This window comes from Malania oleifera, chromosome 8 (assembly GCF_029873635.1).
Source record: "Malania oleifera isolate guangnan ecotype guangnan chromosome 8, ASM2987363v1, whole genome shotgun sequence".
NCBI lineage: Eukaryota > Viridiplantae > Streptophyta > Magnoliopsida > Santalales > Ximeniaceae > Malania > Malania oleifera.
In genome coordinates this window covers 106,616,122-106,738,747 of record NC_080424.1, presented here as the reverse complement: position 1 = coordinate 106,738,747, position 122,626 = coordinate 106,616,122, and the positions used below count along the sequence as shown (strand labels likewise).

General features: G+C 36.8%; 6 protein-coding genes across 7 annotated transcripts; 3 read left to right on the top strand and 3 right to left on the bottom strand.

Moving 5' to 3' along the window:
- Positions 1-21,778: 21,778 nt before the first annotated feature.
- On the top strand, positions 21,779-45,010 carry LOC131162187 (O-fucosyltransferase 16). 2 transcript variants are annotated; one of them, XM_058118389.1, is made up of 10 exons: positions 21,779-22,273; positions 22,368-22,421; positions 22,510-22,600; positions 22,965-23,041; positions 26,504-26,592; positions 26,760-26,943; positions 30,481-30,662; positions 31,139-31,241; positions 43,525-43,856; positions 43,936-45,010. In XM_058118389.1, exons 1-10 carry the CDS (start codon positions 22,106-22,108, stop codon positions 44,405-44,407), a joined length of 1,752 nt encoding a protein of 583 aa, XP_057974372.1. In that variant the 5' UTR covers positions 21,779-22,105; the 3' UTR covers positions 44,408-45,010. The 2 variants fall into 2 exon arrangements, with proteins under 2 accessions (XP_057974372.1, XP_057974373.1); XM_058118390.1 differs by having other exon boundaries at positions 21,781-22,273; positions 43,963-45,010.
- Positions 45,011-46,341: 1,331 nt separating this feature from the next.
- LOC131162186 (protein EARLY STARVATION 1, chloroplastic) lies at positions 46,342-57,832 on the bottom strand. Its single transcript, XM_058118388.1, has 11 exons — positions 57,299-57,832; positions 55,987-56,081; positions 55,578-55,771; positions 53,331-53,370; positions 49,260-49,341; positions 49,043-49,120; positions 48,847-48,972; positions 48,404-48,525; positions 47,028-47,067; positions 46,823-46,897; positions 46,342-46,722 (listed from the first exon to the last, which is right to left on the bottom strand). The coding sequence occupies exons 1-11, from the start codon at positions 57,586-57,588 to the stop codon at positions 46,560-46,562; spliced, it is 1,305 nt and encodes a 434-aa protein (XP_057974371.1). The 5' UTR covers positions 57,589-57,832; the 3' UTR covers positions 46,342-46,559.
- Positions 57,833-77,089: 19,257 nt separating this feature from the next.
- On the bottom strand, positions 77,090-91,167 carry LOC131162185 (WD repeat-containing protein DWA2-like). The gene is made up of 14 exons (XM_058118387.1): positions 90,924-91,167; positions 90,747-90,830; positions 90,527-90,659; positions 89,985-90,096; positions 89,253-89,352; positions 88,328-88,455; positions 84,301-84,370; positions 79,124-79,212; positions 78,863-78,908; positions 78,460-78,533; positions 78,278-78,351; positions 78,142-78,200; positions 77,510-77,570; positions 77,090-77,346 (listed from the first exon to the last, which is right to left on the bottom strand). Exons 1-13 carry the CDS (start codon positions 90,966-90,968, stop codon positions 77,529-77,531), a joined length of 1,056 nt encoding a protein of 351 aa, XP_057974370.1. The 5' UTR covers positions 90,969-91,167; the 3' UTR covers positions 77,090-77,346; positions 77,510-77,528.
- Positions 91,168-105,450: 14,283 nt separating this feature from the next.
- LOC131162184 (uncharacterized) lies at positions 105,451-108,114 on the top strand. The gene is made up of 2 exons (XM_058118386.1): positions 105,451-106,234; positions 107,149-108,114. The coding sequence occupies exons 1-2, from the start codon at positions 105,701-105,703 to the stop codon at positions 107,920-107,922; spliced, it is 1,308 nt and encodes a 435-aa protein (XP_057974369.1). The 5' UTR covers positions 105,451-105,700; the 3' UTR covers positions 107,923-108,114.
- Positions 108,115-109,622: 1,508 nt separating this feature from the next.
- On the bottom strand, positions 109,623-110,084 carry LOC131162183 (uncharacterized). The gene has a single exon (XM_058118385.1). The coding sequence runs from the start codon at positions 110,049-110,051 to the stop codon at positions 109,761-109,763; it is 291 nt and encodes a 96-aa protein (XP_057974368.1). The 5' UTR covers positions 110,052-110,084; the 3' UTR covers positions 109,623-109,760.
- An 8,615-nt stretch (positions 110,085-118,699) lies between these two features.
- LOC131162182 (uncharacterized) lies at positions 118,700-119,998 on the top strand. The gene has a single exon (XM_058118383.1). It carries the CDS (start codon positions 118,789-118,791, stop codon positions 119,728-119,730), a length of 942 nt encoding a protein of 313 aa, XP_057974366.1. The 5' UTR covers positions 118,700-118,788; the 3' UTR covers positions 119,731-119,998.
- Positions 119,999-122,626: the final 2,628 nt, after the last annotated feature.

The following is a 122,626-nucleotide window of genomic DNA, read 5'->3' as shown; positions in this document are numbered from 1 at the left end:
ATATTTTTTTTATATAATAATATCAACATCAAACATCACAACTCAGCAGGTTACAATCCACCTGGATCAGTGGGTACCAGGGATACATCCAAATGTACAGCAGAAGCCTACGCAGCAGAAAGTATAAAATCATATACATCTCGTCATAAGGTGCAATACATCATACCAGAGTACTACAAACACTATCTCTCAGTATATACATCCCAAAAATAAATCTAGGGACAATTCCCACAAAAATCTGACTGTCCCTATCAAAACTTACCCTTCGTGGAGGGCAGATTAACAACACTAATTCTACGGGGCTTTTCCCGCTCTCCTATCCGGGGCTCCTGAAAAGTTAATGAAATTTAGGGGTGAGACACCTCTCAGTAAGGGAAATAAACTAATACTAGTGTATGGCAAAATGAGTGATTCGTGTTCAACATATATCATATATAGCACATTTAGTACTGTTTCATCAAATCTGGGAAAACATATATATATATATATATATATATATATATATATATATAAATCAACATGGCAGAACATACGGCATTTTCATAACATATCTCAACTCATGTCATAATAATATTAATAACATAAAACAATCCTGGTAGGTTAGTTGGCTGTTGTCATGTATTACCCCCACATGACTGGGTTGTGTGGCCCGAAGGCCGGACCTGACAATGGTTGGCCGACCACTGCCAAGTCGATAGTCTAGTCTGTAGGTCCGATGGGTCTACCCAAATTGGTCCGTACACCAGGGGCGATAACAGCACATTTCTCGAATATAACCACATCGACCATCCAATCTCACACCACTCCGTACAGCGACATTGACACAAATATCATGATCACGAGGACCATGGACACATAGCAATAGTACCGTGCGAGTGCTAGCCTAAACCAAGCCAACCAGGTTCTGATATCATATATATATACTAAAATCGTGATACATAGATATCTCATATCATTCATTTTCACATCGATCACATCATTTACATATATATATGTGTACCATGAAAATCATCGGCCCGTACGCCGGTATTACACATTTTAACATAGCATGGCCCGTACGCCGGCAAATCACATAGCACAGCTCGTACGCTGGCAAATCACATAGCACAGCCCGTACGTCGGCAAATCACATAGCACGGCCCGTACGTCGGCAAATCACATCCACATATATATATATATATATATATATATAAACATCTCAGCATGTACGCCGGTATTCCATCATAAAAATCCATATCATCCACATTCCCAGAAAATAGCATTTCACAACATTTTTACTCATGCCACACAGTAGATTTTCCACATATTCAACATACGATCATTTTCACAGTATTTTACAAATATAAGACATATATATATAATCATATATATTTTCCATAAATCAAATGATAACTATATATATATATATATATATATATATAAGCATTTTCCAAAACAGTACTAGCTTAGTTTATCCCCTTACCTGATTCCTGGAAAGCCCCTAATAAAACTTCCCCGCACCCGCAGGATTCCTAACTCAACACCCTGAAAATGAAAAATCCCAGAGTTAAAGTTTACTATTTTTAAGCATACAATATTTTCCTCAATTGCCAAAAACTCAAATATTGGGTAAAAAGTTTTCACCCAAAAGCATTCAAGTTTAACACCAGAGGGGTTCCCTGACCAATACTTTGAAACTGAAAACCCCCAGTATTAAACTTCAGTATTTTCATGCGCACAACATTTCTTATAACTAGCGCAAGACCAAATATGGCTTAAAAAGCCTTACCTCAACTCTGGGATGATTTCCAACTTCGTTTCCCTGACGATCCCCCCTGGCAAACTTGTAGAGAACTCTGCCAGGATCGTCGTGGTAGCTTCGGATCGTCAATCTGACGACTGGTGGGGCTGGAAACGTAGAGAGAAGGGAGAGACAACCATAGAGAGAGAGAGAGAGAGGCTTCGTAAAAAAATGATATTTCTCCCGGATTTTTCATTCTTATAAAATAGGATTTCGTTGACGAGACCCTGTATTCGTCGACGAAATTCAGGCTACCTCAGAACATCTCTCGGTATTTTCTCATCGACGAAGCCCTATGTTCGTCGACAAATTTTCTTAAGCCTTCGTCGACAAATACAAGGGATTCGTCGATGAAGCCCTAAAACTCCCCCTTTTTGTTTTTCCCTTCCGAAATGCAATGTCGTCGACGAACGTGGAGCGTTTGTCAACGAAGTCTACGACCTCCTTCTATTTCCGATTTCCATTTCCCTTTCCTTATTATTTAAATTCGGGTCGTTACATGGAAGCACTACCAACGTCTATTCAATGTTTTGGACCCAATTTTCAGCTATAATTGGGTCAACTCCTCTAGCAAAAGATGGGGGCTTTATCCACGTAAACTGCTCAATCGTGCAACTACGCTCCCCTGAGCTCTTGGCCATCTCAGCCATCACCTGTTAGGTGACGCTGCGCAATACTGCATCAATATCTCTACCTCCCATACTGGAAGGTCTTGGTCCAACTCCCCCAACGTTCGTACCATTGCTTCCTGGGTCCCTCTTGAAAAATAAAGAACACACTTTAAAGACCCTATCTCCTATGCAAACCTATTATATTTCATTCAATTGAAATCCCATATTCACACTTAACTATCCCCCTGTTCTAAACCAAAAATAAAATCCTATAACCCAAACACACGACCCGAAAATAGTTTACTATGACTTTCCTGAAATCGTCACCCCAGGAAAGACAAAGAAACCACCACGAAAATCCTGTATCCAGACTATAGAATAAAACCTCAAATTCTTTCATATACTTTGATATTGCTTCTGCGGCACTCTAGAGTCTACAGAATCTAGCAACCTAAGCTTTGATACCAAACCATGACAACCTGAATTTTTAAATGCCATATTATTATTTTTTTTCTCTTCAAATAAATACTGTGAAATTTCACTGCTCTGATACCATTTAATATAAATCAAACCCTCATCATGATCCAGATAGGACTCATGGAATTTGAGACACAACAAACAACCTAAGCAGCGAGAAGCTGTATTCATAAAACCATAACCATATATATATATATATATATATATATATATATATATATATATATATGTATACAATACCAAAGTGTCAGAATATTTCCCAAAATATACATACACAACTATTCCCAAAAATACCCTCAACTCAAGACTAAGGCTATATAAAAATAACCTCCCAAAATACTCACCCTACAGATAGGGCAGTACTGTAGCCCCCTCTATCTACGAGTCTGATCTGCTCGCCTAACTAGATCACCTGAAAAATATTAAATCACTGGGATGAGACAATGCTCAGTATGGCGAAATATGCTATTGCTAGAGTGTAGCAAATGAGTTACATATTTGTAAAATCTGAGTTAGAAATACCATAAATAACTGAATATGAGAAAACATGTATAAATAACGTACAGTATAGCTCATCTTTATGTTACTTAACATAACTGTCTTTATGAATTTTCTATTCATAATACTTCTAATATTCATAGTTACATCTATTGTTTCTATAAATACGAATATACATATAATAATTGAGAAAATTTTCCTAGAGGGATAACTGTATGTCATGATTTAACCCCTCATGATAGGGTTGTGCGGCCAATAGGTGGGACCTATCACTGGATGGCCTACCCGGATAAGTCACTATACTCCAAAAGTCAAATCGGCCTCCTCAACCCTAACTGATAGGGAGCCTTTCCACAACATAGGCACGATCGACTGCTGTAAATCCACATACTATCTGAGTTATGCGGTTACACTCTAAACTGTAAATAACTACGGTACCGTGCTATGCAAACTGAACTATAATGGTCCATTAGGGTCTGATACTATATAATACATTTCTATATAAAATCTATCTGTTTTACCATGATTATGTATCAACTGTATTAACCATGACGCTGTAATAAACTGTATTTTTGTATCAACCGTATTTCTGTATGTCATAGTTCTATGATCTGTATATCATGATTCTGTAAAACTGTATAATCGTGGTACTATGAAAACTGTAAAAACATCTTCCTGTTTGTATATACTGTAAATCATGATCCTGAAAATACTATAAAAACATCTTTCTGTAAATATATTGTAAATCATGATACTATAAAAACTGTACTTCTAATTAAAGTTGTATATCTAAATAAAACTGAGAATCCGAATAAGACTGTATATCTGAATAGCCGTAATGCTGTAATTTAAAATTGTTTATTCTATGAAAAATAATTCTATAAATCTATATACTCGTAATTTTGTAAAAACTGCGTAGAACACTGTACTATACCAGTATTTCTCATGCCACACAAATAAATATTACTCTTTAACCATAATCAACAAAACTGTAAAATTCTTGCTCTAGAAGACCCATAAACAAATACTATATTTTTCAGATGAAAATAACTGATTTACTAGCATAACATATTTTCCTTACCTAATTTCTAAAAAGCCCCCTACAATGTCTAGTCTTACACTCGCAGGGTTCCTTATTCAACACCTTGAAAACAACATCTCTTAGAACAAAACTTCAGTATTTCTTTGACTACTACATTTTCTACAACTGTAAGTAAACCAAATACTGAATTAAAGGTCTTACTCTGAATTTGGGATAGAATTCAAGTTAATCCTGCCAATGATCCACTCCAGCAAACTTAAAGGGAACTTCCCTAGGAGTGTCGTGATAACTTCGGATCATCGACCGACAAGAATTCGGCCTAGAAACTTAGAGAGAAGGGAGAAGGGATGAAGAGGAGAAAGAGAGAGTTTCTACGTAAAATTTCTTATGCAAAAATGCTATTTATACACTAGCTTTCGTTGACGAGACATGTCACCTCATTGACAAGGTCATGAAGGAAGTTCGTCGACGATGCTTATTCTTTGTCGATGAAATTCAGAGTTGAGAAATAGCCTCTCGGTATCTTCTCGTCGACGAAACATTCCCCCGTGGAGAAACCCAATAAGCCACTTCGTCGACGAACGCAACCCCTGTTGAATTTCGCTTACAATTTATTTTCTCTCCTCCCTTTATTATTTAAATACCATAATTCTTTGGGTCATTACAATTCATTTATAGTCTGGTGGTTCAACCGACTTTATGGAAGAGAATCAAAACAACTCAGTTGAAAGATGCAGAATTGATGGAGATTGTAGAGAAGATACAGGATGAGCAGCACGCAGACTTTAATGTTGCTGAGGATGGAGTTCTTCGATTGTGTGTGCCAGATGACGCAGAGATAAAGAGGAAAATTCTGGGGGAAGCTCACCATTCTCTCTATACTGTTCACCCGGGTAACACAAAGATGTATAGAGACTTGCGAGAATCGTTCTAGTGGAGTAACATGAAGAGGGAAATTACTAAATTTGTGGGTCAGTGCTTGATATGTCAGTAGGTGAAGGCAGAACACTAGAGGCCAGCGGGACCACTTCAACCACTGGACATCCCTACGTGGAAGTGGGAGCATATCTCAATGGACTTTGTATCGGAATTGCCTTCAACATTACATGGGCAGAATGCCATATGAGTAGTGGTTGACAGATTGACGAAGACTGCCCATTTTATTTTGGTTAGAACTAGTTATTCCATGGATAAGCTGGAAGAACTCTGTGTCTAGGAAATAGTCAGAATACATGGCGTGCCCGTGTCCATCATTTCAAATCGGGGATCTGCGATTCACTTCCCATTTCTGGAAGAGTTTGTTGGGAGTGTTGGGTTCTCAACTCACTTTTAGTACTGCATTTCACCCTCAGACGAATAGATAATACGAACGAACCATTCAGATTCTCAATGATATGCTAAGGGCATGTGTGTTAGATTTTGGGGATAGTTGGATCCGATATCTGCCGTTGGTTGAGTTTGCATACAATAACAGTCACCAAACCAGCATTGGAATGGCACCATATAAGGCTTTGTATACCAATCTCTGTTGTACTAGGATGAAGTAGGCGAGACAGATTTTGGGACCAGACCTTGTTCAGCAGGCTTCTGCAAAGGTCGAACTTATTAGGGAAAGGATCAAGGCAGCCCAGAGTCGGCAGAAGAGTTATGCGAATACTCACTGACAAGAGCTAGAATTCGAAGTAGGTGATATGATATTTTTAAGGATTGCTTAGATGAAGGGGGTGATGAGGTATAGAAAGAAGGGCAAGCTGAGCCCTAGATACATTGGGTCGTTCAAGATTTTGGAGAGGATTGGCTCGATGGAATACATGATAGCACTACCCCCAGCGCTGTCCAGAACCCTCATATGTGATCAGTTATGAGTCGTTGGAGATCAGGGATACTCTAGCATATGAAGAGGTACCAGCTCAGATTCTAGATCGGAAGGTACAGGAATTGCATACCAAGGATATACCATTAGTGAAGGTACTATAGCGTAATCATGTAGTTGAGAAAGTTTCCTAGGAGTTAGAAACGAAAATATGTCAGAAGTAACAGCAACTATTTAGTGAGGGCTAGTGCCAGACGGGTAAGGGTATGGTTGTATATAGAGGGATTAGAGTAGGTTGTGTAATTAGTTGTGTATAGTTTTAATTATGGATAGTCTTTGGAAAAATTTGTTATGGTTATTGTAATTTTCCAAAGGCAGTATTGTAACCACGGTATTCCTCCGCCATAAGTGAGGGTACTTAATAAACGTGGGATGGGGCCGCTATGTGGGTGGCTACCGACTCTTCTATAGACAAAAATCGTGAATTAAAGAGGTAATTGGTAATAGTTAACAAATTTTGAGGACAAAATTTTTGTAAGGAGGGGAGAATGTAGTGATCCAACAAAAAATGTATTATTATTAAAGAAAATTAAATTAAAATTATTTTTTAAAATAAATAAATAAATTAAATTATAATTAATTAAATAATATAATATTATAATAATATATATTATATATATTAGGTAATGGAATTCAATCTTGAGATAAATCTTAAGATTGAAATTGCAGAGAAGTCGTCGCCCCCCCCCTGTTGTGCATCTTCTGTTCTCGTCTCCTCTCTCCCACTCTCCTCAATCTCGTCTCTGATATTCTATCGATTGGAAATCTGAAAATACTGTTGGACTTTGTTCTCCACCACCGACACTTCTATTGGAGCGGATCTGTTGTAAGAGCGGCGTAGGCATATCTCATGGGATAAGGCCAAATCTCAAACTTACCTCAATTTCTATTAAACTATAAGCCCAATTAACGAACGGAAATTGCTAGGAGATTCGTGGGGAGATTCTCTACAATCTAGTCGGAGTGGGTTTTCGAATTGGAACTTCGGGGTACTAATCCTAAATCGGGGGTAAGTTTAATAATTTAGGTTTTATTAGGCTATTTAGGGTATTCAGAGCTTAGAGAAATTTTAGGAAAAATTATTCTAGGGATTGTGATGAGTAATGTAGTTAAATTTGAATTTTAAGGTTTTAGGAATTTGGAACGCATGGGGCGTAAGCCGGGGTGTTAGCGAACTTTTTCAGGAATCAGGTAAGGGGATTAAGTTAAGTAAGTTATTTATGAAATTTGAATCAATTTAATTGTTATGTTTATATAATATATTTATTTATTTATTCATATGGGAATTTAAAGGTTATTTCGAAAACCAACCGTTCGAAATGGATTTTACAAACTTAGGATGTAAGAACCCGAACCGTAGTATATGGATTAAATTGATTAAGGAAGGGTAAAAAGGTAATTGTACAAACTTCGTCGACGAGACCATCATTCGTTGACAAAGGCTAGTGGCTCCTCGTCGACGAAATTCAGAGGCTCGTCGACAGGGGAATGCCGAGAGGTTCGTAAAAATTGAAAATATCCGGCTCATCGACGAGGCCATTGTCTCATCGATGAAGGCAATGGCAGACTCGTCGACGAGGACGCCAATTCGTCGATGAATTCACCCGAGTCAAAGGGTTATATATATCCAAAAAGGGTTGCTTCCAAGTTAAGTTAGCTTGATTTTCTTTCCCTCTCTCTCTAGAACTCAAAGCTTTCTTTCCCTCTATCTCTTTTGATTTCTTCTTCGTTTGTCACCTGATTCGTAAATCGGACGTTACTGCGAGGATCAAGGAAGGATTCTTTACGTTTCTAGCGGATCGGAATTTCGTTTCGAGCGATTTCGGGTTTCGGGCTAAAATCAAGGTAAGACTCAGTTTTTGTTTCTAATTCAGAATATGTGTAGTAGCATGAATTGTAAGCATGTATTGTACTGTGGTTTGTAGGTTTTGGAGTCTCAGTTCGTAGTTTTGGGGACTGTAGAGTTCATAGTTGGAATTCGGGTTAAGGTAAGGAAATTCAGTTTATATCAGTTTATTTTCAAAATCAGGATCGGTAAGCTTGTAGGCTACGATCGTATGTATGTTTCGGCAACTTATTTGGGGAAATCTATTGAGTAAAAATACGGGATTTTCGGGTTATAGTTTTTAGGAAAATTTGGGGATTTTGGGTATCATCTCTACTTTGTTTGGAAAACCGTTCGTTTTGTTTAAACTGTATTATTGGGATGACTGTTATCCATATTTGGATAAACTGTATACTTGAATTGGAAAAAGATATGATTTGTCGTAAACCAAACAAGTGTGGTATATATAGTTGTATGTAATTGTTCTAGGTATTTTGTAAAACAGCTAGTGGCGGCTAATTACCATACGCTGATATGTATAGGAGTGTCCGGCTCTATATCTGAGGGTGTGAAATATCACTACGTATCCCGGCTGGTCACCGAGGGGTGTGAGCTACACTGTATTGGCAATGTAATCATTGTGAAGTTTTGGGTTTCATGGGTAGTTGCGTGTTGGCAATGTAATCGCTGTGAAACTTCGGATTTATGGAGTAGTTGCGTACTTGTGTAAGCTACATTGTATTGGCAATGTAATCGCTGTGAAGCTTCGGGTTTCATAGCGTAGTTGCATATTAGTGTGACGATACTGACCGTATGTTTTGGGTATCGTATATACTGGAATGAATTTATGAAAATACTAGAATTGTATGGAAATGTTTTCGAACTGTATCGTATTGTATAGTGTTATGTTTTGCATAAAATAACACTGGTATGTCATACACTGATATAACCTACTTTCTTCCTTACTGAAAGGTGTCTCACCCCGAATGTATGTACAATGTTTCAAGTTCATCAAGTAGCCGTATTTAGCATCCTAGCAATCGAAAGCGGAGGTGTCTTTAGTTGCTGTTAGTGCCTGATTAGGTACGAGATTTTGTAACTAGGTTGTTGTGATGGTTTTTGTAGAAACTCGGAGTATGTACGGTATTTATGGGATTGTATACCTTAGTATTGTATGGGTTTGTGTACCCTAGTTTTGTACAGACTCTGGTATGGTATGTTATATAGATAGGTGAAGCATTTTTCGCTGCGTAACTGATGAGTATGGATGTATATGTGTATATGTATAGGGCATCTGTGTACCTCACGGGGTCGGATCCTCTTATTGTATTGTATCATATATGTTTGAATTGATACAGAGACAGGTTAGGTTACTATATTCACACCTAGGACCCATCTTCGGGTTCGGGGAGTGACAGCTTGGTATCAGAGCTAACCAGGTTGTTAGGTCTTGTAGACTTGGTTAGGCTTAACTGTGAGTACATACCAGAGTATAAGATGTTGGATATGAGTAGTGTTGGTTGAGGGTTGTTCTGTTCCTAGACCGGGATTCATCAGCGGTATTCCATGTTTTTCCTGGGATGACGATTCCAGTAAAGGCAAGGCAAACCATTGATGGATTTGTGTCGGTGTGATGGGATGGGCTTAGACCTGTGAGAGTAATAGTTGACATGATTAGGTCTATGATTGTGTTAACTATGTACAATATAGGAATTCTAACCGATTCTTATTCTATTTTTAGAATGGAGCTCAAGGATAATAACTTGGAAAGTGACTTCGAGGAGATGGCAAGCGATGAATCTCCTTCTGTGTCTCATGGTTTGGCGAGACAGGTGATTCGAGAGATTGAGCGGAGTGTTATGAGACGCAAAAGCGCTCGTCCTGATGCTGGGTGTACCATTGAGAGGTTCACAAGCATGCAGCGTCCGTCATTTACGGGAGGGCCCGATCCGATCGTGGCGGAGGACTAGGTCGAGAAGACCGAGAGGATTTTGGAGGTCCTCCACTGCTATGAGAAGTAGAAGGTCTTGTACGCTACCTTCCAACTGACTGGGGAGGCAGGGCGTTGGTGGATGGCGATGAGTCTGCTTGAGAGGCAGAGAGTTGGTCCATCTGGTATGACGTGGGGCCGTTTTAAAGAGGTATTTTTCGAGAGATACTTTATGGTCTCTACTCGGGATGCGAAGGCCGATGAGTTCTCGGGCTGACGCAGGGAACTCTGACGGTGCAGAGGTATGCTGCTAGGTTTATTGAGTTGTCTCAATTTGCGCCATACTTGGTTCCGAATTAGCACGAGAAGGCTTGGAGGTTTGAGAGGGGTCTGAGGAAAGACACCCGCCGTTTTTTGGGGATGCTGCAGATCCGTGAGTTCTCTATTCTGGTGGATAAAGCCACTATAGTTGAGATTGACCTTCGGGAAGATGAGGTAGTGCAGGATCAGGGGAAGAGGCCAGTATCTTTTGGTCCTTAGAGTGGTCATCGGCAGGGACAGTGGAAGAAGAAGAAGAGCTACAGTTCCGATTATCGGAAGAACACCGAGCGACAGAGTTATCAAGGGGATCCATCCTCCACACCGTGCGCCAAGTGCCGTAAAAGGCAAGATGGCAAATATCAATCGTTATGGGGAAACTGCTACGACTGTGGCAGGCCGGGCCACATGTCACGAAGTTACCGGGCACCGAAAAGAGATACGCCTGCATAGATCCAGAACCGTGGGAGTAATTAGATGCCTCGGGGGAACTACTAGGCAACCACGGCTCTAGCGAGGGTATATTCACTGACTCCAACAGATGCGGAACACGCTGGGAACGTGGTGACAGGTACCATGTTATTGTTTTCGAATAGAACTGTTGTTTTATTTTATTCGGGGGCAACCCATTCATTCATATCTGCTAGTTTTGTGAAGTTGTGTGGGGCTGAAACCTATATGATGAATGAGATGTTGTTTGTGACTACGTCGACTGGGAGTGTAACGATCTATAGTAAGATGTTAGAGAACTGCCCAGAGGAAATCCAGGGGAGACTACTACCAGCGAACCTTGTAGTATACGACATGTATGGTTTTGATATCATACTGGGGATGGATTGACTATTCTCCAGTTTTGCAATGATTGATTGTAGTAGGAAGGTAGTAGTGTTCAAACTTTCTAGAGAGCAGGAGTACGAGTTCGTAGGATTGTGTGTGCGTTCGACACCACAGGTTATATCTGTGTTACAGGCGAGGAGGCTACTCTTAAACGGGTGTCAGGGGTGCCTAGCTTGTGTGAAGGAACCGCTGCGAGATGAGTTAAGACTCGAGGATATTCAGGTAGTCAACGAGTTTCTAGATGTGTTTCTTGATGATTTACCCGGTTTACCTCCGGATCGTGAGGTGGAGTTTGCGATAGAGTTGCTGCTTAGTAAGACACCGATCTCTAAAGCTCCGTACCGGATGGCTCCAGCAGAACTTCGAGAGTTAAAAGAGTAGTTGCAGGAATTACTGGACCAGGGTTGTAACGTCCCTCATTAAAATATAATAAAATAAATAAATAGTCAACCCGAACCCGTGGGTAACGGGAACTCCTGTCATACACAGCGGAAAACCTAGCAGCGGTAAACATAAAAATCCATATATCCATCCATAAAACATAATACCAAAGCTTACTATTAACATCAATATACTGTTCATATGTACAATCTCCAAGAAGTCAAAATAACACTAGGACTATACAACAAAAATCTCCTAGTCCTAGCTCAGGGCTTACCCTTTTAGTAGGGAAGCTCCACTCACTTAACGGCGGCCTTGACCCGCTGGTTTCTCTAGATTTCCTGAAAAATATATCAATGTTGGGGGTGAGACACATCTCAGTAAGGGAAAGTAAACTAAATACAGCTGTATGGTAACATGAATATTTAAAGTGCTTATACATATACAGTACATTTCATAACTCTGGAAATAATCATAATATCATGCTGGATAATCATATATTTTCATATTCGTTAATAAATCGTAACATACATAAACATCTTTTATAACTCGTAATACTAAAAAGATACCTAGGATGAATAGTTAGCTAATGTCATGTATTACCCCCCATGAAGGGTTGTGCAGTCCGAAGGCGGGACCCGACAATGGTTGGCCTACCACTGCCGAATCAAATATGTCTGTAAGTACGATGGGCCCGCCACACCCTGGTCCGGACTACCAGGTGGACGTCCACACTTACTGAAAGCAACATCGACTATCCATCTCCCATCCCCTCGTGGAATGGTTAGCACTAATTTGGCCTCGTGCCGAATCTGATCTACCCATAGCTACAGTACCGAGCTCTTGGTCTGAACTAAACTAACATCCTGGTTGCAATAACATATAATACATGAACATACGTAACATCAACACGACCTTGTGCCGAAAACATAGATACGACCTTGCGCTGAAATCATACGTATAGCCTCGTGCCAAAATCATAGTAAATATATATATGGCCTCGCGCCAATAATATAAATACGACCTCGTGCCTATAACATAATAAATACGGTCTCGCGCCAATAGCATAATAAATATGGCCTCGCGCCAATAACATCAATAAATACGGCCTCGTGCCGAATCGTTTCAGGTATTTACATTCTAAAAAAAATAACTCTTTTATCATATATTCGTCAAACTCAATATAGCATAACTCGTCTTTCCAAAATACCTGAAAATGTGTTTTACACGTAAAAGGATACATATCATATCTCATTTCACGTAAAATAATATTCATGCCACACATGCTCTGTTAAAAGTTATACTTCATATTCTAAAATCGTGCTTTTCTATCGTCTCATACATACATATACGTTTTATCATAATAGTAGTATTTCCCAAACATACATTTCATCTATAATATACAGGTATATCATATGCTTTTCTGAAAATAAATTTACTCATAATTAATAATAATTTGCATGGAAAATAACTGCTTTAGTTTACTCCTTTACCTGGCTACTGAGAAAGCCCCCTAAAATCTTAGCCTGACCCGTAGGATTTCCTACTCAATATCTTGAAACTCAAAATCCCAGTACTAAACATCAGTATTTTCATGCGTACATCAATTTATATAACTACCATGAAGTCTAATTTGGCTTAAAAAGTCTTACCTCAACTTTGGGATGATTTCCAACTTCGTTTTCTCGACTATCCGCTCCGGCAAACTTGCAGGGAACTTCACTAGGAGCGTCGTGGTAGCCTCAGATCTTCGATCCCGCGTAAAACCAGCCCAAAATTGAAGAGAGAGAGAGTGAGAGAGTCGAAGGGGAGAGAGAGGAGAGAGAGAGATTTCTAAAAAAAATGAGATTTTTTCCCAGATTTTCATATTTATAAAGCAGCGAGATTCATTGACGAGCCCAACCTTCGTCAACGAGTCCTTCACAAATTTCGTCGACGAGACCCTATATTCGTCGACGAAATTTAGGCTACCTCAGAACCCCTCTCGGTATTTTCTCGTCAACGAAACCCTGTGTTCATCGACGAAATCTTTAAAGCTTTTGTCGACGAAACCCTGTGTTCGTCGACGAAGCTTGGCAGCTTCCCTCTTTTCCTTTTTCAAATTTTCCTTTCTTTATTATTTAAATTTCATTTAAAAATTTGTGTCATTATAAGGGTTTTATTCTACCGAGTGTTTCGACCTGAGGAGCTCCAGTTTTGTTTGTGAAGAAGAAGGACGGGTGGATGCGTATGTGCATTGATTACCATGAGATCAACAAAGTGACGGTGAAGAACCGTTACCCTTTGCCTCATAAAGATAATATCTTTGACCAGTTGCAGGGAACGCAGGTCTTTTCGAAGATCAACCTATGGTCAGGGTATCATCAAGTGAGGGTTACATCTGAGGATGTAACGAAGACTACTTTTCAAACCAGATACGGCCACTATGAGTTCTGGGTTATGTCGTTTGGGTTAACCAATGCGCCGACAGTATTCATGGATCTGAAAAACAGGGTGTTTCATGAGTACCCCAGTTCGTAGTGGTGTTCATCGATGACATTCTGGTATACTCGAGGAGTCCAGAAGAGCATGAGAATCATCTGAGGTTGGTGTTACAGATTCTGCGAGAGAAGAAGTTATATGCTAAGCTGAAGAAGTGTGAGTTCTGGTTGAATCAGGTCGCGTTCTTAGGCCATGTGGTGTCTAAGGGAGGTATCTCAGTTGGTCCTAGCAAGGTTGAAGTTGTAGTTGACCAGGCGAGATCGAAGAGTGTGCAAGAGGTTCAGAGTTTTTTGGGACTGGCGAGTTACTATCGTCGATTCGTAGAGGGTTTCTCTAAATTTTTTGGACCTCTGACATGATTGACTAAGAAGGGAGAGAAGTTTGACTAGACTAGTGATTACGAGCAGTGCTTTCTCGAGTTGAAGCACCGGCAGGTTACTGCTTCAGTATTGACCATTCATTCGGAGGATGGGGGTTTTGTGATCTATAGTGATGCGTCCCTGAAGGGTTTGGGATGTGTGCTTATGCAACAGGGTAAGATGGTAGCTTATGCTTCTCGGCAACTTAAGGAATATGAGAAGAATTACCCTACACATGATCTGGAATTGGCTGCTATAGTTTATGCCCTAAAGATCTGGTGATACTACCTGTACGGTGTTCAGTGTGAGATTTTCATTGACCACAAAAGCCTCAGGTACTTTTTCACGCAGAAGGAGCTGAATAGGCGGTGGTTAGAGTTGATCAAGGACTATGATTGTACGATTAGTTATCACCCGGGGAAGGCTAATGTGGTAGCGGATGCGTTGAGTCGGAAGTCAGAACATGCAGCAGTATCTGCAGTTGTAGCTCAACATCATGTCAGACAGGATCTGGAAAGCCTTGCTATGGAGTTGGTGTTTGGTGATCATTAGGCTTTCATTGCTAGCTTGGTTATCCAGCTGACCTTGTTTGAGGGTATTAAAGCCGCACAGGCTAGTGATGCGGAGTTAGCTGAGATTGTGGAAAAAGTGCAGTAGGGTTTGGCTGCAGATTTTAACATCTCTGACCGAGGTGCATTAAGGTTTGGGACCAGGCTGTGTGTTCCAAATGACGATGAGATCAGAAGGACGATTCTAGAAGAAGCGCATCGTTCTTTGTATACGGTACATCCGGGTAGTACGAAGATGTATCAGGATTTACGCAAGTCCTTCTAGTGGAGTGGTATGAAGAGGGATATTGCCCAGTTCATGGAGCAGTGTCTGACGTGTTAGCAGGTGAAGCTAAACATTAGAGACCGGCAGGGCCGTTGCAGCCTTTGCCTATTCCGGTGTGGAAATGGGAGCACATTTTCATGGACTTTGTTACTGGATTGCCACCAGCGCTTCACGGGTAGAATGTTATTTGGTTAATCATGGATAGGTTGACGAAATCTGCTCATTTTGTACTGATGAAGGTTAGCTACCCTTTGAGTAGGCTAGCGGACTTGTATGTGCATGAGATAGTGAGAATGCATGGAGTACCGATGTCCATTGTTTCAGATCGGGATCCAAAGTTTACTTATCGATTTTGGAAGAGCTTGTAGGAAGCACTGGGGATGAAGCTTACTTTCAATACAGCGTTCCACCCCCATATTGATGGAAAGTCGGAGAGGACGATACAGATCTTGGAGGATATGTTACGGGCTTGTGTATTAGACTTCGGTGGTAGTTGAATCCAGTTTCTTCCACTAGTGGAGTTTGCCTATAACAATAGTTTCAAGGCTAGTATATGGATGGCACCATTCGAGACTTTGTATGGTTGGAGGTGTCGATCTCCTTTGTATTGGGATGAGGTCAGTGAACGTCAGGTTTTAGGACCTAAACTCGTGCAGCAGGCGTCTGAGAAGGTAGGTTTGATCCGGGAGAGGATTAGATCGGCTCGGAGTCGGTAGAAGAGTTACGCGGATGTTCGCCGCCTTAAGTTGGAGTTCAAGGTGGGGGGTAAGGTATTCCTTAGGATTGCTCCGATGAAGGGAGTGATGAGATTCGGAAAGAAGGGCAAGCTTAACCCGAGGTTTATCGGATCATTTGAGATTCTATAACGAGTGGGTCTAGTAGCCTATCGGATTGCACTTCCCCCTGCTCTTTCGAGGATCCATGATGTATTTCACGTATCCATGTTGAGGAGGTATGTGTCGGATCCGTTGCATGTTACCAATTATGAGTCTTTGGGACTTGGGGATACTTTGGCATATGAGGAAGTACCTGTTCAGATTCTGGACTGGAAGGTTCAGAAGTTGCGTACCAAGGAAATACCGTTAGTAAAGGTATTATGGCGGAATCACGCGGTTGAGGAAGCTTCTTGGGAATTGGAGGCAGAAATATGCCGGAAGTATCCACAGTTGTTCTGAGTAGTAGTTGGATAGCAGGGTTGGTATGGGTATGTATGTATGTATGTATGTATGTAATACTCTGTTATTGTATTTGTATTGGATGGTTAATCTCTGGGAGAGTCCCGTGGTATTGTAAGCTCCCAAGGCCACGTATGTATGTAACCATGGTATTCCTCCGCCATAAGTGAGGGAATGTATGTATGTATGTATCGCAATGGGACTGCGTATAAATGGTCATCGTTTTATCTAGAGTATGTATGTATGTATCATGACGGGGCTGCGTATAAATAACCGCCGTTTTCTCTAGAGTATGTATGTATGTATCATGACGGGGTTGCATATAAATGGCCGCCGTTTTCTCTAGAGTATGTATGTATGTATCATGATAAGGTTGTGTATAAATGGCCGCTAATTTCTTTAGAGTATGTATATATCGTAGAGGGGCTGCGTATAAATGGCAGCTAGTTCACCTCAGAGTGTGTATGTATGTAGTAGTATGAATGTGTTCGTAATGAGAGATTGCAAATTTCGAGGACGAAATTTTTGTAAGAAGGGAAGGTTGTAAGAACCCGAACCGTAGTATATGGATTAAATTGATTAAGAGAGGGTAAAAAGGTAATTGTACAGACTTCGTCGACGAGGCCATCATTCGTCGACCAAGGCTCGTGGCTCCTCATCGACGAAATTCAGAGGCTCATCGATGAGGGAATGCTGAGAGGTTCGGAAAAATTGGAAATATCCAGCTTGTCAACGAGGCCACCGTTTCATCGACGAAGGCAATGGCGGACTCGTTGACAAGGACGCCAATTCGTCGACGAATTCACTTGAGTCAAAGGGCTATAAATATTCAAAAGGGTTGCTTCCAAGCTAAATTAGCTTGATTTTTTCTCCCTCTCTCTCTAGAACTCGAAGCTCTCTCTCTCTCTCTCTCTCCCTCTCTTAATTTCTTCGTCGTTCGTCTCCTGATTCATAAATCGGACATCACTGCAAGGATCAAGGAAGGATTCTCTACGTTTCTAGCGGATCAGAATTTAGTTTCGAGTGATTTCGGGTTTCGGGCTAAAATCGAGGTAAGGCTTGGTTTTCGTTTCTAATTCAGAATATGTGTAGTAGTACGAATTGTAAGCATGTATTGTACTATGGTTTGTAGGTTTTGGAGTCTTGGTTCGTAGTTTTGGGGACCGTAGAGTTCGTAGTTGGAATTCGGGTTAAGGTAAGGGGATTCAGTTTATATCAGTTTATTTTCAAAATCAGGATCGGTAAGCTTGTAGGCTACGATCATATGTATGTTTTGGTAACTTATTTAGGGAAATCTATTGGGTAAAAATACGGGATTTTCTGGTTATAGTTTTCGAGAAAATTTGGAGATTTCGAGTATCATCTCTACGTTGTTTGAAAAACCGTTCATTTTATTTAAACTGTATTATTGGGATGATTGTTATCCATATTTGCATAAAATGTATACTTGAATTGGAAAACGATATGATTTGCCGTAAACCAAATAAGTGTGGTATGTATGGTTGTATGTAATTGTTCCAGGTATTTTGTAAAACATCTAGTGGCGGCTAATTATCGTACGCTGATATGTATAGGAGTGTGAGCTCCAAAATGATTCCAGGTTTTGTGAAATCGGTTAGTGGCGGCTAATTACCGTACGCCGAAACAGCTATGTGGCGGCTAATTACCATATGTTGCGCCATGTACCGGTGTGAAAATCGTGGGCGAGAGTGTCCGGCTCTATATCCGAGGGTGTGAAATATCACTACATATCCTGGCTGGTCACCGAGGGGTGTGAGCTACACTGTGTTGGTAATGTAATCATTGTGAAGTTTCGAGTTTCATGGAGTAGTTGCGCGTTAGCAATGTAATCACTGTGAAACTTCGTATTCATGGAGTAGTTGCGTACTTGTGTGAGTTACATCGTATTGGCAATGTAATCGTTCTGAAGCTTCAGGTTTCATAGCGTAGTTGTGTATTAGTGTGACGACACTGACCGTATGTTTTGGGTATCGTATGTACTGGAATGAATTTTTGAAAATATTGGAACTGTATGTAACTGTATAGAAATGTTTTCGAACTGTATCGTATTGTATAGTGTTACGTTTTGTGTAAAATAACATTGGTATGCCACACACTGATATAACCTGCTTTCTCCCTTACTGAGAGATGTCTCACCCCGAATGTACGTACAATGTTTCAAGTCCATCAGGTAGCCGTATTTAACATCTTAGCAATCGGAAGCGGGGGTGTCTTTAGCTGTTGTTAGTACCTGATTAGGTATGAGATTTTGTAACCGAGTTGTTGTGATGGTTTTTGTAGACACCCGGAGTATGTACGGTATTTATGGGATTGTATACCTTAGTATTGTATGGGTTTGTGTACCCTAGTTTTGTACAGACTCTGGTATGGTATGTTATATAGATAGGTGAAGCATTTTTCGATGCGTAACTGATGAGTATGGATGTATACGTGTATAAGTACAGGGCATCCGTGTACTTTACGGGGCCGGACCCTCTTATTATATTGTATCATGTATGTTTCAATTGATACAGAGACAAGTTAGGTTACTATATTCACACCTAGGACCCATCTGCGGGTTCGGGGCATGACATAGGATATATGGTATGGTATTTTGAATAGAAACGAACGGTGGGAAGTTTGGTTGTTTAAATGGTTATGTTTGAATATTAAAATCGTGTGGCCGATGATTATTTGGTAGGATTTATTGTTTAACTGGATTTGAGATTGTTTGCGAAATACTGAAATTGTTGTGAAAATACTGGAACTGCTTGTGAATAATGTAGGAATTTGGTATGATAGTCGAGAGCCGAGTTTTATTTGACGGCTATACATCGGGTTGTATTTTGTGGCTGAGGATCAGGTTTTTTGAATAACAAGTAATATATGTGAAATGATGTTTTAAATGGTATTTTTTGTTATCTAAATTGCATGATATGCTTTAAGAATCTTGGGGGCCAGTGTATTGTGAGCAAGGTACCTTTGCTAGAGATTGGTTATGTGGCCGTGTGCGCCCACACCTGTGTTGAGAGGTGCAGGGTGACCTTATCCGATTTGCCTATGTGAGGTGAATGCATCTCCTGGGTGAGGGCAATCAGACCAATAGTTGGAGTTGTATATACCTGTGGAGTATGTTAGCGGAGAGTACAGATGACTATTGTTTGGGTGGATCCCCCAGGACATTAGTCCAGCCTTCGGGCCACACAACCCGTGCCATGGATGAAGTAAATGGCGTGTTTGTCACAGGGAGTGTCTTTTATGCATATCTGTTAATTTGTATAAATATGAATAATTAATAAGATAATTTCGAAGGCTTGCTAAGGAAGGCGAGTGTCCTAATAGCAGTAATGGTATTAGAGTAGAGAGAAGCTACTTGTATGAGCGGGTAATCTTCCCTATCCTTGACTAATTGTGTGTGTGAGTGTAAAATAAGAATGTTTTCATAAATGTATTTATCTACTTAGTGATCTGGTTATTTTTTGTACACTAAATGCATGTTGGTCACACACTAACATTAACTTAGTCTTTCCCTTACTAAGTTGTGTCTCACCCCTACTTTACAAACTATCTTTTTAGGAAATCTTAGAGATCGGGTCTAGCGGGTTAGAGGAGTCGGACTAGAGGTGTAAATTTATGTTAGTAGTGTGTAGATAGAGATTTTATTTTTGTTTAGTTTTATGAGATGTAATTATGTGAAAATGGATATATTTGTATATAAAAATAATTAGAACTCTAGTAATATAATTTGAGGATTTTGTATTTTATTTCCGTTACATATATGTGTTTTATATATGATGAATAAGGTATTAGGTATACAGGCGTTACTAAAGTAGCACTCCGGGCCCACGAGGCGGGTTGAGGTCGTTACAACTGGCTCTATAAATGTATCTATCTGGAATTGAACCTCCGATACTCCTTACTTGCTAATGCCTTTCTACCGCGCTATGTCGTGGGGGGCCCTTAATTTTATATTAATTAATAACAACTCATTCACGAGTATTTTTTTTCTACTCAACTTGAAACTCTATTGATTGCGATGCTCTTGTATGAATTGGACAAACAACATGTAGTTCAAATATAATATATTGAAACAATATTTTACTAGTTGGCTGGCTACTTAAGACAAATCAGACAGCATGCCAAAAGCCTCTAATGTCTTCTACAAATTTGGTGAGATTAGTCTAAAATTTCAGAATCACCTTTTCCTTTAATTGCCCAACCACAAAGCAAAGAAAATGCAAATTTGAAATATCTAAATCAATGAGATGGGAGTAAAAATGTTAGCTCACTAGCTACACTTAGAAACTCTCCAATTGATGAAGTATGCAAAATGGCTTAGACTCTGCTATTTATCGGACATGGAGAATTAGAAATAGAAATAGATACTTAGGATCTATAGAAACTGTAACATACCCGTCGGTAATAATATATACTTCTAATATTGTGAAAAAAATTCCATAGACAATGAGTGAGCTTATTTTGGATTGTGTGATGTTATTTTGTGAATGAACTAACAAAGATTGTACATTTCTTTTCTATTCAAAATGTCAAAAAAAACCCTGCATTTAATTAAAATGAAAAACACAAATACATTGGAAAAGGTTATCCTAGGTTTAAGAGTTTGGAACTCGATCATTAAATTTGAATTTGGGGCGTTTAAAAAAAAAAAAAATGTAATAAAAAATTAATAAATCAAGGGCATGATTCATGAAAAAAGTTGCACTCGTAAGTATATATTTTAAGTCTTACATTTGAATTGTATGAGTTTATTGTAACCTTGTTAAAATTCGCATAAATACAAGTTTATAGTTCGAACTCTACCAACATGTCCAGGAGTTTGGATTTTGAATTTTTATGTTTTAATTTATTTACGTTGTATTTAGAAGGATAAATTGTGGACCTTAAATTTGAATTAGAATGGTTTTGAGCCAAAAAAGTTGAATTTGGGTATTTTTGAATAAAACATAATAAAAAATTTATACCAAGTGCCATCAAAATCGTGGACTCAACTCTTGAGAAAAATTACATTTGAAAGTATAAATTTTAAATGTGACATTAGAATTTGCATGAATTTATCGTAGTTTTTTTGAAATTCACATAAATGCAAACATAAAGTTTAATATAATATTAATTACATTTTGTTTAAATCTATATAAATACTAATATAAGAACTCTCTCAAATATAAAAATAGTACAAAAAGTAAATGAAATTTGTTCAAAATAGTAATTATTTTATGAAAAATGGAGATTCGGGGCACGTGCAGTGCACGTGAACAAAGGAGACGGGATGGCAAAGTGGCCGTCCGAGACACGAGGGAAATTCGGTTGGGTCGGTTTACTTTATTGCCGGAAAGAAAAGCAAGCAGCCCTATTTCCCGAAGTACCCAACGGGCAACGGCCCAAAAGCAAGATCGTTTCGTTTCCTTTCCGTTCTCGAGAGGTGCGTAGCGAATTGCGATACTCTCCTATCTCTTACTCTCCTGTACTCCCCGCCGGTGCTTTTTGGATGGAATCCTTGTCGTCATCGCAGACGACGCACAGGCTCCGGAGCCACCATCGTTACAGTCGTACTCCTAGAGGTTGACATTGCTCGTCTTTATCGCCTCAGGAGGAGAAGAGGAAGAAAGTGAAGTGCCGGTGGTGCTCTGCTGCTGCTGCTCCTCCTCCTCATTATCCTCCACCCCATGGCTTTCCGGCGGCGCCACCACACCAGCCACAGCCGCCTCCGCTCGCTGCTCCCCGCCATTTCCGCCATCTCGGGTGCTCTTCTCATCCTCTTTGCCTTCCTTTCCTTCCTCGTTCCTTCTCCCGTCGACTTGCACCACCGCGACCACCGCCGACTCGGTGTCCCGGTACTTTCTTTATCTCTCTCTCCATCACCGCCTCTGGATTCTGATCTTTTTTTTGTTTATTCATTAATTCAATGAGCTTGCTTTGTTCGTTCAGCTCAACAACGGTGTTGGCGATGCGGTGCCACTCGTCTCGGCGTTTCGTGTTCCGGTTAGGGTCTTATCTTTTCATTGATTTAATTTTTAGGTTTGATTGGATCTAAGTTCAGTTAATGTGATTTCTCGTTCTTGAGCATTAGAGTGGTGGGGGGAGATCGGATCGGGATATGTGGAGTTCCAGATCATCTGATTTCTACTACGGATGTAGTAATGCAAGCAACAAGTTTGCGAGTACGTATTATCGATTCTTTGTAGTGCTTCTGTTTTGGCTCGAGTGTGTTCTAGGTTTAATTCGGATCGCGGTTGGCATTTAGAGGGAAATAATTCATACTTCAATTTCTACTTCTTGAAAGCTTGATCTCAAAACCTTTCATGCAGTGATAATTAGGGTTTTGACATTTGAATATTAGAATTATCTTTATTATTCTGCAAATATAAAGATGGCTCGTTGTTGTATGATGATGCATTAATTTTGTTGGTAACGTGCCTAAAATCTTCTGAAATGTTGCTGTTATTTAAAATTTTTTTTCCCCCATCCATGAGCACATTAGTGTTTGATTTATTATTTGAACTGACTTCACTGTTCACACTGCAGAAGCAGAACATATTACACATCCTAATAGGTACCTGATGATCGCGACAAGTGGGGGCTTAAATCAACAGAGAACTGGGGTAATTATCAAACCTTGTACTCTGGTTAAAAAGCGTAAAAAAAAGCCTAGTTATGAAGCTGAAAGGAAACTTAGGTAGGATTAATTTTGTGGCTTGAAGCTGTATAGGTTACCAAGATGGAATTGGTTATTGTTTTAAAAAGTAATATGAAAATGCATGCTCAAGGACTAGAAAATGCTTGAACTTAGTAGTTTATTCTTTGCTTGTTTACTAAGTTTGATTTGCTGAATTTGAACTTTGAAACAAAGGAACTGTTAATTTTGAGAAACATATAGACTTGTATTGCAACTTCGGTGGGTTTTTCAGACCATGGTTTGCCCCTGCAACCCATGCTCAACCCTAGGAGGAAAACACTTTACTAGCATTAAACTGTTATGCATCTGATCTTATCTTAATTTCCTTTTCTTCGGTGGCTTATATTTGGTCTTGTCTTCCATCAGCACTGACAACCTGATATTTTTCATTTACCTTTTGAATTTCATAAGAATTTTCAATGTATATGGCAAGGATGAATTATGACTTTTTTATTAAAAAACTATGGCATGGAGGGGAGTGATTTTTGTAGCATTTACAACGTATGCTTAGGATTTATGAAGGCATGTTGGCAAGGAAATAGGAGCCAAAGTAAGTCCTGGAACCCTTGAGAGAGAGTGTTTAATGCTTGCCCATTTGCCTTTGGAGTGCAAGATTTTCAAGTTTGAACATCTTGGGTAGCCTTGTCATTCCTGAATGTTGAAATTTAAGAGGATTAGTGCAAGACATTGCAATAGTGGATGTAGAAAATGTTGTTTGGATTTTGTCACTGTTTGTGATTGTGATACCGTGTTCATTCCTATATTTATTAACTCACAATTAATTTATCTTCTCATTGTGTTCACATATATGGTATGCATCATAGAATTGGCTTATGTTGTAGCAGCATTGCAGACAGGGAAGTCATACCAGATACCTCATGGGGTGATGGGTGGTGGGGTTGGTGCCGGGAGCTGTGCTGTTGCTCTCTCTCTCTCTCTCTCTCTCTCTCTCTCTCACTCATGACATTGGCAATTGCACTATCTTTCTCTCTCTCTCTCTCTCTCAAAAGGGGGAAAAGAAAAAGGAGCAAAGATGAGCAGATATAACATTTTAGGAACCAAAACAGATTATTTTTTTGATAGCAGAAGAAGAGATTTCATTCATAGGTGAAGAATTTACAGAAAGGAGAATATGGCGTCCCCAAAAAAGTTCTGGAACAAACCAGAGGGACAAAACTTAAAAAACAACAAAGAAAGAAAAGTAAAAAAATCAAGTCAAAAGATTCCTTCAATCATGCTGAACTTCTGAAAACTAGTTCCCCTGGAAAACAATTCGAAAAGTAGAGCTTACTTTTGTTGTCCTCAAATCTTATCTTGATTTCTATCAACCTTTTCAAACATTATATTTTAAAGTATTTTGAGAACTTTACATAATTTATAATTCATTTAATATTATACAAAGACTGAAAAAAATGGTCTAGTTTGGTTTTGGCTGCATTATCTAGCACCTAAACTTCGAATCAACAACAAGTTGAGGTAAAGTTGTGATTCTTCAACAAAATATAACTCTTTAACTAACATATTCCTATAAAAAAAAAAGATCTTTAACTGATATAATGTTTGCTCAAGCTGGTTCCACAGTTAGAGGCTTTAATAGGGTAGAACTCAACTTTTCACCTCAAAAACTCTTTAACTGCCACATGTTGTCTCTCTCAACTCTCTGCAAACATTCTCATTTTAATTTTTTTTTGCTTACAGTCTCATTTTAATTGGGTATTCATTACTAGTGTCAGAAGAAGAAACTCTGAATTTTATGTTGAGGTTTTTTCTCACCTCTGAACAATAGATTATCATAACTAACACTCATACTTTGTTTTAGGATTTAATAGCTTTATGTATATATGCTTCATTTATACCTTTCCGCAAAATGATCTTGGAGGATCTTGGCGCCCCACCAACCTCCTCTCTTCCAGGCTCATGATAGCGTGATACTTGCAGGATTTTACTCAGATCACGCAGTAGTTCTCCCCCCTCCTATTCAAAAAGGCCTCGCAAAGCTAAAAGCAAAAAAAGGACCCTGTGCTGGCTGTTGAATTGCTTGTTACAACATATTCTTGATTCCTTTTACATACATATTGGGAATAATAAAAGGGTTTGGAGTAAGGGAGTTTAGATCCTTTTTGAGATTTCTCTTGTAAATCTTTTTTCTCCTATTTGACTCGCAACCCTAATGTGGATCCTTTTGGTTTGTACTCTTTGATCTAGAAAGCTAAAGCTCCCTTGAAAAAGAAGTTTTTATTGGGACTGCAATTCTTGATAGAATTAATACTAATGATGTGCTTTAGAAGAGAAGGCCCAATAAGCCCCTATCATTGGATGTTTGTGTCCTTTGTTTGAGAAGTGGGAAAACTTACTCACACTTGTTTCTTCTTTGTCCCTTCACTTTGGTTGTTTGGAATAAATTATTTGGTATATGTGATCAAGACTGGATTTGTCCCTCCACCTTGAAGGCTTTTTGCTCTGTCGCATTTAGAGGTTTTGGAGAAGGGAAGGATAGGAAGGCCTTGCGGGGATGCACTATTATGGCTGTTATTTGTGTGCTTGGTTGGAGAGGAATGCCAGAATTTTCAAAGGGGTGGCCACTGCTAATAATTTGGATTGGAGTAGTTCTTTTGTTGCTACGGATGTCAGCTAATGGCTGTTTTAATTTTTGTTTCTTTGGAAGACCTGCAGCAGGACTGGTGGGCTGTGCTTCATTGAGTTGTCTTTCAGATTGTGATGATCTTTTATTGTAATTATTTGTTATGATTTTAAAAGGAGGATTTCTTATTCTCCCAGTTTTTTCTTTTTATTTTCCTCTTCCTTATTCTTCTGTACATTCTTTCTCTTCTAATGAATTTCTTTGTTATCCAAAAAAAATCCTTACCACCAGACATGCCCATCTTGCAAGTTGCAAAGAGACTTGCACTTGCTTAAACAAAATTGAAAAAACTGCTAATTGAGGAAAATTATGTTAATCTTGTCAATATGTTACTAACAATTTATGTTAAGTTATTGATGTTGGGTGTGCGCCTCTTCAACAATCTCTTATTAATTATTATTATTATTATTATTATTATTATTATTCTGACTTTGGTGAGAAAGAGATTTATGACCATAATGATTTGTCGATGTTTTTTTTTCTTTCCACCCTGAATTCAGAGGTGGCAAAGGAGGCTGATTTGATTGCTCAGCATACATCAAGTTTGTATCTTCATTTTATTGTTCCTTGCAAGCTACCGTCAATGTTGAGAATTTGTGAATACTGTCCATCATAGTTAAATATAACCTATGACTGCAATGATGTTACCATTGTGTTGTTGCATAAGTTTTGATTGCATTGTTTTTTTTATTATGTTGGCAAGTCAGGACTTTTGATTTCAAACTTGCTATGCCTTTGTTTTGGCAGATTACAGATGCTGTTGTTGCTGCCCGAATTTTAAATGCTACTCTTGTTGTTCCAAAGCTGGACCAAAAATCATTTTGGAAAGATAGTAGGTTAGTCAGGAAAACAAGCATAAAGCTCTACCACTTTTTTTCTTATAATTTTTTTTTTTGCAATTTAAATCTTGTTCTTAGGTCTCACTTTTTTAATCTATCAAATTCAAGGTTTGCGCATTTATCTCTCTGTGTATGATGCCACTTTTTTCCTCTTTCCTGTGCAGTAATTTTACAGAGATCTTTGATGTTGAATGGTTTATATCCTATCTATCAGAAGATGTTAAAATAATAAAACAGCTCCCGAAAAGGGGAGGGAAAACTCTTACGCCATATACCATGCGTGTTCCAAGGAAGTGCAGTGAACGATGCTATCAAAATCGTGTACTACATGTTCTTTTGAAAAGGCATGTAAGTTTTCAGTTCCCTAAAACAATAGCTGCTTGTTTGTTATAACATTCTTGAAAATTGCTGTTGCAGTTCTAATTTTGGTTTCTCAGGTCAAATCTCACTTAAGCTGATTTTATTCCTTTTCTACTATTGCATATGCTTACATTTTTTGTTACGGTATTACATCAACCAAAATCAAGCAAATTGACTCGGACTAAACTTAATCTAGCACGTCTCCATTAAATAAGTTTTTGCTTTGGGATGATTTGCATTGGAGCAAATGATGGAATAATTTTGGAATTACTTTCCAATGTAAGGGAATGGAAAATAGAATAGAAATTAGGAGCTCGTGGAGTTTTCTTGGAGCATCTATGAGAATTGAAGTGCAATATTTGAAGAATATCTCTACAAAGTTAGAGCAAGGACCTTTTGGTACATTGTATGAACTTACGCTACTAGGTTCCATAGAAATTGATTTAAAATGTTGCTGATCGATTTGATACTTGTCTGAATTTACATCGATCCATACTCTCTGGTTGAAGAAAAAAAAAAAATGAGTCAGTTCCGTATATGTGGTTCCTACCTACTTGGCAATTCTCAAGAATTACTGGTGTAGTCTTAGACAACTTTCTTCTAGTGTCACAGATTATTATCTTAAATTTAGTGACCTCATTTGTTGGTCTGCTCTCAATAAGGAACCAAGAATTTTAATTTTGTTCAAGAAAGGATTGAGGGACGAAATCAGAAGGTATATAAATGTTTGACAATGCCCCCCTACTCTATCTTAGGCTTACCATATGGCTTTGGAAGCTGAGAGATTTCTCCAACTACTAACCCATTACCCAACTTCCTATTTTGAAGAATTTCATCAGTCTAAATCAGTTTCTCCATGGTCATGAGGTACTCCTAGATCCTCTCAAGATGTTCAAGAGAAAAATCAAATTGTTGAGGATAAACAATCAAATATTAGAAGTGCTGATGCAAATTGTTGTGTAATGGAGTATCATGACTATGTAAATGATTTGCATATTGCTGGTGCACACTGTTTTGATTCTTCTGTGAGCATGTGTCGTGAATCTTCTCAATGGTCCCAAGGTAGTCCTAGGTCCACCCAAGATGTTCAAGAGAAACTCAACTTGTTGAGGATATAAAAAATGCCAATGAAAATTGTTGCATAATAGAGTATCATGAAAACAGAAATGATTTGCATATTACTAGTACACAATTTTTTGATTTTTTTGTGGATGCGAGTCATGAATCTTCTCAAAATGAGGTCACAGACTTGTCTTTAGTGACCCTAAGCAATGTTGGAGCCTCTAGGTCAGAGATGGACCTTGATTTGTCACCAAACTTGATTGTTGAGACTTGCAATAGAACAACAAGATGAGTTGCCAATTACTAGGACAGATATGTTTGTCAATGACCTTGCTCTTCGACCTCAATGTTCCATCTCTCACCCAAAGAATGAGGAGCAATTGGCTGCTCTAGAGTTTGTTGAAAATTCTTTAATCATGGATCCTATTGTTGAAAATCCCTTTGAGATTATTTCTCCTCAATTTAGTAGACTTGTGCTTGCATCACTCTCATCTTCTCCCTCCACATTTTCCATAACCAAATATAGTGAAACATTGCCCATCATCTTAGAATGGAAACCAAATGCATATTTTCTTGAGCTGCCAATAGATTTGGATATTAAAATTGATTTCTTGTTTGGAGGAGTTGTTACTTTATCAGAGGACATTGCAGCTTTCTATGCTACTTGCAGTTGGAGGATCTTCTAGATACTCTCTAGTGGTGATTGATGATGCAATGCAGATCGTGCCTCCTCTAGATTTGCCTACATGTTTGACTTTATTTCCCACACATGGAGTTACAGCTACTATGCCATTACAAAACTCAAGGTTGAGTTTTTTCTAGCAAGGGGAATTTGAATGGAGAACTTTAGATGTTTATTTGGTAGCTAGGCCTTTTATTTTAGGTTGGGATATTTCTGGTTATTTTAGAAGTTTGTCTAATTTACATTTATTTGTGTTCTTATGTACTTTTGAGTTATTTTGTAATTCCTTTTATTGTTGGGGTTTTTATGTAAATATGTGTTAGTAGTAGTAGCGGTATAAGTGCTGGATGCATAAGTTACTGTACCGTTATTGTTTGGAATCAGTACTGCAGCCCCCCTCCCCCCAAGGGTGTATTCGAGTTGAGTCAAGTGACATAGTAAAATACTTGAACTCGACTTGAAAATGTTAAAATTAAAACTCAACTTGAACTCGATAAATTTCATAATTATTAAACTCGAACTGACTTGGGTACAAGTTCATAAAACTCGAGTTTGATTTGATTATAAATTAATATTAAATACATATATTGCACATATAATATTAAATATTTTTGTAAAATATATTTTATGTCATACATAATATAAAAATAATAAAATTAAAAAGCTCATTTAGGCTCCAAACCTGAGTTTGAACTCGACTTGTTAAAATACTCAAGTAGCTCGAATTTGACTTGTTAAAATACTCAAGTTGCTTGAACTCAACTGGGACTCAAGTAGAATCGAGTCAAGGCAAGTAAGGGGACCAGTCGAGTTCGAATAGTTTGTGAGTAAGCTTGTCTCGCTCCCTGCCTCCCCCCCAAAAGGCTTCTTTTTCTTCCTTTCTCATCTCTATTCTGGTTCTGTCCTGCTGCTTCTTGTCCTCCTCCTTCTCCTAGCCCTCTCAATTCTCTCTCCATATCTAAATTATTTCATTTGCCCTACATCAAGGTGGTTATGAAATTTCAATGTTAATGAATATGTCACTATCCCAAGATTCAAATATAAAACGATAACAATCAGCAACAAGCATAGCCCCCTCTAGGTGGAGTCTGCTAGATAAATCCTCTTCTGCCATTCTGCTCAAGGGTGATATATTGAGAATGATAAGTGCTGTCAAATCTTTGCTCACTAACTTGGTTCAAGTTAATCTAGATCTTGCCCTTCCCACTGCTGCTAACAACCTCTGATTCACCACTTCTCCATTAGTGTATTATTTGGTCAACATTGCAAGTATACAAACCATATTATTTAGTGCATAATTAGATGAATATTATTAACAATTTTCTAGCATGTTGTTGACACTGAATAACTTGATATTTGAATAATATATGAACTTGAAAATCCATTTTTGGAATATTTTTCTTAGTGCTACTGAATGAACATGTTTTCTGGGAATCAAAGTGATAAATGACTCTACTCAACACATACTTTTGTTCCAAGTATTAGGAGTTTGTTGCATGTCCAATTTATTTGTTGATTCATTCTCGTAAGGCTTTGGAGAAAAAAAGAGGGTTATGTTGCATAAAGCAAATGGAGTTCCTGTTCTTTCCTCCTTGGTAACAAAATTTAGAGAAAGGATGAGAGCCACACTTTGTTGGCAGTCAGTGAAAACCTTCTTGTGAAATTATAATGACCGAGTCCACAAATTTTAACCAGAGCACTGTAACTCATCTTGTATAGTTGAGATCAATCTATGCATGGTATTTGGAAAATAGACTGAATGGTTTTCCTTCTTTTGACAGGCTGTTCAGCTCACAAAGTTTGATTACAGACTCTCAAATAAGTTGGCGACAGATTTGCAGAAGCTGAGATGTAGAGTTAATTACCATGCTTTGAAGTTTACTGATCCCATACTTGAAATGAGTAAAAAATTGGTCAATCGTATGAGGATGAGAAGCAAGCATTACATTGCCCTGCATCTTAGGTAGTCTAGTTATTCTCTTTTCCCTGCTGGTTTTATGGTAGTATATGGTTTATATAGTCTTAGTTTCTTTTCTACATGCATTATAAGTGAACCCAGTGAAAAATGGTACGGTCTTATTTCATGGTCATGTTCTTCCCTGCAATCAATTTAATCTAATGGAGTTACTTTCCTGCATGCGCTGTCTGTGATTCCAACTACCAGACTGATAGTTAATTGCGCAGATTGGACTGATTTAATCATCATTTTGCATATATCATTTATTTACTCAATACTCTTTCAAAGGTGGAGAACAGTACGGCCATACTGGCTATGAAATTGTGCTCTTTAGTGTTTATGATCTGTTGACCATCATGGAAGGGGAACTTATGTTTACAGCATAGTGAAGTTGAAGTTAATGGCTATATACTGTTTCAACAAATTGCTGACCTTTAGCATTAAACATGTTTTTTGATGGATCTGGATGCTTTCTGTTGCAGGTTTGAACCTGATATGCTTGCTTTTTCGGGATGCTATTATGGTGGGGGTGAAAAGGAAAGGAAGGAACTGGGTGCTTTGAGGAGAAGATGGAAAACTTTGCATGTAAGACTCCTATTTTCATGTTTTACAAAATTTATCTATTCTGTGCCCTCAATTCTGGTCATAAATTTCTTAGATAATTATTCTGAAACTTCAGTCTTTATGGAGTTGATCAATAGCTGTCAACAGCAACAGCAACAGCAATACAGCAACAACAACCAAACATCAAGTCCCACTAGGCAGTATCGGCTGCATGAATCTTCTTCCACCATTCTGCACGATTAAGGGCGATATTCTCTACAAATGGAGGGCTGTCGAATCCTTACTATCACAGTCCAAGTTATTTTAGGTCTAGCCCTCCCCCTCTTGCTGCCTATAACATTAAATAGCTCACTCCTCCTCAATGTGCGTTATTTGACGTAAGTTGCGAGTTCCAAAGCATCGTATCCACCCTTCACTTATCTGCTACAAGTGCTTTTATTAAGTTACCATAAATATGTTCATTCCTTAATTTATCTTTGAGTGATAACTTTTTTTTTGGATATGTTAATTCTTTGTTGGTAGACATCCTGATCCATTTAGCATAGCTGGTGCTATAATTGCCCCTATAGCACTTTACTTTTAATTTTAAAGGTATTCTACAATCACATGACACACTTAAAGAGCGTCTTCATTTTATCCAAAATACTCAACTCAATGTATTCAATGTTCTTCAATTACTCCTTTAGCTTGCTTAATGGATCCAATGTACTAAAATCTACATGAGAATAATTTCTTGACTAGGTTTAATCTTTTCTTCAATATTACTCCTAAATGACAATTTACATTTCATATATTCCGTCTTATTTTTACTTGTCTTAGACCCTCTTGATTTTAAGCTTCTATTCATTCTAACTTTGATTCTACTTTACCTCTAGTTTCATCAATCGAGGCAATATCATCGACAAACAACATGCACCATGGAACCTTATTTTGGATATCCTTTCATCCATTGCTAATGCAAAAAGATAAGGACTCAAAGCAAGCCCTTGATGTACACGTTAGTAGTTTGAACTTCCCTAAACTCTTCTCTATAGTCCTAACACTATTTTTTCCCTCTAGAACCTACCAAAAAACTACCCTTGATATGGCCATATAGGCTTCCTTTAGGTCTACAAAAACCATATGCAAGTCTCTCTTCTCTTCTCTAAACTTTTTTCATCAGTTTTCTTAATAGATGTATGGTTTTAAAAGTGACCTCAATAGATGTATGGTTTTAAAAGTGACCTCATTGTGAAAACCAAATTGATTTCTTGAAACCCTCATTTTTAACTTTAAGTCTTTGTTTGTTTGCCCTTTCTTAAAGTTACAATATATGACTCATAATTTTAACTCCAAGATAATTATTACAATGTTGAGCATATCCTTTATTTTATAAATAGTTATTAAAGTGCGTTTCCAAACTCAGCCTCTGATGCACTTGATGTCCTAATTTTTTCACACTCGGCCAGTCCCAAGCCTGGGTAAAGGAAGAGGTTGCGTTAGGTAGCTGATAGCTAGCGCAAAATTTGTTAGATCACTATGATATGAATCTTTACCGAATACTTACTGGGCCGTCCCCTACGAGCGACGTGTTGCACTTGTACCACTTGGGTGTTGCAAAAAGTGGGCGAGGGTGGGCTAGGTCGTTGCCCAGGTACGGTGTCAAATATGCAAGGGTTCCTGCATCATTCTAGATGTGGGCAGGTAAACAAGTTTGTTCAGGAAATTGGGATTAGATTAGCAACTAAGAATATAGGGACACTTGAGCATAAAAACATGGAGATTGTGGACACAATGATTAGAAGAAGAATTAATATAATTTGCCTTCAAGAAACTTGGTGGGTGGGGGAGAAAGCTAGAGAAATTCATAAATCAGGATTTAAACTTTGGTATAATGGAAAAGAAAACCATAAGAATGTAGTAGGAATTATTGTAGACAAAAACTTAAAAGATAACGTTTTTGATGTAAATAGAGTAGGGGATAGAATAATAAAAATCAAGATGGTATTAGGCCAAGAGATAATAAATATCGTTAGTGTTTATGCTCCTCAAGTAGGCTTAGCAGAAAATCTTAAGAGACAATTTTGGGAAGATATAGATAGTATTATACAAGGCATACTAGGGACTAAGAAAATATTTTTAGGAGGAGATTTGAATAGACATGTTGGAAGGGATAATAAAAGTTATGGGAGGATACATAGAGGTTATGGATATGGAGGCAAAAATGAGCCTGAGGAGATGATCTTAGACTTCGCTATGCCATATGATTTTAGTATAATGAATACTTGCTTTAAGAAAGAACACTTAATAACCTATAAAAGTGGACAAAATAGAAGTTAAATAGATTTTTTTTTTTTTTAACTAGGAGGGTGGATCGTTTATCATGCAAGGATTGTAAAGTTATTCTAGGTGAAAGCCTAACCACACAACATAAAGTCTTAGTGTTAGATATATTTATTAAATATGGAATAAAAAGGATAAAATAAACCAGTGTAAGAGAACTAGGTGGTGGAACCTCAAGGGAAAAGTATAATAAAATTTAAAGATAAAATGATCAAAGATGGGGATTGGACTATAGTGGATGGGATAGATACAAATACTCTTTGAAGTAAATTAGTTAACTCTATTAAAAAGATAGTAAAAGAGATTTTAGGTGAATCAAGGGGAAGATTCTCGAATAGCAAAGAAAGTTAGTGGTGGGATAAAGATGTCTAAAAAGCCATAAATGCAAAAATAATTTCGTATAAAACGTGGAAAAAATGTAGGAACATGGATAACTTTGAAAAGTATAAGGAGACGTGAAAAGTTGCAAAAAAGGTTGTTAGTGAAGCTAAATACTGATCATTTAATAGTTTGTATGATAGATTAGATACAAAAGAAGGTGAAAGAGATATATTTAAACTTGCTAAAGCTAGAGAAAGGAAGAGTAAAAACTTAGGAAATGTAAAATGTATAAAAAGTGGGAATGATATTATCTTGGTTAAGGACGAAGACATTAAAGAAAGATGACGAAGTTACTTTAGTAAGTTGTTTAATGAAAACCAAATAGAAGGCTTAAACTTAGATTTGAAAAATGGGGAAAAGTCTAAAAATATGAGATTTGTTCAGAAAATTAGAATTAACAAAGTTAAGTTTGCACCAAAAAAGATGAAAAATGGGAAAGCTGTAGGACCAGATGACATCCCAATTGAAGTTTGGAAATGCTTAGGTGGTAACAGAATTATATGGTTGACTAATTTATTTAATATAATTATAAAAATTAAGAAAATGTCAGATGAATGGAGGAAAAGCACTTTAATAACTATATACAAAAATAAAGGAGGTATTCAAAATTGTAATAACTATCATGGAATTAAACTTATGAGACATACGATGAAACTATGAGAAATGGTAGTTAAATAAAGATTAAGGTTAGAAACGAAAGTCTTAGAAAATCAATTTGGTTTTATGCCTTAGAGATCTACCACAAAAATTATATTTCTTTTGAGAAGATTAATGGAAAAGTTTAGGGAATAGAAAAGGAACTTGCATATGGTATTTATTGACCTAGCGAAAGCATATGATAGGATACCTAGGGAAGTTTTATGGTGGGTTTTAGAAAAAAAAGGTGTATGTAGTAGCTATACTAATGTCATTAAGGATGTGTACGATGGAGCAATGGCTAGTGTAAGAACTATAGATAGAGAAATTAGAGAATTTTCAATCACCATAGGTGTATATCAAGGATCTACTTTGAGCCCTTATCTTTTTGCTTTAGTGATGGACAAACTGAATAAGAGTTTTCAAAATGAGGTTCCATGGTGTATGTTTGCAGATGATATTGTATTATTTGATAAACTAGGGGCGGAGTGGAGGATGAGTTAGAATTATGGAGAGAAGTTTTGGAATCTAGAGGCTTTAAGATAAGTAGAAATAAAACAGAATATATGAAATGTAATTTCAGTAATAGTAGGAGGAATATTGGAGACAAAGTTAAACCTGATGATGAAGAAATAAATAGCACTTGTAGATTTGGATACCTTGGATCTATTATGAAAGTTGAAAGAGAAATTGAAGATGATATAATGCATAGAGTTAAAGTAGGTTAGGTAAAATGGAGTAGTGTTGAAGTGTGCGTTGTGATCGTAGAATTTTCTTAAATTTAAAAGGGAAGTTTAAGAAGACGGCTATAATACCAGCTATGTTATATAGATTGGAATGTTGGGTGACGAAGAAACAGAATATCCAAAATGTAAAAGTTGCCGAGATGAGAATGCTTAGATGGATGGGTGGTATTGCACTGAAAGATAAATTAAGGAATGAATATATTCGCTGTAAGTTAGGCGTAACTCCTATAGAAGATAAGATAAAGGAGGGATGACTCAGATGGTATAGACACTTGCAACATAGGTCACATAGTGTGCCAGTGAGGAAGAGTGAGTTAGTTACTACGGGGGGCAGTAGAAGGGGTAGGGGTAGGGGTAGACTAAAATAACTTGGAAGGAGATAGTAATGATTTAATATCCTTGAATCTGTCAAAGGAAATGGTCCATGATTGCATAAATTGGCGGAAAAGGATTCATATAGCAGACCCCACCTAGTGGGATCTAAGGCTTGGTTTTGTTGCTGTTGTTGTTGTTATTAAAGTGCGTTTCCACCATTCTTTTTGCATTTTCTTAATTCTTACATTTTTAAAAAAATAAATTAGCTAATCATGTCTTTTATCACCTAGGCATTCTGAACTTCAATTGGGATGTCATTCTATCCAATAGCTTTTCCATTTGTCATCTTCTTTAATACAAACTGAGCTTCAATGACTCAAATTTTGTTGAAAAAATCTCAAATTTTTAGACTTCTCCTCATTTTTCAATTGCAAGTTTTAGCCTTCTTAATTGTCATTGTTAATGGTTATTTAGTCATTTAGCATTATTATTATGTGTTAAGAGTTTGGTTAGTAATAAGTGTGAGTTAGTAAGGATATTATGGTCATTCCAATTGTACTTGACGTATATTATAAATAGAGGGAGAGACTTATCATTGAGTTTCGGTCTTCCATTTTACCCAATTATTCAACAGTCATTAAATAGTTTATTATAATAAGTTTCCCATCTTTCTTTTATAACTTTTTATTTAACTAAAACACCATCACCCAATTCATCCTCATTTGTTATACATTTCTTTCTCTAGCTCTAGCAAGTTTAAATATGTCTTTGTCCCTTCTCTTGTATCTAATCTAGTCTAAAGATGAGAACAAGACACTCTCAAGCAGAGAAGGAAGGCAAAAGAATAATAAGCCAATAAATCCTTCAATTGCACTTAGCATCCTCAAATCAAAAGCCCTTGTAACAACCCACACTAAAAGGCCAGAGAGCTGCCAAACACCATAACTTGTCCCTAAGTAAAGGTAAGTTCTGCTTCAACCAAATTTTCCACAAATAGCAAATAAAGGACATCTGCAGAACCTTATTGGAATCCTTACTTTTCCCAAATCCTATAAAATAGATGCTCGAAATCTCCTCAACCAACTTCAAACACACTCAAACCTCCACAAATAAACCAAAAACTGTATTCCATACCCTAAGCAAATGAATTGTGCGAAAAAAAGGGAAATAATCTTTGAACTATTACCATGCAAAAAGTACATACCAGGAGACACAGCCTTAGGAGGCCTCCAAATGAATGCGTAAATCTTGGAAGGCTAAAATTCTTCCAACTTTAAAATTATTTCTGGGAGGCTAAAACCCCTTCCAAGATTTAAGCGCCCCAGACCCAATTTTAAAACCAGACTGGTGAACAACTTGATTCACTTATTTGTAATATATTTTATTATCTCTCCCTGTATGGACCTCCTTGCTGCACCACTAAGCCTCCTCACGCTCCTTATGCCATTGCTGCTGAGACCTTACATCAGTTGGTGTGGGTAGATTCCTCTCTCTTTTTCTCTCTTCCTCTCGTGCAAACGAGAGGTAGAGTGCTACTTGAGTCTTGTTATTGTTGTTGTTGTGTTTTTTTTTTTTTTTTTTGTACCGGTGACTGGTGAACAACTTGTTGAAGTTACTAAACTTGTCGGAGTTGTTGGATTGGTGGCTCAAATCAGTGTTCGAACTGGTGATCTCAGCTTGACATCATGTATATGTGTGTGTGTGTAATGTTTCTCTAATCTAAAATAATATTACAAAGATATGTTGGTCATAATCATATATTAGTCAACTACAGTAAATTATTTCTACCTATAATCTAAATACAATTTGTACTTCTATTTATTTATTAAAAATATTCTTGAAAGTTATTACTATTATCTTATTAGTCAAACAAACATTGGAAATAAGATTTTTTATTCAACTAGAAAATTACTTAAGTTGGTGTGCATTTATATAAATTTCTTGTTCTGTATATGCGCTAAGTAAATAAGCAGTCTACTGTGGCTGGTGTGGTGGTAACTTGCTCTCTTCTCCTCCTTGAGGTTCAAGGCTCAAGTCTTGGTGGCAACAAACTCATTACTATGCTTTAGTAGAGAGACAGGTTGACCCGCTAGCGACCCTTGCTCAAGCCCGGTTTTGGCTAGATCAGCCGAATCAATCTAGGTACGCAGCTGAATCAGTTCTTGAGTGGTAACCTGACCAATGCTCTCAAATACAATGATGAAGGGGAAAAGACTAATTAGACCTCGCTAGGTGACTAAAAAAGGACTTACTAGGATATCCACTTGAAGACTCCCAATCCCACTAGGTGACTAAAAGAGGGCTTACAAGGATATCCACTTGAAGACTCCTAATCTGACCCCGACATCCTGATGTAGTGCAGAAATATAAAATCAGATATAGATAGAGAGAATTGAGGTAGAATTAAATGAGAGAAACAGAGATGAAGAGGAAAAGACAAATAGACCTCACTAGGTGACTTAAAAAGGCCTTACAAGGATATCCACTTGAAGTCTCCCAATCACACACCCTGACATCCTGATGCAGTGCAGAAATAGAAAATCAGATATAGATAGAGAGAATTGAGGTAGAATAAGGAAGAGAACAGAGAGATGAGAGAAGAAGAAGAAATAACAAGGGAGAAGGAAAGAAGAGGCTGTGGAACAGCACTGAGAATATAGAAGACAGATAGAACAGATATTAGAGACAGAAAAATAGTTTAAGACAGAACAAAAGGGAGAGTTAGAGACAGGGAACAGAGAATAGAAGGGAGGAAGGAGGAGAGGAGAGGGAGAAACGAAGTATTTACAAAGTATCTTACTGATACATTACAAAAAAAAATACTTATACCCCAGCATTACGACTAAAACAAATATTTATAAAATAACGCCAACTAAAACATATAATTACAAAATAGTCCTACAGTACTTAAAATACAAAAAATAGACCTAAATTAACTAAACTTCTAAAATGTTGAGAAATTTTCCCAGACTAAAATAAAAATCCTTCTGCATTGGTGGTTCTTCATCAACCTCCCCTTATTAAAAAAACTCAACCTTGACTTCTGAAATGTCGTAGTAGTGTTAACTCCATGAGTGGTAACAAATTTGAATGTGTAGGCAAATCAAGAGGTACGGAAATTGCACGTAGCATAGAAGGCTGCAATGTCCTCTGATAAAATAATTAGTCCTCCAAACAAGATATCGTTTAAATGTCCAAATCAATTAGAAGCTTAAGAATATATGCATCTGGTACATATTCTAGAATGGACTATGTTTTACTAGTTTTGGTTAGAGAAGTTGTGGAGGGAAAAGATAGATCTGAGGGATGGAGGCACATTTTTTTTTTTTTGGGGGTGGGGGGGGGGGGTGTGGGGGTAGCAAAAGAAGAGATTTCATTAATTGCAGAAGAATTTATGAGGTGGAGAATAAGACATCTCCTGTCAAAATTCTGGAAAAATCTATAAAATGGAACTAAAAAACAAATATAAATAAATAAATAAATACTATGAAATGTCAAAACAAAAAATTCCTCCAATCTTGCTGGATTTCTAAAAAGCTAGCTCCCTTAAAACATCCAAAGCCAACACACCATAAAGAGGCCATGTATTGAATCTTTTCCCAAATCAGCTGCCTATTCAATTTTTCCTTGAAAAAATCTGTGCATTATGGTCCAACGATTATCCCCACTGCACTGCGAACAAACCACATTTCCAAAGAACAAACCTATCCTTCTTTCTTCCAAAACCCTCAAAAGAAATTGCTAACATTCCTTCCAGCGACAGTGGACAAACGCAAGCTTCTCCCAACACGCCAAAAAATTTAGTCCAGATGCTGCAGAATTCAAATAACAGATCACACAAACATTTGAAGATAAGGCCTTCAAAGGTATCCTGATTTGCAACAGATTATTATTAATGAAAGCCTTAATCTATGAGGGGAGCTTTGGCCTTCCAGATACATGAATATAGAGGAAAACAAGAATTAGAACCAGTCAAAAACTCAAGAAAAAGATTTACAAGAATAAACCCCTGAATGATCCAAGAAACCTGAGGGCCGGCTGAATCAACCACGAAGAAGGAAATAATACTACCCTGCTTTGAGCTCAATTGAAAGAGACAAGGATAAGATGTGGATTGAACATCATTCCCCAACTACAGGTCTTTCCAAAAACGAATTCGAGAACCCACCCCCACCACAAAATTAATATGCGAGGAGTGAATAAGGGATAATTCTGAGAAATAGATCTCCAAAAACTCTGAAGAACATCGCAAGCTAATTACTAGATGGAGAAATAATGTCGAAGGGTTTTTTCAACTATAGGATCCATGATTAAAGAGTTTGCAACAAACTAGGGAATAAACCAAATTTTCCTTATTCTTTGGGTTAGAAATAGAAAATTTAGGTTGAAGAGCAAGGTCATTGACGAACATAATTTCCTGGAAGTTGGCAACTCATATTGAAGTTCATTGCGATTCTTAACATCCAAGTTCAGTGGAAAGTCAAGGTCCATCTATGGCCAAGAGGCACCAACAGTGTTTCGGGTCACAGAAGACAAGTCTAAGGCCTTATTTTGATAAGAAGATTCATGACTCATGTCCACTGAGGAGCCAAAAAATTGTGCATTATTGATATGCAACTTATTTATGTAGTCATTGACATCTGATTGTTTATCCTCACCAATTTAAGTTTTCCCTTCAACATCTTGGGTGGGTCTAGGATTCCTTTTTGACCATTGAGAAATTGATCTAGACTAATGAAACTCTTTAAGATTTAGTAGTGTTATGGGTTGTTAAGTGTAGAAATCTCTCAGCTTCCAAAGCCATGTGGCCACCCTTAAATAGAGCAGTGGGATGTTTTCGAATTTGCAAAATAATATGCTTTCAAATTTCATCCGAATCATCCCTCAAACCCTTTATTGGGCATAATCATCACTCTAGGTTCCTCATAAGAGCACGCTGACAAATGGGGTCTCTGAATTTAAGGTAATAATCAGTGAAACTAGAGAAGCTATCTAAGACTACATAATTGGTTGGCTAATTGCTTTCTGTATGTGGGGTATATTTATCTCTCATTTTAGATCAAGTAGTAGTAGGAGGTTCTCCACGATAGTATTTGTCCCTTCCAAATTTTTGCCAATATTGCTTGTCTAAACCTAGAAATTTTGATTTAGCGAAGTAGATACTCCAGTTGTCATGCAATTTATACCAATTAAAAAATATTTATTTTTATAGCAAAATAAAATTATATTAATAAGAGGAGAATTTACAAGAGGGAGAATGAGGCATCTCCCAAAGAAATTCTAGAAGAAACCAGGAAAAAAAAAAGACTAAAACCTACAGAAAAAGGAGAAAATCAACAAGCCAGCACATTCCTCCAATCTCTTTGAATCTCCTGGAAACTATTTCTGAAAAACCAAAAACCCCAACCAATTAAAATAATTCTCCATATCATCCAATCAATCTATAAGAAAAACTGAGGACTTGAATAACGATCAAAATCAGAAGGACACAGGTTTTATCAATTGTTGAGAATTGCAAACTGGGTGAAAATTAGATATGTGGAATCGACTCTCATCTTCATTCTTTAAACCAGAGAACAAACATGGACTGGTGCAAATTCAGTCAAGCTCCAATCTGGTGAGTGACATTAAATCAATTTCTATGGAGTCCAAGTAGCACTAGTTTATGTAATCTTACGAAAGATCCTTAGATGCTTATAGATGCTCCACTGATAAACTTGAAAAATGGTGCTGACCCACTGAATTTGTCCTCCAAAAAAATGTATCAAATAATCAAAGTTGGATTTCTTCAGACCATCATCAAAACCTCATGAAGGAAATCAAATTTATCACAGTAAATTTCAAAATACTACAGTTGAGCCTCAATCCGAATGCTGGCAGACCTTCAAAACATAGGGATTTGCATTGACAGTCAAAGATCTTGTAGTATAGGTAAACAATCTCAAATGCCAAGTCAAAACATCTCAAAAAATTCAAAATATTGTGGCTAAATTTGATTTCTCGAGATTCTGAAAAATGCGGAAGAGCTGGCAGTTTCTCCATGTGTTTTTCTGGTGCGTGAGCTATTGGGGCACTGGTGAGGAGCATCAGGCATGGTACTCTGGCTGGTAGCAGATCAGAGAGGGGTGAGTCTGTTGGTGATGGCTGCTTGTCAAGAAAACAATGGGTGTGGGATATTGGAAGGACTGGTTGGAAGATGTTTCTCCAGACTCTGGGGCTTTACCAGTGATTGGACGGGTGATGAAATTTATAGGGATGCTGGGGAGCTGTTTTTAATGATGAGGAAGGTGTGATGGAATAATGCCTAGAAGTTAGGGTTTGTCTTTGAGGGGCATGCCTGTAATTTTCAATTTTCTGGCAATGAACAGTGCTGTCTGTGAGGGCTTCAAATGCCATTGTAAGCATAAAATTTCCCTAATCTGATTAGAAAAAATGTTGGTAGCAACGGAGATGCTGTAAATTTTGTTTTGGTTTGTGGAAGAATGTATAGCAGTGGAATATTGTGGAGTCGAATCAAAGTGGCTTTCGTACCAAATTTGATGTAGGACAGATAAGAAACAGAATTAAAGAGATTGACTTGAGGAAGAGGTATAGAATGAAAGAGAAAAGAAGAAGATAGAAGAAGGGAGAAGAGATAGGCTGATACATATAGACACAACAGAGGAGAAAGTCAGAAACAGAGCAGCGGAAAGAGATAGAAAGAAGAGTGGAAAAAAGAGAAGAAGAAGAAGAAGAAGTTAGAAGAAGGGAGAAGAAAAGAAAACAGCTAGGCAGATTCATATGGACACAACAGAGTAGAAAGTCAGAAACAAAGTGGGGGAAAATAGACATAAAGAGGAGTAGAAAACTGAACAGAGAATAGAAGGGAAGAAGGAAAAGGAAGGAGGAGGGAGAGGGAGAACCGTAAAAGAAAGAGAGGGAGACGAGTCTGGAGTCTGGAATTCAAAATTGACCTAATTTTTCCAAGCTAAAATAAAAATCTTAGCTACAATATATTCACATAGAGTTCTCCATTTTGGTATTTGGCGGTTCTCCATCGCATCCCTTCTGTCAAAGAAGAAACAACAATCCAACACGACAAGCAAAGAAGAATGCTTCTCCAGGCTACGTCCTTATCATTGACTAATAACATTTTTTGCATCTTTTCTTGTCTTTTTATATGTTTCAAAGTTTTCCATGTTTTTATATTTTTGCCATGCCTTAAACAGCACCAATTCTCTTTTTGGATGTCTTGAAACAATTAGGATTTTTATCCTAATCACTTTTTGGATGTCTTGATCCCATCACCAATTCTCTTTATTAGGCGAACAGCTTCTCCTAGATTCACCTAAGATCCACTTTGCCATCTCTTTAATAGAACTAGCTATTATACTCCAAAGAGTGTTTTGTCTATGACTCTACGTTATCTCCTATTGTCAAGTAGCCATCCTTTTATCCTTTTATCTTTAAATTTTACTACATTTGCCCCTTTATGTTCGGCTACCAAGTTCTCTTACAATGATCTATCTTACCATTTCCCATTTTTAAATGCATGTCTTAACACTAGTACTCTATGTTGTGTCGTTAAACTTTCACGTGAAATAATTAAGCAATAGCTCTCATGTTTCATTTTTATTGCATAAATTTAATTTTTACCATGCAGCTAATGCATATTTTGTGTGTTGGGAATTTTAATCTTACAATACATGAAAGAAAATGCATAGTTGTTAATATATTATACACGATACAATATTTGATAGTTCTATTTGCAGTTTTTTAACAACCTTGAGACATTCGGGCACATGCGTGAAATGCACGTGTTCGTCTGATATTCAGTCTTGATTTGGATTCCACAACAAGTTGATAATTTCTGAGCTAGTGTATATGGCATACACAACAGATTGAGACTCATCATTTATTTGCAGAAAAACAACCCAGATAAGGAAAGGAGGCAAGGAAAATGCCCACTCACTCCAGAGGAAGTTGGTCTGATGCTGAGAGCACTAGGATATGGCAGTGATGTTCATATTTATGTCGCATCTGGTGAAGTATATGGAGGGGAAGCGACATTGGCTCCATTAAAATCTCTCTTCCCAAACTTTTATTCAAAAGATTCTATAGCCAGCAAGGAAGAGCTGAAACCTTTTTCTGCCTTCTCTTCTCGCATGGCTGCACTTGACTTCATTGTCTGTGATGAGAGTGATGTATTCGTTACCAATAATAATGGCAATATGGCGAAAATTCTAGCAGGACGGAGGTATTCTACTTGATACTATTATTTTAATTTGTATTTTTAATTCTTGCATCTCATGGATGAATTGGTAATTCAACTGCAGGCTTGTGATTTTCATTTTCTGTTGCAGGAGATATTTTGGACATAAACCTACTATTCGTCCCAATGCAAAGAAACTATATCGATTGTTCTTGAGCCGAGGTAATATGTCTTGGGAAGCATTTGCTTCTAGAGTTCGTACACATCAGAGAGGCTTCATGGGAGAGCCAAAGGAAGTAAGGCCAGGTAGGGGTGAGTTCCATGAGAACCCATCCTCCTGTATATGTGAAGTTTCCGAGGGCAAGGCAAAGAAAGACTCGGATCCTAGAAAATATGGGAAACGGAATAATGCGACGAAAAATGATGATGGTGAAGCTGTTGAAGATCAAAATGTTGATGATGAGCCAGAATTGCCAGACCAGGACTATGATGATCGTAATGACCCTCAACAGAAAGGTCTCTTTAATGGAACGGGTCTAGATTACGATGGGCTTACCTCAGAGGAGCCTGAGTGGGAAGAGATGCTCTCGGACTGAGTAAACCATTGTTTATTTTTCTGAAGATGTGTTTTGTTGTACCTAATCCCATTCTTTTCATAAAATTCTTTGGTCCCTTCACTCCCTCTTGCCAAAGCTCTTTTTTTTTTGGCTGAAAGACTATGATATGATCTTTCCTGTATATAATTCCAGTAGCCGTAGAGTAATACATCAACCAATTTTGCAACACAACCACAATGTTCGGTTGATGACATGACAGTGAACTTTGAAACGAGTTGCTGCTGTAGAAGCAACTCTGAATTGGGAAATCTGAAAATGCTCTTGCTCGGAAAAAGGTGCAGATAAAAGTGCAGCCCCCATGCTTTGTAGAGTTCTAATTTCAAGAGTGCTCCCTGAATCTCCATGATGCAAGCCTTCAGCTAGCTGAGTGCAGAATTATTAAACAGGCCTGTTGGTATTTTATTTTAGCTGTAAAGTTCAAGCAAGGTGTTCTGATAAGCCCAATGTGGAGCGGCGTTCTGGCAGGGGAACAAAGGTTCCTTTTAAAGGTTACTGCAGATTGAATCGCTAATTGTTACAGACGATCTTCATTTCTCATTGATTATATTTTAATGAAGATGAGTGGTTTGCATTTGTTAGAAATGTTACATAGGGGATGGTATAAGGCCCCGTTTGTTTGTGCTTAACAGCCTCTGACCGGACATGTGGCTTTTTAAGAAGTTTGAATTTATTGATTTATTTATTTATTAGCTAAACATTAATAAATTAAACTAGATTCTCAAAATTACCCCCCCCCCTTCCAATTTTGTGTTATGCTAAATTAAATAATATAGGGTATTTTGAGACTTCACTTAAACATTCACCTAGAATTTCCTTAAATTTAAACAAAAATTATCTCTAATTGAAAAGAAACACGGCAATTTTTCATTAATAAATTAAATTCTTAAATAATCTGTAAATGTTGTCTTAGTTTATTACGAACAGAAAATTAAATTCCTCAAATAATGTCAACTCCGCACCTATTTTTAATAGTTACTCTAATTTAATAATAAAATATTTAAAAACAAAAAAAAAAATAGTGCAAAGCGTGAAGTAAATGCTCCATAATAGATTTTGAGCCTTAAAGTGCCTAATTAAAAGGGGAGATTATTACTAACTTATTAAGATTATTAACATTTTAAAATAATCAAAATACTATTTTACTATTTCTATTATTATTATTATTATTATTATTATTATTACTGTCATTGTTTGCAGGCAAGGTGGATGAATGTGCTAAAATTCAGTACTTTGGTTCAATAATCTCTTAATTGGTATTAAATCAGATCCGACCGCACAAAGATTTTTCATTACTTTTACACATTGGTCACTGAAAAATAAAAAAAGCAATCAACAATGCTACGAAGTTTCACTCATGCCTCTCATCACCTTGGAATTTATAATTGAGTAAAAAGTCAGAATTTGGCTCACAAATTTCAGCTAGTCGTTGCATTTGATTTTCTCTAATGCGCACACATACTCGGTTGGAAGACTATTCTCAAAATGCCCACCACCAACCAATCATGTTTCCACATGGGATACGCTACTTTTCTAATAACGCAAAATATTTCAAGACACATTTTCAAGTTCTAATATTGACAGGAAAGGATATGTTGCCAATGGAACCCAAAAAACATAGTGCCAGAATCGGACTCACCAAGTTCTGCGTGTTCAGTGACTGCTTAGAGGCAGGAAACCCCAGCAACCATTGAAAGTATAAGCATGCTCCAAATTGATCTAGTGCAGAAACACAGTTCAAGCTTCAAAGAGGGAACTCGAAAATCTTATATGGGATGTCATTTTGTTCAGTTCTTTTGATTTTTAACTTTTTCAAATAAATGTTGAAAATTAGAAGAAAGAAAGTGGCAATTTTATAATTTTAAAGACAAAAATTGAAATGAGAAATGTTTTTTACAATTAAACGGACCCTTACCTTCAACAATCACAAAGTATATTGCTCATCATTCTACATATATTCAAAAACTTGTCGAACAATGTCCATAATTTCACAGGGAAGGAGCATTCATAATTGAAAGAATGAATAAATTGACGAGCCTGCAACATTCTGTTGCAAAAGAGTTTTAAACATTATAATTGCATTTCAATAACAATTCAAACCATCTATAACAAAACACGAGTAAAAGCCGGCTCTTCACTGGGAAGGAGGCAAATCTGGTGGCTCATCAGCTGGCCGTGGTGGAGAAGACCCAAAATCAATATTTGGGTAGACGCCGGGTGGTCTCTCTCGGGGTTCGATAGAAAGCAACTGGCTTGAATCTCCCACAACATCAGCCCATCCATAGTGAGGTTCAGCCCTTCCATCAGACATTACATTTATCAAAATCTAACATGCTTTTGTTGTTTCTTTATGAAAGTACAGAGAATTTCTGGGAAAGAGAGAAGATATATTCTTACTCATAATAGGTTTCCTCATCCACAACAATGTCCCAGCTTTCTCCTGTTGTGCTTTTCCCATATTTGTGCACCTTACTGATACGGAGGAGATGTTAGATCCAGAAAAAAAGCATGCGAAACAATTGAATGAAGTTCAATTACAAAAATATCTGAAAGAAGCCTCAGTATCACACATTAACAGATTATACAGTTTAGAAGAGCATACCCATTTCCAAAGTGCTCTTCTCCCCATGTCCTTGACCAACCTAGACATGAAATGAAATAGTTTCTTAGTTGCAGCAAACCCCACAATTACAGACACAAGGATCACAATCACGAGTTAAGATGTGCGTAACTTTAAAATAAACTCTTACTATCTCTCCAAGCAGAAAGTGAGAGAGTAGAAAATAGCTAGAAGTTAACACAAACACATGCACATGGACTCAAAACATATAAGCATGGAGTTTCCTCGGCCGGGCACCTAAGATCACTAACTTGAGAATGCACAATCAAGGCTTATCTTCAGAGGCACCTCAAGATGTAGCGTGCCTAAAACGCCTTGAAATAGCAAGCTCCCAAAAGGTGAACACATAATACAGCAATGCTTCTGCATTTGTGCAAAATGGGCACCTTATGCACTTTCTTTGGTGGAAGCTTATCCATTCGGGGTTTGTCATTTTTTATCTCAGATTTGTTTTTGTAAAACTAGGAGCTGCAAAACTTAAATCGGATGTATATTTGAAAGGTTTACAGAATGCTCTACAATTTAAGTGAGTCTCTGAACTTTTTTGTGTGGTGATCTTTTAGCATGGTTCACTTTTGAACCTAGGAAGCCTGGAATTGGGACCTTGGATTTGGATGTGTGGATTGGATAAAACATAGTGCAAAATTGTATTGAACTTTTTCCAAATCCATGGAAATCCAAATAAAAGTCCCGAAATCCATGCACCCAAACACTACCAGAATGAACTTTACATGCCTACAGAAAGTAGTCCACAAATTGTATTTAGTTTTTCGTTTTTTTTCTTCACATTGTATTTTTAATTTCCCAAATTTCAATATATACATAATTTATTTAAATGTTCTAATATAAAGGGTTGCACTTTAGAGCGTTGAGATTTAGGCCTCACCTCATTAGGGTTAAAATGCCTCCCTTTAAACTTTCATCTTTCAAACTATTGCATCTAACAGTGAGTTCCAAGCCAAAAGCACACAATACACATTATTAAACATCATCAATTGGGAATTTTGCCTTTAAATAAGCACTGAAAATGGACATGTATATCCATGTTTCTGAGTCTGAAAGAAAAACAAGCATGTGCATAAGCATAAGAGTGGCTTAAGTAACTCACTACAAAGGATTCTTAACAAATTGCACCCTGCTGGGAGATCTAAAGGAGCATATCTAAAGCTACAAGTTGAAATGCATGTCATAGAAAATTGCTGCCTGCTGTGTGTGCGCATGCGTACATAGGCGCAAAAGAAAGGAGGTGTGTGCATGCATGTGTGTATTTAACATCCATTGGCAATTTATGGCTCATAACATTTTTTAAAAAATAAAAATAAAAAACATAACACAGGATAAAAAGAGTTAAGACATACGTTCACCACTGGGAGATACATGCCACGTCTCCCCTTGACGCGAACCAATACCAGCAAAGAACTTCTCTTCCCACTTGTCTCCCCATTTGGTTCCTAGTTCAGTCTCAGCCCATTTATCTGTCCTGAGGAATCACCAAAAAAAGGGGAAAAAAATTAAGTTTTTCTTCTCTTCATTCCCCTTCTCAAACTGGAAAGTTCTTATCAGAGAAAAAGGATCAGGGGATATAGGAAAAACTTGGGGCCTGTTTGGTTGGGGAAAACAGTTTTCATTTTCCATTTTCAGATTTTTAAATAATCACAGAAATACCACCTTATTTTCCAGTTTTCTGAACTGTTTTGCACAACATGCTAGTTATTTCTCAATGTATGTCAAGATTAAGAAACCAAATGGATAGAACCATTGGAAATCAATGAAGTAATAAGAGAGGATGATGAGAGAAAACCATTTTAGGACGGATCCTCTTCCATCATAATGCTCTCCCCACTTCTCCCACCATGATTGTTCATTTAGTCTACCATACTTGTGTGCCCCCTTTTCAGTCCAGCCCTTAGCATCATATTTCTCCCACCTGAATTTAGGAGGAAAACCATCAAAACAAAATAATATGTTTTCTTGGGTGTATTGAAATATTTACTCACCATTTCTCATACCACCCAGCATTTTCAGTCCCCGACTTTGCCTGCTTTTGTGCACTCCTCTCTATCCTTGCTATATTACTGCATCATTAAAAGGTCACTTACATCCACTGTAGTAAATTGTTGAGGTTGAAAATTTTCATTTGATTGATTACAATTAAATTTTAGACTATTTAATCATATTAACAGGTAGTCAGTGAGTCAGTGATAAAGACAAGACCTCCACTCATCTTGATGCAAAACTTCTTGCCATGTTTCCCACCATGAATCCCCTTCAGCATTCCTTCCGGATTTCTCCACTCCTATAAAATAAAAACGCTAATTTAGTGTAGGTTGATAAGGCTCATCATAAGAGGACATTTAGCAGAAAAGGTACATGTCCAGAAACATTTGTACACATGCATAAATAGTTGGAAAATAGATAAAAATAAAATTAAAAAATTTTAAAAATTGTTTCCCTAAATGAAGTGCATGTGAAACACATATGAGCATGCACACATAATACAGAAAAGGATTACATACTTCGGAAGCAACCTTTTAGACGGTTATGTGCTCAGGAGATTTGGTGAACGTAACTTGTACAGATTCACATCAAGAATATTCATGCATCAAGAATACACTGAGTGGATTCTATAGGGGATGAATAAATGTTTTGGCGGTAATACATTTTTAACTATGCTTCAGAGGGGCCCAAAGCAGATATGTTTAGAGTCCATGAGCAAGCTGAGCATGGTATCAGCATTAATACCACAAGAAAACCTCAAGGATATAAAATTCAGGCCAAAAGACACTAACCACTCCTCAGGTTTGGCAAAAAGACACTGACCTCTGTTCATATTTCAAAAATCTCACAAATGTCTCCCGACATTTCTAATGTTTCACAAACCCCTCTTGACATATGATTTTTCTAACACTTGCACTCTCCCTCTGGGTTTTTCATGTTACACAATCTCAATTGAGGTCTGCATCTTTTGGTCTAATCTCAGGGAGTACTATGGATTCAAACCTCAAAGGAGGTTCATGTCTTTTTGTTAAACCTTAAGTGAGGTCCATGGAGTTTTTGAAACCTGAGGAAAGGTCTGCATCTTTTCACCAAACCTTAGGAGAGGTCAATGTTTTTGCGAAAATTTAACGTGGTGAAAAATGTTACTTCGTCAAGAAAGGGGTTAATGGACCACATCAAACAGTCAATGAGAGAAATACGAGTGCCAAATAAATGCACAAATAATAAAACATCAAGGAATAGTTCCAAGATATTCAAATTGAAGATGCACAGATGTTAGTGTCACTATCAAAATTGGAGTCTGATTAAAGATGCAAAGTGTTAAAAAAAAAAAAGGCATGGTACAGACCATTGTCAAGGGTTACATTATTTAACTGGTTGTGTCGAGTTAAAATAAATCACCCCTCCTCTCTCTTTTTTTTCCTTCCCAAAATCAAATGAAATTTCTAGCAATGCAGAAAACCAAAGCGTAGGATTTCAGGGTAACATGACATGACTTGGGCTGGTTGCATAATACAGAGCATCATGAATTTATTATCATGCAATAGTATTGTACAACGAAAAGCAAGTAACTGGATCCCTTTGACACAATTTGGAGATCGATTTCAAAGAATAAGGTCAAGGATTTGTTGGGTCGTTATGATGTGTGTTTAGTTTATTTTATAGTAGTCATTAGTATTTGGGTTTTTTTTTTTTTGTAATAGATGTGTCTTTTAAGGATTTATTTGTAATGAACCCCCCCCCCCCCCCAAAAAGCCAAAAACCTGTATCTTCATCTTCATCTTCATCTTCATTCCTCTTTTTCTCCTCTCCTCTTTCTATTTCTTTCCCTATTTTTCCACTGCAAAAACCCTTCCTACTGTTACTGCATCATTTGGTATCAGGGCAAGGTCAATCCACTTCCACACTCCACTGCTGTAACTTCCCAAATTCCATATCAGCCGTTCAATCCAGCTCCATTTCTATCCTGTCTTGCAGAATATTCTCTGTTTCACCACAATCTCCGTTTGTCTATAAACGTTGTTGCATACCAGTATCTTTTAAACAATAAAAGCAGCAGCCAATTCAGAAATTACAGCATCACTGCAGCACAGTTCATGCCAGAACAGCCTAAAGTTAACAGCCATTTCTCCTCTTTCAAAAACCATTTTCCAGGATTATTTCACAAAACCTCCACTACCATTGAAAACAGACATCACTGATCAGCCCCCTTGGCAAAATTCACTTGTCTTTCATACAAGGCATATGATCCCATGTGCTGGAGAGATTCTCCAGCTTCCAGCCCTTCAAAATCCCCAATTTCCTGGCCTTTTCTCCTCAACTAATCACCGCCACTGAAATCTCCACCCTCTGACCTACCTTCGCCCCAAGTTTAATAACTGGAAAGTTGCCACCAAAGATATTAAACAACTCAAAACAATCCTTCATTAAATACAACAAAGGCATCCTGGAGTAATCATCAACAAATGTAACAATGCACCGAACCCACAATTTTCTCATGAAACGACCAGAACCCCAAACATTAGAACAGACGAGTATGAAAGGATTATCTACCCCTTTGTTGATCCAAGAAGCAAAGGGGACATGTGATGTTCTCCCAACTAACAAGACTCACACTCAAGACTAGACACAGAACTGAAGGAAGGAACTAGCTATTTCAATTTGTCCAAGGACAAATGACCAAACCAATAATGGATTTGAAATGGTGTAGCAAAGTATGTGCAGGCAATGGGAGAAGAGAGTAACTCAAAGTAGTAAAGTCCACAAGCCTCACATCCTGCGCCAATTGTCTTTCTCTTCTTCAAATCCTGAACAGCCACAAAATCAAGAAAGAAGGTTACAGACCAATTTAGTGCTTCTGTAAGCTTACTAGTTGACATGAGATTGAAAGAGTAGGATTTACTGTTCCAGTCCCCTTAACTGTAGTTGTGTATCCATCAGCAAGGGTAACTTGAGGTAGATTTTTAAGATACTGAAGGGCAAAAAAAACAAAGTTGGTTCCACAAATCATATGGCCAATAGTAGTAGAGCCAATAATCCAAGGACTAGTGGGAGAGATACCAGATGGCATACAAACTGTAGGATTACCCTTCTGAGTAAAAGATGCAATGTGATGAGATTCTTGTTGGGATGCTTGATACTGTAGGAACGTTCAATGCTCTTCCTTTGAGACAATTATAGTATGTTGTTCACTTGAATAAGTGCCTGACGAGGGACACACACTTTTGGGATTTGAGGAAACCATCCCAACACAAACACAACCTCGATACAGCAGCTGATCAGTAATATACAGTGAACAAAATGCTCTTGGAATTCCAAAAGTAAACTTCTGGACCAACTGAAACAACCACAAGTGAACTTCTGGACCAACTAAAACAACCACAAATGAGTCAACTCACTGATTCAATCACAAACGAGCCATCAACAACCAGACATAGCACTGCCACAGCCCTAACAAATTAGCCTATACACACTGCCACTGCCACAAGGCACCAACCTACCACTTCAATAATTCTGAAGAACTAACAAATTGCCACAAGCTCGAAAAAGGTTGAATCTTACACCAAAAAGCATGACCAACAACTTGATACTATGTTCTGCCAAAAGTCTTATGCCTAAATGTCTTGAGGTTTACGCCTAGCCTCACCGGGGGTAAAACACCTCACCTTTTCTTTTAAAACACTGATTAATAAATATTGTGTGTGTTTAATTCAATTTGCAGTAAGTAGGCTTATGCACAATGGGGGTTGTTTTGCAATATATGTGTTTTTCAGGAGTTCATTTGTAATTTTCTTGTAATTTAGGCTTTCTAATAAATAGGGTGTGAATTCGATGTAAGAGCAGTTTTTTCTGAATCTGAAAGTGGAAGTTAAATGTGATCCCCCACACTTGTATCTTTTTCATCTTCTTTCTTCTTTCTTCTTCCTTCTTCTTCCCCCCTCCTCTTTCTATTTATCTTCCTATCTCCCCTCTGGCAGTACCCCTTACTGCAGTACTGCATCACATAGCTAACCACAAATGTAAATTGGCAAGGAAAAAAAATTATAACACAATCAACCATTCAAAAATGACAAAGCAGTTTTTCAAAAAATTAAATACGCATTATATCATACTCTCTCTCTGCATGATTGCTGCTGAGCAACATCTCATTTTAAGCCAGATGCGGTATGTTATAGAATTTATCAGAACGAATAGCTTGTGTATCAATAAATATCAAACATTTTTTTTAATAAAACTAATCCAGCCTAGTCACCCAAAAGCATAGAAAAAGGCAAGGGAAGCTATTACCTAGCTCTTTGTACCCGGTCCAGTCACTTTTCTCCCACCACTGCCAAGGAGATCAATAAATCCAATTAAATGCATCCACCTGGGATGGTACTTAATGTGGTTATAAAAACAATGTCAATGTATCAGAATTATGATTTATCACAACAGCTAACTAGCTGACATGTAATTCTAGAAGTTACAGTCTGTTGCCTCTTTTGCTGACTCTACCAGCTTTCAAACTTGAAGCTAACAACTCTCCTTCTGAGCCAAGTTTTAAAAAACTATGTCAATATTCTCATTAAAAATACAAGCATCAAACAAGAGAAATAATCTACATGGTTGGATAATGTCGGGTAGGGGTCCCATCCCTACACAGATATAAGGGTGCTTTCCAACACAAGGTAGTCCAAAGGGGAAAAAAATACTGAGTAAATTAGTTATGTGTCAAAGATTCAGTTTCCATACAAATATATGGCTAAACAGTTTAATTATTTATATTCCTAAACTCTCCAAACCCTAAAGCCTCTCCACATGAGGAAAAATGTGTTGCTTGATGATTCCAAAATTTTGTGTACATTTCTTAACTTGAAAAAAAAAAAAAAAAAAGAGGATAAAAAACAATACTGAGAAGCTCTGTAGAAATCTAAACACAAAGATGAAAGCCTAGCAATAAATTTAAATAAAACTCAAAAATAAGTTCCGTAGCAACTGATTGGATTGTAATATTAATGGGGAGAAATAGAGAGATGTCTTGAGCTACAAGATATGTCCTGCTAGTAAGCCCTAATAGTATCGTTATCCTTAATTTCATTGTTCCTTTTGCGCACCATTCATACATTGCTAATATATTAGATGGTTTGAGACCAAGTGCCCTGCAGGTGATAAAACCTGAATAATGATGAAGATGGAAAGAGCATTCGGTATTTTAGTTCAAAAAAGTAGCTACAACATCAGTCAAATTAACCATTGCGACATTGCCAATATGTAACTAAAATATGATGAGAACGTTTTGAATTTATCTGCTGAATATAATCTTAAACATGCATGTATGTGATAATTAAAAAAAAAACCACTTTTTGCTTGGATGTTAGTCACATAACAAATACAAATTGTACCTCTACAATAGCTAGGTATATCTAATCATCAAGTATGTTATCCTTAATTCTCTAAATATTTTCAATACTGAATATCAAGGCAAGGAACTGAGAATGGTTGCAGTGAGATACTTGCAGACATTAATCTTAACCTATCATCTCATTAAGAAATTCTTCTTGAAGATGAAAGAGTGTCAATTAAAGACACTGTTCTTGCTTTATCAATCTTAAAATTATCTAGAGCGCACTCTAAAGTGATTTATAGATCAAATTTGATCGGGTTCTGTAGAAATCAAATTTTCGAATCCTAACAAGTTTATCAGCACTATGTTTGTTATCTTGATTTTTTTTTTTTTTTTTTAAAAAAGGCATCTATAACATAAATTACCTGCTCAATTATTTCAAGGTTGTATTTCATTGTATCTTCATTACATGCATCATGTTGCCTATCTTTTAATCCGATGCATCCAGCAGCACGTTGCAAAAACAATTATTAATCACAAATCCAAAAATGGACAGAACCAAGATCTTTAGAAAAAATTTCAAATTTGCAGGTAATGCCCTAAACTGAAAGGTTTAATATAACTTAACATGAGACAAAGAACATGGAACATCCATCTCAAAGGGTGAAATCAGAAATGGAAAAATTATCACAGTTGGAAGCCAAAGTCAAAAACACTAATGAGGAAAGGGCAAAAAAAGAGAGAAGAAAAAGAAGGGATGATAAACTGGAAAGTCAAGTAGATTAGGTATTAATGAGTTACATTCCAACTCAAAATTTTTATCCAAGTTTGTTTTCCATAAGCATTTCTAAAAATTTACTTCTCTTTCAATGTATTTCATGTATGCCGCTGTCAAAACATATATTAGCAATTCTTATCAAAAACAAATCTAGAAGTAGGGTCATGGAGGTATACTTAGTGAATCCTTGATCATTACTGGTTGACCTTGGAGATCTGTAATCACAGATTTAAGTGAAGCTGCTTAATAAAATAAATCACATAGTCATCAATAACTGAAAATATCTCGAGCAACTGTAATGAAAAGCAATGGGGGTTGCACCAAGAGTTGACCGTTACATGGATTATTCTACAAAAATCTGTTTGATTTAGCATCTCTCCCAAATCAACAATACTAATGCATCCACAAAGCATAGCATAAAATGATTTCATACCGTTTCTTTCCATTCTGAAGTACCATCATCGCACTGACCACCCATTCGTGCCCATCTACATCTGTATCCATTTTCACCTAGGTCCTCCCCACTTTCTCGATACCAAGTACTGCCATCTTCATTAGTGCCAGATTCATTGACATTTTCATTCAACAAGTCGATACCCCAATCCTTCTCATTTGCAATTCCAGTATCTACAATTTATTTAAAAATGAAAACAATGAACATAATGCATTATTAGAAACAACATCAGATGCCACACATGCTCTCTCAATTCTAGCATAGCTGGAATTCATTAAAAAAAAATTATTATTATTATTATTATTATTATTTATTTTCAGAATTAGTTAGAAAAACTAGACAACTAAGGTGCAAATAAAAACATAAAGTGAGACCAACTGTAGATTACCTCTTTTTGGTGGAGTGTCACGGGACTGTGGACCAGAATTCCTCGGTGTACAGCGAGGATAAAATTTCTTTTCTTGTTTAGAAACAAAATGAGACCTGTAGTGTTCAAAAAACAAAGCAACAACATTTCAAACATGAGAACAGTGCCTTCAATATCAGAATGTAGCAGGGGAAACAACCATCATTTATAAGAATTAAAGGGATTTTGTCTATTCCATCTAGATTAGTGAAACTATCCTAGAAGCAAAACCGTTAAAAAGGGACCTACGAACAGCAACAAACCTACAATTGGCAGCTGGCTTTTCTATTTATCTAGTAGACCAATGTTAGAGTCAGAAATTCTTTCTCATTTCTACTTTCCTCGGAAATTTCAATTATGAACTCTCAATCGCATACAAAGATACGTATGATTGTTCTATTTAATGAAATGGAATGGAGTTGATCTTTATAATTTTATACTTTTTCCATATAATATATCATTCCACTCCACTCATAATCTGTTCCATTCCAGTGCAAACAAAACATTGGGTTAGTACTTGCAGGTTTAACTAATGGTTCATTCTCTCTTTACATTTCACAAATTTTTTTTCACAAAGAAATTTTTTCAATTCAGAAACATTTACAGCCATAGAGAAGTAAAGATCCAATTTTACAATAAGCGTACTTCAACAGCAATCAACTAAGACTTATGAAGATGTGCTGAAGGCAAATTATGCTACGCCTGAAGTTACTGAACAACAGGACAAGCTCAAGAGTTAGGATCAAACTCTTGGTACATGTCTAGAAGCATACCAACCAATCACGACCACTTATATGATTTACAAAATATCTATTCCCTCCATGAATTAACTAAAACATACTGAAATGTCAATAATCAGGCAGTTCTTCGCATAAAAGACTTGTAAAAAGCTAATAAAATAAGCAAAAACCGGAATTACACAATTGACAAACTGGAAAACTCTTAAAAAGTTAAGAAATTGCTTTGGAGGTGAACTTACCTACTCGCAAGTTCACGGTTCAACTCCATAATGCTTTTCTTTAGCATATATTTCCTAAATAGACTTGTGCAGCCAATAAAACAAGCTAAGATCCAAATTACACACTAGGCACGCCTTCAAACCTCTGAAAGCAACGAAATTGTTCCAGAGGTGAACTAACTAACCTAGTCGCAAGTTCACAGTCTAATTCCACAATGCTTTTCTTCGATCAATTGACAATTTTTAACGCCATCAATTGAAGATGAACTAGCGAAACTCAAAGATCCGTCACGCAAACGCATAAAAAAAAGGTGGAGATGAGAAAAGAGGATGTACTGAGGTGAAGCGAAGGGCATTGCGGGGACGGCCTGGATTCGGACCCGGTGAGGGCTCTTCTTGGAGTCGAAGCGCCAATCTTCGGGCTTCTCGGGGCTCTTGCCGGCGCCGGCAGCCAGGCGAATGGGAACGACGGGGTCGGAGCAGCAGCATCCGATGCGGCGGAGCCTGAGCTTCCTGGAAGCCTTCCTCAGGTCGAGTCCGCGGCGACGGCGCAGGAGAAGAGGAGAGTGGTCATCGAGCCTTCCGAAGGGAGTGGCGGAGGCGATGCCTCGGGGACTGGCGGCCATTATCTTAGGAGAACGCCATCAGGAAGAAACCCTAGGGCAAGGAAGGAAGGAAGCCTGGTGAGGCTTGGAGGCAGAGACTGCGAGCACTGTGGAATGATCGAAGTGGAAGAGTGAGGGAGAGAGAGCGGAGAGAGAGAGAGTGATGGGTTGTGAATTGTGATGATATAAGAGGGAGGAGGGTGAAATGGGCTTGGAGGTGGAGATGGGCCAATAGGATTTAGGGAGGGAAATCGTGCGAATCTACGCTTGACGGCGAGGAGTGAGAGAGAGAGAGACCATACACGTGAGCAGGATGGGCCCACTTGTGTTTTCAGCTGCATCCGTTGCGTCTCTCCGGCCCTGCCACGTTTTCGAAACATGAGCCCCACTTTTTAATTTTTTTAATTACATTTTAATTTTTTAATTATATAAATAAATAAATAAATCCAATTTGTTAAGAAATTCTAAGAGGAAATACTTCCAACTTCCCCTAAGATTTATCAAAAAAGACGTAATCTTTTCAAAAACTTTAAAAATATGAGGAACTTTTTTTGAGATTCATGACGAATTTGATATTGTTTTCAAATTTGATATTAAGTCGGTACGAAGTTTGGTGAAATCGTATATTTTTTTTTTAATTTTAAAAATTCTACGAACCATTTTGATATTTGGTAGAAAGATGTAGATTTCTCCAAAATTTCTCAAACTTCTCTCGACATTTGAATTTATATGTGTCTACCGCTTTTAGTATTAATTCCTTGTCAAATATAAGGGAAGTTTGTGTCTTTTTTTTCAAATTTTTAAAAGAAATTTATGAGATTTTAAAAATATATAAATAAATAAAAAGGTCTTCGTCTTTTGTCAAATATTAAGGAAGATTTTGTGAAAAATTTAAAGCTCATGTTTTTGTCAAGCCTTAGAAATAAAAAGTGTATTTTGCCCTAAATTTTATTATTTGATTTGAGGACCCTCTCCATTTAAATCTTCATTGCATTCATTTTTTTTTTTATCTCATTTCATTCCACAAACCAAACACGCTATAAGGATGTCATTTAGCTCATCTAATCATATGCTTTGACCACACCAAACCCGAGTTATAAGTTAGAAATACTTAGACAGTATTTTTTAAACATATTTTACAATCCAAGGATCATGGAGTATAATTTTAATGTCTGAATTTATTAAAGCGGTGCAAGGCTAACACCATTTTGTGAACCTTGTTATAAAGTATACATTTCACTTTTCTAACTTTAAATTAGAATGTAACATTTTTATAATTGATGAGATGCAAATCTTAAGTTTTGTGAAGTCTTTCTTGTAAATGACTACCTTAGTCAAGTCTCGCCCCTTTAAGTTAGATAGAGAACTTATCCTCAAAACTTAAGTATTAAAAATATAGAGTAAAAATAAATTTATACTGGTTTGGGACTACTCACAAAGGCAATGTGGGACTGGACACACACCAACACTCCCCCTCGAACCCATGGCAAGGAAAATAAGGAGAGGAGGAGTCAAACCCACAAAGGAGCCAAGCAGCCCAAGACCTAACTCTGATACCAAGTTATAAGAGAACTTATTCTCAAAACCTAAGTGTTAATGAGAGAGAGTTAAGAAAATCTTATACTGGTTTGGGATTACCCACAAAGGCAATGTGAGACTAGACACACACCAACACTCCCCCTCAAACCCATGGCAAGGAAAATAAGGTAAGGAGGAGTTCAACCCACAACGGAACCAAGTAGCCCAAGACCTAACTTTGATACCAAGTTATAAGAAAACTTATCCTTAAAACCTAAGTGTTAAGGAGAGAGAGTTAAGAAGATCTTATACTGGTTTGGGACTGCCCACAGAGACGATGTGGGACTAGACACACACCAACAAAGCCAACAAAACAATTGCACACTAATGAAAGTTTGGTTCATAGAACAAAACAAAGAAATTAACGGCTAGTTAATTTCATAAGATGGAATCAAGGGATGAAAAGAATTGAATTGGGAATGGACCAATATTGTAGAAATGGTATTGAGTCATTCCAATGTCTTGTTGAAGCATGAAAATTAGAATGTAATGGACCTTAGCTCCTAACACATAGAAGCTTCTCATTGCAAACATTGACGTGACCTTGATGTAGATCATCGTCATACACCAAACACTATCATTCTCCTTGATTGGATCAATATCAATCATTTCAAAACTATTGTTCCATCCATCATATTGACCCAAGCAACCCCATTTTAGCAAGCGACTGCTAGGCCCGCTCTCCCCTCTTTGACCCTTGAAACAATCAGCTTTGGCCACTAACCATCCTCACGCACATATAATGCTCTTCCGACTAATTCCACCTCAACAACACTAGGGCACAACCTCACCAATCCAAAAGTTTATGTCTGTGAGGCAAACAAGAACTACAATTGGAAAGAGTTGACAAACTATTCACAACAAACCAAATCTTATCAAACGATTCCATCATTATTAGTAGCAATCGAGGATCCAAAGAAGAGAGAGAGAGAGTTGAGACTATAAGAGATATTTGGAGTGAAATAAAATATTTTGTAGATGTCGCATTTTTTGTCTTTTAAGAGAAAATAGTAAAAGAGTAGAATGTTGATTACTTCTCATAAATTGAGGGAATACCAATTATTATCACAAAGAGAATACTCTTGTTTAGAATTTTGATTTTCTAATGTGCAACTAAATGACATAAAAAAATCTAGATTAAAATTGTGATTTTCCTCCCAACCAAACAAGTATATTAAAAAAATTAGTTGCATAGGAGAAGGAAAGAAAATTGAGAGAGTTTTACCTAGTGCAGCTGGTTTTACTCGAGGTGGCCCATAAGCCGACCTATCACCCAAGGCCGGAAGCTGTAAGATGGACAAATTTCTAAATGATTTGACTGCCAAATTATTGGAAGCAAGCTCAAATAGATGATTAACTCACCCACGTCTCCCTTTTGGAAGATAGTCAATAATATTCAAAACTGTCGTCGTATTAAATCTTTCATGTCGGTGTAGCTGTAGGCCTATAGCTTACCCCAAATCAATGCATGGCCTTAAAAGGATTGATAACATTTTATAATGTATGTGATAATAATAATAATAATAATAATAATAATAGTTTTGATGTTGCTTGGCTTGAATATAAAATTAGGGTAAGCTTGAGATATTGATCATGTGTCAAAAACAAAACAAAACAAATGAAATCAAGAAAATGATTGATGTCTTGATTTATAATTGAAACCGTATTTCGGTTGGACATTGAACTGTGAAAGTCTTGTAAATGTTTAAAGAACAGTGGTTAAAATGATGTTTTCATTTTATATTTAAATTTTGGGGTGGGTATGATCCGATTAACTGAATTATGCATTTTGAGTCGTTAATTGAATCAAAATTTTAGTTCGCTAGAAAACACAAGTTGTAATCGAACCTTTTGAAATGGTTACCTAATTTTTAGACTAATATATAATGATTAATTAAATCGATCCGTTTAAAAATAGTTTAAACTTTTAAAAAGTCACTATAAATAAGATTTGTTTCCTTTCATGATAATTAACATTTAAATTTAAAATATTCAAATTAAAATTTAAGTATAGATCATGGTGCAAGACAATATTTTTAAATTTAAATTATTAAAATATTATATAATATTACATATAATATGTTTTTTATATATATTTAGTATATCAATTCAATTCGACTAATTATAGTTCTTTAATAGATCAAATTGACCAAAAAATTTAATAATTTTAAATCAAAACTAAATCAAAAAATAATTAATTGATTTTTCAATTTGATTTAATTTAATTTATTTTATTTTTCTTACCCATCTTAATTTTGAATATTATTTCAATTGGAGATCCCATAGTGAGATCAAATAGTGTCAATGCACAATGTTGGGGTGGATTTAGGAGCAATAATCACACACAAGCAAAATAAATAACAAAATTGAAACACTAGATTTACGTGGTTTGATTCAATCTAACTTACGGCCACGTAGCACATAAAATTTCACTATAAACTGGGAGAATAATACAAGGAGGAAGAGCGACTCTGCTCAACTCTACTCCCTCTCTCTCTCAACACAAATTTTGTTCATCACACACTTATGCACGTAGCTCTACACACTGTGCACACACACACACACACAACACATTACATATATATATATATATATATATATATATATATATATATTCATGGATGGGGGGTAAAATTCAAAGGTTGGTGGCTTAATGTTAGCATTATGGGCAGGGTTGGTGGCCACCGGTCACCATTGTCAACAGAAGTGGCTGGGGCAGTGGCTGCCGACGACTCCATCTTCAGCAATCTCAACAATCTCCCACTTGGAGATGGAGGCACCATCTCAACCAGTGTATAGGTATATGATATGCTCACATCTGTCTTCAAGCATGAAGACCAACGCTTCTCTGTAGTCACCACATTCGTCAACATGTTTGTTGCATTCCTACTACCTTGAATCTTTTTAAGTGCTAGCACTCTGTCCTCTAATAGAGATTTGACAAAGTGATAACGCAGTCCAATGTGTTTGGTTTTGGAATGAAATGCAGAGTTATTTGTCAGATGTATCGCACTCTGACTGTCGTTGTAAAAAACATTCATCTTCTACTCTAATCCAAGCTCTGTTAACAAACCTTGAAGTCAAATCATCTTTTTGCTTGCTTCTGTCACTGTTACGTATTCAGCTTCTGTAGTGGATAGGGCAATAATTTTTTGTATCTGTGACATCCAACTAATAGTTACTGTGCCAATAGTGAACATGTAACGACCCAGAAAAATAATAATATTTAAATATTAAGAGAGAGAGAGAGAGAGAGAGAGAGAGAGAGAGAGAGAGAGAGATGAAAGCAAAAATAGAAGGAAGCTGCCAAGCTTCGTTGACGAACACAGGGTTTTGTCGACGAAGGCTTTAAGAATTTCGTCGACGAACACAAGGCTTCGTCGACGAGAAAATAACGAGAGGGATTCTGAGGCAGCCTGAATTTCGTCGACGAATACAGGGTCTCGTCGACGAAATTTGTGAAGGACTCGTCGACGAATACAGGGTCTCGTCGACGAAATCCCCTGTTATATATATATATACAGAATCCGGGATTCATTTCATTTTTAAGAAACCTCTCTCTCTCTCTCTCTCTCTCTCTCTCTCTCTCTCTCTCTCTCTCTGTAATAACCCAAGAAAAAAAAATGAATAATAATAATAATAGTTAGTATTAAAAAAAAAAAAAAAGTGTTTCTCTGTTAGGATCCTTGATTCCATGTTTGATGCCTAAGAAAGACCTTGTCTAAGCGAGTGCTCAGAGACCATTGCGGCTCAGTCGCTCCCTGGAGGTCGGCCTGGTCAAATGGAATTTCATAGGATAAACAGGGTAGACACTGTTTATATACGTAAATAAGTACATAAAATAATGTTTTAACTGATATAATTTGTAGAAATATATGATAAAATAATAATAATATAGGTATCCTATGCGGGGCCCACAAGACTGTGTGGGGCCCACATGAGTCCCGAAGCCGTATGGAGGTTTTCACAAGTCTCAAAGTTATGTAGGATGCATAAAATCGTATAAGAGTTATTCGAGTTACGTAGGATCCATTCGGGTCTCGAAGTTGTGTGGGGCCCACAAGACCATGTGGGGCCCACATGAGTTTTCAAAATTCAAATTTTATTCTTATTCAAAAAATAAATAATAAAATAAATAAATACTAAAAGTAGTTTAAAATTAATAACAATGATAATAATAATGATAATAATGATTAGAAAAAAAAATAATAATTAATTAACTAATTGATTAATTAATTAGGTAAGTGATTAATTAAAAATTTATTTAATGGGAATGGTGGCAAGCACTCCCACATGGCCTCCATCCCCATCCCATACTCAACCCATACCTTGCCCATCCCTTGCCCATTCTTTAATTTTAAAAAAATTATAATTTCACCCATCTCCCCACACTTTTATAAATTCCATTTCTTCCCCAAAATTTTCCTATAAATAGGGAGCTCTCAACCTTCATTTTTCACAACAATTTTCTAAGGAAGAGAAGGATTAGTGAGTGAAAGAATTTGTGGTGGAGTGAGAATTTTGAGTAAGTTCTCAATCACCCACTTTTTCCGATCTCATTTCTTAAAGATAATTATTGTGTTCATAGCACACGGTAAAAGAAGAAGGTAAGTAAATTTTGATTATGTTAGTTTCTTTTTATTTTAAATTCATACCCGAGCTTATTTTGTACGTAAATTTTAATTATGTCAATTAGTTCCACAAAATTTTCATGAGTTTATTTTCACGCATATTTAATTATACCAGTTCTATCTTTAATATACTTGCATCTATTTTTGGGTTAAGAAATGTTCCAATCCCCTCGGGTAAATTTTCAGCATTTCTTTCTATTCAAAAATAAAATTATATATATATTTTTAACACAAAAATTGTGTGGCATGAGTTTATTTCTACGTTACATTTTTATGTAAATATGAGTAAAGATAAGATTTTCATGATATTATTTTAAATTGCATAAATGATAATAAGATGATTTTCAAACCCCTTATGGCAACGAAAGTTCAAAGTTACAGATGCTCGGTACCGCAGCTTAAAGTTTATACGGATCAGAGTGCACCCACACTGTTTACAGAGTGGTTATTTATGTTAGTGGATTTCTCCTGAGTGCACACCTGGTTTAAGTCCAGGACTTAATAAGGAAAATCTCACTTAAAGTTTACGTACGTTGATTTAGTTTGGTCGGCCAGCCAGCTAAGTCCAGTCTTCGGACCGCACAACCCAGTCATGGGGGTAAACATGACTTACGGCAAACAGGCCTAAGGGTGGGTTTTTATAATATATGTTTATACATATTTAATTACGTGTACAAAGTTACTGATAATTTGAAGGAAAAGTGTAAGTTTACGTGAAAAGGATCATTTTGGTGCTTATATGACGATCTAAGGAACACGTATAAGGAAAAGTATATGTATGTTTATCATTAAATATTTTTACAGTTTTAAAGTTAAAAGTTTAATTTAGCAGTTATAGTATATGATTTAAAAATTTACTGTTGAAATTGATGACAAAAGTTTTATGCAGAAATTGTTAAATTTATGTTTATTCTAAAAGCAGTCTTGAAGTTATAATATTCATTATTGTTTTACGAAATTCTTTAAAAACTCATTTTGGCCACACACTAATAATAATCTTATTTACTTACTGAGCGTCGTCTCATCCCAATCATATTTTATTTCAGATAACTCTGAAGGACATGTCGGGAATCAGGCTTAGCAAGCATGCGGGTGGGGATTAGAAAAATAAAGATTGATTAGAAATATTAGTATGGTTTCAAATATTTATGTTTGTGTAATTTTCCTTCTTTTGAAATAAATGATTGTAATATGGAATATTAGTACTCTGGTTTAATAAAAATTGAGTTTATTTGCTTCCGCTGTAAATCAGTAGTAAAAAGTTAATATCCCAGGCCCCTCGGGGTCGGGGTGTTACAGCCCAAGTCCTTCATGTCTAACTCTTTTGAAAATTGATGCTTCAATTTTCTGATCTCTTCTATATCTGGTCCTGCGATTAGCATGTCATCCAAATATAATAACAAAATGATATAGTTAGACTCATACCTCTTGAAGTAGCAACAGTGGTCGGCGTTGTACTTTTGAAAATCATTCATGTGCATAAAGCCGTCAAATTTTCGGTACCATTGCCTGAGAGCTTGTTTTAGACCGTACTAACTCTTCTTCATTCTACACACAAGATTCTCTTTACATTTCTTTGAGAATCCTTCTGGCTGGTGTATATAAATTTCCTCATCTAGATTACCGTGAAGAAATGTTGTCTTCACATCCAACTGCTCAAGATGTAGACCTTCCAAGGCAACAATACTCAAGGCTGATTTGATGGTTGTAAGCTTCACAACGGTGCAAAGATATCGGTGTAGTCGATTCCTTCCTTTTGCTCGAAGAATTTGACTACCAACTGGGTCTTGTACCTCCTGGAGTCATCATGGTCCTCTTTGATATCGTACACCCACTTGTTGTGAAGAGCCTTCTTACCTTTGGGCAACTTAACTAGTTCCCATGTTTTGTTGGAGGTTAGGGACTTCATCTCGTCCTTCATCGCAAGCTCCCACTTGCTTGTATCTACCACTTAACATACTTCATCTTAGCATTTAGGCTCTCCTCCATTTGTAAGAAGTAAATAATCCATATACCTTTTATTTGGTACATGGGGGCGAGAAGATCTCCTAAGATCCATATGTCACGACCTGCTCATTTTCCAAATTTTTTTTTTTATAATAAAATCAACATCATACATTCCAGCTCAATAGGTCACCATCCACCTGGACCCGTGGGTACCAGGGATATATCAGAATATATATAGCAGAAGCCTAAGTAGCATAAAGCATAAAATCATATACATCTCATCACAACATGCATTACAACATACCAGAGTCACTATACTACTGTATTTCTTTATATATATACATCCCAAAAATCATATTTAGGGACATTTCCCACAAAATCTAACTGTCCCTACAAAAACTTACCCTTCGCAGAGGGCAAATAAACAACACTAGCTCAACAGGGCTTTTTCCGCTCTCCTATTTGAGACTCTTGAAAAGTTTATAAGATTTAGGGGTGAGACACCTCTCAGTAAGGAAAATAAACTAATACTAGTGTGTGGTAACATGAGTATTCTGTGTTTTACATATATCATATATAACATATTCAGTACTGTTTATCAAATCTGGGAAAACATATGTATATCGAAACATGACAGAACATACTGCATTTCATAAGCACATCTCATCTCATATCATAATAATAACATAAAAACAATCCTGGTAGGTTAGCTGGTTGTTGTAATGTATTACCCCCACATGACTGGGTTGTGTGGTCCGAAGGAGGGGCCTGACAATGGTTGGATGACCACTGCCAAGTCAAACAGTAATATGTAGGTCCGATGGGTCTGCCAGACCTGGTCCGTACACCATGGGAGATTAGCACACTTTTTATAAATCACATCGACCATCCAATCTCACACCACTCCGTACAATGGCATTAACACAAATATCATGATCACAAGGACCATGGACACATAGCAACGGTACCGTGCAAGTGCTAGCCTAGACCAAGCCAACCAAGTTCAGATATCATATAGATATACTAAAATCGTGATACATGGATATCTCATATCATTAATTTTCACATTAATCATATCATTTTGCACATATACGTGTATCATGAAAATCATCGGCTCGCATGCCGGTACTACACATTTTATCATAGCTCGGCCCGTATGCCGGTAAATCATAGCACAGTCCGTATGCTAGCAAATCACATCCACATAGCACGGCCTGTACACCGAAAAATCATAGCACAACCCGTACGCTGGCAAATCATAGTCACATAACCCGGCCCGTACGCCAGCAAATCACACACATAGCTCGGCCCATACGTCGGCAAATCATATAAAATCTCAGCTCGTATGCCGGTTTTGCACATAAAAAATTCATATCATCCACATTCCCAGAAAACAGTATTTCACAACATTCTTACTCATGCCACACAAACGGATTTTCACATATTCAACATACGATCATTTTCACAGTATTTTGAAAATATAAATTATATATATAAATATATTTATTTTTCCTGAAACCAGATGCTATATATATATATATATATATATACATGCACTTTCTCAAAAACGAAACTAGCTTAGTTCATCCCCTTACCTGATTCCTGGAAAGCCCCTAATAAAATTGTCCTGCACCCGTAGGGTTCCTATCTCAACACCCTGAAAATGAAAACTTCCAGTATTAAAGTTTAGTATTTCGTACGTACAATATTTTCTATAACTACCACAAAGTCAAATTTGGCTTAAAAGTCTTACCTCAACTTAGGGATGATTTCCTACGTTCCCAATTCAACACCCCTGGAAACAAGATTGCCCAGAATTAAAGTTCAGTATTTCTAAGCGTATAACACTTTTTACAACTGTCACAAATCCAAATATTGAGTAAAAAGCCTTACCCTGGATTTGGGATGGTTTCCACCTTACTTTCACCGACGATTCGCTCCGGTAGATTTGGAGAGGACTTCCCCAAGAGCATCGTTGTGGCTTCGGATTGTAGATCCGGCGAAGATCTGGCCTGAAATCAATGAAAGAAAGAGGGCGAACCGAAGGGGAGAGAGAGAGGAGAGAGTTAGCTTCTTAAAGAAGGTTAAAATCCAGATTTTTCTATTTATAGACAGGGGATTTCATCGACGAGACACGTCACCTCGTCGACGAGTCCTTCATTAAATTCGTCGACGAGACCCTGTATTCGTCAATGAAATTCAGGCTGCCCCAAAACCTCTCTCGGTATTTTCTCATCGACGAAACCCTGTGTTCGTCAACGAATTTTCTTATGCACTCATCGACGAGGCCCTATATTTGTCGACGAAATCTACGGCCTCCTTCTGTTTCTGTTTCTATTTCTCTCCCTCTTATTATTAAAATCATATTATTCTTTGGATCACTACACCATAGCTGGAGTAGGAGGCGGTGGTGCGACGATCTGGTTCCTCCGCATGAGGATTCTCGGCATCTTGTTGTTGTGTCCTGACACCTTCTGGGATATCATTCATGTCTACATAGGTTGATTTGTTCTGAACTGGTTTGGTAGGTTCTGTTATGTGTCTGTCCTTGTACATCACCTTTTCGTTGAAGATCACGTCTCTGCTTCTGATCAACTTCTTGTTTTCGTTGTCCCAAATACGATACCCATACTCATCTTCACTATAACCGATGAAGGTGCATTTTCTGGACTTTGGATCAAGCTTGTTTCTAATATGATCATTGATATGTCCATATGCAACACAATAAAAAACATTCAAATATGAAATTCTCACATCTTTTCCGCTTCATACCTCTTCTGGTAGACGGTGATCCAATGGTACTGATGGACCCCTGTTAATCAAGTATGCTGTTGTGTTGACTGCTTCCTCCCAGAACTGCATTAGTAAGCCTAACTAGATATGCATGCTTCTGGCTCTTTCAACCAACGTTCGATTCATTTGCTCTGCTATGCCATTGTGCTGGGGCGTACCTAGCACAATTCTTTCCATCCTGATACCGTGTTCATAGCAGAATTTCTTGAACCTGGTGTGTAATGACCTCAAAATTCTTATCATCATTTTTAATTTTATATATATATAATAAACATTCCTACCCAGCAGAAACACAAATTATAAAACCATTTATACATAAATTGTACAATACCAGAATCCAAAATATTCAGACCATACAAAATGTCCCTCTAGTGTCATCTATCCAAAAACATACACTACTCTGACAAAAAAAAAAAAACTCACCCTATAACCAGGATAATCTGAGCTACACTCTATTCGCGAGACTGATCTGCTCGCCTCACTGGCTCACCTAAAAAATGTAAAGTAATGGGGTGAGTCGACGCTTAGTAAGTGGAAATATGCTATCACTAGTGTGTGGCAACTAAGTTAAGGATACTTTTAAAAATAATAACTAAACTGCAATGTAATAAATCATCTGTAAAACATATCTTTCTTTCACAATTTAAAACACATTGTATCGTATGTTTTTCTACTTTTCATACTGGTAATATCATACTATACTCATCATAAACTGTAAAACTGTATACATATATTATATAACTGTGCTTTTATCCTTAGGACTCTGTATGTCATGATTTGACCCCTCATGACAGGGTTCTGCGGCCTATAGGCGGGACTTTATCTGGTCGGCCCTCCAGATAAGTCATCATACTCTACACTACCTCAGACCGGCCGAACTGCATCCTCTCCTAAGCTTGGGACTGGCTACTACCTCGTCAAACCGGCCCCCTCAAACCAATGTATTGGGGAGCTGCATACTCTCCAAGTACGGCTGATGATACCCACATACTATCTGAGATATGTGGTTGCACTCTATCTATATCTAACAATGGTACCGTGTTCTGTAATCTGTATCTGTCTGTGTATCTTTCCTCAGGGATCTGATACTATATACATATATACATATATACTCTTTTATTATTTTCATTATGTTTTCAAAATTACCGTAACGCTATCTTTATGTACTATATATATATATATATACTGTAAAACTGTATACTGCATCTGTAGCATCTTGATGCTACCTTTGTATCTCTATCTGTATATTACGGTAATAGGAAACATGACATACTAAATTCTGTATAAAGTTGTGGTATAAATACCGATCTGAATAATACTGTGTACATGTATATATATAAGTGTATATCTCTGTTTCAAGAAACTATTCTTATAAAACTGTAAATGCATGTACATTCCATATATAATCTCTGTGAATATAACATTCTGTATAAAACTGTGATACACATACTAATCTGAATAAATATGCATACATATATTATTAAAGCTATATAAATTGCTTCATCTCATGATAAATCACTTAGGCCACACAATTATTTAAACTCATATTCTAAAACAAATACTGTTTCAAATTCATATTCTGAGAATTCTGCATAGTAAAATGGTGGAGTTATGCATCTATAAAATCTCTAATATCATTACAAAAACTCCTAACATAGCATATTTCCCTTACCTCAACTTTGAAAGGCTCCTATAAAAATCTGGCTCTATACCCGCAGGATTCCTAATTCAATATCCTGAAAACACAAATGTCCCAAAACAAAACATCAGTATTTCTTAGTCTACATCATTTCCTATAACTACCAGGAAGTCAAAAACTCAATAAAAGACCTTACCATAAATTTGGGATGAAATTCAACTTCGTTTTCTAGACGATCCGCTTCGGCAAACTTGTAGAAAATTCCACCACGAGCGTCGTGGTAGCTTTCGGGTCATCGATCCGGCGACTGGTGGGGCCGAAAACGAAGAGAGAAGGGAAAGAGAGTCGTAGAGAGAGAGAGAGACTTCTTAAAAATGAAATAATTCTCGGATTCCGTATATATATAAACCAGGGGATTTCATCGACCAACCCGTTCTTCGTTGACGAGTCCTTCACAAATTTCATCGACGAGACCCTGTATTCGTCGACGAAATTCAGGTTGCCTCAGAATCCCTCTCGATATTTTCTTATTAATGAAGCCCTATGTTCGTCGACGAAATTCTGAAGACCTTCGTCGACAAGACCCTATGTTCGTCGATGAAGCTTGGCAAATTTCTGAAATTATGATTATTTAATATTATCTCCAAAATGCAATGTCGTCGACGAAGTCTACGGCCTCCTTCTGTTTCTGTATCTATTTTCCTCTCTCTTTAATATTTGAATATCAATATTTTCTGGGTCATTACATGGTGTCTTCATACTCACCACCGTGTCAGTTCTCAGCTTCTTGATTCTTAAACCAATTTCATTTTCAACCATTGCTTTCCATACCCTGAAAGCATCGAAGACACACGACTTATACTTCAGAAAGTAAACCCATACCTTCTGAGAATGATCGTCAATGAACGTGATGAAGTAATTCCTTTCACCTATGGATAAGACAAGCTTCGGTCCCCATACATCTGAGTGGACTAGTTCTAGTCTCTCCTTCTTTGGGGGATGAATGTTTGTCTAGAAACTAACCCTCTTTTGTTTCCCGAGTATGCAATCCTCATATAGTCGATCTTTACTGACCGTAGTCCACTCAGTTTTCCCTTTGAATGCATCACCCTGAGTCCCTTCTTGCTTATGTGACCGAGTCATTGGTGTCAGATGTTGCTGTTGTCATTTCCTACAACAACTGGAATAGACATAGATGCATTGAAGGTTAGATAAAGTATTCTGGTTTTCTTACCTTTTGCAATCTTCATTACACCCTTTGAAACCGTCCATTCATCGCTAATGAATGTTGTGGTGTATTCCTCATCTTCTAGTTGACCAATTGAGATAAAGTTTTTTCTCAGGAATGGAATATATCTGACATCCTTCAGCTTCCATACTGATCCGTTTATCTTGATCTTCACAATTCCCTTGTCGGTTACGTCGCAAGGTTGATCATTACCAAGGCACACCTTACCAAAATTACTTGGTATATACTCCTCTAGGCAATCTCTACTGCAAGTGGCATGAAATGAGGCTCCAAAGTCTAAGAACCAAGACTCATGCTTGCTTCCCAAGGAGCATATCAGTGCATCTTTCTCTCCTGAAGAAAAGGCGAGATTTGCATCTGTTTTTGCCTCATATTCTTTTCTTGGACCTTTGCATTGGTTTTTGAAATGGCCGATCTTTCCATAATTCCAACACTTAATGTTCTTTGTGCCCTGGGAACCTCTAGGATTTGTGGATCTAGATCGCCTGATCCTTGATTTGCCGCGATTGTTTGATCGCCCATGCTCGATTCCTTTCTCTCAACTTTCCACATTTAAGGTTGAACTTGAAGTGGAAGCACTGTTTAACTGCATCCTGATCTCTTCCGTAAAAATCATGTTGATGACCTCGTCGTACTTCAGCTTCGATTTTTCTGCGGAGCTACTGATCGCAGTAACAATACCTTTCCAACTCTCAGGCAGCTAACTAAGAATTAGTAGGGCACGGATCTCACTGTCAAATGTAATTCCAACTGAGGTGAGTTGATCCTATAACTCATTGAAATTATTCAGATGTCTGCTAAAACTTTCACCTGCAGAAATGTTCATGTTAAATAACCTTTTCATTAGGTGTACCTTATTCGCGACTGATGGTTGCTCATACATGTTGGAGAGCGCATCCATAAGAGACTTAGTGGTTGTCAAGTGCTTGATATTGAAGGCAACAGACTTTGCCAACGTTATCATGATAACTCTAAGAAATTTTCGATCAAGTAACTCCCACTTGCCCTCCTTTATGGATTTTGGCTTTTCTATCAATGGTAAGTGCAACTCCTTACCAAACAAGTAGTCTTCAATTTGCATTTTCTAGAAACCGAAGTTGGTGCCATCAAACATCTCGATCTTTAAGCTACTTTCATTTCATACCTCAATTTGCCTATCTAGAGATGGAATTAGATCAAACGGAAAGCACGGTTGGATCAGGAATGACCGAAAACCTTAGAAATGGTTCAAGTCATTTGAAAAATAGACTCGAAATGGTTCCGAAAAGCCCGATGAAAGTTTTTGGTCAGATCGATCAATTTTCGTTAAACTTAACAAAATATTCCTCTACTTAATGGAATATACCTGATGTCGTTACTAACACTGTTTGCTGACATGGTAGAGTGGGTCCCACAACTAACATGGCGCCTACATATGCGTGGGCCTCGACTGACTTGACGACACGTGGCGTGCAAGGTGGTCGCTGGCGTGGCGCTGATGTGCGCTGACTCAGATGCTAACTCGGCTACTAACGTCAGCCGTCTTCTTCCTTTTGCTCGCTCGCTGTGAGTTCGCCGGCGCGTGTGGGCGTGTGGATCATCTACCTATCATCAATGGGCGTGTGTAAGCGCGTGCAGTCGCGTGGCAACGTCTTCCAACTTTTGGTGGTGCGTGCGGCATTGTCTGACCTTCGTTTAAGCTCCAGTTACCATTGTTGACTTTGTCTCGACGAGGGTAACACATTGGTGGTCTCAAAACGCAGTTTTGAGATACTCGACAGAGGCTCTGTGTAGAAACCCGAAGAATTATAATATTTAAATAATAAAATAGGAAGGAAAAGAAAATTTTAAAGGGGTCACAGACGGATCTCGTTGACGAATGCAAAGAGTTCGTCGACGTAGTGGCCTATTGAGATCGTCGACGGGGACACGTGTCTCGTCGACAAGGAATTACTGAGAGGGGTTATTTTAGGGTTTGAAATTCGTTGATGATGAATAGTATTCATCAACGAACTCTCTACTTGGCCTCGTCGATGAAGTGACGTGTCTCATCGACGAAAGTAGGTGTATAAGTAGCTCTAATTCGGATTTTCAGCGAGAAAACGGCATGCAAATCCTCTCTCTCTCTCTCTCTTTGTCCTCCACCTCTTCTCTCTAGGATTTTGGGCTAGATCTTCGCCGGTTTGACGATCCGAAGCTGCCACGTCACTCTTGGGAAGATTCTCTTCACATCTGCTGGAATGATTTGTAGGTTAGGCCAACTTGGGAACCATCTCAAAATTTGGGTAAGTTAGTTATTTTAAGATTTATTAAGATATTTGGTATTTTGGGTCAAGGAAAGGTGTTAGATGAGTTTATACTGTAGTTTGTTGGGGGAAAATATTAATTTCAGGGTGTTGTGCTAGGAACACTGTAAGTGTAGGATTGTGTGTTTTGTGGGCTCTTAATAAGTCAGGTAAGGGGATAAATTAAGTCAGTTTATTTTTATGAAAATTTATTGTTTTAAAACAACATGTATTTACAGTAATTATGCATGTTATATCAGAATATTTGGGAATACTGCTGTTGAACGGTAAAAATGGTTTTAAAATATTTAATCAGAAATATATTTAGTTTAAGTATTCAGTTTAATTAAAATTGTGTGGTATGAATATCATTTTACGAATATTATGTTATGGTAGATTTTCAGTAAAAGCATGTTTATAACAGTTTTTCAGGAAAACCATAAATAATACAGGAAATTATGGTTTCGGGAATTTATGATAAACAGTACAAATTTCAGTTCAGTATGTTATAATATGCTCGGCACAAGGCCGTGATTGATAGCCGGCGCAAGGCCATAATTATGTATGTTATTCAGCGCAAAGTCGTAATTATGTATGCTATTTGGCGCAAGGCCGTGATTATGTATGATATATAAGAATTTAGAAAAACGTTATCAATCTAGTTTCATGTTAAAACAGTATATGTAAACATACTATATTTTATTAAAATCCGGATGGTTTAGTTTAAATCAGTATTCAAGGCTCGGTACCATAGCTATACAGTTCAGTTCAGATTAGTGCTACCACACTTACCAGTAGAGAGTGTGGGAGATGGATAGTCAATGTGACTTCAGTGCAGTGTTGTAAACGTCCCCCTGACAGTACGGACCAGGGTGGGGCGGACCCATCGTACTTACAGACACATTTGACTTGGCAGTGGTCGGCCAGCCATTGTCAGGTCCCGCCTTCGGGTTGCACAACCCAGTCATGGGGGTAATACATGACATCAACTAACTATCCATTTTGGGTAATATTTCAGTACTATCAGTTATAGCATATGATTTTATAATAACTAAAATTCAGTATGATTTAACATGATTATGATTATGTATGTTTTATTCAATATTATATGACAAGTTTTTATCCAAACATGTGTTATATATTGTTTATCTATTATAGTACGAATATACTCATACCGCCACACAACTGATATTAGTTTATTCACCTTACTGAGAGGTGTCTCACCCCAACATACAAAACATTTTAGGAAATCCAGTTAGACAGACGGATCGAACTCCACGTCAGTGGAGACGGTTCATACTACCCCGGTGGGAGGGTGAGTTGCTGAGTTAGGGTCAGATGGTTTTTGGATTATGATCCTAGTTTTACCCTTTTGATCTTTTTGAGATGAATATATATATATATGAGAGATTAGTAGCACTCTGGTATTGTAACTGTTGGATGGTATGTATGTAATTTATATTTTTCGCTGCTAGGTGTCCGCTGTGTATGATAGGTGTATCCTCAACACCCACGGGTTCGAGTTGATTTTGTTATATTGGTATCAGAGTTATTATTAAGAATAATATTTATGTATGTGAGGGAAAAAAATTTTGGTAAAATGGGCAGGTCGTTACACTTTGATCCGGCGAATTTGCTCCGACCTCACTCTTATATCAATTGTTGGGGTGGATTTAGGAGTAATAATCACACACAAGCAAAATAAATAGCAAATATGAAACACCAGATTTACGAAGCACACAACTTCACTATAAACTACGAGAATAATGCGTGGAGGAGCGGCTCTACTCAACTCTACTTTCTCTCTCTCTCTCTTAACACAGATTCTGTTCCTCGCACACTTATGCACACAACTCTACACACACGTCACATATATATATATATATATATATATATGGGGGGTAAAATTTAAAGGTTGGTGGTTTAATGTCAGTATTGTGGGTAGAATTGATGGCCGTAGGTCTCCAATATCAACACAAGCGGGCAATCTAACACACAAAACTCATTCATGTATTCAGCCAAAATACTATTCCCAACATAAGATGCCAAACGGCTACAGATGTCATGAAATGAAATGAAGATATTTTTTAAAGATGGAATTGCCCAATTTTCTCAGGAAATCGGTAAGTACAACTGAGACTGACGTGGCAGGAGATGGATGAACACGACGGGACACCAGCGGTCTCCTGCTGGCTGCTGCAAAGAGGTGACCCTAGCTTCTATGCTTCCACGTGTCAGCTCCAGGCGAGAGGTGACATGGCAGGTCGTTTGCGATTGTGGATAAGTTAGAAAATGTAGTGGCCGACGCGTCACGTGGTACGTGGCAGGTGATTCATGGCGAAGCAGAATGGCACGTGTCCAAAAAAACGTGGTTGGGGATCCTGGGACGGACTTGTGCAGTGGGACGAGGAAACCAAACGAACCATTTTAAGCACTGGGGCGAGACTGGCGTTGCTGGTTGTACGTCTCGTGTGGATAAGCGTAACGTCAATTCAAAAGAAAAAGGTAGGAAGCACAAGTCCTCTCATTTCTCTTGTGTTTGGATTCGCTGGTGATTACTGATTGATTGGTCAAGGCTTTTTCCTCTTTTATTTTTTATTTTTTCTTTGGTATGTATTGCCGTACTGGCATGTGTTGTATTTTGAGAGTTTACGTTGTGATGGGAACCGGTGGCGTTTGCATTTAAAATTTAAAATTTCATGAATTCCAATAAAATGTAATTTCAGCTTAAATTTACACATTAAAATTTAAGGTTTTGAACTTTGAATTTTTTAACACGTAATTAGTATTTGAGTTTTAAATTTAGATGTGTAAAATTAAACAAAGTACAATATTTTAAGTTTAAATTTTGAAATTTATGTGCCACATAATTAAGTTGGGGCTTTTGTAACATGCAGAATTTGGATTCAGCCCTAATTGGGTTGGTAATGGAATTGCAGTGCGAGATGGGCGTTTACAGTTATTGGGAAAGATTTGGTCCACTCCAAAGTCAATGCATCTCCATAACATTAATTACATCTCCACCCCCCCCCCCCCCCAAGTTTAGCCAAAAAATATTTGATTTTTAGGATGCTTATCCCTCTCAAATTTTTATTTTTTTGTTAAAACCTCATTGAAATCAATGTCTTTTGCCCAAATGATAAAAAATGAAAAAAAGAAAAGGCTTTGGCCAATGGCCAATAAACTTTTTCAAATCCACTAGGGGAAAATATATAAATATTACCTCTGAAAAACAGCTACCGACTGGATGCAACATCAGCCAAATCAGACAGGCTCTGTTTCAATTAGGCTGCCGCATTGAAATTTCCTTGAAAAGTTTGCTTTAACTAGACAGAAAAATTGACACCAAATGTTCAAATACAAAAGAATCAAACTCACAAACACCGTCAAATCTGGAAAAGTCTGGTAGAGCCTTCACTTCTACACGCAATCAATATGCACTCAAACCTTCATAAATTTAATGTAAAATTTTACAAAGAAAGAATGCAAGAGGTTGCAATCCAATTGATGGAAAAAAAAAATGTTTGCTATCACAATTACAATGACCATCACACATGTACACCGACGTTCAAATGTCCGACTCTCTCTCTCTCTCTCTCTCTCTCTCTCTCTCTCCTTGTTCCTCTGGCAAGGGACAGTCAAAAAATGCTTCCCCTACAGCATTCTGAAGCCTCTCCCCTGCATAGATGAGACGCAGGTGATAAAATTGAAAGTGAGAAACAACGAAACAAGAAATCTCACCAAAATCCCAACCTCCCCCTGCCAAAATAAAAAAGGAGTACGAGTGGCAAAACAGAACAAAATAAAATGAAAAAAAATGGAGGATATGAAAAGTACTCACCTTCGTGTGCCATCAGACCTCATTTCTTGGGGAGATGAGGTTTTACTGATTCTATCACCACCTGTTATACATAGAAATGGAAAGGATTTAGTTGTTGAGAATTGTTAAACAAACAAAAAAAAGGGCTTCATATAATTGTAGTAGGATTTCTAACCCATTTTTCTTTCCGTAATCATATTTTACAAGGTTGCTTGAGATTAGTAAACATGTTATAAATGGAAAACAGTTTACATTGTGCTTCCCCAACATAAGGCATACAATATGCATGTTCATATTCTTGTACATACCCCATGTGCATGCATGCCACTAGTAGAATAATACAATAAGCCTCATATTCTATGCAGCATGCATATATCCACGCAGACAGAGAGACAATTTTATCAACTTTTAATCCAGCCCATAAAGGTTAATAATAATAATAATAATAATAATAAGGTGTAGGGGGAGGATAAATGGTATGCTATACAGCACAATCTAAGTTCTTTCTAGTTTTTGCTTGAACATAATTCACTTTGTGATGTCATAGCTTTAAATTATACAATGATTGGATACTGAATGAAAAAATATTGTTCCATGCATATGATCCTGCTCCTCATTTTTCATCCCTATCCATAGATTAGTTTCATACTTACCCTCCCATCATATGACAATGAAGCAAAAATCCAAGGTTCCCGAGAACTCCATGCAAGACCTGGAATTTCAATTTAAAACCGGTCAGCTTGTGTACAAGGATCACAGCAGATGGAAAGCATGAGGCAACAGATTTACCATAGACACTGTCTTCATAGTCACTGAATGAATTGAGTAATGGATCTATTCGCCGAGTTGGTGACTCAACCATGCTGCCAAATGCCTCAAACCATAAGCATATATGAAAATGTTCGGAATAAATCCTAGAAACAAAGAAAAAACTAACAAAATTTCTAAAACATTGCGGACAAAAAAATTACCCTTCAGATGTCGAATCATCACTGCTCAAGGGAGAAGCAAACCACAAATTAACAGCAGAGTCTGTTCCAGCACTCTGCAAGCATTTAACTTTCATCAACATAATATTAGATACATGGTAATGCGTCATGTTTTGCTTCAATTGATAAGTCACCAAATATGCAGAGGATCTCAAAGGCCCAAGTGACTCCCTGAATGATTATATAAATCCAGCATAGGCTCTTACTCTCTTACTCACAGTTATACTTACCAACAAATTAACAATTGTATCTCTAGCAAATTCCCTAAATTTTGAGCCAATTTGTGTGTGCAGGAAGGTGTGCATGATATACATATATATATATATATATATATATATATATATAGAGAGAGAGAGAGGGGGGGGGGGGGAGAGAGAGAGAGTACCAAAATGAGCCCATCATACTCAGGGTTACACCTGACAGCCCATGTCCTGCAGATGTTATGAATAAACAAAGAAATGAAAAAACTAAAAGAATGAGCACGTGGGACCTAATATTTGATGCAAGGAAGAATTGCTTAAAAATTTTCTCCACTATAGAGCACACTTGTGTAGTTGTGTAGACAAAGTCACATTACATTTTAATTTATCAAGAAAGAACAGGGTTGCAAGATATTAAGCCCGCAGCAGTACAGTATATTAAATACCAGTGTGCATGTCCAGGGAACTCCTTAATTGGAAACTTTGGCATTCTAAGATCCCATATGTGTATCCCAGATTCATCCTCTGCAGTTACCTGTAATTTTGGTCACAGTTGTAATATGCAATGAGGGATAATGCCAATAACATCAACAATCTCAAGAAAAAGATTAAACAAGGCTGAAGGAAATAAAATATGCCAACTGCAAACATAACAACAATTACACCACTCAATAAATCAACATTCAGTTCTAGTTTGACAGAGCCCAACCTTGAACAAGGAACCATTCAATGGGGATCAACAACAACAACAACAAACCAAGCCTTAAGTCCGACTAGGTGGGGATCATGAGCACAAAATGTCAATTTATGTGATGTCGATGGCCATTTAATCCAAGCTAGATGTGAGAAATGCTCTACATGCAAGCTCCCTCTAAAATGCAGATATTATTATTATTTTTTTTGTTTTTTTTGGAAGATTTGCAGGTGCAAGAACCCCAAAGAGCAACCCTGTACCCAACCACCCCAGAAACCAACAAGAAGTGCCCAAAGGCACACCCACATCTTAAATATCAACAAATGCCCCAAGGGCTTTTCAGCAATGCCCTCATGGAAACTTGAACCCCCATCTCCACAAAGGAAAATGAGGAGATGAACCACTGGGCCAAAGGCCCAGTTTGCAGATATTTTAGTAGTCATTAGAGACAATTACTCTGAAGAATTTGAATTTCAGGGTATCAGGTTTATCCAAAGAAAAAGCAAATAGCTTGGCAGAAGATTGGACTAAATGGATCAAATGTGAAGATTAATATTCAAAAATTTTTCATGCTAATACACTTCTTCAATGTAAAAGAAACCATATCCTCACAATTAGAGACACTTTTGGCACAGGGACGTCTTAAAGATTAACACTACCACCAAGGATTTCCAAAATAGATTCACTTAAAGTCAAGGAGGGATTTACGTTTAGATGGTTTGTTATAGGGTATCCCTTTTGGTCCCCTGTGCATTTTATTCTTTTCGGAAGGGGAGAAAATAAGTACCCCTTGTCATGGTGGTCCTTTCCTTTAATCAGGATGAGGTAAATCCCCCCTGCCCTGATCGTGCTAATATATTTGCCAAACAAGGTACTAATTTATGCTTTGACATAAATGGATCTTCAGAAAGCCCCTGGTCCAGATGGACTTCAGGCAGACTTTCTCCAGAAACTCAGGCTCATTGTTGGACCCTTGGTTTGAAATGCCAGAACAGCCATATACAGAAAGGTTTATATAGAACCTTTATTGCTTTTATTCCCGAAAAGGACAATCTAGAATCCAAAACCATTTCACAACTATCAGTCTCGGTCATGTTAAATACAAGATTATTACAAAAATTTTGGTTAACAGACTAACACATATTTTAGACCAAAATTATATCCTCACTTCAGGGTGCAATTGGAAAGACTTATTCTGATAACATCCGGATTGCTTACAAAATTTTTCATGACTTGAAATATAAAAAGTTAAGTCTGAGTGAATGGATATTAAGGACATGGAGAAAGCTTGTGATAGGCTAGAGTGGGATTTTATCAAGCAAGTTCTTAGGGCTTTCAAATTCCATGATGTTTTTGTTCTCAGGATCATGGAATGCATCTCCTTGCCTTCATTCTCAGTTTTAACTAATGGAAAGCTGGGTTGGCAATTTTTCTTATATCCACAGGTATTCATCAAGGTGATCCTTTATCTCATATTATTTTATGTGCTGAGGTCCTTGGTAGAATGTTGGTTAGGAAACTGTCAGTAGGAAGTCTTTTGGGTGGCAAAACATCTGAACATGGTTTAACTTTTCCATGTCTCCAGTTTGCTGATCACTGTCTTATTTTTTCTTAAGACTAACAGGCGCGCCTGCCACAAACAGGATCTATCTTGAAGGATTACTGTGAAGCTCACAGGCAGCTGGTGCCAATCTGCACAAATTTGACTGTTTTGTTTTCTTAGAATTTAGATAGGAGAGATAAAGATTGCCTTCAAAGCAGTCTCAAAATTCCATTAGCTTACCATATTGGTAAGCATTTGGGAACTTTTCTTTTAAGTGGAGAGTCAACCAGTAAATGTTTGCTGAAATTCTCCATAAACCAAGAAAAATTAGTTGCTTGGACAGCAATGACTTCTCAAAATCTGGCAAAATTACACTCAATAAATCCCCGGCTATCCCTCAATACCTCCTCGACGTAAAGTCCAAAACAGTTACTTGTTAATCTGGATGGTGTAACTATTAGATTTTAGGAGAATAACTATGGCAAGCATGTCAATGCCATGGTTGTTTGAGGTCAGATTTGTACATCTTTTAATCTGAGGGGTTTAGCTATTAGCGAAACTGAAGATATCAATGTTGGCACTACGGCCAAACTTGGGTAGCGCATTTAAACTGAACCTGACATTTATGGATGCAAATTATGCACAAGATATGCAATAGTAAATGTGATTTCTTTCTATCTAAATGCTTACATTCTTAAAAAGCAGAGATATTTTGTTGAGTAGTTTAAGGTGGGAAATCGGCATTTTCCTAGTCCTCATAATTTTGTTAGATAAACTAGTTAACCACATTACTCCATTATCTCCTAAACATTCTTCAATAGATGTGATTTCTTTCTAAAGGTGAAGTCTGGGGTTCAAACCCTGCTGCCTATAGCGCACATCCGCGATTTACCTCCTACGTTTTGGTTGAGGGCACTGCTGGCGTAGGTGTGAGATTAGTCTGGTGCGTAAGCCTAGGAAACCCGGTGTATCCAAAAAAAAAAAAGCAGAGATATTTTGTTGAGTGGTATAAGCTATAAGGTGGGAAATTGCCATTTTCCTAGTCCTCATAATTTGGTTAGATAAACTAGTTAACCACATTACTCCATTATCTCCTAAACATTCTTCAATTGGGATGTCATCTCATCCAACAACTATTTAAATTTTCTTGTTGTTTTATGCAAACTTAACTTCGTTGACTCTAATTTTACAGATAAATCTCAAATTTTTAGCCTTTTTCCTCATTTGTCAATTCTAAGTTCAAGCCTTCCACACAGTTCTTATTAAATAATTTGTTAAATAGGTTGTCATCTTTTGTTTATATCTTCTCTAACTAAAACACTATCGTCCTACAGTTTGATATTACCTAGGTCTCTTCTAATTTCTTTCTAGATCTAACTAACTTTTTCATTACTTTAATACCTACTCTAGTATACAAATTATTATAAGCTCTAAGTTTAGCTTCACTAATAGTTTTTAAAAAAAATATTTTATTGTCGTCTCTTTATACTTTTTCAAAGTTTCCATAATTCTACATTGTTTCCATGTATTAAACCACATACTTTTTGTCTTAATTGCTTTTTCAACATACTGATCCACAATTGGCAGGATTGTAGAATATGTTGAAATTGAACAATTGTACCTTCAATATGTTGAAGAATGCTAGTAGGAGCAGTTTTGAGATATGCTCATATGGGTTTCTAGAGGGTGTTTTGCTCTTTTATCTTGGACTATGTTTATTATAAAGATAAATCAAATCTGGAATGAATGGAAGCTCTTTAAGCACTCTTCTTCTTTAAAGTATTTTACTCTTTTGTCTACTCTTTTCCTTGAACCATGTTTATTATAAAGATAAATCAAATCTACCAAAGCTTGAACAATCTGCAGCTCTCTATATACTCTTCTTGTTTATCTCTATCACTGGAGGATTCTAGTTTTTCACGTGATATAAACTTCTTGACTCAGCGAAAAAACAACCAATTGCCTAGGGCCTAGGGGCCATTTGGATGTCGTATCAGTGTCAAAAATTGTGAAAACAAAAACCAGAAATGAAAACTGGAAAATCAAAAAGCCCAAACTAGAAACTGAAAACTGGCAACTTGTTTTATTAATATTTTTCAAAACTAAAACAAATTAAAAATCTACTGAAGCCATGTTCTTCTCTTCCTTTGAATCATATAATATTAGAACAAATTGTTAAAATAAAAAAAATCCAAAAGGATATAATTTGATAATATTTTGATAAAAACAGAAATTAATTATAATAATTTTATTTATATTTTTTAACTCTTTTTTTAGTGCTTCGAACTATCTTATAGTACATGGCAATGAAAAATGATAAAATTAAAATAAAAATAAAAAATAAAAAATTGATTTTTAAAGGAATTTTTTTTCCAGTTTTTTGGACAGTTTGTTTATTTTAATTTTATTTTGAATTCACATGGATATTTTATTTTAATTTTAATTAAAATAATTATGTTGAATGAATTATCTAATCCAAAAAGTCAATTTTGGATATTAAAGTGCTACAACAACAGACAATTAAAAGCATAAATATGGTTTTCAGTTTTGTGAAAACTAACTATAGAAAACTAGCAGCACAAAACAATTGTGTTATCAACCTGAATCTTCACTCTACATCAACGAAAATAGAAAACAATAACAAACAGCCCTTCAATTTTGTTTTGGCCTCTTGTCCTCAATTTGTAAAAACCAAAATCCAATCATCACAACCTTGCTTTTTTCCTATAATTATATCATCTATGCATGAAAGAGGAAAACAAAATCACTAGGAGCCCTTGAACATAGTGGAAAGAAATAATATATTCTGTTGTCCACAGCACCTCAAGGCATGCATCCATCCTTCAAAACAAAGTCATTGCAAAGGATTGAAGTCTTACCAAAAGTGATAATTGAACTTCATTACTTTAAAAAAGTCATTGATTCTTATCCTAATAATGATCCGCACGAATAGAGTTGAGCACTAAGTAAGACTTTGTGTGCCCCTTCCCATCCCCCTTGACTCACATTGGTTAGGGAGCCCCTTTTTTTTTTTTTATGAGATGGGGAAGCACTTTACCCATCCTATAAAAGTGCCCCCATTCCACCAACCACCCAACAGTGCTTGACCACAATGGCCCCTTTTTCTATCCATATATTTGTTTTGCAATAAAAGAAAATTAAATAATGTAAATAAAATCCCTGACTATTCAGTTAGCCAAATAAACTGAAGGTAAATTGAGGTAGTTTAGATATTAATTTTCAATTGGTCAACAGGAAAAAAATCTTTAACCAAATTTTCAGTTAATTCATATTGAAACAAAATTAACCGACTGAAAATTCACTTATGAGGATGACAATTTTGAAGATATTTGCAGATGCGCATGCTCAAATGACAACATACTTACAAGTATATGCTTCTTCTTGGTGTCATAGTCAACATTGCGAACATGGGCATGCTCAATTGCATTTGTCTTCCTGTAAGTACATATATTTTAGGTGTCAGCCAGAATTTATTTTTTTCAGATAAAAAATTTATTTGAAATGGAAACCAAAGAGACTACTGGGAAAGAGGATGAGGCATCCTCCCAAAACACAAAAACATCAAAAACAAAAACCATAAACAAAGAGATTCAAAGAGTTACACCAATGGTATCTCAGTCCCTCTGGACATCAAATGAGAGAGATCCTCAAAAACCCCAAAAGAATGAGCCCAAAATGAAGCAGAAATTTTAATTTTTTATCAAATCGAATTCGGAGGAGCCTTCTTGTCTTTAAAATTTCTAGCATTCCTTTCAAGCCAAAGTGTCCACAAAGTAGCAAAAACTACACAAACCATGTCAAAAAAGCAGAACAGATTGTTCCACAAAAACCTTGCCACAACACAATGCAGAAATAAATAACAGTTGGTATCATACTCTCATGCACATCACGCACACATCTGGCCTAAGAACCTTATGAGGTCTCATAGCCTGAAGCAAATAATTTGATTAATCCTGTCAAGAGTCAAAGTCCAAATCTTGAATCTTAAAAGAAACTTTAGCCTTACACACAGCTTTATCCAGATGGAATGGACTAGGATTTAGAGATTTTGTACGATAAATGAAAGAAGAGTTTGAAGAAAAGGACCCCAAAGAATCCCCAATCCAAAGCCTAACATTCCCACTTGTGTTAGGGATAAACGGATTCAAAACACTCAAAAGGCAAGTGAGCTATCCACCTCTCTCTCATCGACACTCCTGAAGAAATGGAAGTCTCAAGACACAAAATCTTAAACATCAAATTAATCAGCGTAAGCAGTTCCAACAATAGTTTATTTTGATTCCCTACAAAACCATAACAAAATCCTGGAGTCACTACATTTCTTTTTTTTTTTTTCTTTTTTTGGATTACGCACCGGGTATCCACGTGTCCGTTTTACGGTCCAACAGTGATAACTCTCTCTTTCTCTCAGATCCCAATGTTGGCATCTGATAGATAGACTATTTTGAGTTGCTAAACTTGTGGTGTCTGACCATTTGAGCTCAGTTCAAAACAACCCTCATCTGTGGGGAACAAATAATTTTAATGGTGCAAGGGATGAATATGCTAAACTTGTGGTGTCTGACCATTTGAGCTCAGTTCAAAACAACCCTCATCAGTGGGGAACAAATAATTTTAATGGTGCAAGGGATGAATATGCTGAGTTGTTACAGTATTAAGCAACCAAATAATCATTTCTGCCCCCTGCATCGTTCGCCCAGCTAGCTAACTAAATCATGTGGTTTGTTACTCATCCAATTCTTTTCCTTCTAGACCATTGTTACCAGATTCAGCTACAACTACTCATATTTGGATGCCTCTCAAAATCAGTTCCTAAGGAGTAACGTTAATATGTGACTCTCACTAATGGATCTTCTACTTTTATTAGTGCTATTGGGACTGTGAAACCTAATTCTTCCTTCTCTTTATTTCCCATTTTGTACATTCATTCCTTTCCATTTAATCTGGTGTCTATTAGTAAACTAACTAAACATTTGAATTGCTTTAGCCACTTTTTTCCCTGATTTTGTAATTCAGAATTCAAAGGCTACGGACATGAATCCAATAGCCTCTATTGCTTCGATTCACGGCTTTCTCTTGGTTTTCAAGCTGCCTTAGTTTCACCCATTTCAAATTCATTAAGATCTTGGACATCCATCCTTGGGGAAGTTGAAGAAGTTAGTCCCTGGCTTGAATCATTGGTAGTGTTTAAAGTGTGACTCGTGTCAATTGGGAAAGCAGCATAATGTTCCTTCTGCATCCCAAGTCAATAAGTTGGCCTCAAATCCCTTTATGTTAGTTTTGGAGTTGGTATGTTGTCACATATGGGAATAAGCACTCAAGAACTCCATGGCCTTATTTAATGAAATATTGTTTTGAGTTATTTTCCAAATATTGTTTGTTTTCTGCTGAAATTTAAAAATAAATAAATAAATGCAAAGCCTAGTGCACAAAGCTCTAGAGCAATATCAGAGGTCTAAAGAGGGCATGATGTACACAATCTTACCTACACAATTGCAAAGGCTCCTGGACCATTGGGTCAGGGGTTGCCCTCTGTGTTGAAATTAAGACAAATAAATTTACCTATTAATATAATTCGCAATGATAAGGCCCAAGAGTATTTCTTTACACCTTTTAGTACGTCCATGACTAAATCTAACATGATTTATCATTCATTTTGTTCTCACACTCCATAACAAATAACAAAATGGAGTTGCTGAAATAAAGAATAGGCTTATTATAAAAATTACTCATTGTTTATTGTTCCACATAAATGTTCTAAAGGTCTTTTACAAGGATGCAACACTTACAAGATCTTACCTTATCAATATGATTCCTTGTTCAGTTCTTAATGAGAGGGGCCTACCAATTCAAGCCCTTTCCTTATTAACTTTTCTTTTTGTTGCCTCCTAGTATATTTGGGTGCACCTCCGCCTATCAACTTACTTATAGCATTGATAAATTGGATCCTCATCCAATCAAGTGTATTTTTTGGGATACTCCCATTCACATAAGGATATTGATGTTATAGTCCTACCATGAGTAAATTATTTGATTGTTCTGATGTTACTTTTTTTAGTCTACTCCTTAAGCAATGTCTCCATCAATCTTTTCAGATTGTTCTTATTCTCACAATGTTCCAAGCCTACATCTGAACCCATGGTCCATGTTCTTCCCTTCATCCTTCCTGTCATCCATATCCACTTCTGCTGGTGCATACTAGGCCATGTCATAAGCAAGTTATTACCTTTGACTTTGGATTCACATTCTTCGCCAAGAGCTGCCTTGTCCTTGTATTCAGTTCCTCATCACTTAAATCTACCAATTGTTCATAAACATAAGTGCACTTGCACTTCTCGTCTCATATCAAATTTTGAGTCCTATGATTTCTTTTCACTCTAGTTGAAGAAATCTGTTTTTGAAGAAAGGTCCCACCCTAGCTGGCAAGCCACTATGCAAGAAGAGAAGAAAGCCTTGCTGCAAAAATAATACTTGGGTGCAGCCATATGCTCATTTAAATATTCAATAAAACAATTTGCATAATTAGGCTGGAAGCATAACATCAAAGAAACTCCAAATTCAAACAACGGAAGATGTCATGAGCCAAGCTTGTTCAAGGCATTATGCTTCTCTGTGACCACTTGCCTTGTGTGCATAGGATGGGTTACCATCAAGTAAATACTAGTGCAAGGTTTTATATTTTGAGTGTTATTATGTCTTAGTGCAAAGTGAGTATAACTCATCAAACAATTTGATGTCTCCTAGTGCCAGAGCTAAAATAGCATATAAAGCCCTTTGGGGAAGGGTGAGCGTTCATCTATCTTATAAAACTCACTAGCATTTGTTAAATGCGTTTAGACTACTTACCTCCCTCACTAAACACGTGTTGCTGACCGAGGTGTTGTTAATGAACTACAATGCTTCAATGTTTACCACTTTCTTGTTATTTGTTTTCACAAATTGCTTACTGCTTCCACTTACTTTTCATTCAACTGCTGTGGATGTGTTCTTGTTGTAAACCACAGAATTCGGCCCGCGATAGGAAGGGGATAACAAAGAGAAAACCAAGGTCAATAATACTATAGTTAGTTCTTAACAATACACAGGCAATGAAAAACATTTAAACTGGCATTTCTTCTTGTTTGCTTTAGTGCATATGCTCCAGTAGTGAAGAAGCGAGACATTCCACACAACTCAAATTGACTAAACCCTATTCAAAACAAAAAGGAAAAAAGACAAAACGAAAGGTACAATCGACAAAGATTTTTTCTGTACTGTCACAATAAAATGTTTTGAAGCGATTTCCATGTTCATACCACCATACCTCCTCTTTATAAATATAATTTACATACAGTTTAATATAAGCAATCAAACAACGCCACGCAAAAAAATGGTATATAACTTTGAACATACTTCATTGTCCTTAGATCCCAAAATTGGATTGATGAGTCACAGGTCGTCGCAACAGTGTTCAAGTCATGCGGATCCCATGCTCCACCAGATAAATAATGCAACATACCAGCTGACTCCTGGGATTGAACCTATATTTTGGCAACAAGACCTGAACAAAAATTAACAACCAGCACAATAAACAAGTACAATAGCTACTCCTCCATAGTAGTAGCTCCGTATCAATTACTACTATTATGGATCAGATAGCAAGCAACACAAGCTGCAATTATTTTTAAAAAATGAAATAAAATAATGAAAATTTTGAAATTGCATTTTACCCAGTTAATTGAATACCAAGAACTAGAAATAAATGATTAAGCAAAGCAACTTCATCACGTAGCATGCGACACAAGCACAATTCTTTTTAAGTGAAATGAAAATAATGAAAGAATTTTGAACTACATGTTACCTGGTTAAATTCCAAGATAAACAAATAAATGAATTAAGTAATGAGAAACTAAAATAACATGATTCATCAACTCCATTCAGCTTTACACAGGCACAACAAACTGAGAAGCACCAAGAAACCATAATATCCAATGAATGCTTAATGAGACGTGACATCAATATAAAATTTAAGGAAAAAAAAGAAAAAAAAAAACTCAAGCAACAACCAAAATATAATAAATCAAAATGACATGAATCCCTTGGCAAGCAAAACAACTTGGAGAGGCCATCCTGCTCACATCAGAGAGGAGAAAATGCCAGAAGCCTATACAATTGAAGAGCACAACCACAAACGTCATACAAAATTTATTAATCAATAGCAATAACCAGCTAAATGAAGAATTCGTATGCACACAGCCTACACATCTGTCATCTGTATATCTCACAAAAATAAAACATAACTGAGAAATATCTCTACAGTAATCTGATAAGACCATACCTGTGCAGTTTTTCTTGATGAATCTAAGCTCCACAAGAAGAGATTTTCCTCATCAATACTGATTAACTTATCATGCCTCCCAGATGGCCACCATAGAATGCTGTCAATATATATATTGTACATGAAATGACCAAACAAAGACATGCAAGGATCAAATTATAAAATAAAAGCAAGAAAAAAAAATCCAAAGTGTCATTAAATAGAAATTATATGTTTTTTTTTTTAAAAAAAATTTAACAAGACAAAATAGATAGATAGTTTCTTTTTGTAACATTGTTACTCTGCATCTTGGCAAGCTGGCTATTAACACAGGTTTTAACATATTAGATTAGTCATATGTATAAAATGACAACCTAACAAATCACTACCACAATACCAAGTAGGATATCTATAAGTTTTAAAATATTAAAAAAAAAATTTGTACTTCGTCATCTGGAATGGAATTCTGGAGGCAAATTGAAATGAATGTATAGATCATCTAACTTAGAAAATGAGCATATGTCCTATCAAATTCACCACCATTCTGTCAACGAAAAATATCAATGAAGAAAATTCACCATACAGATAGCCATACAAACACTACAAGAAGGAAAATGATCAACTAAACATTTAATTTACCCTGCTAAGGAAAATGATCAACTAAACATTTAATTTACCCTGTTAATGATCATGAACCAGACATCATCTTCAGTGTACCACCACAGTTAGTGAATCCAAGTAAAATGAACTCACCATTTGATTTTACCAGTATGTGAATCAAGAGAAGCAATTCGTTCCAACTGAGGAGAATTTAACTGGCCATATAACTCTGGGATCTGCCATATTGCTGCTCCGTATGATTCACCTTCAATAAAAGAGCAACTATTAAGCCACCTGTCTGAATTTAAGCCACAGAGCGCATCATACATACACATACAAAAAAGGTCCAGTAACATTTAAAATAACTAGTAGATACTGAAGATCTTTTAGGTGCAGCTTTTTAGAAGCTGAAAAATATTTTTACAACAATCTCTTGGCAATGTACTAAGATAAGATCACTTGACTATCTTCGGCACCACATAATCAAGTACACAAGGAAATTGAAAATGCAATGGAACTAATAGAAGCTTAAAGTTACTCTTAGGTTTATCAAAAGCTGTTTGGAGCGTTTAGCGTTACAAGCACTTGGCAATGTACTAATTTTAAATCAACTGTCGGTCAATTTCGCGCGGCATTATCACCTACACAACGGAATCGAAAACGCAGTGAAACAACTGAGCAAGAAGGAACTGTACCAGAAGAGAAGACAGTTGAGAAGATGCGCTGCTCGAAGGGGCAAGAAGAGAGATCCCAGATCTCGCTCGGGTGCGAAAACAGACCCTCGCATACGAGTTCAGTTCCACCGGACGAAAGCCTCAACAGATGAACCTAAGAAACGTCCCACGCATCGGAATTCAGATCAAAACGCGCGATCCGAATCAAAAGTAAATCGAGACTCAAGAAATAAGAGCAGACCTCATTTTCTTCTTTGAGACTGAGAGTGCCGGCAATGAAGCTCGTGTGATCTGTGTCTGCTTTGACATCTGCAATGCATCGAGCCTGGGCACGAAGAAGAGAAAACAATAACGAAATTACGTTTCGTGATTATTGCGATGTTGAAGATGTTCTTAGAGTTAGGGTTTCTGCTTGAACCTGATACTTCAGACCATAACCGATGCCCGACGATCCTCCCTGCATTGCTGAAGCGCTATTCCCTGTACGCTCCTATCCAAGAGAACTATTTCCTCTTTCTCCGCGTCAACGGCATCGCTTCCGCCGCTCGCCGGTTTAATTAGTATATCGCCTGCGATCCGATTCACGCTCCTCCTGTTTTGCGTTTCGGACAACGGTATAACAGAGTAACACTATATCTTACAGGGGTCGAAGCTGTTGTAACAGTTGCAATTTGCTAATGGAATTTATTTTTACAGTCACTTGTTTAAAATTAAAAAATTTTATTAAATAATTTTTGTAACTTGTGCCGAGTATATTTATAAATTATTGTTTAACTAATTATTTATAAGTGTAACATAAAATTATATTTATAAGAATGAATTTTAGTTCGTATAGTGATTATTTCTTGAAATAAAAAATTATATAATAAAAATTTTGGAAATATGAATAAAAAGTAAAAAAGAAAATAAAAAATGTAACAATCAATGAATAAAAATTTAATACCATTTTGTCATTCTTAATTTATTAACTATATTAAAATAAAATGATATTTTTAATAATATTTGATATTTGAAAAAAAATATAACAAAAAACAAAATTTTTTCCTATTTTTCTTTCCTCTTTAATCCTCAAATCCTTGATTCAAATGAACAATGAGGATTGATTTGGATCAAGGATTTTTCGTGAAAGGAAAAGAAAATTAAATAAGAAAGAAACATATTTTTCATTATTTTTTTATTATATCCATTTTAATTGAAAATAAAAAACTACTTCAACATAATTAAAATTTTCAAAGGCCAAATGTGTAGAATCAAATTTTTGTTTATTAATTTCATATATTTTTATTTTTCTTCTCACTTTTTTTTTGATAACCAACATGAAAAATTGAATCTTTCGTATTTTTCTTTCTTTTCTGTGTTAATTTTTAATCAGGTCGTAAATTTATGTTTGTGTGAATTTTAACAAAGCTTAGTGTAATTTTGATTTGTGTATATTATATATAAAAATTATTTTAAATTCACACACATTCAAACTAAAAGATAAGGTAAAAAAATTTTAATTCTCTAAAACACTAAATTTGAAAAAAAAAATTGCAACTAAATAGACCCATACACAATCTAAAAATAATTAAAATATGATTTTTGAATTTTTTTTTTTTACAAACTTTAAAAATTAAGATAAACCTCAAATTGATAAAACAACCACCTTATGTTTGTAAGTATGGATTTTGGGATTTAGATTTGAATTTATAATAAATTTAATAAAATTTTAATAGTTTTATATTATATTTTATTCAAAATTTCACATACTCGAATCTAATGCCTAATGCTCCCAAGTACATAGTAAATGCTCTTTTAAATGACAACAAATGAAATTTAGTTTTTTGTCAAATAATGCATACGTTCAGCAACAAAAATAATAAGAACCCAAACATTAAATTCCACTAAGCGAAGGTCAGTACATTAATAATTTTTTGTCAATTTATAAAATCATTGGGCAATTAATTCTGACAAATTAAGGACTGATAAATCCTTATTTGCTACCTCATTATGAATTATTTTAAATATATTTGTACCTTTTACACAACCTCTCGCATCACGGGTGTAAGTGAGCCAAACTTACTCATAACCTACTTTGACTCGACTCGTCTCCTAACTTGACTAGACTCGATTCTACTCGAGTTTGAACTACTCGCAGTAATTTAACGAGTTGAGTTCGAACTCAGTACTAGTACTTGAGTCGAATTTTGATTTTAATCAAGTTTTTTAATTTTATTAATTTTATATTTTATATATTATATAATATATATTTTATGAATATATTTAATATTATATGTGTATTGTATATATTTATATATGTATTTAATTATAATTTATAATGGAGTGGAGCTTGAATTTTATGATTTTATAGTCGAGTCCAAATTCGGATTTTACAATTATGAAATCAATTGACTTCAAGTCAAGTTTCGAACTTAATATTTTCAAGTCGAGTTGAGTTCAAACATTTTGTTATATTAACTCGACTCGACTTAACTCAAATACAGTCTTATATCACATTAACTAGTTCATTATTTTTCATTGGCATACTATTTGACTTGCATTGTACATGACTCCTAATGACTTTTTTAAATTACATTTTACAAAGCAATCCATAGAAAGGAGTTTCTTTAAAATAAAAAAAAAAATCTCTTTTACTATGTTGGTTTGATAGAAAACTTGTAAGGTACGTAAACGTATTTAAAACGACTATAATAGACATGTGTTTTTAGAAAATATAATTAATGCATTGTAGTTTTGTAATATTTAAAAATGATAATAAAAATAATAAAATTAAATAAGTTACTGAAAAAAAAAAGTTAGCTTTTGGTTTATAATTTTATAACTTTCAAAAGTTTATAAAAAAGTTTAAAGGTAACTTATAACATTAAAAAAGTTGTTTACCAAATATGTCCAATCCAGTTTTTATTTTTAAAAATAAAAAAATTGAGGCAAAAAAAAAGAGCCAAACTTATCCTAAATCAATAGAACTGCCCTTAGACCGTGTTTGGAAACATAGATTTGTTACCTTAAATTTAGATTTAGGTGAATTTGGACAAATTTGAATACAATTTTATATTATATTTTATCAAAATCTAATACAACTTCAAATATTTTTTCAAACATAGGATTAATTTATTTTATCTTATATTATAGCCACACTAATGTGGTTGTCACATAAAAATTAATTGCTTTGTCTTTTGTTTTTAGAAATCAATTTTTTAGTCAAGTTGTGAAAGTGGGATTGGTGAGATACTACATTGATAAATTTATAGTTTATTTACTTGTTTGCTATGTACAATATTTTTCGCGAAAAAGATTAGGAAAAAAATCTATTTTCTCATCTAATGACATATATCTAAGTATTAAATAAGATCGGATTATATTACACGATTCTCCAGAGAGAGTTGAGTTGTGTTACTACTTTCTTATCACGTGATATTTTTTAATTTGTATAGAATAAAAATCAGCTAATACTTAGAGGTATCTAAGTTTTTATTATTTTAATAAATATTTTTTATTAAATTTCATTGGTGTCCAAATTTCTCATAATATGCCCAACTTACTTTTTTTTTTTAAATAAAATTCTTCATTAATTTTGATTCTTATATCATACACAATGCATTAAATCTTGTGAAAATTATAGTGTTACTAAAATATTTTCGTTGGTCCTAATACCCAAATTACCCTCGTTCATATCCATTGGGTTTGGCGGCGTGCAATGTGCGGGTGTACACTGCTTTAATGAGTTTTTTCCCGTTTTATAATTAAAAATAAATAAAATATAAAATAATACTCTGAACAGGGAATTTTTTCCCAAAATAATGCTCACGTAATCTCGCAGCTTCATGCTGCGAGATTTAAACTGGTGGTCACTCTGCCATCGACGCGTGGCAAAGAAAGAAACAGGGGTAACGTGACGTGTGGCGACGGGTGAAGAAATCTCGCAGGTTGGACCTGCGAGATTTAAGAAGAGATCAAGCGGATAGGCGACGCGTGGCTGTGAGATTCCGAGGGATCGTGACACGTGGTAAATCTCGCAGGTTGGACCTGCGAGATTTGAGAAGAGATCGAGCGGATAGGCGACGCGTGGCTACGAGATTCCGAGGGATCGTGACACGTGGTAAATCTCGCAGGTCCAACCTGCGAGATTTAAGAAGCCATCGAACGGAGAGGCGACGCGTGGCTTCGAGATTCCGAGGGATCGTGACACGTGGTAAATCTCGCAGGTTGGACCTGCAAGATTTGTTTTGTGCACTGAATTCCTCCCTGAGCCTTCTTAGAACACAATCGTGCAGAGGAGAAGAGAAGAAAAGTTGCAGACCTTCCTTCGAGCTTGCAAATGACCATTGCGTTGGCAGGTGACCGTACGAGGTGTAGGTGACCGTTCGGGCTCGGGCGAAGGCGAGGCGAGGCTATTTAAGAGCCGAAGATGGGGTATGTTATTTAATATTTAGAAAAATAACGTGAATATTTCATTTAACGTACTAAGATTTACATGAGATAATTGTTTATGTTTTGAATTGGTTTGATATCACACGCCGCGTTCCGAGTATTTGGGTTCTGGCTCTGCATCCAGAGGAAGGTTAGTTTTTTTAATTAATAATGTCATTATAGTTTAGAATTACGTATTATGTTGTTTAATTTCAAATGATAGATGTAACCAATAGTATATTTACGTATCTACATAATTTCGGACATATCTAAACTGAAGTGATTACGTAATTATGTACATGCATACATGTTAATAGAAATAGGTGGTGATAAAATTGTGTCTAGTTCCGAAAATGTATTAGAAGGTGGTGTGGAGAAGAGTAGAAAAAAAGCAGCGTTGGGGGAGTGTGCTGTTTTTTGTCTTTAAATGGATAAATTTGAAGGTAATAAGGTTTTTGCTCATTGAAAGGCAGCCTGTTTGGGTGCTGCAATGAAGAAGGTATTTGAAGATAAGAGAGAAAATTCTGATGAGTCAACGACTACTGTACTAAGGAGAGGTTTTAAAGGGGACTTTAGTATTGTGAAAGTTCCTAAGTTGAGATGATTGCAGTAGGTTCAAATAAGATTAGAAAAGCTAAAATGAGGTTTCAGATTTAGAAAGTGATGACAATAGTGATTTTGATTGTGCTGGGGGGTTATTGTTGGATAGATTTCCAAAAAAATATGGGTAGGTTTCTGGCTCCTGTGATGAAATAGGGGATTTATCTTATGCTGATCCATGCCTGTTGGAAGGTCTAGAGGGAGCTTCAATTTTTGATAATGATGGGTTGTTGAATAAGTTTCAGCATAGGGATGGAATTTCTCATTCTAGTGGAGGAGATTTTCGAGGAGGATTTAGAAGCTCAAATTCTTGAGGATAAAATGGATTTAAAGTTGAGTGATATTGGAGGAAATAAAGTGTGTCTGATGGTGGTAAAAGTTGAAAGGTGAAAGGTCAAAGAGGGTTAGCAAATTTGAAGAGCTCGGTAAATTCTGATGGTAAGGTTTTGAAAAGGGGGTTTCTCAGTTGATTTTGTTTACTTCTTTTTTGGGATCTTGTGTTTTTTTGTTTTCTTTTTTTTTTTTTCCTTTTTTTTTCTCTCTTTTTATAGTGGACTTCTTGTCCCTGCACATTGTAGCTTCTCTTCTTTCTAAACATAAATTCTTTTTTTTATGAAAAAAATAGTTTGGAAAACTGAATTAAACCAATTCGTACATATATATATTTATATGGTTGTGTAGTTACGTACATATTGAGACCAAATTGTTCATATTACAAAATTATGTACATAGATTTCTAAATAATAGTGTTAATTATGTAGTTATGTATGTGGTTAGATTTCTAAATAATAATGTTAATTATGTAGTTATGTACGTAATTTAATTTCTAATGATATGTACCTACTACTATAATTACATACCTACGTATTTTTGACATATCTAAATCGAACCAATTATATAATTACGTACATGCATGCATGTTAGATGGTTTGGATAATTGAACCAAACTATTAATTATGCTTATCTAAATCAAACCAATTAGATAATTACGTACATATTCAGATTTAATTGTTCAGAATTAAAAAATTAGGTTCATATATTTTCAAATTATAAAGTTAATTACGTGATTATGTAGTTTAATTTCAAATGATAGCTCGGTGTAGCCAATATTATAATTATATACCTACATAATTATGGACATATCTAAACCATACCAATTATGTAATTACGTACATGCATGTTGCATGCATATGAACTAAACCAATTGTGTACATTTATAATTGCGTAATTATGAATATAGTTGTACTGAACTGTCCATAATTATAAAATTATGTACAGAGATTTCCGAATAACGGTATTAATTACGTAATTATAGTTTAATTTCAATTGATAGGTGTAGTTAAAAATATAATTACATATCTACATAATTTTAAGCATATCTAAGCTGAACCAAATATGTAATGTATGTTCATGCATGCTTATTAGTTTTTTTTTTTTGGAAAATCGTATCAAATAAAATTACATGCATACACATAATTGTGTAATTATACATATATTATATTTTAATGGTCCATAATTATAAAATCATGCACCGGAGATTTTAATATTATAATGTTAATTATTTAATTATGTAATTTAATTACAAATAATAAGTATAACCAATACTAGAATTAAAAACCAACATAATTACGGGCATATCTAAACTGAACGAATTATGCAATTATGAATATGCATGCATATTAATTAGTTTGAAAATCGAACCAAGTCAAACTACCTTCATAATTCTTTATGTAATTATATAAATGTTCGAATTGAACAATCCATAATTATGTTATGCACATAGAGATTTTAATTATAATACTAGTTACTTGCTCGTAGTATAGTTTTAAATGTGATACATTAAATAAAATTCTATTATAAATGATTAGGTTGAAAATTTAAATGGGCCGATGGTTTAAGTGGGTAGACCCGTTTTATCCATTTAATTTTTGGGTCTAAATGGGTCACCCATTTATGACCCACATAATTACATGAGTGTACCCTAACCCATTTAAAGAATATAATGTGCACATTAATGTATTGAAAATAATTTTTGTTCACTATTCACTTAGCATACGACTTATACATAAAATTATTGTTTTGCGTAGGTCTTTTATATTTACCGGGCGTCAATCTAGATGGCAGGAAGTTCAAGCAGTATTCCGGTTCCGGTATTGTTGTACATGGGGGGTAACATTATAACCGGCCAAACCGGTGTTAGTTATAGTATTCCGCCAGTTCAACCTATTAGAATTGGTCATAGGTGTAAATTAACTAAATTGCATACGAAAATATACAAGTATTTGCAAATTGATCCAAATCAAAATGCATTGCGGCTAACCGCAAGATAGCCGATTAAAGGGCATCATGATACAATCTTCTATGAGGTTGTTCCCGTAACTAGTGATTACGGTTTGCGCATGGTGTTGGATGCACACTGCGTAGGGACGACATATTTGACTATGCAACTGTATGTTGAACTCATTCCTCAGATGGGTGTCGCCGCACATGGGTAGCCGAGAACGTCTATTGAGCACATGGTTGAAGCGGAGGAAGAAGATGCAGATGTTTTCGGGATGCCTGTTGTGGATATGAACGAATGTCCACGATCGTCATTCGAGGCGCAGACGTATGAAGGAACTACTATCCATACGAATTTTCATGGTGTTTGCGAAGATGTTTCAGCAGAACAACCGGGATCGTTGTTCACAATAGCGAACAACGCGCTGGACGTGGGGATGAACATCACGAACGATGTTCATTTACAAGATGACACGTATGAGGAGGGAATTGGTGAAGGGACGAACGAGTTCCCCGATGATGTCGACCCACCCCCCCCCCGTCAATCGAACGATGGCACGGATAGGGCAGATTTCATGGACGAACCTCCTATGTATGGTGTAATTGACGTAGAGGCTGCAGATTTTTCCGATGGTGACGAGCTTCCTATACGAGTAACTCATTGGGATGAATCATCAGAATTGAGTCAAGAGATGCTATTCGGGTCAAAAGATCAATTAATAGCTGTTGTGCGAATATACCACGCTCGAACGCACCATGACTTTTACGTCCTGCAGTCGACCCCACTATTATGGGTTGTTAAGTGTAAGAACTTTGAATGCAGTTGGAGACTGCGTGCGATGTATCGTCAGAAACATCGATTCTTCGAAATCACTCAATATGGTGGTCCGCACACATGCTTGAATGAACTCCTCTCGCAAGATCATAGCCAAATCACGTCGTCCCTTATTGCTAGTGAGGTTGTGAATATGATAAGGGGTGATGCGTCGACCTCAATCGCTACATTGAAGAATTCATAGATCGTCGTTATGGCTATTCCATCTCATATAAGAAAATTTGGTTAGGCAAACAGAAGGCAATTGCCCAAGTATTCGGCGATTGGGAGAAGTCTTATCAGACGTTGCCTAGGTGGATGGAAGCAATGTGCACTTATAATCCTGGTACTGTCGTAAAGTGGAGGTAGAACCCTATACCCAGCAGCGATCAGACCGTAACATTTGTATCAGTCTTTTGGGCGTTCGCAGCATCTATTCAGGGTTCTCCCCACTGTCCTCCTATGATCTGTATAGATGGGACACACTTGTATGGTAAGTACAAGGGAAAACTCCTTATTGCGACGTGCCCGGATGCAAATAGGCAAATATTTCCCCTTACATTCGCTATTGTGCAAGAGGAAAGTTTGGACACATGGAATTGGTTTTTGTGTTGTCTTCGTTCCATTACCGATAGGGACGACATTTGCCTTATATCAGATAGGAATCCAGGGATCATCGCTGCAGTGTCTCACAATCCCGATTGGCAGCCACCGCGTGCGCACCACCGATTCTACCTTCGACACATTGTAAGCAACTTCAGCACGAAAGTGCACAGTATCAATCTGAAGCGAATGGCTGAGCGCACGGGAAGGGAGTATCAGGTCAGAAAGTTTAACATGTGGATGGAGAAGATCTTCGATGAGGGTGGGGAACCCGCAAAAACGTTCTTCGATCAAATCGCTCCTCATATGTGGACTTAGTGCCACGACGGGGGCAGAAGGTATGGGAACATGACGACAAACCTCGTCGAATGTTTCAACGCCGTCCTTAAGGGCGCTTGTAGCCTCCCAATCACTGCCCTTGTGCAACTGACATTTTATCGCGTTGCACATTATTTCAATAGCCGACGTGAGGCTACTCGTAATGCAATATCAGGAGGAAATGTATTAACTCCTCATACATTGCTTGCGATGGAAAGAAGGAAGTTGAAGGCGATCGGACATCGCGTGACGACGTTCAACCGGTCTAGAGGTACTTTCAGCATCACGACTGCGCATTTGGGACCTCATAAAGGAAACAACGTGCAAACGCTTCGCATTCAGGATTTGCACGGCTGCTCGTGTGGGACGTGGCAAGCCTTACACTTTCCATGCTCCCACCTTCTCGCTGCATGTGCAGAGACACGACTCAACGCCATGCAGTACGTTGAGCCTTGTTGGACCACCGCCGAACATTATGCGACATATGCGGTGGATTTTCAGCCGATTATGCACGAGGCGTACTGGCCAGCATCGTCTTTGCCAACTATACAGGCAAATCCAGCGTATGCTCGACATAAAGGTCGTCCAAGGAGCTCCCGTATACACAATGAGATGGACGCTAGGGAAGGTAGGAAAAGGAGCACGTGCAGTATATGTCATCAAGAATGGCATAATCGCACAAGGTGTCCGAGAAGGACCCACTCGGGCGATGCAGCGGGACCGTCGCGTTGATTTCGTATGCAATTTTATACTATTTCACACCGTTTCTTTTTTATTTATATCTATTCTGATGCAACGATGCATTTCCAGGATTGATCCAGGGCCGTCCGATCCGAGCGTCTTGAAGATGGGCGATCATCACAGGGCCAGCCGAGCGTGAGCTGAGGGGCATGCGGAGCCCCTGTGCTGCCGAGGGGGCACGCAGTTTGCCAAGCGTTGGTTAGAGGCAGACCCCCGCATTGTCCAGCTGATACGCGATGCGGGGTTTTATGGCATTTATCAGATTGCTCATATCTAGCTTGATTGGCATCTTGTCACATCATTGGTGGAGCGATGGAGACCCGAGACGCACACGTTCCACCTACCTCATGGTGAGGCCACCGTCACATTAAAGGACGTAACTGTTTTGTTCGGGTTGCCGATTGATGGGCGAGCTGTCATTGGTCGCACTGCCGGACCAGTGGAGGGACCTACAGACCGTCAGGGTCGACTCGCCCTGCGTATATTATGTGCGAGCGTTTATTAGGCGTTGTTCCGCCTAACAGCGAGTTGGTTGGTGCACGCATCCGTATGCGGTTCCTTGAGGGGGATGCGTTTCGTGAGCTCCCGGCACATGCAGATGTTCAGACAATAGCATGCCACGCACGAGCCCACTTGTTGCGTTTGATTTGTGGGGTGATCTTCTCGGATGTTTCCGGCAGTTATGCGCATCTTATGTTCTTTCCACTTCTTGAGGACTTCGGAGCGTGTCACTCGTACAGTTGGGGGTCCGCCACTTTGGCGTGGTTGTATAGGGAGATGTGTCGCGCCGCGCACCACTCGAAGACACAGATTGCGGGCCCCCTTCGCTTACACCAGGTTTGGGCTTGGGAGAGATTTCCTTCATTCGCGCCTACGCAGTGAGGTTTCCTACAGATTGAGAGGGGTCAGGACAGTCGTCTGGTTGATCCTCTCCCGCTCGCATATCGGTTAGTACCTATTTTATCTATCCCTATATATTCACTCAATAACTATTACGAATACTAATTCGTAATATGTAGTAGTCTTGCATTTGGGAACTTAGATTTCATCTTATACAGATGGAGGGACGACTTGAGGGCATCGATGGTTGCGCTTCACACATTGCCCTGGTACAGGTTCGAGTTGGACATGCACCGGGAGCATGAGGTATAAATCAGTTAAAGTATAGCACATGAAAGCATTTCTTTCTTTCTTTCAGTTGTGTATAGTCCGCATAACTTTTTGTTTTGTCTAACTGCAGTTTATATGGATGCCCTACACGGATGAGATTTTAGCCGACATGCCGCTTGCCTATGCAGACGGGAGGGACCTGTGGGTAGCGTGAGTGCCACTCATATGCTTTCATATTATTGAGTGGTATCTCCCCGATCGATTCATGCGATAGTTCGGGTTTCGACAGGTCATTCCCCCCCCCATTTATGACTTCGGGGGTAGATATTGTTGGGGACAATCTCCACGGCATGGATGGACGCGGTCGAGGGGTCACAGACTGGTCGAGTACGCACGCGATATTCGTCATTGCGTGGGAGCATCGGCGAGACTACATCGTACGAGGAGTGGCGGAACACAGTCCGATGCGTCCAGATGACCCATACTTCACTTGGTATAGGTCTATCACACGCCGCTTCGTCGACAGGACCGCAGCCGTATATTTGAGCCTCGTAAGAAGATTAATGCCACAACTCATTTTATTATATATACGTTCCAATTTGAATGCGTTAATAAAATATGTTCATATCCTGCAGGCTGACATAGTCATTAAGGCAGAGCATATCTCGTCGGATCCTGCGATCCACCGATTGATGCGTGCTGCACTGGACCTCGTCCACGAGGATGGTCGAAGGATCCCAGAACGAGGAGGTCGACCTGATGTACCAGCACGAGGAGGTCAACCAGCTCCAGTACGAGGAGGACGACATGCTTCCTCTAGTCGTCTAGGGACTCTCATGTCCTCCCCACTAGTCGTACAGACCGAGTACTTGTTTGACCCGTCAGCGCCTTATGCGCCTTCCACTGCAGCTCATATTGCCGGACCATCGAGCAGACCGACTGATGCCCCATCCGACTCTGCTGCTACCCCATCCATGTCATTTTTATTGGACGATCTTTTCAATGGGGTCGAGGTCGATGCACCCCCTAGGCCGCCTCGTTCTCGTCCCGAGACATCGTATCATTTCTCACCGCGTGCGCTATGCATGGCTGATGATGATGATGCAGCACCTCTTGGGGGAGAGGATTCACATCCAGCACGACGGGCTAGGACACCTGATGATGTTGACGAGCAGGGAGAGGGTAGACGCAGACGGCAGCCACCACGACCCCGGAGATGACCTCGCTGCGGCACGGAGTAGTTTAGCATTACTTTAATTGCATTTTATTTGTATGTATATCATTGATTGTTTTGATTTCATTTGTATATAATTGATTATTTTTTTCTTTCTTTTGTATATATCATTTAATAATTCGTATCTCTAAAAAATTCAATACTACCAAATCTAAAAAATGACACATAATTCGTATCGTCTAAATTTGCATGTCTAGTTAAGTTAATTCCTTAAATTCAATTGTCTTTTACTACAAAATTCGTATTGCTAAAATTTGTATGTCTGCATGCATTTACGTGCGTCATCAGATGCAAACGTGTTTCAGCACTCTAAACATTTACACGTTAACTTCCCCTCACCGCCATATACTACATGCACCAAAAATCTTAGGGAGCACTTAATATATGTTCTCTCCATTAAACTCCTAGTCAATTTGTCTTAAAGTATATTAATTAATTACGTATATTAATTTTAATAAAAAAATATAATTGATTAAGTGATATATTAATTTTTAGAGTATGTATATCCTAAATTAAAGTTTATTTCATGATTTCTCTAAACTTATATTTTAATTAACTATCCAAATTTAAAGTTCAAACAGCATGTAGTTACAACATGTAAGAATCGTTAATTTTGCATTTCAAATTAAATTTGTATAATTACAAAAACTTTAGTATGGTTTTCCCTACATTCTCTAATTAAATATGAATGGGTGACTAAGATAAAAAAGCATTCTAACAATAATTTAATTTGACCCAAATCCTACTTTCAAATACCAAAAGGATGGGTCAAAATATTTGGCTTAGTATGCGGATAGTCAAACTATAATAAAAAAGAGTAAAAACAAAAAAAATTAAGACGTACGAAGAGGTATTGATGCTGCTATTATCTTTCAAAATGTTTAACTTTGTCTTGCAAAGTTTAAATTTAAATAATAAATTTAAAAATTTAAATTGTTAATTCCCTTTTTTAATTGTTAATTCCCTTTTTACAAATTAATTTTAAATTTAAATAATAAATTTAACTTTGTCTTGCAAAATGTTTAATTGTTAATTTTAAATATTACATCCAATAAACATTTTGCAGCATTATAATTATTAGGCATTTTTATAACTTATTGAAAATTTATTTCTTCTAAATTTTTTTTTGTCATACTTAAAGAATTAGTTGGTACAAAACATCAAAGCATTTAATTCGAAAATTTTTTTCGGTCTCTAATCCACGAGTTTTAAAATATCATTTTATTAAAGACAAATTTTATTATTCCACATGTAGACCGACTTTAACTAACAAAATATTCATTTCGTCAATAAAATTTAATTATACGAAATTTTGTAGTCTTTTTTGTAAATTCTGGGGTTAGAATCATATTTTGAAATATTTTTTTGATTTATCCAAATTTTATTACAAATACTTATTCATAATCAATAATATCTTTTATGTAAATACTTATTCAAAGAAAGTTTCCTGTTCAGAGTATTATTTTATATTTTTATTTATTTCTAATTATAAAACGGGAAAAAACTCGAAGTCGAGGGCATTTGCAGAGAAGCTGAATCTTCTTCCTATAGACTCTAGCTAGCTATGTATTTATAGAGTAGGGTTTAGGAGAAGCTTTGTGATCCAACAAATTTTGAGTTGAAATTTTCAAATCAAGGTGCTCAACATCTCCATATCAACTCACCAAACTATGCTTCTGCCTCGTCTGTTTTCCCTTTTTCTAAATTTGGAATTTAGAAAGGCAAAAGGGCCATGTTTGATGAGTGATGAAGAGGTTCTCTTTTGGTTTTTAATTAATATAAGCAGTAGGAGTATCTGTTTTTCCAGATAAGCATGTATTTTTTAAGATAATTGAAATTTCCTAATATCTACATAAAAATATTATATATATATATATATATATAATTGCGAGTGATGCAGCCAATCCTTGAAAGCAAGTTTTAAGTTAAGTTTTACTGGCGTTATTTGAGCAAATTATGTTTGATAGCCTTTAGGCTTCAGCATTGTTGGTGTTGAAACATCAGATCGTTTTATGGTTGGGTTCATTGTGTTGGAGAGCTGGTAAGTTGTTGAATGTGACTGGCGTGTTGTGGTTCTTCTTTAAGACCAACCCAGAAAAATGACTTAAAATGAGCCTCTGTTTTTATAATTTACGATGCAACGAGGACAAGTTCATCCCACAGGTTCTCCGTACGATCGCTTCTTAAATCTCGCAGGTTGGACCTGCGAGATTTACCATGTGGCACGCTCTCCGTTCGATCGCTTCTTAAATCTCGCAGGTTGGACCTGCAAGATTCACCACGTGTCACGATCGCTCGTAACCTCGCAGCCACGCGTCGCCTCTCCGTTCGATCGCTTCTCAAATCTCGCAGGTTGGACCTGCGAGATTTCTTCACCCGTCGCCACACGTTACGTTAGCCCTGTTTCTTTCTTTGCCACGCGTCGATGACAGAGTGGCCACCAGTTTAAATCTCGCAGTTTCATGCTGCGAGATTACGTGAGCATTATTTTGGGAAAAAATTTCCTGTTCAGAGTATTATTTTATATTTTATTTATTTTTAATTATAAAACGGGAAAAAACTCCTGCTTTAATCTTTCAAAGTGGAATCCGCGTGTACGGTCCTGATTAGAGGGAATAAAATGGCCGGCGCCCGCCCTCCACGTGTACTGCCACATTTACAAATAACAAAATAGTAAAATATAAATAAATACAGCAGAGCTGTATGTTTGTTCTATCCGTTTATTTTGTTTTTTCTGTTTCTGTTTCTGTTTTCATTTTATTTTTATTTTAAAATTTGCCCAACGGGTGAGAATGCAGTAAACGCGGTTTGAGAAAGCAGAAGCAACAATAAATAAAAATAGAAAAATAAAAGCAAAAATGGAAATAAATAACTCATCACGCGCGGTTGGTGTCATCATCGTCATATCTACCCGGCGCTGGAACACCGGTTCAGAACCAGACGCCAACCCATCCCTAAGTACGTCTCCCCAATCAATATCTCTCTCCCCCCAATATCTCTCTCCCTCTTTTTCTATCTCTATTTCTATGGGAGAAATCGGGAGCGAGATCCGACGGGTGCTGAAGAAGAGGACAAAGAGGGGGAGATGCTGATAAGCATCGCTCATCCAAAAGCCATGACCCATTTCACGAGGTGGGTTTCGGATCTCGACTGGCGTCTCCTCCTCTTGATCGCTCCTCTTCTCTCACTCCTCGTCTTCTTCTCTCTCTCCGCAAGCAGCCCCTTCGCCTCATTTCCCCCAATCGCCTCCATCTTTTACAATCGAGCCAACTCGTCCTCCTCCTCCGCCGCCCCCGCTACCGCCGTCCCTATTCTTTCCCCAGCACAGAGGGCGAGGACGAAGGCGGAGCTGAACGCGTCGAGAATCGCGGTGTGCTTGGTGGGCGGCGCCAGGAGGTTCGAGCTCACCGGACCCTCCATAGTGGAGAGAATTCTCAGGGAGTATCCCCGGTCGGATCTTTTCCTGCACAGTCCGGTCGACCGCGACGCGTACAAGTTCTCGCTCCTGAAGGACGCGCCCCGGGTGGCCTCGGTCCGGCTGTTCGAGCCCGCGCCCGTGCCGGAGACCGAGTCGCAGCTCCGAGTCCTCACCGCGCACAACTCGCCCAATGGCATTCAGGTAATTAGCGACTCTTTCTGGGGCTCTTTTACTTGCTATTCTTCGTTGTTTATTTATTATTAAAATTTAAATTATAGTTTTAAATTGATAATGGGGATCCACGTGTAAAACGGAGGTGGCGCCGGCGGCTAGTGGTTGAGATGAATCCGTTCGGTGCTGGTGGTCACTTTCGTGGTGGTTCAGCTAATGAACCATGAATATTATTACTATATATATTTGAGAAAGTATTATTATTATTCAGTAGAGATCATTGGTCAATTAATTTTTTATAAAAAAAAAACATGCTTTGAAGATGAGCAATGTAGCAGTTATTTTTCGAATTTATTTTGTTCTGTGCCGCAATCTTTGACATGTAGAAGTTTCGAAAGTTTTATTATTAATGTTATATGGAGTGATATTTGAGGAGGGCAATATTTCCTTCTTGCTTAGGAGCTTTGAAAGGTGAATCATTTATTAGAAAATAAAATAATTTATATTATATTTATATCGCATTTGATTTGCCAAATTTTAAAGATTTTTATGTATATATGCTTCTTTTAAAATAATTTAAAATTTTTAAATAACTAAAAAAAATAAGAACAAAATAGGCACAACCAAAAAAAAAAAAAGAACAAAATAGGCGCGAAAGAGGGTCAACGCTTTTTGTTCTTTTAATCTAATCATAAAATAATTAATAATTATCCTACTTAAAAATGGCCAAGTTTTAGACAAATATGCCCAACCTTTACCTTTGGGACTTTCTTTCCCGTGCGGAAATGCCTTTTCTTCTTTTTAAAAAATGTTTTTTTATTATATTATATTATATTATATATTTTTTATTTTTAGGCCCCATTTAAGGTTTATTTAATTTCTTTTTCTCAAAGATAAATAAAAAAATAAATGGGGACTTAAAAGGCAATTTTGGTTTTTTGCAGGGGCTTTTGCAGTATTTCAACCTTGTAGAGGGATGCCTCACGCTGGTTAAAGTTTACCAGGAACAGAACAACCTCACGTACGACTGGATCGTCCGAACCCGAGTCGACGGGTACTGGTCGGGCCCGCTGGACCCGGGAAACTTCATACCGGGTCACTACCTGGTCCCGCCCGGATCCACCTACGGCGGCCTCAACGACCGCCTCGGCATCGGCGACTTCAAAACCTCCGTCGTCGCGCTGTCCCGCCTTTCCGTCATCCCCCACCTCGACTCGGCCGGGTTCCGCCACCTCAACTCGGAGACCGCGTTCAAGGCCCAACTCACCACCCAGGGGGTCCCCTACGTCGCAAAGCGCCTGCCCTTCTGCGTCGTCTCTGATCGGAAATACGGGTTCCCGCCGGGCCGGTTCGGCGTTCCGGTGGCGGCGCTCTCGAGCCCCGGCCCGCTTAGCGGGGCGAAGTGCCGGCCGTGCACGGAGGCGTGCGTTGGGCAGTGCGTGGCGGGCGTGATGTCAGGGCTTGAGAGGGGGTGGAGCTGGACGGATTGGGCCAACGGGAGCCTCCGGCTCTGCGACGCGCACGCCGAGTGGGAGAGGGGTTGGGAGCGGATCTTCGATCGGGTCGCGGGGAAGAAACTTGCCCAAGGCAGGAAACGGGTCAGATCGTTGGAGCTAAAGCGTTGCGTTAATGATTTGGAGGAGATGAGGCGGCGGTCTGCGCATTGGGAAGCGCCTCCGGCGAGGGAGATTTGTAAGATGGGCTTGGCGTCGGCGTAGGGCCAAACGCCGTCGTGTTAGATTAGTGGGGCACGATACTACTGTATAATGGTTGATTGATGGGAGGGGTATTTTCGGACTTGTAGAGTTTTTTTTGTTTTTGTTTGGGGGTATTTTTTGAAGCATGATCGGGGCCTGCACTGTTAATTTGGATTGACACAAATAAAAGAAAAAGGAAAAGGATGTACATAATTTAATATTTTATTTTTAATTTTAATTTTATTTTCATTCACAGTGAGAAGAAAGAAAAAAATGGCAATTTTATTTATAAAAAAAAAAAAGAGGATATTTTGAAACAAGTTTTTTTAATAGAGGCTCTAATGTTCTATGAGCCTAGATTTTACTCTCTGACTTTTACTTATAGGCACTTTTTTAGAGAGTAGGATTAAGTCTTCATGTGAAGTCATCACAAATTCATAAAATATTTTATTCTCAAATCCAATGGAGTATCACGTGACTCATAAAATTTTCACGTGTAAATAGTGGTCACATGCATAGTCACATGTGACTCGTGATGGTCGGACTTTATTTTATTAAGTCCAATTCAGGCCTGGGCCAACCGATAAACATGGGACCAATCCATATTTCAAGGCCCAGTAACAAGCCCAACTTTGAAAGGCCCAGACTCTGCCCTCTCCATATCCATTCAACGCTTAGCATGCCATATAAGATAAAGATATTAACATTAAATAATGAGGCAAAATTAGAATTTAATTTCATAATCCACACTAAACACAATCTGTGTCTTTATTTGCAAAAAATATTCTCATAAATTTTAGCCATCAATAAAATTAATTGTATTTTAAATCATATTATATGTATATCTGTAAATAATTTTATGGAGAAATTATTCTTGCCTTCTAAAAATATGCCCAAAATTTTTATATTGTTGGAAATACATAAATAGTGTAATTATTTTGTGATAAAAAATATCCTAATTTTTTAAAAATAACACAAAAAAATTTATATTAAAAATAAAATACCAATCTTTACAATGCAATTAAGTCCGGATGCTGTATAATTTTTAATTTTCTTTATTCTGTGAGGATTAGAGATGAGCATAATTCAAATTTAACTAAATTAATGGATCGAATTCAATCAACTTGATTTGATTAATATAGAGCTTCGATTGATTACAAATTTAGATAATTTCTAGTATTCAATTTTAAATTTTTTTTTAAAATTAATAATATTAAATATAATTGATATATTATAAAATTATTCATTTGTCTTAATTTATTTATTAAATTAATGTTCTTACAATTTAAATATTAATTTTATAATTAATTTTACAATTTATAATCATATTTTATTTTATAATTAATTATAAATTATTTCGATTAATTAAATTACCGAAATCTATCCGGGTTAGAGATTATTGCTAATAAAAATTTTCAATTAATTTAATTAGTTAACTAAATTTGACCGAATCGACCCTGACCCCTTGCACACACTGCATAATTATACAACGTAATTTTACAACAAAAATGAAATAAAATACTTCATTAAAAATTCTTTTTTAAAATACTTTTTATTCCGTCTCTAAAATTAAACGTGGCGTCAATAAATTGAGGGAGTGAACTTCCAAATGTTTACGTTTCGATAGACGAACATTTGGACGATTGATTGCTAAGACGCTGTTTGCACGATCGGCCATCCAGTGAGTTTAGATAAAAACAAAAAACCAAAAACAAAAAACAAAAAACAAAAAATAGAATTTTATGCATTAGATTCATGAACATCCAAGTAGGGTACGGGGCGCAACACGATCAACGAAAAGCGGTAGAGATTAAAACAGCATAAAATAATCATTAATTTAATCGATGCTAATTAATTAATTACTGAATGTAAGATTGGCCGGTGATGTCGACGTCTCGGTCGCCGGTGGACGGCGGGGGCTTGTGCTTGGGCTGGACGTCGGGCCCAACCGGCCCGTCAGCGCTCTGGGTGTCGCTGGCGGGATGCTTTGTCACCGGTTTCTCCTGTTGCCCCTCCTCGGTTCCGTACATTCCGCCGCCGTACGCGGCGTGGGTGACCGGCTCCATCCGGGAGATGTTGGGCGGCTGGTGCTCCGGCGTCTCCTCCACGCGCTCTGCCTCTTTTACTTCCACCCTCATCAGTCTCTCCATTTTCGCTTCCACAGCGCAAGAAAGAATGACGCTGAAATGGTCAAGAGTAGATCTACGTGCCTCTTGTAGTGCCTGTTCGGGGTCTAAGGTAACGACACATGTATTGTTGCAGACGTGGCAGATTTTCAGGGTGCCACCTGGTTGGGCCGCATGCACTAGCATGGGCTCGACCACAGTTGCTTAAGCGAGCCGGGCCCCTGCAGCATTCAAGCCTTTTGCTTCAAACATTCTTGAAGATTGGGATCACCCACCTTAGCTACAATGTCTCTCAAGTCACGAGGGGAAAATTTGATGGAATTCAAAAACTATAATCAAAGAAATACTATCAGTATGCACCTTTCTTATTGTCATGGGCTAGGGAACATCACAAACTAAGAAATTTAAAAGAGGAGCAGCACCAAAGAATCATCATTAACATAGAGTAAAGTTTGTTTGGTATGAAGAAATTTTAAAGTAGTGGGCGTGTTCAAATCTAAAACATGTCAGGATTGAGAATTATTTACATTTTTTTTAATATTTCAAGTTTGAGAAAAGGAATCCCAAATACTGTGTAGACTGAGGCACTAAACATTATATCTTCATAGATTCTTAGATCGTTAAGGATTGGATCATCCGAACTCGTAAAAGTGGTGGCTTGATTGGTCCCATTGTTCAATGGTTTTGCACATTATGTTACTAAATATGTTAAATAGGCAAGGAATTTACAAAAAATTCATCCTTTTAGTTTGATGTTATGCAAAGACTGTTAAAACTTGATATACACTATTACCCTATAATTTAATAGTTTAAATTTTTAAGTAAAGGGTAATCTAATATTGTGTTAGAGTTGGTTATGAGGAGGCCCCGAGTTCAATGTTTATCTCTCCACATACTATCGGACTGCACGTGCGGAGGTAAAATGACAATCTAACATGGTATTAGAGTTTGTTATGATGAGGTCCTGGGTTCTATGTTTATCTCTGCACATACTGTTGAATTGTACATATGGATGAGTGTTAAAACTTGATATACATTGTTGACCCACAAACAAATAATAATCTAATACAATATATTTAGAACTCAACCTATGAATTGAGTTTACTTGTAAGTTTTTTTTTTTTTTTGATAATTCGGGACTTCAGCTACCATCATGCAACTTTGGATGTTATGGTGTGAGACTAAATTCGGTAGATAAAAGTCCTCCATCCATTAACTCCTGGTGAATTCCCTTGTAAGTTGCTTGTATTTAAATGACATTAAGAAAAAAAGTGGGCGAAAACTAGGTCACCCCAGCAAACTGGTTACGTGGCATGCTCTTCGCATTATTTGAATTCCTAGAAAACATCTGCGTAGGTTTTCATAATTTACAAATATTATATATATGTATATATGTCAACATATATATATATATATATATATATATATATATTAATGAGTAGAGCGAGCGGGGAATTAATATACTTAATTGATAGCCAAAAGACGTGTGTTGATCTGGAGGCTTTGTTAATTAATAGTGTCCCCGGTTGTTCTTGGGGTAATTATACGTGCAGCTAGCTGGATGTAAACGTGCATGATATCTTTACTTATTGGATATTTTGAATAAAATGGATAAATTATATGTTGTGAATTGTTGATCGTTACATGATTGCATGCTATAGTCTAGAATTAATGTCTCCTACATGGTGGATGCAGTTGATGTGTATTGCATGTTGGTAGTGAATATAGGTTTTCGTGTGCCTTAAATTGAATTATAAATGACTTATTTGAACATATCAAGTACAGGTTTATGGGAAAATGTCTAATTTATCGAAGGCATGCTGCCAAAATTTTGTTAATTTTTTTTTAAAAAAAAAAAAAACCACATACAACGATAATTATGATAAAATGAATGTTAAAATATTTTTAAAAGGATAAGTGAAAGTTAAGAATCATAAAAAATGAGGCAATGTAGGCTTAGTTCATTTAAAGAAGCATTCATTTATATATTTTTGGTCCGGTAAGCCTAAAGCATTCATTGTCGAGCCTAAATTATTGAAAATATTAGAAACACTTAGCTAAGGATTTGAAATTTGAAAAAGGCATAAGTTGAATATATACATAACTCAGAGGGAGCATCATCTTCATAATTCTTTAAATTAAATGCCCTCATCATCTCATAATGTTCATGTCCAAATGCCTAGATGAATAATAATACTACACTGAACTCAATACTATCTGTTGGCCTGGTAGTATGTCTAGAGGGGGGGTGAATAGACTTTCTTTGGTGAAGAGATTACTTTCTACAAGCACAAAAATCTTACCAAGAGCAAGTGCATGAAATTGTTGAGTAAAAGGAAATGTAGCAAATCACAATAACAATTTGAATGAGATAAGAGAGAAGAAAAGCTTAACACATTGATATTTACGTGGTTTGGCACCCCGCCTACGTCCACGCCTTGAGACCAACTCAAGGATTCCCAAAATCCACTAAAAAACCTCCTTCGGGCGGAGAAGCCAACATACACCAGCTCACAAAGAGCTTTAACAAGGTGCTCACTTAGAGACACCCAAAAACAGCCCACAAAGAGCTTTTGTTAACAAAAAGGTAAATGAAGATTGAGTGTAAGCTTGAATACTCTCTTGAGGTAGTTAAACCAATAAACTCCTTACTCAAGATCCTCTGTCAATAGAGTGAATGCAATACTAAGAGTAGCAAGAAGAGGGGAAGTGAGTTTGTGTGAAAACCCTAGAGATGACAACACCAATGAATGTTCTTCTTTCAATATGATTTCTCAAAAGTATTTTGTAAAAAGCCTTTTACTCCTATTTATACATTGAATGGACGAGGGCAACGCTGGAGAGTCGTTGGGCATTTATGAACATAAGACAAGATTAAAAAATAGCCGTTCGCAGCATTTAATGTTCGTTGTTGCCCGACGTTCATCGACGAAGCCCTGTGTTCGTCAACAGGCTCTTCAGCAATTTCGTCGACGACGACCTGTGTTCGTTGACGAGTTGCTGATTCTGAATTCAAATGTCCCCTCGGTATATTTTCGTCGACGAGAACCTGTGTTCGTCGATGAGGCCTTCATTTATTTCGTCGATGACGCCCCGTGTTCATCGACGTCGTCGACGAGTTGTGGTTCTGAATTCAGATGCCCTTGGTATCTTTTCGTCGACGATAACTTTGTGTTCGTCGACGAAGTTTGCACTAATCTCGTCGACGAAACCCTGTGTTTGTCGACGAGTTCCTCCTTCTCCAATTTTTGTCCTTTTAAGATTCTAAGAGGTTTTTGTCCATTTTGAGAGTTTTCTTTATATACTTAAAAAATGGCTTATCTAGTATTTTATTGTGCGTGTGTGATACGCCCCTTTTCTTGCTCTTTGTATTGAGTTTCACTTTATGTACAAGATTTTTACAAGATAAAATCTCTCTTATTTTACACACTCATTTTTCAGATGACTTTTGTGCATTTGTTGTATTGTTCGTGAATGCTTTAAGAGACTTGTGCTTCTGGTCATGACATGAGTTGTTTTGACTGCTTGTTGGTTCAGATGCCATTCTGTATACCTGAAACATATCTTAGAGAAACGTTAGTGACTTTGAGAGCAGCTAATGGGTTGATAACATCAAAACATAGTAAGAATGAAAGACCTTTGACTATTTGGTCTAACACTATCCACTATTCTCTGCTATTTATATTTTAAATTTAATGGATAGATTATATGTTGTGAATTGTAGATTGCTACATAATTGCATGCTAGTCTAGAATGCCTCCTGTATGGCGGATGCAATTTATATGTATTGCATGCTCGTAGTGGATATAAATTCTCGTGTGCCTTGAACTGAATTATAAATTACTTATTTGAACATATCAGGTACAGATTTTATGAAAAAATGTCCAATTTATAGACGACATGCTGCCAAAATTTCGTTAAAATTTTTTCAAAAAAAAAAAACCATGTACAATGATAATTATGATAAAATGAATGTTAAAGTAATAATGATTGAATTGACATCTCCATCAGTTCTAATTAAAATATTGCGCAGATAAGGTCAAATTCAAAGTTGAATTCATCTAACAAGTGGATAGGTAAATGTAATCTGCATATCTTTCAATGATTTTATTTGTAATCTGCATATCTTTCATATGCACATTTTCCCTTCTATTTAACTTATTTAATTTCTCCAAAAACTGTTTAATTTTTTAGGTTGACAAACTGATTAAAAAGAATATAAATTAAATAATTAATTAATGTAATTTTTAAAAACATAATTAAAACCTTCTCATAAGCACCTAAGCTTATAAAAAAGGCAACAGAGGACTCACATATTAGACATAAATTTATTTAATTGGAGATTAGGATAGAAGGGCAGACTAACCTCATGTCTTACAAAATTAATCAACTATTTGAAATGTCTTAAACACCATCATAGAAAAAAATTATAAAATAATTTTCATGACTAAACATGCCTAAAAGGCTTTAAACACTATCACAAAAGAAAAAAAAAAAGATAAAACAATCTCCATAACTAAAGGTATCTCAATCTTAAGATAATAATTACACGTATGGTTAATGAACATTATCAAATTCTCGGTGGCTGATTCAGTTGTTTTAGCATTTTCTATTATGGTATTCTCTTCAGTTTTTCTGTTGATTTGTTGGCTGCTCACTGTTTTTATTGCCTTGTTGGTTTCCTGTTTTGGGTCTTCCTGCACTTTTGTATTCTCGGATCTCTGACTTAAGCTTTGTTTATTAATGAATTCACTCGGTTTTACCTTTCAAAAAATTAAAAGGTATTACACATAATATATATAAGTAGTTGCAAGTACAGTTGTGTGTGTATCTTCTCATGGTTATTCAAAGACCCTTTCATCATTTCTACTTTATAGGCTACCTTTCAAGTGTGCAATTCAATGGAAATATGTGAACTCAGTGTTTAACTTTAAATACTGACATTATTTTTTTCATTATTGATATTATTACAGTACAAATTGTGAAATATGCATGATTATGAAATCTTTGCGAATTTGTTATATCATATAATTATTTTTCCTGATTATATTGAGCGCCAGCTCTCCATTTGTATTCTAATTTTTTTTAATGACTCTTAATTTGTAGGGTTCGCGACTATCATAACATCAACATGATGCCATGCATGTATGCACTACAATCATCGGATGCAACTTTTGACTATTTCTTTGTAATTTTTATTGTTATTTGAACAAATGGAATTTTTGTTTTTTTAATTTGAATTTGTACTAGCATTTGTATTTGAATTTTGAATATTTTGAAATTTTTTTGTTATCTGAACATATGTTATTTCTTTATTTTAATTGAATTTGTATTTAATTTTGAAATTTTAAATGATTTACGAATTTTGTAATAATTATGGTTTCGATTTATGTATTCGAAAATGTAATTACAGATTTTTATATAGGAATTGATGATTAAAAAAAATAGTATTAAAAGTTTTTTAATTTTTCTAATTATTAGTGAATGATTCAAATTCATCACTACTAGTAGAATATTAGTGACGAATTACAATTTCGTCACTAATACAAGGGCATTGGCGAAGGAATCAAATTCGTCACTAATGCTGTACTATTAGTGACGAATTATTAGTGACAAATTTGAGTTGAGCCTGTTAGCCTTGTCAGCTACACTATCTTGGTTTATATGTTTTGATGATATTAACATATTTGTTATCTCTAATATTTTCCATCCTTGCAGATCTTATCTAGTATAGGTATAAAGTGTCAGATATACAGAGGTACCAAATCAAAAGCAAAGATCGGATCTAGTAGACATCAAATAGAAAAGATCGGAAAGACACTGACTCAAAAACACCAAAGCACATCCCGGAGTTTTTATTGTGTATAAATTAATTGTAATAAGGGTTGTGTGAGTGAGTGCATATTATAACTCTTGGGGTGTGTGTCTTGCATGATTTCTAAGTAAGAGTTGAGCCATTGCACAAGCATACTAGGACACATGAGCATATAGGATCTACACAAAAGTAACAAACTCACAATTCATATTTTTCAAAGTAAAAACAAAGAGGTTGTCAAAATAATCCTATACTCAATTAAGTTTTCAAAATGGGACAAGTGTTAAGTAATATATGAGTTATAAACATTTTCAAAACTTAGTCTCGATTTTACAAAACTAGCTCTACGTCCTAAAGTCCTAAAAGTCAAAACATATTTTCAATAAAGGACATACTAAGCATATAAGATATCGAAACAAGTTTTCAAATATGTTTTCATAAAACAAGATATCTTATATTTATGGGGAAACTCACTTGGACAAGTTTTAATCTTCATTAGACTCAATATATTTCATATACTTTTGTCTAAGAATGTTTTAAGTCATTAAAATGCTTTTTAACAAGGAAAAACAAAACAATCGTCACTATCGTAGTGCAGCCTTGAGTCCTGAACACCTTACAGTATTTTGGGCATAACTTTTTCTAGAAAAGTTTAAATGGGACGATCTTGGTGTCCCTGGAAAGTTAAGACAAAATTTCACAACTTTCATTTTTATGAATTTTTCTGATTCAGAGATCTCGCCGATGAACACAGGGGATTCGTCGGCGAGTCCAACGGGCAGAGTGACGCTAACGGGCGGAAAATGGCTAGTTTGCCAAATAAAATATTTTTTCTTCTCCTCAACGGCTAGTTAACGGCTCCTAAGGCTCTTGGGGTTATAAATACAAGATATTATACTTGTATTAACATGATTTTTGAAGGTTTTTTATCATTTTTAGTGAAAAATATTTTTTTACACCAAAACTTAAGCACCTAGCACTTTGCATTGTTGTTCTTCATTCACAAGTGTTCATTCTATCTTGCTCTTTAATTGTATTTGATTCATTACTTGAGAGATATTGTGAGGTTTGCTTTGCATTTAATATTTGCTCATTTGAGGAGCATTATATTATATTTCTATTGTCTTCTTGTAAAGTTCTTTGTGGACCATTTGGTGAAGGTTCTTTGTGAACTGAAGAGGCTCTTGGTGAGTGGGTAGGAATTTGTTCCCGAGTTGTAAGACTTCTCCACCGGTGAAGGAGATCGTATAGTGGAATCCTTGAGTTGGTCTCAAGGCGTGAATGTAGGCTTGGTGCCGAACCATGTAAAAATACTGGTGTTGTTCTTTCTCTCCCTTACACTCTTTATTTTATATCTTGTGCATGATTTATATTTATATTGCGATATAATTTCTTGTATCTTATCAAGAGTTTTTATTTTGTAGAAGAATACATATTCCGCGAAAAGAGTTTATTTACCCCCCCTCTAAACTATATACTTTCGGACTGAGACATCTAACAGAGACGTTTTAAAATTTATAGTGATGGTATTAGAGTTTTAGTGACGGTTATGATATGTCACTAATACTCCATTTTTGGTGACAAAATTTTTAATTCGTCCTTAAAAGTTAGTGGTAACAGTACATGTAGCAACTATTTTAAAACCGTTATTAATACTCATAAATTCGTCACTAATATTAGTGACGAATTTATGAGTATTAGTGACGGATTTGATCCTTCACTAATATCCTGATTTTTTGTAGTGATTGTTGACCCACAAACAAATAACTTAAACTTTTAGGTAAAATCTAATACAATATATTTAGAACTCAACCTATGAATTGAGTTCACTTGTAAGTTTTTTTTTTTTTTTTTGATAATTCGGGACTTCAGCTACCATCACGCAATTTTGGATGTTATGGTGCGACACTAAATTTGGGAGATAAAAGTAGTCCGTCCATTAACACACCCCTGGTGAGTTTTTGCTTGTATTTAAATGACATTAACAAAAAAAAGTGGGCGAAAACTAGGTCACCTCAGCAAGTTACGTGACTCTAGCGAGTACCAAAAACAATTGATCATGAATTAATTTATGGGTGCATGAAACATGCTCTTCACATTATTTGAATTCCCAGAAAACATCTGCATAGGTTTTCATAATTTACAAATATTATATATATATATATATGTATATATGTGAACATATATATATATTTATATATTAATGAGTAGAGCGAGGGAGGAATTAATATACTTAATTGCCAGCCAAAAGACGTGTGCTGATCTGGAGGCTTTGTTAATTAGTAGTGTCCCTGGTTGTTCTTGGGGTAATTGTACGTGCAGCTAGCTGGATGTAAACGTGCATGCATGCATCTAATCTCATTGTACATCAAAGTTTCCGGACAGGCACATTGCCTACGTGGCGGCAGCGCGCGGTAGCGGTGGTGGCCGGCAGTGGTGGTTGTAATCTTAAGAATATTCCGCGCTGTGCCAAATTGGACTCTTTGAAATTTGAATAGCCAGCAACTTGAATTCCGAGAGCAGCATCTCGGCTTTTCTTTTAAGAGCAACCAATAGGACTTTCCTTTTCAAATACATGCCACGTGTCAAATATTTACAGGGCAGGCGCAGCTCCACGTGGAGGGCCGGCTCCCCTTATAATTTTCCCAAAAGCTGAGTCATCTCAACAACTACGTGGCAAGTTGCAAAAATAAATAAACACCCACGTGGCAGACGACAGAAAGGATCAGCGTGTCACTTGCACGTGCTGTCTCATCTCCGCCAAAGCAGCGCCTCCAAACCACCACCCGCCCACATGGTCCCAAACCCGGTTGCTCCATTTATTCCCAGATCCAGTCCCCGCCGTCCCCTCACGCACCACCACCTCTCTCTCTCCCTCATATAAACTATCAGCTGCCCGTCCCTTTCATCTTCGCCAACACAAAAAATCCCAAAACGACGTCAAAGATGGTATCTGGGTTCCGCCGCTCCCTCTCTTTCTCCAGTCCAAACCCGACCCGTCCATCATATGCCGGTCAACCCTTCCACGTCCGGTCAATCAGCCTCCCCTGTAGATCCCACCCCTCCATCTCTCACCTCAGCGCCGAGCTCACCGCTTTCCGCGCCACCTGGGCGGAGCCCCATTCCCCACGCCAAACCTCGGCTTGTCTCTTCGACGGGTTGACCCGGCTCCGTAACCTCCACCACTCTCTCGCCGACGTCCTCCACCTGCCTCACGCCCGCGAATCCCTCCGCCGCCGCCCCCTCTTCATCGAGAACCTTCTAGAAGCTCTCCTCCGCCTCGTCGACGCCTTCGAAACCTTCCAAACACTAATCCTGGCGGCGAAGCAGGACCAGCTGGCTGCGCAGGTGGCCGTCAGGAAGAGAGACGATTCGAGGATAACATCCTACGTCAGGTCCCACATGAGACTCGCCAAGGAAATCGGAAATCTCGTATCGGCCGTTCGATGTGTCGGGCGCTTCGCGGTACCACCGTCCGATACCGATACCGATACGGAAGCCGAAATTTTTGGTATTTTGAAGGGAGTTATAGAATTAACTGTTGTGATTTCAGTTGCGGTGTTTAATGGGATGAGGGTATCGGGTGAGTTGCGGAGATCGTGGTGGGTGGGATATCGGAAATTGTGGAGGAAGAAGGCGGAGGTGGCGGAGGGGATTGAGGAGTTTGAAGGAGTGGTGGGGGCGGAGGGTTTGGTGTGGGGTTTAAGGAGGAAGAAGGAGAAGAAGGTGGGAGATGAAGACGAAGAAGAAGAGGTGAAGAGAAGGGTATTGATGAAGAGATTGGGGGATTTGGAGGAGTGCATGGGGAGAATTGAGAGTGGGAGTGAGAGGGTGTTCAGGAGTTTAATCAACACTAGGGTTTCTCTGCTTAACGTTCTCACGCAGTAGAGCTGTAGCCAGCAAAAAGAAAGGGAGAAAATGAAATCAGTAATCGCATTTACTCACAAATTAAACGGGCTTGTGTGTAGATTCCGTGCGTAGAAGTTGATTCTCTTTTTCATTTTTTCTTTTTTGTAATCTCCGTTCTTTCATTTCTTACCAGTCTGTGGACACAGGTGGAATAGATTGTGTATTGTACTTACAGAAGTGAAATTTTTTTGTAAATTTTTAAATAATATAAGATTTTTTTTTTGTTAAAATAAAATTTGACTTTTTCCCTCCTCACTAGTGCTTATAACCGTTCTTTCTAATCTTTAGTATATACTATGTAATTTTGTTTATACATACATATATATATATATATATATATGTATATTATAAAATGGATTAAAAATGAATATTAATCTAACCAGAGGGATCTTTCATATTAAAGTCAAAAGTTTGAATCACAAAAATGCAAAGTAACGGCTTACTTTAAAGTATGTGGAAGAACTTTAGGTCTCTAGCATTTTGGTTATATATAATTTTGATTCAATTCAAATGATCGCCATCTATCCCCTTTTGTTAAAAAAAAAAAGAGAGCAATTTTGAATTCTTGTTATTATTATTTTCATGCTTTTGATTTTTCTTAATCTGAACTAATTGGTCAGGAGCGAACGTATAATAAAATAGGTTGTTAGGCATGATTTACAACATATAAAATTGTTGGTACAAGAGACACATTGGCATGGTTTAAATAAATGTTATTAAAAACTAATTTTTGTTACTATTTTTTTAGAACAAGTAAACTTATTATTAATAGGCATATTTGCGTGAAAAATATCAACAAAAAATATGAGTAAAAGTTTTTTTTTTAATGTGTCCCATGGTTTCCCACGCTCCCATTAAATTTCAAAATGTTCTAAATGACATCGTTGTTTTGAACAATTAAGTTCCCATAACCCCAAGCTCTTCTCGGAATTCCCTTCTTCTCCTCCCCTCCTCGATTTCACCATAATTTAAGAAATTTTAATTTCACCATTCATATCTATTGTGTCAATCTTATGACAGGGTTTAGTTCTCGTTATATTTTTTATTCTTTCTTGAGAGTTTCTATCAAAGAATAAGAACTCTAATTATTTTTTTCTCATAGTTGAGCTCTCAATGATCGAGCGTATACTTCAACTAATTGTAGTTTTCTCTCTCTAAATCCATGAGCACTCTCTCTCTCTCTCTCTCTGTAATGTTTATTTTTATTATTATTTTTGAAAATACAAATTTTCATTCTACAATTTTGACATTTACTTGATCTCTTGTTTTTCTCCCATTAATTTCGATAATATGTTATTTATTGTTTTGGTGGATTTTATTCTTTCAATGTAATCACAAATCAACTATGGAGAATGGAACTTCTCCGACTATAAATAAATTTTAAAATATTAATTTAGTAGGATCGAAAAACATAGATTAATTAATTAGATACTGATAATTTATGAAATAAAAGTTTTTTTTACATTAGAAAAAGATACACAATTTATAAAATCAAGCTAATTGCACAAAATCTTGTTATATGCACATTAAACTCCATGATCACAATATTTTTGTTGATTACATGTACTTTATAAAATAATCAACCTAGACATATACAAAAATTAAACAACATACAAATAAAAGATCTAAGATTTTAAGAACGTACTTTTATTTTTTTTAAGAGCATACTTATTATTATTTTTTTAATTTATGAGTTTATTTTTTTCCCAGTCCAAATTTCTCCCATTTAAGAAGGAAACAAAGGAATCTTTTCATTTTTTTTTTCTCTTCACTTCTGTTTACTTCTTTTCTCCTCTTCCCCCCTCGAGTTCTAAACCAAGAAAATTTCTTTTTTTTATTTTATTTTATATATTGCTAGATAACTCACATTAATCCTAATGTTATATTTAAGAACATAAATTTAGATAATGTTAGGACCGGAGGAGCCCATAGGTGGGCTTGATACACATGGGTGAACACCAACTTGACCCAAAAGTTTGAGTTTAATGGGTCTTGGGCTCAACCATGTGTATAAGCACCCATCATCCACTCAATTTTTCTAATATGAGACAAACTCACAAGTAGAATTCTCAACAATCTCCCCCTCAGCGACACACTTGGTCATCCAACTATTAGCACGTCAGGAAAATTAACTTCTCGTCTCGACTTTTTACTATGTCGCTCACCCGGAGTTACGAACCGTCGACTCTAATATCACTTGTTAGGACTGGAAGAGCTCATGGGTGGATTTGATATACATGGGTAAACACTTACTTGACCCAAAAGGTTTAAACCTATTAGGTTTTGGGCCAAACCATGTATATAAGCAGCCATCATCCACTCAATTTTTTCAATGTGAAGCAAACTTACAAGTGAAATTTTAAACAGGTAAAATATAATATAAAAATATATTAAATTTTATTTAAAATACTTAAATTTAAATTTAAAACTCAAAATTCACCCACTCAAATCATAATTAAATAAACGCATAGATGGATACACCGAAAAAAAAAAACCGAAAAAGAACAAGGATAGAAATTAAAGAAGGGGAGGTATGGGTGGTGGGACATGCAGGGAGACACACGTACGAGGTAGCATGCATGCATGGCCAGCTTTAATCGGCAAAGGAAGCACTAACGTAAAAAGAAGGAACTAAAAGAATGAAAGACATCATGGTATAGTTAGGGAGCAGTCATCTCAACGTACAGAGTCAACAGACAACACCCCCCACTCCTCTCTGTCCCATATTTAATGTATTAATTAATTTGTTTTCCACATCAATTATATGTGTATGGAGTAAGTGGAATGATTTGATTTAATTAATTACTTAATCAATCACCCCTTCATCATTATAATTCATGCATTAATTAAATATCTTATCAATTATTGCTTCATT

What these genes read in the sequence shown, in the direction of transcription:
- LOC131162185 (XM_058118387.1), bottom strand. Translation starts at nt 90,968, where the DNA reads ATGCAGGGAGGATCGTCGGGCATCGGTTATGGTCTGAAGTATCAG. An exon ending in GTCTCAAAGAAGAAAATGAG is followed by an intron (nt 90,660 to 90,746) that starts GTCTGCTCTTAT and finishes GACGTTTCTTAG; the next exon opens with GTTCATCTGTTGAGGCTTTC. An exon ending in TTCCCTGGACATGCACACTG is followed by an intron (nt 78,909 to 79,123) that starts GTATTTAATATA and finishes TAACATCTGCAG; the next exon opens with GACATGGGCTGTCAGGTGTA.
- LOC131162184 (XM_058118386.1), top strand. Translation starts at nt 105,701, where the DNA reads ATGCTGATAAGCATCGCTCATCCAAAAGCCATGACCCATTTCACGAGG. An exon ending in ACTCGCCCAATGGCATTCAG is followed by an intron (nt 106,235 to 107,148) that starts GTAATTAGCGAC and finishes GGTTTTTTGCAG; the next exon opens with GGGCTTTTGCAGTATTTCAA.
- LOC131162186 (XM_058118388.1), bottom strand. Translation starts at nt 57,588, where the DNA reads ATGGCCGCCAGTCCCCGAGGCATCGCCTCCGCCACTCCCTTCGGAAGG. An exon ending in CTTCAGAATGGAAAGAAACG is followed by an intron (nt 53,371 to 55,577) that starts GTATGAAATCAT and finishes TCTCCTTGGCAG; the next exon opens with TGGTGGGAGAAAAGTGACTG. An exon ending in GCTGGGTGGTATGAGAAATG is followed by an intron (nt 48,973 to 49,042) that starts GTGAGTAAATAT and finishes TCCTAAATTCAG; the next exon opens with GTGGGAGAAATATGATGCTA.
- LOC131162187 (XM_058118389.1), top strand. Translation starts at nt 22,106, where the DNA reads ATGGCTTTCCGGCGGCGCCACCACACCAGCCACAGCCGCCTCCGCTCG. An exon ending in TAAATCAACAGAGAACTGGG is followed by an intron (nt 23,042 to 26,503) that starts GTAATTATCAAA and finishes TTGTTTTGGCAG; the next exon opens with ATTACAGATGCTGTTGTTGC. An exon ending in AAAATTCTAGCAGGACGGAG is followed by an intron (nt 43,857 to 43,935) that starts GTATTCTACTTG and finishes ATTCAACTGCAG; the next exon opens with GCTTGTGATTTTCATTTTCT.
- LOC131162182 (XM_058118383.1), top strand. Translation starts at nt 118,789, where the DNA reads ATGGTATCTGGGTTCCGCCGCTCCCTCTCTTTCTCCAGTCCAAACCCG.
- LOC131162183 (XM_058118385.1), bottom strand. Translation starts at nt 110,051, where the DNA reads ATGGAGAGACTGATGAGGGTGGAAGTAAAAGAGGCAGAGCGCGTGGAG.